At 45.0% G+C, this 122,765-nt stretch overlaps 4 protein-coding genes and 1 long non-coding RNA gene across 16 annotated transcripts; 3 read left to right on the top strand and 2 right to left on the bottom strand.

Annotated features, from left to right (window-relative positions):
* Positions 1–32,480: 32,480 nt before the first annotated feature.
* Positions 32,481–38,547, bottom strand: LOC144587142 (uncharacterized). Its single transcript, XR_013542333.1, has 2 exons — positions 37,235–38,547; positions 32,481–33,324 (listed from the first exon to the last, which is right to left on the bottom strand). It is a non-coding gene; the product is annotated as an uncharacterized LOC144587142 (long non-coding RNA).
* Positions 38,548–38,884: 337 nt separating this feature from the next.
* Positions 38,885–49,975, top strand: S1PR5 (sphingosine-1-phosphate receptor 5). Of its 5 annotated transcripts, XM_078386664.1 has the most exons (4): positions 38,889–39,022; positions 41,226–41,539; positions 45,219–45,389; positions 47,897–49,975. In XM_078386664.1, the coding sequence occupies exon 4, from the start codon at positions 48,121–48,123 to the stop codon at positions 49,279–49,281; it is 1,161 nt and encodes a 386-aa protein (XP_078242790.1). In that variant the 5' UTR covers positions 38,889–39,022; positions 41,226–41,539; positions 45,219–45,389; positions 47,897–48,120; the 3' UTR covers positions 49,282–49,975. The 5 variants fall into 5 exon arrangements, with proteins under 5 accessions (XP_020647387.2, XP_020647386.2, XP_078242790.1 ...); XM_020791728.3 differs by lacking the exon at positions 41,226–41,539 and having other exon boundaries at positions 38,885–39,022; XM_072991636.2 differs by lacking the exon at positions 41,226–41,539 and having other exon boundaries at positions 38,904–39,022; positions 45,284–45,389.
* Positions 49,976–50,336: 361 nt separating this feature from the next.
* On the top strand, positions 50,337–71,441 carry HACL2 (2-hydroxyacyl-CoA lyase 2). 6 transcript variants are annotated; one of them, XM_072991631.2, is made up of 17 exons: positions 50,337–50,822; positions 51,069–51,161; positions 58,622–58,781; positions 60,399–60,600; positions 60,687–60,814; positions 61,085–61,223; positions 61,531–61,642; positions 64,122–64,221; positions 64,819–64,916; positions 65,263–65,399; positions 65,562–65,696; positions 65,836–65,950; positions 66,106–66,275; positions 67,244–67,314; positions 67,579–67,650; positions 68,111–68,216; positions 69,567–71,441. In XM_072991631.2, exons 3-17 carry the CDS (start codon positions 58,656–58,658, stop codon positions 69,743–69,745), a joined length of 1,890 nt encoding a protein of 629 aa, XP_072847732.2. In that variant the 5' UTR covers positions 50,337–50,822; positions 51,069–51,161; positions 58,622–58,655; the 3' UTR covers positions 69,746–71,441. The 6 variants fall into 6 exon arrangements, with proteins under 6 accessions (XP_072847732.2, XP_020647283.3, XP_072847733.2 ...); XM_020791624.3 differs by lacking the exons at positions 50,337–50,822; positions 51,069–51,161 and adding an exon at positions 55,628–55,708; XM_072991632.2 differs by lacking the exons at positions 50,337–50,822; positions 51,069–51,161 and adding an exon at positions 55,654–55,791.
* Positions 71,442–79,948: 8,507 nt separating this feature from the next.
* SYDE1 (synapse defective Rho GTPase activating protein 1) lies at positions 79,949–103,226 on the top strand. 2 transcript variants are annotated; one of them, XM_020791677.3, is made up of 8 exons: positions 79,949–80,535; positions 89,295–90,041; positions 91,188–91,913; positions 95,453–95,670; positions 96,209–96,335; positions 97,847–98,007; positions 98,402–98,621; positions 99,949–103,226. In XM_020791677.3, the coding sequence occupies exons 1-8, from the start codon at positions 80,445–80,447 to the stop codon at positions 100,392–100,394; spliced, it is 2,736 nt and encodes a 911-aa protein (XP_020647336.3). In that variant the 5' UTR covers positions 79,949–80,444; the 3' UTR covers positions 100,395–103,226. The 2 variants fall into 2 exon arrangements, with proteins under 2 accessions (XP_020647336.3, XP_078242786.1); XM_078386660.1 differs by lacking the exon at positions 79,949–80,535 and adding an exon at positions 81,073–88,293 and having other exon boundaries at positions 88,644–90,041.
* A 5,254-nt stretch (positions 103,227–108,480) lies between these two features.
* On the bottom strand, positions 108,481–121,856 carry LOC110077954 (macrophage mannose receptor 1). Of its 2 annotated transcripts, XM_072991634.2 has the most exons (8): positions 121,201–121,856; positions 119,557–119,661; positions 118,861–118,968; positions 117,672–117,734; positions 116,541–116,930; positions 113,707–113,855; positions 112,749–112,861; positions 108,481–111,192 (listed from the first exon to the last, which is right to left on the bottom strand). In XM_072991634.2, the coding sequence occupies exons 1-8, from the start codon at positions 121,652–121,654 to the stop codon at positions 111,069–111,071; spliced, it is 1,506 nt and encodes a 501-aa protein (XP_072847735.2). In that variant the 5' UTR covers positions 121,655–121,856; the 3' UTR covers positions 108,481–111,068. The 2 variants fall into 2 exon arrangements, with proteins under 2 accessions (XP_072847735.2, XP_078242789.1); XM_078386663.1 differs by lacking the exons at positions 118,861–118,968; positions 119,557–119,661; positions 121,201–121,856 and adding an exon at positions 118,142–118,795.
* Between the last annotated feature and the right edge of the window lie 909 nt (positions 121,857–122,765).

Below are 122,765 nucleotides of genomic sequence, written 5' to 3'. Positions count from 1 at the left end.
TGAAGGAAACCAGTGAGGCCATGGGAATTAATATCACAGTAGAGACGTTGAGTTCAAGCTATAATAATGTTTTGAAAAAGTGTTTGACTCCATCATCTTCAATTTCGTGGGTGGCTGTGCCACCTGAATAAGGACTGAAGCCCTGCTTTCCACTCTGCTCCCTGGAACAGCATTTGTGGAAATCACGCTCCACATTTGCTCAAAACATTTCTCAGGGAGTGCCTGGACCCACCCTGTGCTCTTTTTTCTTCTAAAGGGCTGCATGTTTCTTCCCACCCGTCAACAAGGTTCCAGAGGCAAAGTGCCCCTTGGGGTGAATAGCGAGAGTATTTCGCCAGGGCTGTTACAGTGAAAGCGGCTCTCCCTAACCTAATGCTATTTTGTTGCAATGTTTGCACATAACGGACTTCCCCTCATGTGCCCGATTATTGTAAACCAGTTTCCCCCCAAAATAGTTCCATGCCATCCTTTTGCATGATGTAATCAACAGGGGAAAAATGCAAATCACCCCACTCCAAACCATTAGTATTTCCTTCATACTTTTTCCTGTGTAGTTAGGGTCTTAGTTCCATTTTCAAAGCAAAGCTGGAGAATTCAAACTGTGAATTCTAGTGTAAAAATGGGACTTGGAAGAATATCTTGTAGTGTGTGTGGAGTGTGATCTTGTTCATGATAACCTGCTGCGTTTTACAGGCAATTTGGTTCTATTTTCATCCCTTTTAACTCTCCAGCCATACCCACAGGGCATATTAAGTCCTCGCTGGGCAGTTTTGGGTCTCTCCAACAGGATCAACTTGTTTCTGTAGATTGTTTGAGGGTGGTGTCCCTTTTGCCAGATTAAGGAAGGGCACTCTGAGGATGCCTTCTTCAATATTAATCCTATGCCGTCAAGTTAATTCTGACTTATGTTGACCCTTTTTAGGGATTTGCAGGTAGAGTACTCAGACGTGGTTTACCATTCTCTTCTTCTAGACCCAGGGTTCCCAATCCCCAGTCTGGGGTCCGGTACTGGGCTGTAGCCTTGGCAGGACCAGGCCGCGGAGACAGATCTCCCAACCTCCTGCACGTCCACCCCAATGCACGGATGCTCCCCCCGCACTCTAAACCGGTCCGTGGTTCGGAAAAGGTTGGCGACCGTTGTTCTAGACCAATTGATCTCTAAGATTTGGTTTAGGATGGGAGAGTACCTTTTTAAAATGTGTTAGCCCCACTACACTTAATAGTATTGATCTCAAGTAAGGGTGGGGTATACTGTGAAATATTATGTTTATTTCCTCAATGTTATCCCACTTGAAATATCTCTCTCTCTCTCTCTCTCTCTCTCTCTCTCTCTCTCTGTGTGTGTGTGTGTGTGTGTTCGGGTTTGTTTGTAACTACATTATGTGCTCTGTAATGTGTAATTTTTCAGTGGTCAAATAATTTATTTTGAACAGGTATTTATTTTTAATCAATTTCAGAAATGAACTTTTCCCTACTTTCCTGGCATGTGTGATTGCCCCTCTCACTCTAAATTACCCAACAGTGACATGGGAGCCACTGTGAGACATTCCTCCTTTAAGATCACGGTTGATGTTGATTACCTAAATAATTTAATTTTAAAAACCCCTATCCTTTCCTAATCCGCTCTACACCACGTACCCTGTCAGTTTGTGTTCTCTCCCTACAAGCATTGAAGGATACAGAACTTTGAGCATAGACGTGGAGGTGGGAATTCAGTAGCTGAAGATTGAAACTCCCACCAAAAATTGTGATAAAAAACCCCACCAGCAGTGCAGGAAAGGAGGACCTGAACGAGGAGGGTCCACATGAAGTGAGAGAGGTGAAATGGAGCATAGAGGAGAAAGTAGGGGGCGGAGGGTCAGGAAAGAAGATGAAAGAAGAAGGACAGAAGGAAGAGAAGAGGAAAAGGGGAAAGACCCAGAAAGAGCTTGAGCCAAAAAGGGGTATCGGAAAGGAGGAAGATCAAGATCCCCCCAGGAGACAGATTCCTCCAAATGAAAAGATCAGGCAGTCAGAAGAGCTCCTCAAGGGCTGGGTGACATGGCTGGACCCTTACTCCAGGAAGGAGGAATATTGGAGTCACCTCCCAGAGAGGTGACACTCCAAAGGACACACCAAACCCCTTGGAAGGCAGCTTTCTGAGGAGAGAAGACAAGTCTGGAGAGGAGTAGAAGAGAGAGGGCCATATTGGATGGGCATCAGAAACAGTCTGTTAAAGAGAACACACACGCCATGGCCAGTTCCCCAGGTGGAAACTTGGAGACAGGTGGTATACCAGAGAGAGGCCTCCTGGTGCCAGGTGGCCAGCTCCAAGGATTCCACTGAGAAGTGGGCTTGACATCTCTGTTGTGGAAGCCATTGTCAGGGCCACCAGCACACCCTGCATATGTGAAGAAGAGAGTGGGTTCATGGTTAGAGTTATCCTCACTGGGACCCCCTAACTGGAAGGACAAAGAGACTGTAACTGTTGGAAACTAATGCAGGGGGAGGATAGGATTGTGAGCCATTTGAAGTTGTCGTTGAAAAGACACCTGTTGTGTTTAAAGAAGAGACTCTAGTTGTTAGTTTGGAATTAGGCTTGGGGGCTGCTGGGAAAGACTAACCCCCTTGCAGATTAATTTAAAAAACCCTGACTTTATTCCCCTACACAAACTGTAAGCGAAACTGCACTTTAGTTTGTTCGGAGAAAACAAAGCTTTTTTTAATCCTTTGTGTGGGGTACTTCCTCAACTTTTGGAAAGATTCTATGCTAATGACTGTTTAATATTATCTTGGCCTAAAAAGATTCCTGAAGAAGCTGTTTTGAAGAAGCTTAATAGTTGTAGGGTTATCTATAAAAAGATGTTTATCTCAGTAGCAAAGGATTAAATAAGAGAGGCACTTTTATACACACCCTAAATGGGTGTATGTGTGGGTTGATCTCAATTCAAAGAACTTTGCTCAGTATAATCTACATGTGTTGTTGTGAGAGACTAGAGGAATGACACTTTATTTTGCATGTGTCATCTTGAATGAAGTGAAGGTTTAATCCAGAATTTCTTTAGCAACCCCAGGGCATTTCTGATAGTATCTGATGCACCATGAACTTGTTTGTGATGTCTCTCTTTCCACCCCTCTCCCTAGATTGGCAGAGTTTAACATCATGTTTTCTGAAGTCTCTGGGTGTAATCACACAGGGAAATAGATCTCAATCTGGCCTGTTTGTGGATCTGTCTGATGTGACTTTTTCCCCAGTGGATCCCACAATGCCTGGGGAAATGCACTCCGACCTGATCCCAGTCTGTACTCAAGCTGGATTCTAAAATACCTTAGCAGAGAGAAAGTACAATCTTGGATCTCTTGACCCCCACTAAGGGCCTCGACCCATTGCTGGAATAAACCGGGAGAAGGATTGGGGTTTTCTTTTTGTTTTGAATTTGGGTTAAAATCATGTGAGACTTTAGTTGGAATCACAAATTTTGGGGTTGGACTGTGGGTCCTCACAGTTGCTGCCTCTGATGCCATCTCTGATCTGGTGGCTCCACTCAGCCAGGGTGGTGGGGTGGCGGAGTGGCGGGGTGGTGAGGAGAACACTGTCTATGAGAGGGAGAAGGATGAGAGGGAAAGGGGTGGAAAGGGAAAGAGGGTGGAAGGGGTGAGAGCAGGTGGAGGGGGAAACAAGCAAGTGAGGGGACAAGCAGGGGTGGGAAGAAGAGCGAGTAGGCAAAGGGGTGGCAGGAGATGGCAGCTGATCCAGAACTCAGTGCAGCTGACCCAGGCAGTGAAGACTAGCACTCCTCCTTCTGCCTCTGCTGTGGCCGGTCCTCCTTTTCTCCACTCCCGTTTCTCCCCTTTTGCCAGTAAGGCAAAATCTATTCTGATAAAGGGCTTTACATATGCCAAACTGATTGAAACAATTTGGTTTTCCATGTGATTTAAAATAACCCTCTGGCAGAGGAGTATTTTGCTTCACCTTCCAACCAAATACAGTACATATGCTTCCATTTACGTCATGGAGACATCTTATTTTGAATTGATTTTATTTTTTTCTTAACCAAATCAACAGTGGTTCTAACTGGCAGTGTAATCACACCCTCAGCAGGACTTCCTGTCCCAGTTTGATCCCGCAGGGCTGTTTTTATATGTCATCACACTCTAGTCACTTCCCCACTTCTCTGTTCCTTTTTAAAAATGTTATTTATTTTTATTTATTAAATAGTATGGCTTTATGTCTGCCCGGTCGGGTACTCTGAATATTTTTAGTACAGAAGCAATATAGTAACGTTAGTAAGAGTAAGACTTATTACAAAGGCTTCCAGTAATTCAATGAATCAGTCGAACTAACAAATCCGCTGGCAGTTTGAGCTTACTTCTTGTTCGGATGCCTTTTGCTCTCTCTGGCATTTTTCCTGCACTAACAAATTCTGCCCCTCGGTCTCATTTCTCTCCTCCCCCAAATGGTCTGGAAAGTTTGATCTGCCGTAAAAGCCGTGATAAATCATGCCAGACAATTCACTTCCTGCCCAGTGTGTGGTTGGGGTAGCATGGAAGAGATGAAGAAGAAGAGCTGATGGAATGCTTTCATACCGTAATGGTTAGGCTGAAATACTGAGCCCAGAAAAATAACGGGCTGACATTCTCGCAGGAGATGGAGTGGGTTGGGATTATAATACTGTTTCCAGACGCAGATCTGGAAACAGTACAGACCCCAGGAAGCTGTTTGCAGTTTTGTCAGGGAAAGCTCTGTAGCTCTGGATCTCATTTCATGGGATCTCGAGGGAGACTGCTTCCTTTGTGGCTGTCTCAGAAAGAGACCTAATAGATGAAGGGCTTCATGGCCTCTGCCACAGCATTTTGGTGCTTGGACAGAGCAGTAAGGCCTGAAAGTGAAGGCGTTACCCTTTCCCCCTTACCAAGGCTGCTGTACTGCATTGCAAAATACAACTCAACAAAGAGAATTTTCTTTGAATTCGCGAAGGCTTTCACGGCCGGGATCTAATGGTTGTTGTGGGTTTTTCGGGCTCTTTGGCTGTGTTCTGAAGGTTGTTCTTCCTAACGTTTCGCCAGTCTCTGTGGCCGGCATCTTCAGAGGACAGCAACCTGTGCTCTGGTGTAGTTTGCACAGAGTGCTGTCCTCTGAAGATGCCGGCCACAGAGACTGGCAAAATGTCAGGAAGAACAACCTTCAGAGCACGGCCAAAGAGCCCAAAAAACCCACAACAACCAGAATTTTCTTTGTGCTTTGGACACAGAACCTGTGAAATGTCTGCCTCTTAAAAAGACAGAGAATTGTTTGGCTTGTTTATGTCCCTGTGTACATATAAGTAATTAAATGAACTTGGAAAAGGATGAGAACTTGTTGCTATTCTTATTGTTGTTTCCCTTTGCTTTTTGAAATCTTTGTTATTAATTTGTTTTGTATCTTATATTTTAAATTTAAAAAAAACAGTGAATGTACAGAGGAGTCAGTCAAGAGTAAAAGAAGCAAGCTGAAGAGAAGATGATCAGGAAGGGGATTCTGGTACAGGAAAAGAGTATAGTTTGACCAGATGAAGGGGGCTGCCCTTGAGCGTTTTTGTTTTGCTATGTGCTTAGGTTAAATCAACTGTTTTCTAGAGTCTGAACATATATCTACATGCTAGTAAGAAAGAATTTATTTAAAATAGGATTCATCCCACCACCATAAAGTCATTGCTGTAAATCTTGTAGATCTGATATTCAAAGGTAACTCTGTGTGTGTGTGTGTGTGTGTGTGTGTGTGTGTGTGTGTGTGTGTGTGTATGAGTGAATGAGTGAGTGAGTGAGTGAGTGAGTGAGTGAGTGAAAGAGAGAGAACATTACTGCTGTATAAATTTCAACATCTGATTCCTTTTTTCACAACTTATTAATATAAGTTACTATAAAGCTTAATTCAAATAATTGTGATTGCCTGCACTAGGAATTTTTTTGCTGCTTTTTTCTTTTACATATCTCCGTTGACTTGTCTTTTAAATCCCCCTCCCATTTAAATCACTTGAAACATGTTGGTTCATCAGGAAAATATATTAGGAGTGCCTCTGGAGTTTTGTCCTCTATTGATTTTGTCCGAGTGGTGAAGTTCTGAGTCCTTCTACTTTAGCAATGCGACACCACAATGTTTTGTATAGTCTGGTCTATATGTCTTCACACGCAGCTCCATGACTCTGACCTGAGATTGTTGGATAATAAAACTAGGATATGCAAAAAATCCAAATTCTGGGGTGAGTCATACCCTCAAACACCTCCCATGGAGGGATACGAGACTGTTTATACTATACTACCTGCAATGACCCAGTTAGAAGTGATAGAAGTAAATGTTTGACTTATTCAATTAAGGCAATTGCCTCATAAAAGATTGTTCTTACTTGGAAACAGGCTGTTTGGTGTGTGTGTGTGTATTCAGAAGAGATTAGCCAGCCTTGTAAAAGCTGGACCCCCCCTCTCCTTGCTTTCTTTCTTCACAACTCAAGGACTCAAAAGCTACACTGACATAGATAAGCATGGAATGCAGAGCTAACAGAAGACAAAGGGACGATTTAGGGAAAGTGAATTGTTCTGCGCATGTTTAAAATGTGTTTTCACTAATCCAATGAATTGTTGCTAACTAACTTAATGACCTTTTAAGGCCCACCCCTCTCGCCCTGAGGGGACAGCTATAAGATTGTACCAATTCCTTTGTTTCTTTGAAGAAAACCCTAATCACCCTCAATTAAGGTGAATGGTTCTCTTCCCGCCAACTGCAGTGGCGGTTTGTTTTTTTTTCATGCAAATAAATGAACTTCAATAGAAAAGCCTCCGTGTCTCAGTTCTCTATTTTTAGAGCTTTCCTCCATAAGAGAACCGGATAACAGAAGTACAGGAGAAAAAGAGTGGGGAAGAGGAGGAGGGGAAGAGCGGAGAAGCAAGGGCCCCAATAGAAGGAGAGTATTTGGTGGTGGAGGTGGAGAAAGGGGTAAAAGGAGAGGTGGACTGGGAGGCAGAGGTAGAACAGGAGGAGGAGAGGAGAAAGAAGAGTAGTGAAAGGGAGGAAGATATACCCTTAGGATGGGGCCAACTAGAAATGGAGGCTCCATGGACTGGAGAGAGAGTCAAGATGAAACTGCCTCTTGAGGACATAGAGAGGAGGCAGCAATACCACGCAGTCAGTCAACCCAAGGTTAAGAAAAAGAGAGGGAGAGGAGACACTTAGAAAAGTGGAAGAAGGGATAGCTGTGCAGTTAGAAGTAGAACCGAGAGAATGGACCATTTATGTGTACCTGAAAGGGGAGGATCTTTGGAAGAAGGGGGTCAGGCCGGTACCAACCAGTCAACCAGTGACAGCCACAGAAGGGGAGAGGGCTCGACCCCCTTGCTGTGGGACCATCTGCCCCAGCTTGTGGAACCCGACATGGAAACCGACCAATAGCAAGCACTTTGGAGTGAACCCCCGTTGGTGAAATCTTTCGTTACGCCAGAGTTTAAAGACTGTTGGTCTAGACGGGACATATTGGTCCTACTGAAGTTATTGTTCATGATTCGCTGTTGCCAATTAATAAAAAGTTTATGCTTCTCAAGGAGTCGTCACCACTTTTGAGGACTGAAAAGGGAGAACAGGAGAAAGCCTGAGCTTGAACCCACTAACAAATATATAAAGTTTAAAAAACAAGGAATCCAGTAGATCCAAGCCCTCCTTGGATCCCATGATACTGGCCAGTTTCTAATATTCCATTCTTGAGCGAGATACTGGAGTGGATCATGGCTTCTCACCTCCGGGGGGTTCCTGGATGAGATAGAATAGATTATCTAGATCAGTGGTTCCCAACCATGAGTAACCGAGGTGTTTTTAGACTGCAACTCCCAGAGGCTTTCACCACCAGCTGCGCTGGCCAGGGTTTCTGGGAGTTGCAGTCCAAGAACACCTGGGTTACCCAAGGTTGCGAACCACTGATCTAGCTTCATTTCAATTTGGCTTCAGACCTGGTTATTTATTTATTATTTAAAATATTTTTGCCTTGCCTTTCCCCTTAAAAAGGACCCAAGGTGACTTACATTGTGAGAAGACAATATTTAATCACCACATCAAAAGACGGTTAAACAAAAGCGACACCAAAAAAGACATTAAAGCAGAAAGGCAGAATTAAAAACCCTACTCAGACAGCTAGTCATTAAGACAAAGCTTGTCTGAAGAGAAAGGTCTTTGCCTGCTTGCAGAAGGACAACAAAAATGGGGCCAGTCTGGCCTCTTGAGCAGGGAAGGAGTTCCAAAGTCCGGGAACAGCAACAGAGAGGCCCCTCTCCCCAGTCACCCCCAAATACAGCTGTGAGGGTGATGGGACCAAGAGAAAGGCTCCTGATGATGATCGTCACACTTAGGCAAGTTCATAAAGGGAGACACAATCCTTGAGGCAGCTTGAACCCAAGCTGTTTAGGGCTTTATAGGTTAGAACCAGCACTTTGAATTGTGTCTGGAAATTGATCATCAGTCAGTCTTTGCACCCACTACCCTCACAGGTGTGTTTGGTGGGGACATGGGAGAGGTCATTCTCTGCTGCAGCTCCCAGACTCTGGAACTCCCTCCCATAAGAGCCAAGTTGGCCCCATCTTCGCTGTCCTTCTGCAAGCGGGCAAAGTCCTTTCTCTTCAGGCAGGTTTTCCTTCAGTGACTGTCTGTCAGAGAGAGGTTTTTAAATAGATTGTTGTGCCTTGTTGCTTTTAAATGTTTTTAGTATTAATTTTATTTAACTACTTTTAATATATTTGTTTTTTTAATTCTTTTTAAATTTTTGTATGCTTACTTTTTAATTGTTTAAATATTGTATTTTTAATTATGTAAGCTGCCTTGAGTCCTTATGAAGGGGAAAGGTAGGGTAAAATATTTTAAGTAAAATAAAATAAAATAAAATAGACCATGGACACAAAATATCAGAAGAAAACACCTCCCTTTCTAATATGTTCTCAACCGCTTGGTGTGTAATGTAGCTTGGGAAAAAGTGGGTTTTTAGTTTTTTGGGACTACGTCTCCCACAATCCCCCAGGTGGCTTTGCTGTGCTTGAAGGGAATATTGGGAATGGCTTCTAGAGGTCGTAAACAGAAGCTTGTATGACCTCTACAGAAGAAAGTTCTATGTTTACAGTAATACTGTATTCCTGAGGCAGATTAGAGAAGATCTAGAAAAGTCATATGTCTTTTGGTTCATCCAGGTTCTGATTCTAGAATTTGAAAAATTTGGTTCAATGGCTGAGTTTAATTACTAGGGGAGTATTAGAGGGCACGATGGTGATGAATGTAATGAAGAAACACACTTCATGTCGGGGAGGCAGGAGTAGCAACTGGCAGTTGGGTAGAATTATTTGCCATGGGGATATATTATTTTTCATTAAGTTATTATTTTAAATAGTAATGTTGCCTTTTGATTGACCAGCATGGTACAAGTAGACACTGCCCAGTGGGATGCTCTAAGATGGAGGACATGGTACATTTTCTACCTGAATGATTCTGTATACAGATTTGAGGGATCACCATCTTGAACCCTTAACAACTGGGATAAAAAAAAAACCAACTCCCCTTTATGTACAGTTTTATTTCTGCTACCTGGCACTGACTACTACAGTATATGCCCTATAGGAGCTCTAAATGAGCCACGGAAAGATAGAACTTATTGCCTGCTTCACAGTTACTACAAGTTAATCTTACAACTTGATCCTTACCTGAGAATGCTTAGTGTATTATTTTATGCTTCTCTGATCATTTATATGTAATTACTGTATGTTTGAGATCAGTTGTCATCTTTTAAGGATGGTTCAATTTCTGTTTCTGCGTACAGCCTGACTGGCTATGAAGCAATAAAGTAAAGTATTTTAAATAGAGTTATCCCGCACTAGTTTCTTGGAATTGAACATGCACAAAAAAGATGAAAGGCGGGAAATTCTATATGGTATCAAAACGTCAACTACAGTGCTAGCTCACAGTCTGCCACGCTCTCTTTCTTCAGGTTTGCTTTCTTGTGCTTGCTGTTTTCTTCTCCTTGGGGTAGAAAGTGTCTTTCTTTCCTTGTCTAGTTGGCTTCTACCCTTCAGGTCTTTGAGCTTGTCTATGGCCAGGCTGGCACCTCTTCCCTTCAGATTGAGGCATCTGGGTTAAGTCTGTGGTGGAAGCTGTTTTGCAGTCTGATTATCCCTTCCCCTCCCCACCCTCTGCTTAATCTAGACTTCTTGGTCCTGTTCCAGGAACTCTGGTCTGCTGGCCGACAAGTTGTTTTCTTTGGCATGCTTTGCAAACTTGGAAAGGTCTGGCTGCATTGCCCTCTCCCCAGCATTATTCTTGGAAAGTTATTGAATGAGAAAATAATACTAAGGAACAATCTTGAATCAAGATTGTTGCTTAGTATTATGTTTTCATAGTTTAAGGAAGAAGAAGGGGGTTGCAAATATGGAATGATCAGACTATTCTCTCTCCATGGCCATTCAGTGACTGAAAGACAGAAAAGTAATGTTGTTTGGGAATATCACAGCATTACAGTGGACCCTCTACTTACGGAATTAATCCATATTGGAACGGTGGCTGCAGGTTGAAAAGTCTGTAGGTCAAGTCTCCATTGACCTACAATGCATTGAAAACCGATTAATCCCGTAACCGCCGTTTTTGTTCCATTTTTGTTCCATTTTGGTTTTTTTCTGGTCTGTAGGTCGATTCTCCAGCTGCAAGTCAAACCTAAAATTTGCAGCCATAGAAGTCTGTACCTAAAAAAGTCTGGAAGTCGAGCCATCTGTAAGTCAAGGGTCCACTGTATCTCTTGAAGATGGCTCAGGAAGCTGGAATTTTTTTTGAAAATCCGCACTCTAGGGATACTTTCTGTTCCTTTTCCAGTAATAACTTTTGTATTAGATAGAAAAGCATTTTTATTAAAACTCAGTTCTTCAAGAAGAGTCTGTAGAAAAGTCAAGCAGACCATGACAGCCCCTGGCTCTCAGCACTATCATGTTAACTAAGGATACAAACACAGCCTTTAAATAGCTGGCAATTCAGCTTTTGTCTTTACAAGGGGAGATTGGCACTCCACCATCTGGCATTCAAAACTGAACAACTGAACAAGGCACGTCCATGGTGAGAAGGGACTAAATTTCAGAAGCTGCTTTCAGAAATGAGATGGGTTGCTCCCATAACCCACCCCAAAACAGAAATGGTGATTCTATCTAGTGCTCAGTTACTGCTACACTTTCCACAACAATCTCATAAAGTAACCCCCACCCCGAGATCCTAAAGTACCCTTATTCAGAAATTGGGTTCAACAAAGGTCTCATATCAGACACTACTTACTCTTTAATGTGCCAGTGTATCATTACTGTAGTTTCTTTTACAGCAGCCTCAGCTTCTTAGCTGCGCAATTGTGATAATTTGCAAAGAGCAGGGAAGGCAGCGAAAGATCCCACTTGTAAGGAGAAGCCAAGTCAGGAGTATCCAGATCAAGGAGGGAAGGAAACAGCAATTCAGAGATCCAAGAATTAAGATGCAAATAGAAAGGAACAATGAGGAAACAGCTAAGTGAAAGGTCCACTAGCAGAGGATACTACAGCATTAGGAGCGTTTGCCTATGTATGCTGGTAATGACAGTGGAGCTTGTAATGACCTTCTTTGGAAATCAGATCTGGCACCCTTGTTCAGAAAAGCTTTTATTTTAGTCCAATGTACTGTACTGTTTGCCTTCCGTGCTCCTGGAGGGAAGATATCATGAAGGACCCTTTGAGGAACTTCTGTGGCCCTGTGACTGTAGATTTGTAGAGACTGTCCTGTTATACTGCTCCTTCTGCTATTACTTTTTTCCGCAGTCTTTTTCATACATTCTTCAAAAATCCCCCGGCCGATCAGAGTAATGTTGTATTTCTCCTTTCCAATCAGGATCCCCAGAACATCAACAAAGTGGCCAGAATGTGTGCAGCTGCTATATCTTACTGCAATTCTCTTCTAAAACAGTGCTTTTGCATTGTTTTGCTTAGTGTGTATGACATGTTTCTGTTGTGTTCTGTAATGGCCTTTGTCCATAACCATGTATGCTCATTTGATCCAGCACACTTGTAAATTACATAAGGAGTATGTATTTTAAACATCTACCCCAGCAGAGGGTCTCCAGATGAAATTATAATCTGAACTAAATGATTATCTCCTTTCCACATTTATTTGCTCATTCAGGCTGTGAATCACAACAAAGCAGGAAAAATACACTTTTAATCTGTTTAGCAGACCTGTTGTAAGTAGGGAAGCTGGAGTGGGGGGGGGACAGAATACTGTACAACAAAAGCGCCGGAATGCTGACATTTGGCAGTGACGTCATCTAGATTATCCGTTATGAATGAATGGGTGATGTTCATTCCAGAGACAACTGCTATTCTGAAAATGCAGGCCCGTCTAGCCCCAATGAAACGAGTAGAGAAGGAGAGAATCCATTCATTTTGGCAGCTGCCAGCAAAATGAATTAAATGCCTGTGTGTCCTAAGCCAGTGCTTTTTTCTGGGTTGTGTGTTTCCTAAGGCACTGAAACACGTTGTTGCTGCACCTAGTGGGAGGAGCCAGACACAAGGCCAAAGCGTTCCAGGGAGGGTGGTCGGTGAAACACTTTCTCACTTTGCAAAAGGGGCAATGCTTTGGGGAAGGCAGCTGAAGATGCACCACTGGTGATCATGTCCCCATTCCTGACTCAAGACCCTCATGGCCTCCAGTGCAAGACAGCTGCAGGCCAGGAAAGGTGAAAAAAATTCACACAATGTTGTCCTCTCCCTCCCTTTGTCACAGCAGCCATCTCCTTGCCTCCCACAGAAACCCACAAGGAGCTGTCTCTTACACATCGGTACTCTCAGAGCCATTGTTGTTGCTCTCCCACACTCAGCCCAGGCACCCAAAGCTGCAACACCTTTTTACCCACACGTACAGCAGCTTCTCTCTCACACACCCAAATACATACTCATACATCAGCACAAACAGCAGCCCCTCGCTTCTCTCTCACTCATGCATTTGCTTATCACACAACATACATGGTAATGTGTTTTTTTGTAGAATCACAGAAATAGCATCACCGCCACAGCTTTTCCACTCAGCCACTTGCTCTCTGGGCTCTGGCAGAAGTATATTCACACCTACCCACACCCACATCTCTCTTCCGTGTTTGCTTCTGCTCTTGCCTTGCCTTGCCTGCAGTGGCCATTTTGCTCGTATGAAAAGAGGTTCCCTTGGAAGATTCCCTGCACCCATCAGATGCCTTGGCCAGTCCTGCCTTCTGCCTTCTGCCTTCTGAAACATGTTGCATAAATTGCCCTGACAGCATTGATTCCAATTCAGTGGGAACAGTGAAGTCTCCTATTGTTACGCATAAAGAATGGTTTCTTACCAAACGAGTCAAAAGAGTCCGCTGCAAGAACCCAGACCTTTTGACATCATTGCTCCATGGAAAGGAGAAACTAATGCAAAAATATGGTTGGAAACAAGTGACCTTAAGGGCAGATGGCTGTAACTCAGCCGTTATTAGCTAGGCTTTTTCTGAAATTTGACCAGACGATTTTTTCATGAAATATATTTTCCACTGCACAACTCATACCGAAAGGATGTTTATGGTAGAAGCTGAAGCATGTTTATTTATGAAAAGCAAGTCCCACTGAGTTCGGTGGGGTTTATTCTCAAAAGAAAATCTTGATTTTATGCTTAATAGATTTTAAGCCAATAGAGGTTGGGAAGAAGGAGGCAAAGCCCTAAATTTCACTGGACAGGCAGTGCTTGTTATAGAATGTCATAGAATCACAGAATAATTGAGTTGGAAGGAGCCTATAAGGCCACTTAGTCCAACTCCCTGCTCAATGCAGGAATCTAAATCAAAGCAGACCTGACAGATGGTTGTCCAATTTTTTCTTGAATGCCTCCAGTGTTCACCACCTCCCAGGGTAATTGGTTTCATTGTCGTACTGCTCTAACAATTAAGAAGTTTTTCCTAATATTGAGCCTAAATCTGGATTCCTGTAGCTTGAGCCCATTATCATGTGTCCTGTACTCTTGGATGATCAAGAACAGATCCTGCCCCTCCTCTGTATGATCTCCTGTCAGCTTCTCAAAGGGAGCCATCGGGTCCCTCAGACTGCTGCTGCTCCATTTCCAGGTCAGCTCTAAGTTTTGTTTCTGCGGTTTTAGGCTTTTTCTGAAGCAATGTGCTCTGTTTATGGTCTAAGACAGGTGTGGGCAAAATGTGATCTGAGGGCTGCATGCAGTCCCCCAGCAACCCTTCGCTCCCAATCCACCGATATAGAAAAGGTCAGGAATGCTAAAGCTCAGAATGAGCTCAGCTGTGCAGGAGAAGTTAAAGATAACAAAGAGAGTTTTTGCTATGCTCAGAACAAGAGGAAAAACAAAGAAATGGTAGGTCTTCCAAGTAGGAAAGCTGAATTAATGCTAATGGGAAACAGAGGCATTTTTCCCCAAAAGCAAAGCACTGTTCAACCTAACAGAAATCTGACAGAGGAAACAGGAATGGGGCTGCTGTCCAGGAGAGGTGAAAAGGCGGAACACCTAGCTTACTTGAATGAATTCGGATCTCCAGGGCCAAATCTATCTTCTGCCTCGTCCCTGTTTACCCTGTGTTGCAGCATATTATATTTGCCATTATGGATGTTGTACCCAAGATGTGAGAGACCTCTCTCTATGATCAGGTTGTTATATGAATTCAGCACTATGTCACTTGCAAAAAAAAATATGGGAGAAAGAGGCAGGAAAGAGGGTTGTGCCATATTCTGTTCCTCTATGCATGTAAAGATAAATTACAGGTTCCTCTCCAGTTTGTGGCAATTTTCAAACATGCTGGCATACAGAAAAACATAATCAACTGTTTATGAAGTAGCTGTTCATTATCACCTGAAAAAAAGGATAGAAGAGCTAGATCTTATAATTGTTTTGCTCTGTGATTGATTCTGTTTCTGTAATTACTCTGGGCCTGAACAACATGTGGTGGAAGACGTGTCCACCACATGTGAAAGTATGTATCAGTGTTCCCACATTTCCTCCAACAGGATGAACTGATGCCTTTCTTGATATAGCTTAAATGGAGTGGCGTATACCAGTGGTCCCCAACCTTGGGCCTCCAGATGTTCTTGGACATCAACTCCCAGAAATCCTGGCCAGCTGAGGTGGTGGTGAAGGCTTCTGGGAGTTGTATACCACTTATGCAGAGGCTTAATAGAATGCTCCTTAAATTTAGAGGAGATTGATCTTAGAGGAGCCTGCCATTTTCATCAGATATGGTGATCCTCAAATGACAGAAGAGGGTAGTGACCTGTGATCCTTATGAGATTTGTGGTGATTTGAGATGCGGTGTGGCGTCTTGCTCTGAAAATTGCCCAGGGTAGTTAGATGGCAGACGGAGCAAGCTTAATTTTTTTAATGGTTCCCAAAGGGAGGATCTGAACAGATGGAGGTAGGTTACAGAAAGGAGATTTTGACTAAACATTGGGAGGAATGTCTGACAGTAAGCACTGTTTGACAACGGACTGGACTGCCTGAGAAAGTGAATTCTTCATTAGAAATAGGACAGTCATCCATCAGGGATGCTTTAGAGTTGATTAACTGCTTCAGCAAGGGATTGTACTCAATGACTTTTAGCCCCTGCTTTAAAGTCTACCATTCTGTGGTGCTTTCTCAGGGACTTCTGTGTTGACCCTCATGTTTCTCTATTGCTCCTTCCACACAGATACATGAGAGATGTCTTCCCACATACTTGGTTATGGAAGGTATATCCCCTTCAGTTTTCAGCACATCAGCTTGGAATACTCTCTGAGCCCATTTCGTGCCTCAGCAGCAACGTGTTGAAGTACTGCAGTGTGCTACCTGGCATGCCCTGTACCCCTCAGCCAACCTGTGGCCCTCCTCTCCAGCTTGCCTATCCAACAAGCACTTGTATGTGGATCATCTTAGGCATCAAAATGCCATGACTTGTTGGCCTCTTACCCTTCCTTTGCTTGCTTTTTTTTTTGGTAGCACAAGAGAGACTTTGAAAAGGGACGGTTTCTCCTGACCAAGCTAGGATTAAGGCCCTAGGGAGCACTTTGCTGCCGCTTGCTGGTGCAACGTGACCTGCACAGGTGATGGTGCTTGTGTGTGTGGTTTTCTGGGCAGGGGTTCAAGAGGAGAAGCTGCTTCCTGCTATCAGAGTTTGAGAGGGACACACCTTTGAAACCACCACCTCTTCTCTTGATTTTTTTTTTTTTACTCAAAAAGTTGCCAAGTAATCTTTGAGTTCCCTGTTGCCTAGAAAGAAAGAGGGGGGGGGATGGGCTGAAAGTGACTCAGACCAGGGAGTGCTTCCCCCAGGTCTTTTTAAAGGGAAAAGCAGCCGCTGGTGAAGTAAATAGGACAATGATTGCAGAAGTGGTCTGTGGCAGGTTTAACCCTTTCCTTGTGCCATTTAGCTATCTCCCAGCCTACATCGTTTGCCCCAGGCACTGACAGAAACATTCCGGTAGCCTATGAATTCTAGAGCGATCCTCAGCAGTCTTTTATTAAGTTGTCTCAAATTCCAGGAGGTCCCTTTACTTTAATTTAATTTATACCCCGCCCCTCTAGACAAAGTCTACTCGGGGCGGCTTACATGAGTAATAAAAGAGAATAAAATAACATACATAATAAAACCTAGTAACAAGTGTCTATATACATATATACATTATCAAGATGGGATAGTTAAGAAACAGAAACAGAAAATAAGTTAATTGACTAGAGGGAAGGCCTGCCTAAAGAGCCAAGTTTTTAAATGGCTTTTAAAAACACCCAGCGAGGGAGCCAAGACGGATTTCCGTCGGGAGGGTATTCCATAGCCGAGGGGCCACCGCTGAGAAGGCCTGGTTTCTTGTTCTTTCCTTCTGGGCCTCTCTCGGCGTAAGGCCCCTCAGCCGTCCCTGCTGGCTTTGTCGAGTGATTCAGGTAGACCTGGGTGGGAGAAGGCGATCTGTCAGGTATCGAGGTCCCAAACCATTTAGGTCCCTGTGCCTTTTGTACCAAACAAAAAGTGATGAAAAATGTAGCCATCCTTCAGTAGGGGAAAATAATCCTAGCCTCTTGGTCCTGTAGCCCAGGTGTGGGCAATTTCCTGGTGGCACTGGTGGTGGGCTACACTGGATCCCTGTAGTCCACGAGGAACGTGCCACTAATGGTCGAGGTTCCTGCTCCTGCCAGATATCTCATGACAGACTAGCAGCGACATTCAGGTGGACAAGGCTACCAAAGCGCTCTCTTGCACCACAGAGTCCTGCAGAGTGAAAAAGGACAGCGTGTCATCTTCTTTTTCAGAAAGAGGCCAGACCTTTCCCATAATTGACGCTACAGAGTTTGGCATCCAAGTTTGAGTAGGGACAGCAGAACCTTAATGGTGTAGCAGCAGAACATTCGGAGGATGAAGGATGAAAAAACAGGAAGGGAAGAAAAGGGAAGCAATGTGATGCCCACTCCTACTATTAAGAGAAACTTTACACAAAGAAATGGGAATGTCAGGCTTTTAACGACATAAACATGATCACCTGCTAATGCCTGATTGTATTGCAAAGGCAACAGTTGCAGTGCTAACTGAAAACTTGGCAATCCTCTGTTTTAGCAAACAATTACTGTAAATTTTATAGTGTAAGGTTTTAGAGAGGTAGATGATATTACTGCTGCACACTTCTTAGGCATCCTTCAGTCTCAAGAGACTATGGTAACGTGCTCTGTATGGAGGACTTGGAACACCATCTAGTGTGGCTGAGAAGGCCAATTCGAGAGTGACAGTCCCTTCCACACTGAAGATAAATACAATCTGTCCCCTGTCCAGCTCCCTGATTTTGCTGCTTCTGGGACTGCCTCTTTGCCTCGGCCTGCTGGACAAGGGTCTCTTCAAATTGGGAGAGGGTGTGATGTACCACCTGCCTCCAGGCTGAACGCTCAGATGTCAGGGTTTCCCATCTGTTGAGGTCCATTCCTAAGGCCTTCAGATCCCGCTTGCAGATATCCTTGTATCGCAGCTGTGGTCTCCCTCTGGGGCGATTTCCCTGAACTGATTCTCCATACAGGAGATCTTTTGGAATCCGACCCTCAGCCATTCTCACAACATGCCCAAGCCAACATAGACATAGCTGTTTCAGTAATGTATACATGCTAAAAATTCCACCTCGTTCTAGGACTACTATATTGGGAACTTTGTCCTGCCAGGTGATACCAAAAATGGGTCGGAGAAAAACTGCTGCACAAGAGTGCAGCAATAGATGTGATGCCACAGAGGAAATGAGCAAGTTAAAAAAAGGGGGCACACCAAACAAAAAAGTAATATTTGAAACTGGACCTTGGACCAGCACTAAATTTGGCACAGATATAGCAGACTCTTGCTCTGTGGCAAATATGAGGACAGTTAGGCAAACAGTTTTCAAGTTGTGCTTTTTAAAATATAAAGCTGTTTTAAACACACATTGTGCAGACACCAGCAACCTATTCTGTCTGTAGATTTAAAACAGATAAAATAAATTGAAAGACCAAACTTGCTTATCTTGAAAGAGATAAGCAAGCACGGGTTATTAATAGTCTGTGTTTTTTATTTGAAAGGAATTCATGCTTTGGGGAGAGGAACAGAGACTGACAATTAAACTGAATTTGAGAAAAGCAATTTCAAAGGGAGGAACCTCTGATTTTTTGGCTCTCTTATCAGCACAAACCGCCTAAACATAAACATTGTTGCAAGGTTAAGAGTGGGAAAGGAGAACTGAACTTTCGAACCTGACAGTCAGGACCAAATTTTGTGACTCTCAGGAGGAGAATTTGTTAATTCCTTCCTGGCCAAAGAAACATTAAAAAGAGTTTCTATTTCTGTTGTTAAAATATTTTTAAAAATATATTTTAAAGAACGGAGAATAAATATTCAGAAACTCATTCATTTAAGCTGTGAAATGACTGGTTTTTCTTCATTTTGGCTGGGGATGGTCTTACAAAGCTTTGGTGCCTATTCCACCCATCGTGTCACAATCCCATTGTTTTGTAAAGAAAAAAACTCCAGAGATGCTATGTGCCATCAGGTCACTTTTTATGTGTGGTGACTATACAGCCAGAATTATGGAATAATTGAATTGGAAGGGGCTTATAAGGGTATTGAATCCAAACCCTTGTTCAGTGCAGGAATCCAAATCAAAGTAGATCTAACAGATTATTATCTAATTTCTCTTGAATTCCTCTGTGTGAGGCATTGACTCCCAGAATGTCCCATCATTAACAGTTCTGCTCAGATCTTGCAAACTAACAGCTGTTGGTTGTTGTGGGTTTTTAAGGCTCTTTGGCCGTGTTCTGAAGGTTGTTCTTCCTAACGTTTCGCCAGTCTCTGTGGCCGGCTTCTTCAGAACAGCTGTTGCTTCCTCTATGGAGTCAACACATCTCATGTTAGATCATCCTCTTTTCCTACTGCTCCACCTCACTTTTCCTAGCAATATAGTCTCTTCTGGTCACTTCTGAATTTCCATTATATTATGCATGGTTGGGTAGGCTCAGGTTACTAAATTATTTTTGCTATAGTGAGAGTTCAGGCTTCATTGCACCACTTTTCTGCTTGTCTGTCATATTTGGATATCTGGATGGCTCTCCTCTCCTCCAACACCACATTTCAAATAAGCTGATTTTGTCACTGTTTTTCTTTTCACTATTGTTCACAACTTTTAAAAAACAGTCCTGACAATTGCTCTGTGTTTGGATGAGAAGTGGTCAGCTGATGAAAAAAAGGAGTCACTTTCTGCAATATTCCCTAGTGTGGTGTCACTTTGCAAACAGTAGTGAGCATAAGAGGGGATCCTGTATAGTGTAGACCATCTTGACTGCTGTAATTGGTGTTGTCAGCATTCCGCTTGCTCTTGTGATGCAGTATTGGCCCATTTCCTGGATTTTTGGATCGCATGAGTACAGAAAAACAATACCCATTCATAAGTTTTGAAGAACTGAATTAGTGTTAAAGGTGGGAATCAAGAGTTCAGTTGAGCCCTTTTGAAATAGGCAATACCACATGTGGAAATGGCAAAGGTCTGAGAAAATGAACTCTCTTGAACACAGTGGTACTTGAGTAGGGTCCTGGGGGAGATATCTAGGACTCGACTCAACAGAACAAGCAGGAACTCCCTCTCTCACAAAAGGCAGAAGAGCTGATGTACCACAACAGGAACTAAGTAAAGTAATATTCTTTAGTGTCTTAGTAAAGCAATACAGTATAGTGTATTAGGACCAAGAGAACACCAAGACCAGATTCCAAGACTGTTTGAATTTAGGGATATGTCCAGGCAAAACATGCGAGAGGTTCAGGTCATTTTTGCGACTTGAGAAAATGACTCTTTTTTGGGACTACAGCTCTCAGAATCCTCACAGCTTGGTTAAGATTAACAGAATTACACTTAGATGGTGTAACCAGAATCTGAAACAGTGACACATCTAAAGGAGCTTCGTGGAAATGGATTGGTAATAGGAAATGCTGACACCACAAATCAAATGCACAAAGTGTCATTTAGGGACCTGAGAACTTCCTACATTATTTTAAAAAGTGGGTGGTGATGGTGGTGGAATTATTAGCAAAACTGAGAAATGACTTCACGATGGCTTACAGCATAAATGCATATATGCTATTGCTGAAGATCCTGGCAGAATCTGGCAAGACAAGAAAATCATCATACCATGCTAGATAACGTTTCACAAGTGACTCTCATTTTCCCACAGCTGTATTTGGATAGGAAGCTTGTCAGGAAAAAAAAAACCCAACAAGAAATGTCTGCATTTTAAAAATAATTAAACATCCTGTAGAGAAGCTGCCGTGATGGGTTTCCCTGCCAGCCTTCTCTAATCGGTTTGGGCTGCCTTAGGCAATATTGGAGGTACACACACCGTGGCACCAGAGCAGTGTTAACTTATGAGTTCAGCCCTTTGACACTCAGAATGATTACCTGATCACAACGCCTTCTTTGTAAAGGATTCACAGCTGCACTGCTTTCTAAATATATATGTACAGTATAAGAAAACTGGTGTTTATTAAAGAAACACTCTTGGGATGGGAAAAGTGCTAGTTCTAACTAATTGTTGAAGATGTGAGCAGCCATGGCTGTCCCTTTCATCTCTAGACAACAAACACAAGATGTCTCTTTCTTGGACGGAGACAGGGGTGTAAGAAAGAATGAAGTGACATTAGCAACCCTAAAAATAGCAATCTTGGGTCAAAGGAAGGTTCAACAGAGGTCAGAACAGGTAAAGGACAATCTAGGCATTATAAGGAGGCCCACTCTCTTTACTCTTCCCCATGCCAAGGCATACATTTTTTTTGCACATCCAACATACAGCACCAAACTGATGATGAAAAAATAGTATGGCTATTCAAAGGTGTGTCTCTTCACAGATCCTATGATGGCAAAAGATAGATATCTGACAGGATGTAGTGGGCTCATCTTGATCCTCTCCCTCACTCGATGTAGGTCAGAGAGGGCATATTTTCTGAGGGAGAGAAATAAAATCGGGACTTAGAAAAGATTTTCTTGAAACACATTTCCCAGAACCCATTAGCCAAAATGTCCAGATCTGGCAGCAGAACTATCAGCATACCAGTGCCAGGACACATCAGTCTCTCATAAGCTGGTCATTAATCTCAAAGTGGCATCTGTCATGAAACAGAAGAGGAGATTTGAGAGGGAGAATGCTCAACAGGGATGCAGTAACACATACCAGTCTATTAACTAAGTTTTGAACTGGGACAGTGACTTATTTGTTGCCATGTGCCATGAAGTTGCCTCCGACTTATGGTGACCCTATGAACTACAAAATGCCCTGTCCTCTGCAGCCCTGCTCAGCTCTTGCAAACTCAAGCCTGTGGCTTCCTTGGGAGTCAGTCCATCTCGTATGTGATCTTCCTCTTTCTTCCGGCAATCTTAATTCCGTTTTAGGATTTATCCAGTCCTGCCTTTCGCATGATCTATTCTGCATATGTTAAATAAGCAGGGGGACAGTATAAAGCCTTGTCGTACTCCTTTCCCAATTTTCAACCAATCAGTCATTCCATATCCAGTTCTAACTGTTGCTTCCTGTCCCATGTATAGGTTTCTCAGGAGATAGACAAGGTGGTCAGGCACTCCCATTTCTTTAAGGACTTGCCATAGTTTGTTGTGGTCGACACAGTCAAAGGCTTCTGCATAGTCAACAAAGGAGAAGTAGATGTTTGTCTTCCGCTCTTCCTCAGTAGCATGTTGGATGCCTTCCGACCTGAGGGGTTCATCTTCCAGCGTCATATCTTTTAGCCTTTTGTTTCTGTCCATGGAGTTTATTTGGCAAAGATATTGGAGTGGCTTGCCAGTTCCTGCTCCAGGTGGATCATATTTAGTCAAAACTCTCCACTATGACCTGTCCGTTTTGGGTGTCCCTGCACGGCATAGCCCATAGCTTCTCTGAATTACTCAAGCCCCTTTGCCACGACAAAGCAGCAATCCCTGAAGGGCCAATATCATATCTTCTATATGCTAATTAAGTACATTCCCCCCTTTCTTATACGTATCTAGCTTCAATTTACCTTAAGAGCCACATTGATTCCCTTTTCTTATATAATGTTCCCTTACAATTCCAAAAGTTAGGTCTATACGCACTTTAAACATTGAGGGCCCCTCAATATTTTTTCCTTTTCATCTTTTTAAGTAACTCCTTCTCTAGTTTGCCTTTTCCCAATTTTTATTCTTATCTTTCTAAAAATTCTGCCGTCACTTGTATCTTCTGGAATCTTTCTATACACTTGATATATCTCCAATAGATCTTCCAGACTGTTTTTTAATTATTTGCTGGTTCTCTCCCCTTATCTTCCCTTGATTCTGAGATATTCCCTTTCACCATAATCCAACCCCTTTTAAACAAAAAGTCCTCCTTGTAATTTAAAAGTCAATATAAGCACAAAAACTTAAACACTAGAATCCTATTGGGTATATATACGCTGGTATAAGCGTAATTATATAAATTACATTGGTAACTTGCTGCCAATTAACAAACTGCTTCTCACATTCATGCAACCTGGCACACAAAGAGGAGTGGAAGTGGCAACACATTAATTAGCCGCAATGCAATGGCATAAGTGCATATCTGGATTTCAAGTTAAAAGTAGAAGGGAACCCTACAATGGCAGGAAGTGCAGGCAGTGCCCTAATTGTGTGACCCAGCCACTCAATACCCAAGCAGCTATCATTCTTCCACGATCATGCACAAAAGTTTTGCAAACTAAGCAGAGTGAGAGAACAACAACAAAGAAAAATATTCTGGAAGCAAAATAAGAACTACAGAGAGCAATACAAGATTTTTTCTTCATCCTACAGCTTGCGAAAGATCTATCAGAGTAGTTGCAGGGGCAGATTTACACTACATTGATCTCTGTCTGAGTTCCTCCTAAGGGTCCAGTTTGAGTCTTCCCTAGGGTCTTCCGGATGACAGTGGACTAGTAGTAAGCTTTGAAGTGCATGTGTTCATCATTCCAGTCACCATAGCCAACACCCTACCCCTGCAAATAGCATCCAAAAATGCAAGCAGCTGGGTTGATCCATATCAACAAGCTATTTGGGAGCTGGGAGTGGTAGATGATGCCTTAATCCCTACTGCTCAGAAATTCACAGGATTTTACCCCTACAAGCCCTGGCTCCCATATACAATTGATCAATGGGGTATTGGATTCTGTTGGGAGATCTTGAGCTGTATTCTCAGGTTCATCTGTCACCTGCCTTTTCTTTTGTCTGCAGCAGTTTCATCTGCTGTGTTATCGTTGAGTTCCCTTTCCTCAGTTCAAACTACAACAAGCGCACCGTATAACGACGAATTCGCATAGCGATCCGTTTTTTTGGATCGCTAATGCGAAGGCATACCGATGGTTCCAATGGGCAAAACTTGCATTGCGAAGATCAGTAAGCATTTCACTTGATCTTTGCATTGCAATGTTGGGGAATCAGCTGTTTGGTGGTTCCAAAATGGCCGCCGGGTGACCCAAAATGGCCACGCGCAGCGTTTTCGCGCCCTGCCCTCACTTACCGAGGGCACGAAAATGGCTGCCACTATGGGGAAGCATCGCAGAACGGTGAGTTTTGTGCCCATTTGGAACGCATTAAACGAAGTTTCCCCGTTCCGTATAGCGATGTTTCCCCATAGCAAAGGTTAATCCGGAACGGATTAACCTAGCTATGCGGGGCACCACTGTATTGGCCATCTTTTTAAGCCTACAAATATCACATTGCAGATGTGGAGCCTGTTGTTCCATATGTGTCAAAGAGCAGGTCCTTGCTTCATTCTGTCATCACTCCAGCAATGCACAAGTGCCCTGATTTGGCCCGTTTTTGCACATTGCACATCCCTCCCTCAAGCACTCCAGGACTGCACGTTGACAACATAGGGACATAGGAAGCTGCACTTGTGCTGAGTGAACCTGTTGGTCCAATATTATCAGCTGTGATTAGCAGCAATGGCTCTCCACAGAGTATCAGCCGATGTTCTTTTCCCAACTTTAGCTGGAGGGTTGAATGTGGGACTTCCTGCATGCAAACCTATATGTTCTGCCCTCTGAAACAATTACCAGGATGTTGTGCACTTCTAAGTAAGCATCTTCCTTCCCTCCATAACCATACATGCTCTTTGAATATGTGCATATGACAATGCTGTTGCACGCGCACTCACGCATGCACGCACACACACACACACACACACACACAAGCACTTTGGTATACTCCATTACGGCACTCAATCAAACTTTGTACTAGGAATGGGCCAAATGAAAACATTCTTAGTCCTCCACATTCACAGACGGTTGTTCTACATTCTGTCAGCACATCAGACTTCAGAGCCCGTGTGATGTAGTGGTTACAATTACGTATTATGACTCAGGAGACTAGACACAAATTCCTCCTTGGCCATGGAAACTCACAAAGGAAGTGGAACCAGTAAAACTACTGCCCTCTCCCCTTGGCAAACCACTAGCCTCATTTCAGCACAAAGTGAAAGCATGGTTATTCATCAAATCCTTCAGAGGTTAAGTATCATGGCTTTAATAAGATGTTAAGATCCCTCTACTCTTGCTTTGATAGATGTAGCCTTTAACATTTTAAATGGTGTTAAAGTAGTAAAACATTTTATATTATTTTTTATTACATTTTATTACTTTGATCTCGGGGTATAAGGTGGAATATAAATGTCTCAAAGAAGTGTCCTTAATAAATATATAAAGTCTCCCTTTTCTGTTTTCCCTGTCGAACCTTCTGCTCCAACTTACCCAGCCCTAATTCTTGGAAAGAGAACAAGAAAGACAGTGGCCTGACGCAGGACCAAGAGCCTGAGGACATGGTTCGGGTGGCTAGATTTTTTTGCATGATACGTGATACTGCCTGTACTTGTGTTTCTCAGTATAGAGAACCCACATGTGGATGTCATCACCCAGTATGCACTATTACTCCTTGGAGGCGTAAGCATTTTGGGCCCATTGTGGACTAGTGTCAAAACAAACAGGCATGGGCCAATGCATGTGCTTCTCAGCAGCAGCAAATATTGGACATGTAGTGTTAAGGTGAGAAAGATTTTTTTCACACTTTACGCTTTAGCAGTCTATAAATAGAAGACAGGGTTTGACACTTGTTGACTTCAAGCTCTTTTTACTTTTTAGAAACTTGTTTCTAGGGTGGAAGGAAGGAAAAGAAAGAAAGAAAGAAAGAAAGAAAGAAAGAAAGAAAGAAAGAAAGAAAGAAAGAAAGAAAGAAAGAAAGAAAGAAAGAAAGAAAGAAAGAAAGAAAGAAAGAATGAATGAATGAATGGGTGCTTTAGGATAGCTTCTCCTAGTTCTTCCAGGGAAAGGGCATTGTATAGTTATTTGATCTTGATAAGTTTAACAAACCAGAGAGTAAAAAATATAAGACCGTGTTTTCTCCTCTCCCACACAATAAATTCTGAAGCAGGACAGTTGCACAGTAAAATAAAAAGACTTGTCCGGAAGTGTCCTGGGTACAATTGAAAAGGATTCATACCTGAACTTACGTACACGTTATTCTCTGAAAATGGTCTGGAAAGTTAAACTACAGTTTCAGGCAAGGAATGCCATTAAAAAGTAGGTCATCTACAGTAAATGCCAGTGTAGAATCTGAAAGGCATAGCTGTATTGGGAAGAATTTCCAAAGATTTTAGTCCACTCCTGAGAGGGTCCCAGGTGTTCAACCTGCAATCATCATTGGTGATCTAAAGAATAGTCACTCAAGGAGATTGTAGAGATAGACCTTAATGTATGGGCAGAACTACATCAGTGAAGGTGTTTGTTCTCATGCTCCTTCTGAATTTTATGAAAAATCAGAGTTCAAAGGCAAATTTATGCATTCCAATCATCTTTATTTGCTGGGCTGCCCAGAAAAGCAACAAGAGGGCCTGACCTATCAGAACTAGGGAAGAAGCTAATAGCTTTTACATTGCACTTTATTTTAGCAAATTTGTAAACCAGACTAGTACTGTTATTCTTGTATTGCAGGGGATGGAGCAACTCCCCAAAGAGGGGAGGCCTGAAGATGTACTATTGGTTTGGGCACCTTAGGGAAGTCCGGCGGGGCTTAACTGCAGTGGCTTCAGGTAGCCCAAGGTCCTCCTTCCTCAAGACTCGCCATTCCACCGATGAAAGTATTTGTTACATATGAATTCTGCCTTGCATCAAATGCCACTCAATTTGGATAGAATTAAAAACACCAAAGTCTCATTGTGAGACATGAGGCGAGGGGGTAGAAGCCTTCCTTAAGAAAGAACGGGGGGGGGGGCAAACAGACCCGCTTGCATCACCCATCACGACGGTACAGCAGGGAGTGGACACCAGGGAACTAGAATGGGGGGTTTTCCAAAGTAACTATAGCCACTCAGACTGAAGGGGAAACGGTGGGAAAAGAAGAAGGGGACAGAGCCACCATGGAGGCGGGAACTGGGGATATAAAAGGGGCAAGAGATGACATACCCGGGGGTTGGGAGTTAATATGGGTGGAAGATCCCTGGACTGGGAAGTGTGAAAAGGTCCGGGTTCCCAGGGAGGAAGCAGACTACAGAAGGAGAAGAGGTTTGCCTCCTCTGCCCTCATATTGTGGGAAATCGGAGGCGCGTGAGTGGCGCCAGAGATTAAGAGAGGAGAAGGAAGCTGTGGAGAGAGAACAAAGGGAGAGAAGAGCATGGAGGCTGGAGGAAGCCTGTCGGAGAGGGTTGTGGCTGGACCGTGGGCTCTCTTATGAAGAGCTGAGGACCCCTTCGACCCCGAGGCGGCCAGACCCCTTAAGAGGGTGTTGAAATGTAGCAGATGCAACATTTTGTTTTGGGGAGTGAGTACCAATACTAATGATTCCAGCTGTTCTTCCCCAGGCAGAAGGATACACAAAAGAGGTGGACTCCGTGGATAATCAGTAGGAGTGTTGTCATGCTCAGAATCAGGCATTGCTCCCTATTATTCTGTCTTCTCCCCATGTGTGGCAATTTCACATGACCCAAGCGGGCAGCAAAGCTCTGTACCACAACACTTTTAGTAGGTTCCTCACTCTATCAGCCCAGAGCACTGGGTGATGCTCTGGCAGGTGGATGGGGGGGAGGTGTCATATAAGAGAGAGAGAGAGAGAAGAAGAAGAAGAAGAAGAAGAAGAAGAAGAAGCCGCCCAAAATTTGTGCAGTTCCAGTTCATGCTGCACAATTTATGTTACCCTGTTGACTTGACTGGAGCTAAAATTCTCCCTTCCCAGTTGGACTGTGAGGATGTGGCTCAGTGGACCCTATGCATGGAGCATCTGTGTCAGTCCATCTGCTCACTTCCCAAGTGATATTTTGGATGCATTTTGCAGGTGTACTCTAATTTCATTTTCAGGGATGATGCTTTGAAGGTTTGCTGCATTTATCTTGTCCATCAATGAGTTTTGCAGACTGGATTCTGTGCGGCCTTCCCAGCTCTAATTAGAACTTTTGTACTCTCAACACAAATGGGTTTGGTTTGCCACAAGGTTGCGTCTATGTTCAGCATTAATTTGCACACATGGCCAAGGATCCTGCGCTTTGCAATACAGGGACTGGCCCTTTGCTGAACTGGTTCTGCTTGTACCCATCCCACTTCGGTTACTTTTCCCATCTCTGCTCTCACTTGCTTCTTTTCATGTAAGTCTAGTTTGCAAGTTCAGACCAGCTCTTCAAGCTAACCACACCTGGGCCCTGGGCTGAGGGCCACTCCACTCCTCCTGCTTTGCAGCACCCGTGCAGAATCCAAGAAGAGGCTCCTGTTGCCAAGGGAGAGCACATCCACGGAAGCAAACCTAGCTTTTGCCTACTGGTCAACTTGGAAGGCAGAGGCAGCCCGGAGGACTATTAATAGAGCTTAACAAGGGCTTCATGTAGTTCACCTCTGCCTGCCATGGGGTCTGCTTCCCACTTCTTCAGGTTCTTGCAGAATCTCTTTGTGTGCCCACATACACAGCTCTGCAATCCACTATCAGTGGAGATGGGGCGGAGGGGTGGGAATGCTTTGGGAACTTCGTGGAATGTGGTATATTTGCAGTCCTCAGAAAAGAGATGACAGCAAAAATGAGGCTAACGTGTCACCCACTAGACTAGTAAGAGTCACTGTGTTGACCTAGTTTGCCAATGTGCTGAGACAGACTAACACAAGTATTTTCTGGGAAACAGAAATCAAGGTGTCCCCACCCAGAACACTGGACAGCTTCAAAGGGAGCATGATGTTCTGCTTAATTCAACGCACATCCAGACTATCCAAGTGAATCACATTTCCATTTCCCTCTGAGAAGTTTTGATTCCTGGAGTAAAGGATCTCAAAATTGCTACCCAGAACTGAGGGGAACAGAAGATCAACCTCTGGATAAGGTGGGAAAAACTAGAAACCGTGGGTTGCCGAGATGTATGGAAATAGTGGTCAAAATCCCATTGCTTAACACAGTAAATCACACTAGAGTAGGCCCATTGAATCAATGGGTCAATTGCTCCACAAGTACCATTGCTTCAAATGCACCTACTGTACTTTAATTGTGAATTACTTTAGCACAATAAGTCACAATTAGAGTGTGCCCATTTGAATAAATGGAACTTATGAAGCAGTTGGCTACTAATTCCAATTGATTCCATGGGTCTACTCTAATATGACCTACTACGCTAAGAAATAGGATTTTGGCCATTGTTGAACTAGATGGACTTGCTATACCAGGCCTGGCACCAGCAAGTGGTTTGGGCTTTGAGAATTCATCAAAAAAGAAGTTTGCTTGATGCTTTGCAAACACGATCTCATTCTATGGACCCTGTAGAATAAGTGAGACAAACCAAAATCTGCAGGCAGACACCAGTCTTAAAAAAATGCTGTGTGAGAAATGAGCCAGTTTTGGAGAATCTATCCAATGAGTGAATGGGCAAAATAATTGGCTACCTGGGAAAATAATTCAGAAATCCATGCCTTTAGAACACCGGTGACTGGGCAGAATGTTTCAAGGCCCAAGCAAAATGTAACAGGATAAAAGAGCACCCGGGTGAGAAGTGCCTTGGGTCAGATTTGCAGATTCATTCAGAAGGTTTACAGAGCCCAGGGCAAGTGCAGGATTGGGAGCCTTGCTGCTAACCCCAACAAAGACATGTTCAAAACTCTGAAATTACTGTATGGATGAGTTTCATGGGAGCATTCTTGCTTGTAGCTCCCTGTTCCTCTGGGATCAAGCAGAGTAACAGACCTGCTTTGTTTTTCTGAAATGGGAATAAGGAACCATGATTTTTTGCTTCTCATGTGTTCCCATCCCCTTCTGGTGGAGCCTTTTTTTCAATCTCCTGAGGTTAGTCTCACCGGTCTTTGGGCTATGGCTTTCTGCATACAGTGCATTAGGTTTAGAAAAGCCTGTTGTCACCCCTTCTACCAGAGTCCAGTGCATTTGGGGGGGGGGGACAGTCTGGGAGCAAAATCTTTCAAATAGATATTTGGAGACCTCTACAATCTTACAAAGAGGGGCCAGACCAAGCAGGTACAGCCCCCTCCAGACACCTCTAGGCTCCACCCCTAATGTCCACTAGATCAGAGCCAGTGGCTTTCAAGCACGATGAAGACAGCAGAAGTGGCAGCTTCTTCATCTGGTCCTTCTTTTTCTCAGAACTGGGAGGAGCACTGCAATTTGTTCCTGCCGCAGCCATCCATACCTCTTTGTTCTTAGTCATGTCCTTGGTAAGCTTAAAGGTGGAGGGGACATCAGAAGTGGGGCTGATGACCCTGGAGGATACTTCGCCTTAGGTAAAGTTAAAGGTTCCCCTTGACATTTAGTCCAGTCGTGTCCAACCCTAGGGCGCAGTGCTCATCCCCGTTTCCAAGCCGTAGAACCAGTGTTTGTTCGAAGACAATCCTCCGTGGTCACGTGGCCAGCACAACTAGACACGGAACACCGTTACCTTCCCATCGTGGTGGTACCTATTTATCTACTCACGTTTTTACATGCTTTCAAACTACTAGGTCGGCGGGAGCTGGGACAAGCCACGGGAGCTCACTCCATCGCGTGGATTTGATCTTACAACTGCTGGTCTTCTGACCTTGCAGCACAGAGGCTTCTGTGGTTTAACCTGCAGTGCCACCATGTCCCTCTTACTTTGCCTTGGGCCCCCTCAAATATGAGGTTGGCTGTTGTGGCACTATAAAAGTATTGCTGATATAAAAGATCTTTCCAGGAATTGAAACATCTTATAGCTGCCTCAGAGACTGTTCAGTTCTATTTATCCCATACTGCAGAAGGGGATGTTGAAGACCAACCTGCAAGGACTGGAACCAAGTGAAATTTAAAGATCAAAGTTCAAAACTGGAAGTGAAATTTGAACCAGGGATTGACTTAGCCAAGGGCTACAAAAAAGACTGAAGGATGAGCAGCAAGATCCAACTGTTACTGATACAGGCTGCCAGCTGGATCATGGAAGCATTCTCCACATCTCTAGTTAGAGTGATCAGTGTCCAGCTGAGCAGCGCTAGAGGAGGAAAATGTTTTGTTTTGTTTTGTTATGCTTGTTTGCATGTGAAGTAGCTTCTATGCCTGGCCATCCACCCCTGCTCTCGTTCCCAGCTAACTCCGTGACTTACTGGGTTCCACATGAAGTAGTCTCCGCAGAAGCCTACTCTGGGTGGTGCGCAAGAAAAATAAAGATAAATTATTCTGTTAATATAAACATTAGGCTATCTCACACATAAACAAGAAGGCAGGAGGCAAACAATTTAAATACACACTCCACTACAAGATTCATCTTCTCCTTCTTCCCCTGTCTCAGCTGTATTGCGGGAAGTCTCCCCCAAAGCTTTTCGGAATTGCTGTTTTTAGGAGCTTTTTAAATACAGTATATAAAGACAGGGTGCCTGCCAATGGTCACCATTTTCTTGGGCTTCTCTGGGTCTCAGCACCTGCAAGCCTGACATCTGTGAGGACTGGGTCAGACGGGCAGCTGAACTTGGCAGAAGACGTTCAGACATTCAGGCTTTGGCCTTGACCCCTCAAGGTTGCGAACACAACTAACCTGGCCACCGAAGAACAGCATCTCTTTGTCAACATCTGTCAAGAGCAAACGGTCCAGTGTTATTTTAAAGTGGATCGGGGTGGGGGGGTGGGAAATAAGGTGGCCAAATATTCATTTCCATCTTACCAAAATGGAGGACATGCATCGCCAAGAAGGAAGACCAAAAAAGAGAGCCCCAATTTGCAAAAAACCCTGCATGTCCTAATTTATATGGACAAGCACATAACCAGAAACTGTTTGTGTAAATTAAATAGATCTACAACCCATTTAGAGGGTACCACAGCAAGCAGCGAACTGTGTGCCCACCGAGTCTGGTGCAAAACACTTGGCCCGCACAGGTGCGCTCACTCTGGATGGGCAACCTCTGGGTCCCTGCCATCCACAGATCCCAGAAAAGTGCCCCAAAGTTCCTGTTGCATAAAAATGCGGGGGAGGGGAGAGCAAAACTTCACACCTGCCCAGGCCAAGTGTTTCCCACGCCTGCTTGAGAGGATGATCACTCCTGATGGCTGGTAGTGCTTTGTCAGAAGAGTAGGCAACCGTGTCGGTCTGATCCTGGCCTCTCCAACCAGAGTTCCTTCTGCCTACCTGCTTCAGGAGCAGGGCTTGCTACCCCTTCAAGTTCAAAAGGAGCTTATCTCTGAAACTTACCTGTTTCTTAAGGGGAGTGGCTTTGGTTGTTAAAGATGCCTAGACTCCCCAGTTTGGCCATGGTTGCACCAGTGAAATTTCCTCATCTCTTAACGAAACTTTAAATCCCTTTCTTGTTGTGCTTTGTGATCACGTGGTATACTGTATATACCAGTGCCATACACCCATGTGACTCAATATGTTTGGGGATTGCCAAATCATTTTCTTCAATTTGACATGGTATGGATGGTTACATTGTGCTACTGGATTATTTTCCCTGTTCTTCCTCCTCCTCCTCCTCCTCCTCCTCCTCCTCCTCCTCCTCCTCCTCCTCCTGTTGTTGTTGTTGTTGTTGTTTTTATTTATTATTATTATTATTATTATTATTATTATTATTATTATTATTATTATTATTATTATTATTATTATTATTATTATTATTATTATTATTATTATTATTATTATTATTATTATTATTATTATTATTATTATTATTATTATTACCAATACATTGATATGTCAGGTACTTTTCCCTTTTCTCGGCAGCGCCGGCCTTCCCATCCCCACAGGGATGGGATCAGAGAGTCCATGCTATCCCTTAAAAAGCCAAGCCAAGCAAACAAGCCAGTCTTGACTCACAGTACAAAGGATGAAGATAAATCTTTGCTTCAGGGTGCCTAATGGAGTCCTCTTGTGCTTTAATTACTGCTTATTCAAAGCTACTTTAATTGTTCATCATTATGTTTTATCACAGCAGAGCGACAGTGGCTGGAAGCTTTCTTCTTTCCTGGGAATACGACCTGGCAAGCACTGAGGCGTGGCTCTGGCACCAATTTCATCCTAGGAATGGGGTGTTCCTCACCCCCTGGGACTTGGGCTCCTTTCCTGCTCCCTGCTGTGCGAGGCCCAGGACATGCGTTCAGCCCTGGGACACAGCGGGTGGAATTCTCTCCTCCCTCGGTACTCAGGAGGCTTCCTGAGCATAAAGTCTCCCTCTAAAACGTTGATCTTTGTTAGCACTTGTTGAGGACAGGCAGTACCATGAAGGAAGTTTCACAGAGGGGGGTGAAAGAGGAAGAAGGGAACCTGGGCGCAGTCCTGACGTTTTGGGCTACAGCTGATGCAGGCCGTGGCCGTTGTACAGGCCGAGCGGGGCTTCTGGGAGTTGAAGGCCAAAAGACCTAGAAGCAAGGATGAGAGTTGTGTCACCCCAAGGCCAGTATTGCAGCTCCTGACCCTCAGTCAGACCTGCCCTGCTGCTGCTTCTTCTTTTTAATGAAAAAGGACAATGGCCACTCCTGCTGTGGCAACACCTCCCTTTGAAACCTAGAAGTCAACTTCCAACCACTTATAGTTTCCTTTGCAGGCAGCAGGGCATTGAGTCTGGCCCTGGGAGTGCCCCAAGTGTGGTACACGGGGACTCCCAAGCTTGCCCACCCTGATCAAGAAGGCCCAAGGTTTCTCGGTCGTCACTGAAGGCTTGTGGGACCTGCAGTACCTCTGAGCAAACATTCATAAAACGAGAGTGCATGAACGTGAGCTGGAACATCCCTCATCCCAGCTCTTCTGTAACTCCTTAGGTGCCCTTAAGCAAGTCAGCAAGGCTACTGTCCGCACTGGCCAGAAGCTTTTCAAAAGCCAAGGCACGCATTACTCGCCAGACCAGTCCTGGCCCATGGATAAAGCCCACGGGTAAAGACTCTGAAGGGTTTGTGAGGGGAAAAAAGGAAGCTGGTTAACTCCATAAAAACTTGTTCCACAATACACAGGTTGACCTTTCAGGGACTTTAAGCGCCAGCATTGTTTTTGTTGCAAAATGGGGGTCTCTGGGTGGTACCGAATGCAAGGTACAGGCAAGGGCCACAGGGAATAAATAAGCCATACAGCTGCCCCTCTCTGTCCTTCTTCTCCCCCAACTGGTAGGACAATGCAGCGCCCCTGGCTTAAGTTCTCAAGGGTTGTTGTTGGTTTTTTTTGGGGGGGGGTTTCCTCCCAAGGCTGCTAAGGTTGGCTCCCAGCCACATCCTCACCATCCCACCAACCCATTTTACTCAGGGGCCCCAGCAGTGATTTTTGGAAGTTCATTGTTTCTGCATTAGGCATGGTGGCTGGTCCTCCGCCTCCCTCAATGGAGCATTGTTCACCGTGCCCAAAGGACGCCAAGAGGATGCATGTGGAAGCAGCGGAGCATCTCTAAGTGGTGAGCCAGGAATGAGATCTGAAGGTCATGGACAAAGGTGGGAAGGGGACGCTCAGAAGTGGGGGGGGGGAGAGAGACTCCAGGCTCACTAACAGAAGCACAGTGGAGAACACCCACAAGACCACCCCAGTCAGGGCACAGCGGCATCATAGAGGGTAAGACAGCTTTAAATAACCCTTTCCTTGGGGACGATAGCTCTGAATTTTAAAAAGGGGTGTGTGGTTAGGAATTATTGGCAGAAAACGATAGGCACTCCCACCAAATGAAAGAATTCCCAGATTCTTTCAGGGAGACCATGGCTAATGGGTTAAAATAATTGTCTTCCACATTTGTACTGTAAGTATACTGTATATCCAGACTGCTTTGCCTCGAGCAGTGGCATAATATTTCAGGAAGGCTGAGAGGCAAGTGTACGCTGCGAATCCAGTAAAAATCAGCATGGCTCTAAGTTAAATACCAAATAAAAATAAATCTTCAAGTAGCTGCATCAAGGATGATATTCAAACACTCCACCCAATCAACGGGAAGGGCCCAGACCTGAAGAACAAGATATATATTTCGCATGTAGAAGGCCCCAGGCATAGTTTCTGATACCTTTGAGTGGAAACAGTGTTTGGAGCGCCAGATGTTTTTGAGAGTCAACTCCTAGAAGTCTTAACCATCGGCTATGCTGGCTGGATCTTCCGTGAGCCCAAGAACATCTAAGATCCCACATTTGGGAACCACCGAAGCAAAGGAATCTCACGAGGTGGGATTAGTTGTGGGAGGTGGGAGGGAGAATTGGTGCTAGTCAGAGACAGTATCTGGACTGCAGTGATTTGACTGAGGGTCAAACTAGACATTAATTGGAACATGTACTTCTTCCACTTAGTTTATTTTCCTTCCCACAGTGGAATTTCCCTCAGAGACCTCCCCATTCGAATGACCAATAACAAAGCAAAGCACACCAATTGGAAGCCAAGTGAGTGAGGAAAATGGCATGTTGTGTTCCTTTGCAAAAGAAAAGAAAAAAAGGAAGAAAAAGAGGGGAGAGATAAGCACATCACATGGTTTGACCCTCAGTGTAAGGTGATTTCAGACATTCGGCTCCTGCTTTTCTAATAAACCTGAACCAACAGAATGTTTGTTTGACACTTTTATGGTGACGAGGAGGATACTGACACTGTATCAGCATCCAAACATGAATAAACAGGCATGAGTCTGCAGTGTGAAGTGCCTCCCTGTGTCTTCACAAGAAGTCACAACAAGCCCAAGACACAATCTAGTATATTGCATAGAGGCAAACTGACGAATATAAATAAATATGCTGCTTTGACAGTATCTGAACCATCCCCCCCCCATGGGTGAATGAGGCACACTGAGCAACAGTGGACAGGTATATATTGGAACCACAAAACACATCATTCACACCAGAATCAAAGAACAGGAGAGACACTGCAGATTAAAACAACCGGAAAAATCAGCGGTAGCTGAACATGCCCTAAAATAAGCTGGACATGAAATTCTATTTCAAAATACTGAAGTACTGGACAACACAAGCAATCATTATGTTAGACTGCACAGGGAAACCATTGAAATCCATAAACATCAACAGAACTTCAACAAAAAAGAAGGCCTAAAATTAAACAAGGCCTGGCATCCAATACTGAATAATATAGCCAGCAAGAGGTCAATGAACTCTACCCAGCCACAAGGACCAGGGATCATTGCACAAAAAAGACCAGCTAATGACACCCATCAATCACAGTGACAGATAATCTTTCCCCCCCTTATCACAACAAAAACATGCTGATCACCCTATGTCCTGAAAAGGACAAAAGCTGTTCCCACAGCTATAAATACTCAACTATCCAACAAACAGCAACAGAGCATGGACAGAGTTCCTACTCCAGTCCTCTGAAGATGCCGGCCACAGAGACTGGCAAAACGTCAGGAAGAACAACCTTCAGAACATGGCCAAAAAGCCCGAAAAACCCACGACAACCATCAGATCCCAGCTGTGAAAGCCTTTGAGAATATATTTATATACTCTTTTTCTTTTAGTTTTGAACATTGTCTTTTAATGATGTGAGCCACCTTGGATCCTTCTTAAGGAGCAAGGTGGGGTTAAGTAAGTAAGTAAGTAAGTAAGTAAGTAAGTAAGTAAGTAAGTAAGTAAGTAAATAAGTAAGTAAATAAATAAATAAATAAATAAATAAATAAATAAATAAATAAATAAATAAATAAATAAATAAATAAATAGTCAGCGGCACTTTGGTGATCAATACAAGACACCAGGTGTTTTTGCACTCATGCCCTGCTTAAGTTTGAGTTTGCCTAGGCACTTGGTTGGCCACAGTGGCAACCAAACCTTCGAGGACCACGGGCCTTTGATCTACTCCAACCAGGGTCTTTTGCAGTCTTCTGTTTTAAGGCAGCAGCAACCTGTCCAGACCAGGTATGTTCTCTTGACATTCACCTGCCGTGTCAGTCCCCTGGTCCACAAAACATTGCAGATCCTGCAACAGCTGCTCAGCTATGCTCCTAGGATTGCTTTTTAAGGGAAAGGTCCTGGAAATAGGATGCCTGATCTGCCACAAAAGCTTTTGGCAAGCAATTGCAAGAAGGAGCCTCCGGCACATATTTCCAGTCACCTCCGCCTTACTGGAGGAGCTGAAGACAGCTTCAGACATCTAACAAGAACACTCCCAAGAGAACATATTAACATATCTTCAGTGTCTTAGGGGAAAAAAGAATCCTTGTTTTGCCTTTCTCATCGGCTCCCCCCAGTATTCCTTCCCCTTGCAATGGCCTTACCTTCCAGGAAAGGCTGAATCGATTGAGCAATTGCTTCCCACGGACAAGGACCTGGTTTGCTCTTCAGCTTAACCTCCGAGGCTGAATCTACTCACCATTATTTCTAGTTGTTTGGGAGGCGAAGGCGGGCCAGGATATTTTGCTCCAGAGGACTCCGATTGCCTGCTCAAGGAATAGAGTGAGCTGCTTGGCTGCCAAAAACTGGAGCCCACCAGGAGGAGCTTGGAAGTGGTCAGCAGCTTCTAGGCTGGCCAGAATTATACACAGCCATCGCTTATGGCATTTCTAACCATCTTTTAAAAAGAAAATGTAGCTACAGTATCTCGATTTATGAAGGGAGGGGAAAAGTCAAAATCCCCAGATGGACAATACCTTTAAAATGACTATCCAAAATATCCTTAAAGTGCACAACCTCTAGGGTTCATCGGGTTAGCAATAGGAGAGAATGCAAAATCTTTCACTTTTTTAACACCACTTAGTCCAAATGTAGAGTTTTGGAGAACACAAGAACTTGCACTCTTTTGCATTGCCTGAGCTGTTTGCCCAGCAGTAGATGAAGCATTTCTCAGTCAAATCAATAACAATGTGTCCTCAATTCAATTCTGACTTATGGGGACCCATTTCAGGGTTTTCTAGGTAGAGATTACTCACAAGTGGCTTATCATTCCCTCCTTCCCACGGTGCCCTGGGACTGTGATGCTGGACCAAGGCCACACAGGCTGGCTCTACTCTTGGGGGTAACAACGGGGAATGGAATTCCCAACCCCTGGCTCCGCAGAGGTTGAGAGTTCGGTTCCAGCCAGCGCCGAGCATTTCTAGAAAGCCACAAAAGAAGCCACCACGGCGTGGGTCGGAAAGGCGCGACCGAGATCCTCTAGATTAGCACTGTGAGCCTCTGAGCGGCGCTCCAAAGTAGGGCGGGGGGGGGGTTTCTCCCCTCTGGGGCGGGTGAGCGGGAGGCCGCGAAAGGATCTCGGAAGAGCCCCGCTGCTCTTTCTCGGGAAAGGCGAGAGGCCAGAGAGTCCGCACTCGCTCCTTCCGACGTGAAAGGCTTAATCGCAGGTATGAAGGGATTCTGTAGCGGGATGCTGCGAGTAAGAGCGGCGTGCCTCTGGGCACGTGCAGAATGCCTTTGCAGACGGGAACATCAGGCCTTTTCCAGGGAGGCGGGTTTGGAACCCGGCCCCTCCAACAGCAATCGCCGGTCTGGGGGAGGGGGGAGAACTGGAGCCAGGCCGTCGCCGCTGCCCCTCCACCTACCCAGCCCCTGCCCACGCCTCCCTGCCCACGCTCCCAAAGAGCCGCCCCGGCTAACTCTGGCCCGCGGGCAGCCGTCCTGTTGGGCTGAAGCAGCCGCCTTGCAACCCCGGGAGGCGAGGCGGGGAAGGGAGGGGAGGGGACGGGGAGGGGAGGACCCTCCCTTGGGTGGATCGCGTCGGGGGGGGCGTGCGTGCATCCAGCAAGGCAGGCCGCGGGTCCTCCCGCTCCCTTCTGCCCGGAGCAGCCTGCCTCTCGCGCCCCGCGTCCTGTGCTCGGAGGAGCGGTCCGACCCCGGGCGAGAGGGTCGAGGAAAGGACGGTCGGGAAGAGGGGCGGCCCTCACCAGGCCTGCCATTCCCCCTCCGCGGCCGCCTTTGCGCCGGGAAACGCGACGGCGCCCACGCGGTGCTTCCCGGAGGCGCGGCGGGGGAGGCGCGCAGTCCGATCCCACGAGGGTTCGTCCCCGGTGCGCGGGCGAAGGCAGCGGAAGGCGCCCGCCAGTCCCGCTGAGGCTCTTCCGTCGCCGGCGAGTGTTGGAGGGCGCGGACCGACGAGCTCTCGGGGACCCCGGGCGGCGGAGCTTCGGAGCGGCAGCCTCGCCACCGGCTCCCTCATCCCCGGGCGGTAGGTCTCGACGGGACCCCCTTTGAGGCGGGAGGACGCCGGGAGCGGCGCATTCCTCGGCCTGCCGTCCGTGCCTCCGGGGCGCAGAGGGTGTGGACGGAGCCCTGAGCGAGCAGCCTCCCCTGACAATCGGGCAGAGTATAAGACCTTCAGCTCCCGTCCACGCTCTCGGGTCTCCCGAACACCTCGCTGGGAATCGAGGTCGGGCTCTGGCGACGGCGCGGCCGGAATTGCTCGCCTCGCGGTCGCCGATCTCGGGGGCCCAGCTGCCCGAGGCTGGCGGCCCTCTGGGGAACTCGTCGCAGAGGCTGCCCTTAAGCGAACCCAAACCCGCCCGCCCACCGGGGCCCGGGAGCCCCAGACTTCACGTTCGCACTGCGAGTTCCCGAGGGAAAAGCCGCCCGCCAGCTTGCCGCGGCCAGGAGGGGCCGCGTGGTGTGTTGCTCAAGTCCCCGGGGGCACCGCGGACGGGCGCGCTCCCTGTCCGCCGCCAGGGTAACGTCTCAAGCCGGCGTCAAAAAAGAGCAGCCTCCGCTTCCGAGGAGTTTTGCGTGCGGAAATGTGACGGGGTCCGGGAAAGGCCGGTGGTTGGGAAACGCCAGATTTAGCAGGGGGAAACGTCAGGCTGCAAGGGACCGACGGGGTCGTTTAAACTAAGGAAGGTCTTTTGTGAGGAATGTAGGCTTTTGAGGAATGGTTTGAAGGTGGGGAAGAAGACAGAGGCACCGCACGCGTTTTCTTTTTATATTATTATTTCCTCCCCCCCCCTTTCTCCAGGTTTTTTATTGATTTGTTCATTCCACACGCATTGGTTGCTTGATTGCTGATAGCAGTTATACCCGTCTTTTCCTCCAACGCATTCGATGTGCATGGCTGTTCTCCTTCCTTTTCCTCTCACAACAATCCCCTGAGCCTGAGAGAGAGAGAGAATAAGTGGCCCAGAATCACCAACTTTCCAGTTTGGACACTTGGGCTCAAAAAGGTTCACCATCACTGATCTACAGGATACCCTCTTCTGCTCACTGCCATTCACACCGGTTGAAAAACAAACCTGATAATTGCTTTGTGTTTGGGAGAGAAGTGTTGAACGAATGAACAAAGGAATCAGCTTCTGGGATTTTCCCTTGTGTGGTGTCACTTTTGGAATGGCACTGAACAGAAGAGGGTCTTGACCATCTTGACTTCTGTCCTTGGTGTTGTCAACATTCAAGTTGCCCTTTGCTATGAAAACCCTGGCATCCTTTTTCCTGTTGGCAACGCGGGCATGATATTGTGCAGCAATATCAGGCCATTCCCTAGCATTTTGAATGATGGGTACAGAAGCACAGTATCCCACATTCATAAACTGGGGGAGGGTGGTTTGGAAGAATTTAATATTAATTCTAATGGAGGTTGCTTATGAGTAGATCTTGGATAAAAATTAATTTTTATTTAGGTATGTATTTATTAACTGGAGTTCAGCCTCCAGAATCCACCAGCCAACATGGTCATACTAGCTGGGGTATTCTGGGAGTTGTAGGAAAAGAAAAGAAAAGAAAGACATTTTCCAGCTTCTTGTCATGAGTGTTTGTGAGTAGCGCTTCTCGTATTTCCGCTGGGGATGGCAGGGCATCCAAAGATATTGTGCAAGAAGCCCATTGATTCCTCTGTCCCAGGACTGTCTTGTCGGTGGTTCTCCTGAATCTCATGCAAAACGTTTTGCCTCCTGGCCTTTCTTTCCAAGAGCCCCAACAGGGATGTGGTGTATGTGTCTCAGGATGTTGCACAGGCCAAATTTATATTCTGCTGCAGAACTAAACCGTACACTTTGCATAAGGCAGGCGCTGGGAGCAGGGACTCTGGTTAAATTCTCTGCTTTCCCAGTTTTCTTGCACTCGATGAGTGCTAATTGCACTTGGCAAGAGTCTGCCATCCTTCTTATATTATAATTGTGGAGTGTTGTTGTAGTTGTTTTGTTTTCCATGGATCAACTGGCACTGTTACTGTTGCTTCCCTTCCCTTCCTTTTCCACTTTGTCAGTATTAAGTCAAGTTCTGCAAAGTAGGGACGAGTTCTCCAGTCTGGGGCTTTGTTGTTTTCCTAGCAAACCACTGCACGCCCAACAGTACAATTCCAGATGTTATAATGTCCTTGGCATCTGAGAGGCATCTTACCCGCACTTTGGATAGCGAGTGACTCCCTGTTGATTTGCTTGCAACCACAGGGCTGAGCAGGATGGATGGCGTTCCCAGCCTGGGAGTCTTTCCCCCCGTCTCCCCTCGGCACTCAACTCTGAAGCGCCTTCTCTCATCCCGGCAGAAGTGACCCTACCTTGAACTTGCTCACTCAGATTGATTGCACAGCCTTCTCCTCTCTTACAAGAGGCCTGTGAAAGGGAGGGAAACGAGAATACTTCACAGATGACTCTTCCTCCGCGTGGGAACAGACGGAGGTCAGAGAAAGGCAGCTTACAGAGGCTGCCACATTTGGTGGTGACATCCCCCTCCCCAATCTCTTGCGCCCAGCATAGACTTGTTGGTAAGTTGTGCTTGGCTTCAGGGAAAAGAAGGGCACACCCAAATGACATACATGTATTTGAATAAATAAGCACAATGCAGGGAATGAAGCTTTTGTCTTCTGGCTGGCTTCTGTGAGAAGAACGCTCCGAAAACAAGTCCACTCCAAAGCGGTCTTCTTGCCTGATTTCAGAAACCAAGTAGGGTCAGTCCTGGTTAATATATGGATGGGAGACCCACCAGGTAAAACCCAGGTTCTTCAGGTAGAACTAGGAAAGGGTTCTGCCTGGTGCCTTAGAGAGCCCCTGGCAGTCAGCATGGACAAACTGGTGAGGTGTCCCTATGGCAGGAAGGCTCTAATTACTAGTAGCACCTAGTAGATTTAGATATGCCTTGACTTTTCTTTGGCTTTCGTGAGGGAAACAAGCGCGGAGACACACTGGGGCATGGGGCCCTTCTAGCAGAAGGACACAGGCCCTCTACGTAGGAAGCATGGCCTTTGGCAGACCTGTGTTTCCTTCCCCCTCCACTTCCTTGTCCAAGCAGCTTGGGGAACTGATGCTAGCCAGCTGGAATGGAGTGTGAAAGGTGTTACAGCATCTTTTGGAGGGTGGGGATGGAAGGTCGCCTTACACATTTTAGGAGTGATGTGGAAGCACTGAGAAGATGCCTCACTTAACTCCCCAAAAGAGGCAATGGCAAGTTGAGTGACAGGCTTCTTGCTAGGCTTTTAAGACGAAGCGTTGGCTTTCCTCCTCCTCCTCCTTGGCTTATTCCCATGGAATGAGGTGGAGGATGTTCTTATTAAATAGTGTGGTTACTTGCTTTCCCAAAGTGCTGTCAGTTCCTTGCTTCCCAGGATCAGAGCTCTATGGAAGCAGACCGGGGGGGGGGGGGGGGGGAGAGCCTGAGCTTGTTTTGTGTGCCGGTCCCATATAATCAGGGAGCTTATCTGCCTTTTGTGTGGAAGGGGCGGTGTGGGAGGGGGACACACACACAAAAACTCTCCCGGGACATGCTGGGAGAGGATGTCATCTTTGGTCTGTATTGGCATCCCTTGTGGACATTTTTGTGTCATTTAAGTTTCCCTCAGATGGAAAGGAAATCTAAGAATGTTTGCTGTTGGGTGGGTGTGTGGGAATCCCCAAGACAGTATAAAGCTGTGTTCGTTTGATGGCACGACAACCAGCACAGTGGGGAAACAGCGTGTGCAGGCCGATTGTGCATATGGGTCTTGTGAGAGTTTGCTGAGTGAGGGTTGAAAAGGAGGTCCTTTATTTGCCCCAGGGGGGCGAAAGGTGTAACCAAGGATGATTTGAAGGTATTCACTGGTACAATTGATTTGAAGATGTATTTAAATCACAGCAGATAAACATGGAATAAGATCCATGAAATGAAGACACAATACAATAGAAATCAGAGGGATATCAATGAATCTCTAACAATACAATGCAATGATGACATGAAAAGTGCAATGCAAAGCAACCTGTATTAAAGTATTATTTATTTATTTATTTTTATTTAAAATATTTTTTTAATCTCGCCCTTCTCCTGAAAAGGACCCAAGGCAGCTTACGTCAATTAAAAGACAATAAATAAAACAAAACCCATTAGCAACATCAAAACCCATTCAAAGCAGTAATGGACAACAATCCATTTAAAAATCTTACCTAGTCAGCCAGGTACTGAGGGAAAGTTTGCTTGATGAGAAAGGTCTCTGCCTGCTTGTGGAAGAAAAGTAAAGATCGGGCCAGTCTGGCCTCTTCTGGGAAGGAATTCCAAAGTCTGGGAGTAGTAACAGAGAAGGCCCTCTCCCGTGTCCCCACCAAATACAACTGTGAAGGTGGAGGGACATACCCGATGAAACTACTGTATAGTTATGCAAAATTAGCCACAGTTAGCCCTTTATGAAACACTGTATTTGCTCCTAACCTTCCATCAGCCCTCAAGTTGAAGCTCACAATGTTCCCAGCTATTTAGAAGTCATTGGTCTAAAGACATACAGCTACCTATTCCAAGGGGAATAGGTAGCTGTATGTCTTCCGTGCAGGCGAAAAGCTAGTAAAAATCTGCAAAAGTAAAAATCACATGAGAAAAAGTGAACTGTAAAGTGTGACTCTTCTTGAGTCTGAGTCCCTTCCCCCACGCAGCAATTGCTTTTTGTTCCACTGATGTCCCTACACTTTTCCTACCTTCCAAGTGGTTTATTTACCTTCACCCCTAAAATTCAGTTCTATGTTGATAAGTGGCAGAAGTGCATTGTGCCATCTTTCTTTATTCCCGGAAAGTAAATCACCCTTTTGTCCTGCAGCGTATGATGTAATTGTAGCATCTTATAAGGGCACACTCTGGGCCTGGAGCCATTGAAAGGACCCAACCTTGTAGCCTGTCCATACTGCGCCATTGTCTTCTCCCTCAGAGCCTTGTTGCCACAGCAATCATGTCTCACTTTTTTGCTCATCTCCATTGTGCAAAAATCCAGGCTGGGAGAAGTCCTCAGCCCTTTTTTTTTAACCAACAGGAAGCAGTCAGTTGTGCTATTTATGAAACAAACCAAATATTTCCTTGATGCCATCCCATGGGTTGGTAATCCAGTCCATAGGCCGTATATTTTGTAGGCCACATGTCCACAGCCCTTTTGCCTAGAGTAGGACCTGATTAATGGGTGACAGTGTCTGACTGAGGCAGAGCACTGTCTGCGCATATATGCAGGGCTGGGGGGTTCTACTAAGCATTGATGTAGGAGGGTGGGTGAGGAGGGTGGAGGTGCGAGATGGGGTTGGGTGCACTTTTGCTGGGACTGCTGCCTATCTCATATTTAAGCTCTCAAAGGAGAAATTCCCAGGAAACCATTGGCTCTAGTGAAACACGCAGCGCTGGAGCTGCTTCTAAAAGGAACTCTCTGCACACTGAAATGTGCTTTTAATCCCCATTTCAGGGACCAGTCCTGGCAATTGCACACAAGTTCTGAGACTAGACCCCTAGGGAGCTCTAATGTTCAGATGACAGTCTGGCTCTAGTTCTTCATATAGATGTCTCTAGCCTTTGACTGAGTTTCTCTCTCTCTCTCTCTCTGTGTGTGTGTGTGTGTGTGTGTGTGTGTGTGAGAGAGAGAGAGAGAGAGAGAGAGAGAGAGAGACAGACAGACAGACAGACAGACAGAGAGACAGAGAGAGAGAGGATAATGGTTGTTGTGGGTTTTTCGGGCTCTTTGGCCGTGTTCTGAAGGTTGTTCTTCCTTACGTTTCACCAGTCTCTGTGGCCGGCATCTTCAGAGGACAGGAGCAGCACAGAGAGAGAATACTTCAGAGACTATTTCTTAGCAATGTATCTCACTTTAAAAAAGAAAGATAGTTGTGTTGGTCCATAAGACTTAATCTTATATTCAAACAAAGTACAATTCTGCAAGATTGTGCATGTGTTCTAATTCTTCAGAACATATGCATACCTATTACCTACCAGTGAGTCTCCATTTAATCACAGACCTCATGGGTTAATTCAAGTCACTTAATTTGGGGGGCTTCCCTACTTGTTTCCCCATCCCCTGCCATTCTCTTTTTCCCCATCCAACTTGATGAGGATTTCTGGAGTATTCCAAAACTGGCACACTAATGTGGAATCACAGTGGGTTCGAATAATGGTATTCTCTACTTCTGTGGTGTTTGGATCTTATTTCACATGACTTTTTTTTCCCCTCCAAGGAGCCTTCTGCTCAAAAAGACAAGACAGAGATATTTCCTTAGCTACTTTTCCTGGCTCTTTCCAGGCATCCCCCTCCCCTGCCTCTCCATGCAAAACTTTGCTTTTGGGCCTGGCTTCTTCAGAGACTGGCTGGCAGGCTGTCAAGCTTAACGAAAAAGAATAGATTCAAGGTCAGTAGACCATTCATGTCAACAATGAAAGATGAGGTATTTGGGCAGGCTGTATGTGCCTGCCCACTCATGCATGCCACTCTGTATTATGAGGGGGTCATTTGGGGCTTGTCTGGAATCCATAGATACATACATTTATGGCAGGGTGGGCGCAGCTGCCTGAAGAGAAGTGGAATGTTCCTACATGTGTGTATGTGTAGAACAGAGTCTTGAGAAAAGCACAAGGATCCAACATGGAGTGGAAATAAAATGGGAAGGACAGGATTTCAAAATTCAATGGGTGCTGTGCAAATGAGATTCCAGAGATGGGAGTCAAAGGACACATGAAAGATGTAATCCTTGAACCACACAGTGAAGCAACCTCCTCCTTTCAGAAAGGTAGAAGCTGATTCCTATGCATAGTGCTGCAGCCCAGACCCCCAGGACCCACACAGGATTGGTGCAAACCAGGCAGCCTTCATTGCTGCCTGTGGGGCCACGCAGACAGCAAGCTTCTTTTGTGTTGCAGATTTGCTCAGAATGCTTTCTCAGTCCTTTTCACTCCTGGTCTCTTGTCTGGCTGGTGAATTGCACAGCAATACTCATTTCTCTCAGCATCCTATTGTGAGTTGCTGTTGTTTTGACCCCTTGGGCTCTTTGTATGCTGCTTGAGCAGAGAGCTGTGCAATGGGATGCTGAAGTATGTACCAAGTGTACATTTTCTTTGCCGTAATGGTATGACCAGGATTGTGTGTTCCTATTACCATCACACTACGTTTAAAAGATCTACAGACAGCTAATGTACGTGCAAAGACTGTGATTCTTATAGATCTGAATTTATATTTTGATGCATTTTGCTCCCTAAATTTTCCTGAACTTTTAGAAGTGGGAGAATAATAAGAGGAGAAGTGATTCAGTTCAATCCTAAGTAATGAAGTGAATGGAAAATAGCCTGGAAAAAATCCTAATAAGCAAATTTGATCTTTGCAAATGACATCATGGTGTTGAGGATTGTCCAGTGCCCACGATTTGTTAATTTTGCATGACTGGACAATAAAATAGCTAGAGAGATTCATTACAAGTCTGAGTGTATGCACATTGAAAAAATATATAACCACAAACAGATGTACTGTACAAAGCCATTTTTGCTATAAGTTCAGTAAATAGTACAAGCCGCTACCATGAATAAAGCAAATTCACCACCACCATGAAAATGCCTAAATATTTGCTCAGCCTTGAACAAAATCAGGTGAACAAAAATATGCTAGCCTTATCCAAGGGGAGCGGTTTAGAAAAACATAGATTTCACCTGATAATTGCCACATTATATGGTCCACTTCTAAAAGTTTACAACTTTGCTTGAAAGTACAGATAAAGTTTTTGAAAGGCGATAGGACTGAGGGGTCAAACAGCAACATCAGTGCATAACAAAAAGTCTGCTAAAAAGAAAAAAATACTATTCACAAAGGTTTTCACGATTGGGATCTAATGGTTGTTGTGGGTTTTTCGGGCTCTTTGGCCGTGTTCTGAAGGTTGTTCTTCCTGACGTTTCGCCAGTCTCTGTAGCCGGCATCTTCAGAGGACAGCACTTTGTGTACTTCAGAGTGCTGTCCTCTGAAGATGCCGGCCACAGAGACTGGCAAAACGTTAGGAAGAACAACCTTCAGAACATGGCCAAAGAGCCCAAACAACCCACAAGAACAACAAAAAAATACTGTTTGTTTTAGTTGGGGAGACAACATGGAAACTTGCCATTCGCTGTAGCTAATTAGGGCCAGTGCATGACCAGTAGGTTTAAAATGGTGAAATATTTTGAAGAAGGAACCAACATTACTTTTCCATTACTGGAGAAGTAACGAGGCAGTTGTTATGTCCTGTGAGTTAGTTGTTCTGTTGTTTCTTTGCTAGAAGAAAAAAAAGGGTACCCAAATCACGGCCAGTATCCTGTTACCCCTTTTCAGCATCCCCAATACGGCACCATTGTTTTTCTGGAGCTTGTACTGGGAGATATCCTCTGCCTCCATATGCCAGCCTTAAGTCCTATTGAAAACGGAAGCAGAGGGCTTGCCCAGGACATTGTGCAGCACCATGTCTGTGGGGTGTGAAATACGTTCTCCTTTGCTAAATTTCGGGGGGGGGGGAATGTTTTGGGAGGAAGCTGCTTTATTCAGCTCTGAGCAGAAACCCTATAGCAAAGGGAAACCACCACTTCCATATACTTCACATGGTACTTGTCCTTCCTTTTCCGTCTTCCACTGAAAGACCTCAAGAGAGTGATGTACTGTAGCTCAGACTGTCTATATATATGAACGCACAGGGTTCATCCATACTGTGGGGGCCGCTGTCAATAGAAGACAGCTAGAACAGTCGACTGACTGATTGAGACGTTAAAAACCCAACATCCTGCTGCCCCAGTTCTGTCTGGGTTATATCCTTTTAAAACATTGACCATCACTTGGGAAATGGGGTTGCCTTTGGGGTTTGCATGCAATCAACTCACATAGATTTTCTTTTTCTGGCACTTTTAGGTTCCATCTGGACATTCCAACCAGCAGATTGGAAAGCCTGCTGGTGCCAAGATGTCTTTTCCAGGTTTGACGTTGGGGGCCCAACAGCTGCTGACAAAGCAGTCTCGTTTGTGAAACTCTGTTGTCTTCCTTGAGCAGAGTATGGAACGTAGGCCACTCTTAGAGGACTCCGGGGTGCTACTCAAACCCACGTGACTCAGGGATGAGATCCAGGCACTGATGCGATGCGGCCTATCAGGATGGAGTCTCCACATTACTCAGCCCCCTTCTACCGGGAATATCACAATAGCAACGTGATTTCTCTGCACTACAACTACACAGGGAAGCTCAGTGCCAGCAAATACAAAGGGAGCCTCAAAGCTGATGCCGTCGTCTTCTTGGTTGTGTGTGCCTTCATTGTGGTGGAAAACTTAGTGGTCCTGCTAGCCATCTGGAGGAACAAGAAGTTCCACTCGCCCATGTATTATCTGATTGGGAATCTGACCCTGTCAGACTTGCTGGCTGGAGTGGCTTACACGGCCAACATCATCATGTCCGGGCCCATGACCCTCAAGCTGACCCCTGTCCAGTGGTTTCTGCGAGAAGGTGGGGTCTTTGTCACCCTGGCTGCGTCCGTCCTCAGCCTCCTCGCCATCGCCATCGAGCGGCACATCACTATGGTCCGCATGAGACTCTACCACGGCGACAAGAAAGGGCGGATGTTCCTGCTGGTGGGTGCCAGCTGGCTGGCCTCCGTCTTGCTCGGGGTGCTCCCGATCCTGGGCTGGAACTGCATAGACAGCCTCCCGGAATGTTCGACAGTATTGCCCCTCTATTCGAAACATTACATCCTCTTCTGCATCACCATTTTCTTAGCCATCTTGATTTCCATTGTGGTGCTCTATGCCCGCATCTACCGCATGGTCAAGTTCAATGGGCAGCGCCTGGGCACCCTCCGCAAGGGCATGCTCAAGAAGTCCCAGAAGTACATGGCCCTGCTGAAGACCGTGACCATTGTGGTGGGCACCTTCATTGCCTGCTGGCTACCCCTCTTCCTCCTCTTGCTGTTGGATGTCGCCTGCCAGATCCAGGCTTGCAGCGTGCTGTACAAGGCGGACTATTTCTTGGGCTTGGCGATGATCAACTCTCTCCTGAATCCCATCATCTATACCCTCACCAGTAAGGACATGCGGCGGGCCATTTTCAAGTTGCTCTGCTGCCTCCTGGTGATCGCGCCCGGGGCGGAGGACAGGCAAGCCAAGCGCTTTGGTTTCCCCATCTTGGAGGGCAGCACCAGCAAGTCGGAGCGCTCGTCGCACCAGCAGGAGGAGCCGAATAACAGCATGTCCGTTGGGAACAGCACCCCTGCAGCCATCAAGGCACTGGTTCTAAAAGCCACTTTCTGAAGTCCTTGGTGTACCCTATTGAGAGGGGGGGCATCAGCATTGGAGCATAGGCAGGCAGAAGAGCAGGGGCTGGAAGTACACGTCTCGCAGGAACTGGGACTGAAGCCCTGTGAGCAATGCTGTGGCAGCATTTGAAGGAGTCCCAGGCTGGGAGGAAGGCAAGCAGAGGATCTGTGGGATAGACAAGAAAACCTGAACAGTGCAGGTACCTGAGCACAGTAGGACCTGACTGTTGTTCAGATAAAGAGAGGCCTGATTCAGAAGCTAAACCAGACAGATGGGGTGCATGGAGCTGGGAAGAGAAGACTGTAGGGAGGTTGTTTTATTCCATTACAGGGAGGGTTGGGGCAAAATCTGGTGCTCCAGATTCTGTAGGACTGCAACTCTGAGAATTCCTGATCACGGACTATGCTGACCCGGGCTGCTGGAGCTACAGCTTAACGACATCTGTTGGTTTGCTCATCAACCATTCAGTCATTATAATCCCCCGGTGGGCTTAGTTCAGGCCTGCATTATTTTGTCAAGTGCTTGACTTTTTAAAGTGTTTCTACTATGTTTTCTTAATTATTATTTTCTTCTTTTATTTTTTTTTTATATCATGATTTTATTGTACATTTTTTGGGAACCCTGTTGGGTAGAAAAGTAACCTATAAATGCTTTGAATAAAAAAAATCATGACACTGTTAAATCAAAAGTCTTTTTGGACCAAAACTATTTCAGTTAAATATGCGTGTGTGTGTTAATTAATTGGTTGTTGTGGGTTTTTCGGGCTCTTTGGCTCTCTGTGCTCTGGCTGTCCTCTGTCCTCTGAAGATGCCGGCCACAGAGACTGGCGAAACGTTAGGAAGAACAACCTTCAGAACACGGCCAAAGAGCCCGAAAAACCCACAACAACCATTAGATCCCGGCCGTGAAAGCCTTCTCAAGTACATCAAATTAATTAATTAATGATCCTGTTTAGTGGACATAGTAGGGCTTTTAATTTTTTCTGTTGTTGCCTTAAGTACCCAGTGTGATGGACAGAATGACAGACTAGGACTCAAGGGAGGTGGCTCCACCATGGAAATTCACTGTGTGTGAGACAATGGTAAAATCACTCCTTAAATATCTCACTTCTCTTGAAAGCCCTATTTGAGTTGCTACAAGTTGGTTCTGACTTGATGGCATATAATGTGCATTGTTGGCTTGGTGAATGCATCTCAAGAGAACGGAGAAAGAACTTTTATCTTTCACCAGTCCATGGAATGACCTACTCCTGCATGGGAGGCAGCTCTACTTCCAAATGAACCAGCTGGGGTGGAAAAGATTCTGGTTGGCTGAAGGGGTATAATAGCCGTGTCATAAGACATTCCAACTGCTTAGGGAACAAAGGTCTCAAGACAGTTTACAAGCCTTTACTTGCCCCTGTGGTGGAGGGAGGTTATCAGTCAGCACGGGATTAAAATATTTACACTGTCTGGTGAAACAGCCTTCACAACTTGGAGCAGTCTAAGAACTGGGACATCACATATGCTAGCATCTGCGGTGCAGCAAGGCTGCAGGTAAGGGGACTGGAAAGAAGGTGCTGAGTGGGTAGTCGTGTAAGAAGGGTGAACATGAAGGAGAATTCTGGGAGCAGAAAGGCAGGAGACAGGCACTCAGGCAAGAAGGAAAGAGCCGAAGAAAAGATGGTGGGGACTTTGAAGAAACTTCACAGAGTTTCAGGAAGGGTGGAACGCTACTACAGTAGTAAGGAAAGAGGTGGGAGAGAAGGTGAAATGGGACTGAAAAGCTGGCTGTCTTTTCAGGGAGAAGTTGGTGAAAGACAGACATATGAAGAAAGAAGCGAAGGAAATATAAAACAAAGCCAAAACCTAGAGACTGTTGAAGGCAACAAACAGGCAAGTAAATAAGATTTGGAATTTGAAAGGTTAGGGGAAGAGGTCTCAGGGTTCAAGAGGGCATTTCTTGCTATATCAAGAATCCAGGGCTATTGGACAGAATGAGCTTGGTTTCTCACCCTATTCATGGATATTTAATTACATACATGTCCCACGTTACTCTCCCCTACACAGACAGTTTGCTGCTTTTCTGTTGACTGCTGCAAGAAGGGTGTGTGTGTGGTTTCCATTGTCAATGTGCATTAACAGAAAACAGAGGAAAGGGGATTCCAGGCAAGGTTTGGGAAGATGCTGTTAGGCCAGGTGTCCTATAGACTGCAACTGAGGTTACCCATATCCGATCTAGAATGAGGCTGCTTAGAATGCAAAATAGATATGAGTCCCCTGGTAGGTCTATGTGTGATCAGTAGATCAGCAAGGATTTCTCATGTGATTCTTTTTTTAAAGCTCCCATCCTATATTATTATTCTAACAGGATGAAAGCTGAGAATCATTAATAATGGATTATTTTATGGAAGGATTGTGAGTTTTGTTCAATTTCTGGTCCTTGAGACAAATTCCTAAGCTCAGAATTATTTTTATGTATTTATTTAAACTATTTATTTCACCTGCCTTTCTCCTTAAAAAAGAACCCAAGGTAGCTTACAACAATTAAAATACGGTATTTAAGTTAGTAACAATAAGTATACAATACTAAAAGAATCAATGAATACAATACTAAAAAAAAGTAAGCAACATAAAAAAAAAAGTTCAATGTTGTAAGATACAATAATAATCCATTCTAAAAAACCCACTTGGCAGCCATTTGTTTTGATTTTAAAGTATATACATACCTTTTTGCATCAAGGCCCCATTAATAGAACTTGGGATTCTAGTAACAAAATGAGAAGTAGATCCTGAAAAGTCAGACCATTTTTGGTGTACATACGCACATTGTAGAGAAAATCCTATTACTTATGGATTTCTACTGCCAATGAGGCATTTTGTCCTGAAGGATGTACTTTATAAACAATTTTTCTTGCTCATCTGTTGTAACTGGAAGAGAAAAGGGCAACCAAAATGTTTGAGGCAGAAACAACTTCCATAGGCTATAATTTTTTATGCTTTAGTTTGCAGCATACACATGGAAGTTTATTATTTATTTAAAATAATTATGCCACACTTTCTCCTCAAGAGGACACAAAGCAGCTAGGAAACACAATTTATTCCTCTGGGTGACAGACAGTGATGTCTAGAGGCTGTCTTGAGTTCCACCCCAGAACAGCTGAATACAAATGTAAGGAAGAATGTGACTACACAACAAACTTATGGGAGTTTGGATTTCCCTGGGTCCATTTGAATTAACTGGCCACACATGAAGAAGAGGACATTGGCTAAATGGCCTTGTTTGACACTTGTTAATGCAGCTCTCTTGTAGCTCAGCAGGAGTTGTTGCTACACAAGAGGTATTAATAAGCTTTAAACATGCACAAAATGCTGATTACCTCCTCACATTTCCTTTTCTCATTATCGATGTCTTTTTTTCTGTCTAAGTGCCCTAGTGCAACAGCATTGGCATCTAGCTGTTTTACAAAAAGGGGGAAATAGTATATTATGACCAGAGGAGAATGATGACAAGGGAGGGATCATTTTCTGCATCAGCTCAAGCAATCAGTTCATGAACGGTTGCAAATGGATCTGATGTTAAAAAAAAAGCAGTAGCAGAGGGAAAACCTGCAGATGGCAAGGGGACTCTTGAGTTGATCAGCATTTTCATTTATGGCATATCGTTTGTTCGTTTAGTCGTTTAGTCGTGTCCGACTCTTCGTGACCCCATGGACCAGAGCACGCCAGGCCCTCCTATCTTCCACTGCCTCCCGGAGTTGTGTCAAATTCATGTTGGTTACTTCGCAGACACTGTCCAGCCATCTCATCCTCGGTCGTCCCCTTCTCCTCTTGCCTTCACACTTTCCCAACATCAGGGTCTTTTCCAGGGAGTCTTTTCTTCTCATTAGATGGCCAAAGTACTGGAGCCTCAGCTTCAGGATCTGTCCTTCCAGTGAGCACTCAGGGTTGATTTCCTTTAGAATTGATAGGTTGGTTCTCTTTGCAGTCCAGGGGACTCTCAAGAGCCTCCTCCAGCACCACAATTCAAAGGCATCAATTCTTCAGCGGTCTGCTTTCTTTATGGTCCAGCTCTCACTTCCATACATCACGACAGGAAAAACCATAGCTTTGACTATTCGGACTTTTGTTGGCAAGGTGATGTCTCTGCTTTTTAAGATGCTGTCAAGATTTGTCATCGCTTTCCTCCCAAGAAGCAGGCGTCTTTTAATTTTGTGGCTGCTGTCTCCATCTGCAGTGATCATGGAGCCCAGGAAAATAAAATCTGTCACTGCCTCCATATCTTCCCCTTCTATTTCCCAGGAGGTGATGGGACCAGTGGCCATGATCTTAGTTTTTTTGATGTTGAGTTTCAGACCGTTTTTTGCACTCTCCTCTTTCACCAATTCCTCCTCACTTTCTGCCATCAGAGTGGTGTCATCTGCATATCAGAGGTTGTTGATATTTCTTCTGGCAATCTTAATTCTGGCTTGGGATTCCTCCAGTCCAGCTTTCCGCATGATGTATTCTGCGTATAAGTGGGCACATCACTGTGTCTGCGTATAAGTTGAATAAGCTGGGGGACAATATACAGCCTTGTCGTACTCCTATGGCATATAGTCAATGGAAATATAATAAAATACAAATCAGCCTATCCCAATTTTGAGGCACTTTCTGATTTTTTTTTTTTTTTTTTTTTTTTTTTTGCCATTGTGGGCACACCCTCAGTAAAAGTGAATAAAGCCATGCCAGAAAACAGGACTAATGCCACATGGCTGGAGTTACCTAGTGGAAGGAGATTTAATCCATTCACACAAATGTGTCCTACATCTAATTGGCAGGCTGCCATTCCTTCTGGCATCTGATCTGAAATTGGTCCCTTAGTTCCAGTTCCAAATTTACCTGCAACTTTACCCCCTCCCCCAACTGAACCAGGACTTGAAGTTGGTTTTGGAGACACTTCTTGAGTAGACTCAGGCTGTGGTCACACTACAGAAATACCACCCCTCTTTCTCATCTCTTTTGCTTCCTGTATAGTTGTACACCTTGTGGTCACATGGCACACATCCTGATAGTGGTTCATACTCTTTTTTTACCTTTCCGCTTTTTTTGGTGAATTCAATGCGGTATGTTTGTCTACACCCCTCAAGGGGACATATCTTTGTGCCTTTCTCTGCCCTCTCCCCCCCCCCTTTTTTGTGGGCACATCACTGTGTCGGCAAAATGCCCTTGCTAAGCCATGTGCTGATCTGGGCCATTTCTTCCTATTTCCATACTTCATTACCCTCTATGGAGGAGCGCCTGCACTGCAGCGGCGGTCAAAAGACAGCAGGGGGACTGATGCTCCACCAGCCCTATTGATAGAAGCATACCAACGCATCCACAGTTTGAAAATTAATTTTAAAAAATGAAGGGAGTCCAAGGTCAGCAGGTGCGGGAGGTGGGACCACACGCCAGATGTAAAGGAAATAAATGGGCTTTCATCTAGTACACACTCCATGGAATGTCGGTTGTGCTGTGCGATGAAACACAGCATAGATATACAGTAGTAGTAGCCTCCCAGTGGGCTGGATTTGATGCGGAGATAGCACGGAGGGGGTAACAAAAGAATCCGTAGTGGCCCTGCTTCATTTGAACAACAACGACAACAAAAAATAAAGGGTCGAAATTCACAACTTGGAAACATTTTGCTGGTGAGGCGGCAGCCGGTCAGACCGTCTTCCTTCCCGAGTCCACTTGGCGCCCCCCCCCTCCACAAAGATGTCAAAAGGAAAGGCGGGAATTGACTGTATGAAATGGGTGGTGATGGTAGCGGTGGTCTTAAGCCCCCCCCCTCCCCGTCTAGCCATGATTACGGACATTTAGAAAAGGCGTTTAATGTTTCTTCGAAGAAAAGTTTTTTAAAAGTGGAGGGTGGAGTTTTAAACCCCGCGGGGTCCTCCTCGAGGGCAGGGCGAAGCCGTGCAGCCCTCCCCTCGCCCGCCCCCTCTGGGGAAAGCACCGCTCGCAGCCCTCCCGCCACCGCCCGTTCAGCTGAAAACATGAGCGAAGGCGCTGAGACCCTCGTGACCCAAGCCGAGGGCGTTCTTTAATCATGAAATCGAGCCTGCAATCAAAGGAGCATCAACGGGTGACTTTTGCTGCCACATTGGTGGTTTGGATCTCCACGAAGACTAGCATTTCTCGCCCCTCTCACTTCCGACCCGCAGAGACCTCCCCATCCCCGCACCAGCTTCCAATTGGGTCCTTTTAAAGGAGAAAGGCGGGATAAAAAGAGTTTAAATAAATGAATATATAAATAAACCCGGGAGATCTCTACCTACATGTCACTCTATCATTTATCGGCTCTGCGTGCCGCCCGAAGACTCTCTTACGGGTCGCCGTTTGGGCTAAATCCTTCACGCGCTTCGGAGCGTCGATGCCTTTGAACGGTCTTTTCCTAGAAGCCCCGTTCTGTCCCAAACGTACGTCGACGCCACGTCACACCGCCTTCCCGGGGAAGTGGAATGTTCCATGCTAACCGGCTGAGGAGGGGGGAGAACTGCGGGCGAGTTTTCTCATCTGCCTGCGTTACCCGGTGTCTCGGGAGGGGCGGGGAGGGGGTGTGTGGAACGGCCGCCTTGATGCCAGGGCTGCGCTCCCTGTGGCTGAGACTTGGCCTGGCCCGGGGCGGGGGCGGTGTCGGCGGTGGGCGGGCTCGGGGTGGGAGGGAACCGTCTCTCCTTTGACGGCCCTTCGGCCAGAGGACAAGGTCGGTGTACCCAGGAGCGGGGAGGCGCTGCCGCGGAGGGCGGACGGGGCGACCGGTGCCGTGAGCGGCGGCTTCCTTGATGCGCCCGGCAGGCAGGCAGAGAGGGGAGCAGACGACGCCGCCGCTGCTGCTGGCCTCCCCCTGCTTTGTCCCTGTGGAAGAGCCCGGTCGAGCTCGTTGCCTTCCCTCCCACCGGGCTCTCTCTCCCTTCCGCCTCCGCGCGGAGTCCTCGTGGGCAAGCGGCAGAGCCCAGCCTCCTCTTTCGGCGGCGCCCCGTGAGTAGATTTGCTCGTCCAGGATCGGGAGTTCGGGAAGGAAGGCGGTGGGAGAGGGCAATGGAAAGGATTCTTCCCGGCGTAGACGATTAAAAAAAGGCAAATGTAGGATGACCCTGGTGGGTCAGTAAAGAATCTCTCTCTCTCTCTCTCTCTCTCTCTCTCTCTCTCTCTCTCTCACACACACACACACACACACACACACACACACACACACACACACACACACACACACACACACACACACACACACACACACACACACACACACACACACACACACACACACACACACGCTGTGCTCTTTCTCCCTCTCTCACACACACTGTGTATATCTATGTGTATTATTCTGCAGACGTGGGTTCACCGTTTCTGCAGGCGTGGGTTTACCCACGGTTTTCTTTTAAATGTATTTGTTGTCTATAAGTTGATTCCATGTCTTTCAATGATTTTTTAAAAACAAAAACAATGAATACAGTGCTGAAATTGTCAAATTCGCCAAAACTGGGTCAACTGGATTCAAATATTGTAGTATTATTTAGGTGTTGAAGGAATAGCATTAAATGGGAGGACCTGGAGCCAAAAATCTCTTGTTGGTGATTACAAAATCAAGGTGAACTCTAATGTTTTCTGGTTGTATGCCCATTCTTTCCTAATTTTCTGGCCTTATCTCAAACACTTCCGTCTGCCCCTTCTTTTCCTCTTATACCTGGGGACGCAAGCCTCCCTTACGTAGTTGGCTGCCTTCCCAAGGGTCTGTCACCTCCTTTTCTAGAGCTATGCTTTTTGATCCCTCCTTTTTCCTTGTTTCTGTATGACATTATTGCTGGTCAGCAAGTCACTGCAGAGGATTTTCCTCACACAACCCCACCCACCCACAAGAGTTCTTATTAATGTACAAAAGGTAAAAGATGTTATCAGAAGTGCAGACACAAAATCTTCTTGCGCTTTGTAAGAAAGAACATTCTGTTTTAGTTTTCCTTGCCCATCACCTCTGGAAACTTTATACAAACTAAATGCATTTAAAAGGGGATTGAAAATAAAACAGCCAACATTATAATGCCATTGTACAAAACGCTGGTAAGGTCGCACCTGGAGTATTACGTACAGTTCTTATTTATGTATTTATTTAGATTTATACCCCGCCCATCTAGATCAAAGGTCTACTCTGGGCAGTTCTTGTTGCCGCACCTCAAAAAAGCCATTGTGGAAGTGGAAAAGTTGCACAAGAAAACAACTAAAATTAGGACTGGGCTGGGGCACCTCCTTTATGAGGAAAGGCTGGGGCTCTTTAGAGAAGAGGCACCTGAGGGGGGGGGGACATGATTGAAACGTATCAAATTATGCAGGGGATGTATAAAGTGGATAGAGGGAATCTCTTTTCCCTCTCAAGCAATACCAGAACCAGGGGACATCCACTCCAATTGAGTGTTTGGGAGAGTGAAAACAGACAAAAGAAAAGATTTCTTTATCCAACATGTTAATAGTCTGTGGAACTCCTTGCCACAGAATGTGGTGATGGCATCTGGCCTAGATGCCTTTAAAAGAGGATTGGACAGATTTCCGGAGGAAACATCCATTGCAAGTTACAAGCCCTGATGGGAGTCTCTAGGCTTAAAAGGAAGCTACCTCAAAATGCTAGATGCAGGGGAGGGGTATCAGGAGACAGGGATATAGTCATCTTCTGTGCTCCCCGAGGCCTCTGGTGGGGCCACCGTGAGAAACAGGGAGCTGGACTAGATGGGCCCTTGGCCTGATCCAGCAGGGTTCTTCTTATGTTCTTAAGTTTGCATTGAATAAAGTTCTAAAGCATGGCTGGTAAATCTAAGGCATGTCAACTAGAGGGTAGAAACAACTACTCACATGTTTTGTCATTATCTGTAGGTAGGTAGTCTTTTGGGTAATGAGGATAGAATTACTTTTCATTTGAAAAGGAACATAACAAGATGTTCTAATGTTGTTTTTGGTGTAACAAGTACTGCTTCCTTGTTAATTTCAAAAGTTATTTTTAAAGATCACATTAAGACATTTTTAGAAACGTTTAGCAGGATTTTTTAAAAAAATTGTGGCATTTTCCATCAATTCAAAGTGGCAAGGGATGTGTTTGTTCTTCTCTATTTTTGTAAATATTTTCAATATGTAATACTGGGACTGGCTGATGTAACAGAGTATTTCCCTACATTTTTTGAGCATCCCAGTAAGGACAATGCAACACATTAGTAATACACAAGGGGATGGATTGCTATTGCAGACTGAGTAAATAGCCATAACTTGACCACCCCAAAGTAATGAATGATGCACTGAGTTCATTCTAAAACTCTTAACACTTTTGTGTCTGTCTTTTGGGACAGGAGTGTGTTGTCAGTTAACTGAGTACATCCTGAAATGACTCCGGCTACCCCCATTCTAGAAGGCTCTACACCATGGCTCTTGGCACCACTAGGAATTTTGATCCTGACTCTTCTTTGGGCTGCATGCAAACTTGGGCTGATCTATCCGTTTTGGCATCAGGTAAAGCACAACCTGGTTGTTGCCTTTAGAGTGCATCATTAGGGAACCAGAAGCCCTTAATTAGGGGTGGGCACGGTTTGAACAACTTAGATTCTTTCCAAAATCATGTCCATACACACAGATGTGCTGATATTTGCCCTAATTCTTTGTTGTTTAGTTGTTACGTCGTATCCGACTCTTCGTGACCCCATAGACCAGAGCATGCTAGGCCCTCCTGTCTTCCACTGCCTTCCAGAGTTTGGTCAAATTTATGTTGGTAGCTTCGGTGACACTGTCCAGCCATCTTGTCCTCTGTCGTTCCCTTCTCCTCTTGCTCTCATACTTTCCCAACATCATGGTCTTTTCCAGGGAGTCTTCTCTTCTCATGAGATGGCCAAAGTATTGCAGCCTCAGCTTCAGGATCTGTCCTTCCAGTGAGCACTCAAGGTTGATTTCCTTCAAAATGGACAGGTTTCTTCTCCTTGCAGTCCAGGGGACTCTTAAGAGTCTCCTCTAGCACCACATTTCAAATGCATCTATTCTTCGGCGGTCAGCCTTCTTTATGGTCCAGCTCTCACTTCCATAGATCACTACTGGAAAAACTATAGCTTTGACTATGCGGAGCTGTGTCGGCATGGTGATGTCTCTGCTTTTTAAGATGCTGTCTGGGTTTGTCATTGCTTGCCTCCCAAGAAGCAGACATCTTTTAATTTTGTGGCTGCTGTCACCATCTGCAGTGATCATGGAGCCCAGGAAACTGAAATTTGTCACTGCATCCATATCGTCCCCTTCTATTTGCCAGGAGGTGATGGGACCAGTTGCTATGATCTTAATTTTTTTGATGTTGAGCTTCAGACCATTTTGGCACTATCCTCTTTCACCCTCATTAAGAGTTTCTTTAATTCCTCCTCATTTTCTGCCATCAGAGTGGTATCATCTGCATATTGGAGGCTGTTGATATTTCTTCCAGCAATCTTAATTCCTGCTTGGGATTCCTCCAGTCCAGCCTTACACCTGATGTATTCTGCATATAAGTTAAATAAACAATGTACAGCCTTGTCATACTCCATTCCCAATTTTGAACCAATCAGTTGTTCCCTATCCAGTTCTAACTGTTGTCTCCTGTCCCACGTATAGGTTTCTCAGGAGACAGATAAGGTGGTGAGGCACTCCCATTTCTTTAAGGACTTGCCATAGTTTGCTGTGGTCCACACAGTCAAAGGCTTTTGCATAGTCAATGAAGCAGAAGTAGATATTTTTCTGGAACTCTCTGGCTTTCTCCATAATCCAGTGCATGTTAACAATTTGGTCTCTAGTTCCTCTGCCCCTTCGAAATCCAGCTTGTACTTTTGGGAGTTCTCGATCCACATACTCCTGAAGCCTACCTTGGAGGATTTTGAGCATAACCTTGCTAGCTTGTGAGGTTTTGGTAATTTTGGTTTTTGATCAGAAGATGCTCATGGTGAAACATCTGTAGCAGGACAACTAAGATGTAAAATTATCTATCCCTGTAAATGCGTCCAGTCTTCTTGCCCCTTAGTCCCTCTGGCTCTCCACCCAGAAGCACAGTAAGAAAAAGTAGTTACCTTTCTATGTGTTCCTGAAACCAGCACCAAAATACAGCTTTATCTATTCTAGGTGGACCCTAAGAGCACTCGGCACGGTGGGGAGATTGTGGCGGAAGTACTGAAAGCTCACGGTGTGCGTTATGTGTTCACGTTGGTTGGTGGCCATATCTCACCTATTTTAGTGGCCAGCGAGAAGCTAGGCATTCGCATTGTGGACACGAGGCATGAAGCAACAGCTGTATTTGCAGCCGATGCAGTGGCCAGGCTCTCAGGTACCTGCTTTGTGTCATCTTGTTGTTCCTTGGAGAGGTGGGACACAAAATGGCACTGCCTCTGCATTTTTTTTTTCCTGTTTCAGGGACTCTGGGAGTTGCTGCAGTAACAGCAGGACCAGGAGTGACAAACACTGTAACGGCTGTGAAAAATGCTCAGATGGCAGAGTCTCCAGTTTTATTGATTGGAGGGGCGGCAGCCACGTTGCAGAAGGTAGGCTACCTCGGTCACTGATCTTGGAGTAGGAATTGGAGCCTGATGGTGTTCCTAGTTGATGTAGCTACGCTTTGGCCTGCCTGTATTCTTCACTGCTGTGCCTGGGCTTGCTATCCCTCTCGCCCTCAACCTGCCAGCTGTTCTCAGCAATATCTTTGTGGTTAGCAGATCATTTTTGCTTGTGCGTCTGATGGCAAGGCTAGGTGTATCCATGTGAATGTGCAAAATTAAGCGTTTTTTCCCCCTCCTTTCTTCTTCCCTCCTCAGGGTCGAGGGGCTCTCCAGGATATTGACCAGTTGTCTCTCTTCAAGTCACTTTGTAAATTCTGTGCTTCAGTGAAGACTGTTCGAGATATCAGCCCTGTGCTGCGAAAGGCCATTGCCATTGCTCAGTGTGGCACGCCAGGTAGGGCCCCTCTTGCCACCGGCCTGGAACAAGTCAGTTCTGCTCCTTCAGTATCACAGATGCTGAATATTGGGAGTTTTGATAAAGTCAAAGCTGTTCACTAAGACAGTAAATGGATTCCTCCCCTATAGCTTCCCTCCCCAACCCCATGTCCATATGAACCTTGGAAGTCAAGACCTCTTTCTTTTGCCACAACACCACAGAGAGTAAGGCAGAAATGGACCAGAACAGGTCCTTCTTTTCTTTTCCTAATAGGGATTTTATTGACAGGATGAAGTGGTTATATAACTTCCCGCCTGTCTTGCAGGTCCTGTGTTTGTGGAATTTCCTTTGGATGTTTTGTACCCCTATCATGTAGTGGAGAGAGAGGTGCTCAAGAGTGATGCTTCCAAGAGCCTGATGGGGAAGATTGTTAATTGGTGAGTAAGGGGCCACCCTCCCCAGAACCAAAGCTGCTTGGGGAGCAGAGAACCCCCTGAGATATTCAGGATGCTCTTCACTGGAATGTATATTGGAGAGAGCTTGTAGAGCAGTTATGTAAAGCTACACATTTCCTATCAGGTTGTGGAAATCTGGATTGCGTTTATCTCAGTTTTACAAAGTGAGGAACATTCCAGTTGTTATGTGCCATCAAGTCGGAACCGACTTGTAGCGACTCTCCTAGCCACTGCCTGAAACCTGGGCATCCAGGCTCAGAGACCAATCCAGGAGAACCCCCAAGCTGCACACCTGTGTTTTCAGAGGGAGTGTAACCCCATCCAGCACAGATTGCATTCCTATTCCCTGCTGTGCCTTTCAGCTGACCAAGAGCACCTCTGACTTGCCTCGATTAAGTTCCTGTGTATTAACCTTCATCCAATCTGTTATTGGCACCAGACACTGATTTAGACCCCAAAACAATTTCCTCTGATTTAGATGGAAAGGAGAAATAGAGTGGGTTGTGATCTGCATACTGGTGATATTGAATCTCAGAACTCCAGACAAACTCGCTCAGCAGTTTCATGTAGAAACAGCATAGGGACAAAACAGGGACTCCACAGGCCAATGGCCATGTTATCAAGCAGGAGTCCCCCAGCACCACTTGAGTTCTCTCCCCCCCACCAGGAAGGGGTCAAGTCCAGTCTCTGAAAAGTGGTATATTAGCATATTGATTGAATTAATAAATCCTTCAATTTGTATGTCTGAAAAATAAATGTTGTTGAAAATGATAAAGGTTTACTGGAGATATGCTTCTTTAAATTGACAAAATAACAAAGTGGTATGCGTCTTATGCACATTTTAGGTCTCTTGTATGGCTATGCTTTTTTATTCCCTTTAGTTTAGACAATGTTCAAGCACCTAGGGTTTGACATGCAGCCAACCCCACTGATCCTCAGCATAACCTTTATGTTTCAAAATATCATGAAGGTGCAATGGTTGTTGTGGGTTTTTCAGGCTCTTTGGCCATGTTCTGAAGGTTGTTCTTCCTAACGTTTCGCCAGTCTCTGTGGCCGGCATCTTCAGAGGACAGCACTCTGTGGCCTTCTGTCCTCTGAAGATGCTGGCCACGGAGACGGGCGAAACGTTAGGAAGAACAACCTTCAGAACACGGCCAAAGAGCCCGAAAAACCCGCAACAACCATTAGATCCCGGCCGTGAAAGCCTTCGCGAATACATCATGAGGGTGTATTTGTCCTGCAGAGCATGTGCCAATACTGTATGTGGATATCTCTCTCACTCAAGCTCCTTTTCAGTGTGGTATAACTGATCTTGAAGACACCTCTGTTCACTTTCAGAATTCTTGAACATCTTTTATGTTACACAAAAACAAAGTATGTTTAGCTTGTTTTGTGAAAACTATTGATAATACTTCCCAACACGTGTTTCTTTAGTGCTACGTAACTTCAGATGTATGTGTTAGGTCTTTGTAGCAGAAGGTATGTCTGCATAATTAATAGATTATTTAGCAGTCTTGAAGGATTGCTGGTATAGCTCATAGTGATAATATTTTTTTTTCTTCAACATTTGACACATGGCATTTTCAATGTAGCATCTGCAGTTTTCCACAGATGCCTGTTGTCCCTCACATATTAAACTGGCTGCTGGTGTTTCCTCATCCCAAGAGACTTAGACTGTTAGTTTTTGATCATCATCATCATGATCATCTTCTTCTTCTTCTTCTTCTTCTTCTTCTTCTTCTTCTTCTTCTTCTTCTTCTTCTTCTTCTTCTTCTTCTTCTTATTCTTATTCTTATTCTTATTCTTATTCTTATTCTTATTCTTATTATTATTATTATTATTATTATTATTATTATTATTATTATTATTAAGAGATAGTTTTAAAAATAAAAAAAATAGAATTTCAAAGACTTTTGAAGTGATTCTTCTCATCACCTTCACAGTTACCTCCCCAGTCAAGTTCATTGTGCACATGGTTCCATTCCAAATGAGTCAGGGAGATTAAATAAATTATAGTCAAAAAGGTGAGAAAGCCTTACCACAAAGTTAAGTAAATGGCAGGGGGTGATGGCTGTATTGCAGGAATAGGGTACACATAGCCATCCAGCTGTAGTGCGGCAACTCCCAACATCTCCCGCCATTTGCCAGGCTGGCTACGACTGCTGGGAGTCCGGCTCAATAGTATCCAGAGGGATCACACACTCTCCCTACCCTAGGTAAAGGATATGACAATCCACAATAAGGCCATAGAAAGTTTTGAGCCCTTGATAACCTTCTAGGCCCATTCCAACTTCATCATTTTATGATTTTATTATCTTTATTTCAGTAAAGAGGGGGCAGACTGACAGCAGTAATTGTTCAGATTCGGTGGGTTTTGTGATTCTAGGCCTTACCCTTCTGTACAGTACAGCCATGCCCTTGCCGGTTTCTTGGTGACTACATTCTCTTTGTACCCATCTAGGTATCTACGCAGATATTTGGGGAACCTGTTTGCTGGGGCATGGGAGGAACGAGACTTTTCACCTCTGCCAGTGAGCATTCCAAAGGCCACACAAAAACAGGTGAGATTTCCTAGGGAAGGCATCATAAAGCAAGCCAAGGTAGTCTGAACTCAAAACAGAAATGAATTAATAAAATCACAGTGAGAAGTTAGAAAAATCTTATTAATTACATTTTTTTTAAAAAAAAATCCTGTTTCTTAGACAAATATTTCCCCTTGATACTTGCATGTTCTACTTTTCCCCCCCTTATGGCACTTAATGCCATTGCTAAAGAAGGCAAACTACTACTGCCTTTGAATCAAGGCACACTGAAGCTGGAAGACATGGTATATACAGGACATTGCTAACAACATGAATGATTTCCTTCTCAATTTCATTGCCCCAGGTGATGCTCCCTTCTTTGAAGCTATTCTTCCACCTACTTTGTAGTAGTCACAATAATCCTCTAAGGCAGTGGTGTCGAACTGTGGCCCTCCAGATGTTCTTGGCCTTCAACTCCCAGAAATCCTGGCCAGCAGAGGTGGTGGTGAAGGCTTCTGGGAGTTGAAGTCCAAGAACATCTGGAGGGCCACAGTTCGACACCACTGCTCTAAGGTCTTCATCTTTGCTCTCACCTGGCCCTTCCCTGAGCATATTATATCTTTTATCTGTGTGCAGATGCAACAATGTGTGGAGCTCATCAGCAGGGCTAAGAAGCCCATCATCCTTCTTGGCAGCCAAGTGACCCTGCCTCCCACTCCAGTAAAGAAGCTCAGGTGAGAGCTAGCGTGCTGCCTGGCCATCAGAATTTTTGGCACCACTTTTGGGGTCCCCCTCACTCCCCATCCACTTTGTGCCGTAGCAGAGTGATCAGTGCTTGTAGCTCGCCACCACTGATACAGCTGAACCTTGGGAGACAAGGTCTAGGGATTGGCGGGGGCGGACCCAGGCCCGATAAGGAAACTGGAACTGAGGAAGGGAAACCTAAGGAGATGAACGTATAGGACATCAAAAATGGGGTAGAAGTTGTGGACCAGCTCACTGCTGAGGCTCTGATGCTGTCTGCCAGTAGGCTACTGCTTTGACGCTCGTATGGCGAAATCTTCCTTTCTGTCCTTACAGAGATGCTTTAGAAGAACTGGGGATCCCGTGCTTCCTAGGAGGCATGGCCCGTGGCATGCTAGGAAGGAACAGTCCTGTACACATTCGTCAGAACCGCCGTGAGGCACTCAAGGAAGCAGATGTGGTCATTTTGGCAGGTAGTTGGCTGTAAGAGACGAGTGCTGCTTTTGGCTGAGGGGTTCTTTCTCAAAGCAAGGGGGCCAGCTTTGCAGAATTCGAGTGCGGAGTGCAAATATTTCCATGGGAGCTATCTTTTTAGGGATTTTCCCATGTTTGTAACTTCTTTCCACTTTTTTTAGGCACAGTCTGCGATTTTCGTCTCTCCTATGGGCGTATCTTGAGCAAGCGCAGCAAAATCATTGCTGTCAACAGGAACCAGGAGCAGCTATTGAAAAATGCACCCATGTTATGGAAGCCCCATATTGCCATCAAAGGTGAGGGGCCTCCTGGGACCTATAGGGGTGCTTCCTGGCATGGCTTGGTGACGTCAGGGGCCTGAAGAAGTGTTTCCGGGGGAGTTAATCTCCTGAGCCTTCTGCTTTTCAGGTGTTCTGAAACTCTTTTTTTCCACAGGGGATGCTTCCTCCTTCCTTGTGAATTTGAGCCAAGAGCTTAAGGGCTATTCGTGTCCCCAGGACTGGGTAATGAGTCTGAAGGAGACTGATCACATGAAGGAGAAAGCAAACAGGTTGGAAGTCCTACTGCGTGTATACACATTCTTGTGTGGAATGCCTCATGCCTGCAGGAGCTTTTCATTTGCCCTGCTCGTGCGCAATACTGTGATCAACAAAGAGTGAAGCTGGCTATGGAGTTGTTACAAAACCATTCTGACATTATTTCCAGAGAGAAGGCAGAAGAATCTACAGAGCAGCACCTCAACCCACTGAAGTTGCTGCATCATGTGGACTCCTTGCTTCCTGAAGATAGCCTGCTGGTTGCAGATGGAGGTGACTTCGTGGCAAGTGCTGCTTACATTGTAAAACCGAGGGGCCCGCTGTCCTGGCTGGATCCAGGTGACGTAAGAGGAGCAAGAATGAGACAAAGCTAGGAACCCTTTGATACCTTTTGTGAGGTGGCTGGACATGATCTGAGGTGGGGAGGGGATTAGCAAGCCACCAAGATAATGGTTCATAGGGTGTTTCGATGTCATTGTGTGTTATACTTGAAGGTCATACCCCAACCCAACCCTTCAGTTTTCCTGGAGCTATGGGATACACAAGTTTAAAAAGGCTTTTTTTGGCATAGTGATCCTAGAAGGCTTGAGCTGAAGAAGTTTTTTAAAAGGATTTCCAAAAGATGTCGAGTAAAGCAAAAGCAAAGCAAAGCGTGCTGCTTGTATACCGCCCCATAGCGCTTCAAGCACTTTCTGGGCGATTTACAAGTTAATTATGCAGGCTACACATTGCCCCCCCATCAGCAAGCTAGGTACTCATTTTACCGACCTTGGAAGGATAGAAGGCTGAGTCAACCTTGAGCCGCTACCTCAGGTCATGAGCACAGTTTTGGCTGCAGTACAACGGTTTAACCACTGCGCCACGAGTGAGGATAGGACAAGAAGAAATTATATTCAGGAGCTAGCCTCAAGGGAAGAAACAAGAAGAGTTTCTCGAGTACATATTGGCAGTGAACCGAGATAGCTCCAGGGTCTGTGTCCTTCTGTGTGTCCTTCTGGAGTATCTAAGAAGCATCTTCTGCAGACTCTTCCTGTAACTTAGTGAATTTGCATCCTCTGAGACAAAGGTGTGAACTACCTGTCTACTTGTTCACTTGCAGCATTTATGTCCAACCTTTCTTTCATTTTATATGCCTAGTGTTGTTAACTACAACACAGTTCCTACTTGAAAAGCAAACCAACATAAAAACCTCCTCCCCAATGCATATTTTGTAAAGCCTGGAGATAGCGATCTAGGAGGTGGTCTACCAGAACCTAGGCTTGCCAGAACAATTCAACCACTGACTCTCTTGTCTCTTTTCACTACAGGAGCCTTTGGGACCTTGGGGGTTGGTGGAGGCTTTGCTTTAGGAGCCAAGCTCTGCAGGCCAGAGTCAGAGGTTAGTGCACGGTAGAAGGAAGCCAAGGGTGGAAGCTCTGGTGGAATGTCTCCTCTTTCCAAAAGAGATTGCTGAGCTGAATGCGTGAAGATCAAGCCCATCAGCTTGCTTATATGAAGCTTTCCCAGACCGAGTAGCTCTCCTTCTTAATGACAAGTTGGTTACTTCTGGAAAAGCAAATATGGTACAAAGATCTTCTGGGGTTGAATTCACCCTACCTGAGCTCTGATTGCTGCAACTGCTCTCCTTTTTAATCATTGTCAGGTCTGGATCCTATATGGAGATGGTTCTCTTGGGTTCAGCATCATGGAGTTTGACACTTTTGTGCGACATAAGGTAACTGTAAAGTTCCTTAGCTCCTGGGTGTTTCAGCCGTTGGGGGTGAAGGTGCAGAAAATAGCTGGAGTTGGGCAGGATGGAAACGCTGTTGGAACTATGGCAGCTTTGCCAAGAGACCCAGTTCGCTGGTTAGAAGCAACTTTTTGTTTGAAAACCTTGATTGGCAGCTCATTTTAACAGTGGGCAACTTTGAGTTTAGGATGGGCAGGGCAAACTCACCCTCCTTGCATGTTTGTGAGATGAGGGAGAGGGCTTAGTTCAGACAGCTCATGCGATTGCAAGGTTGCTGTTTGTTTCATTCGCTCGCAACAGCAGTTCTGGGCAGTGACTTCATCCACACTTCCTTGACTCAGTCGCAGTCCTGCAGCCTAATGGCAACTAACATGGTAGGGAGCACTGTTGGACATACACTGTAAACACTTCCTGGTTATCTAATATGTTGTCTTGCTCTTGTCAGACACCAGTGATTGCCTTGGTGGGGAACGATGCCTGCTGGAGCCAGATCTCCCGGGAGCAAGTTCCTATGCTGGGTAGCAATGTAGCCTGTGGCCTGGATTACCTGGGTGAGTTAATAACCTGAATAGCATAAGGCAGGACATCCTACCTAAAATCCTGCTTAAGTAGAAGCAAAAGAAGGTGAGCTGACTTCTCCTGAAGAGAGGGCTGTCAAGTAATCTTAGGAAGGTCACACCTTGTCCAGCCTCTGAGATGAAGCAAATGTTATCTGTGGAACAGTCAGTGTAACTGCATGTCTGTTCTGGGATTTTAATGGACCAAATGTGGTTAGGCTTTCATAATGTCATCTGGAATTCACAGCTACCAGGTTGGCAAAAGCACCTGGTTCAAGATTGGGTGTGGCTAATGCTAGGCTAAGCTGACATTCTTCTTGCAGCATCTGGGTTACAGCAGTAACCACCTTCAGAGGCGTTGGGTGTATGTGTGCATGCAGTATTGGCACAGGAACTGTTTTTCTCCTATTTCAGTTGTCAGCTTGTTCCTCCTCCTAATGTTTTGGGTGTACTTTATTCTCTTACTATATTCTTAAGGCACTATATTAATATAAGCCACATAGCTGTTTTGCCTGAGAAGAATTGGGGGTGGGGGAAACTCACTGGATACAGAGAGGACTAGGATTTGTGACATCATAAGGGCCAGGCTCTCGAGGCTGGTTTTGCAAACATAGAACTGGGTTTGTTTATTCACCTTAAATCATGATAAGAAAAATGATTCATATGCAGAGCGCAGTATTGCATGGTTTCTGGGTTTAATAAGGACCAACGTTGCCTCTAATGTTTGGCTGTGTGGGAGGAGCCTCACCCCATTCACATATGCGGGGGGAGGGTTCTAGCCAAAACTGGAACGGTGGGAACACCAGCTGGCAGTGTGCAAACCCGATGGAGTGCTGCATGCGCATTTAAAAGGAACATTACTCAGGGCCCATTGTGTATGTTTGGCTACCAGGTGTATTTTGCAGATGTAAACTGTTTTCATATGGAAACTTGCAAATTATCCATTGGAAATAAGAGTAATATATTGCAAGACTAATTGACATTTCTTCTAGAGCTAGTAGTTAAGAAAAGAGGGCACACATGTGTTAACACTGAGAAGCCCACGTCAAAATTCAGGAGCAGACTACCTCGGCTCCTTTTATACTCTGGGTAGGCACCTGGGGTTATTGATTTGATCTAGCAGTTGCCATGCCTTGAAACCTTCCCACTTCTTCAGTCTATCATGTTGATAACTCATTAATTTAGCATGCATTTCCTTAAACAATGAGTGTACAGTTGTTGCCAAAAAAAAAAAAAACCCTTCCTACTGGGGGAGCAGCAAGTTTGAGCTCCCAACCTTTTGAGAAAGCAAGCACTTGGTCTGATCTTCCCCTGCACTCATGATGGTGGTCTTCTTCCCTGCAGATTACCATATAGTGGCAGAAGGCTTAGGAGGGATTGGTTTCCTGCTCAGCCGGCAGAATGAAGACCAAATGGATGAAGTCATAAGGACAGCACAATCTAGGTGCAGAAGTGGACAACCTGTCCTCCTCAATGCCCTCATTGGGAAAACCAACTTCCGTGAAGGCTCCATTTCTGTTTAGGAGTGAAGATAAGTGAAGATATTCTGCCGTGCTTGAGATATCTGGCTCAGTTGAAATATTCCTAAGAAAGGGGTCAACGTGAAGTTATTGCCTTTGTGTTGGCAGCCCTGTAGCCCAGGATTGCTAGCCTCTCTCCTGGCTCAGTGGACCTTCTTGGGGTCCTTATGCAAATACCTGGCTTCCTCTACTTTAACTTCACTATCTTGCTGAAGTGTCTGCTTGGGCTGTCCCACCCCATCATTTACACATAATATTGCCTAAGGTGGTAACACAGTTGAGCTATTGTTTGGTGTTTGGCAGGCAGATGCTTTTCTTTTGATCATGTTTAACAAGGAAACTTACCCTAATTGATTACCTGATGCTTTATTGGACACAGCCAGGAATAAAGGCCATCCCTTTCTTTAGTCTGCCAAGCCCATGTATCACCATCTTACAACTTATAGGTATCCTTTTCCTGCACGGATAGGCATGGCTCACACTGGCATAAGAATGCTATTGGATTTGTACCTGAAATTGCATTGTGGGCCCAACTTCGTTCATGAGGCTGGATCCTGGCCTTTCCGATTCTAAGAATACAGTACCCTTTCTGTTCCCATATGTACATCTAGCCAGCTGGTTGTCCTTGCTCAGCAATACAAAATGAGAAATGATGCCAGAGATGCTGACATTACATTATTCAGGACTCTTACATTTCCTAGGTGAGTTTGGGCTCTGACCTTGGCCCCTCCCTCTCTACTACTTTTCCTGTCCTGGCAGCTGCTCACATTGTGATAAACAGTTGTCTTAGGTATACAGGCAGTTTTGGCTTTAGGCCGCCCCCTAAACTGAAGTGTCATGCTCTCTGCCTTTTGTGTCAATGTTTCCCAAAAGTAGTGGTTTTGGAGACTACCCAAAGGGGGAGTGGCAGTAGGGCCCAGGCATTCTCAGTCTGGTCTTCTGTCTTTGCCTCTGTCCTCTGTTAAGAAGTCACAGTGCAAGTCCTTTTCAGCACAGACAATAAAATGATAGGACCCTTGCTACCTCTTGCCGTGTCATGTGTCTTGAGCTGTTCCAGTTTTGGCTGTTTAGCAACTACTGTTCCCCGTCTCTGTAATAAGTAATAGGCCTTTTGCTTCCAGCTTGTTCAGAAATGATTTTTATATGATTCACTGTCTGTTTATTTGGAAACAAGTTCTCTTAAGGTAAGTGGCATCTTCTGCTTTAAGCTGGAGTACATGTCCCTCTTATGTGGAGCGTAAAAAAGCAAATCATCATAATAAATAAATAAACAGATAACAAAGAGCTACATGTAACAGATGAGCTATGAAAGCAAACCTTAGTAGCATCTCGACTTTCCCTGCCTGTGGTATAGTTGTAGTTAACCCACGTTATTATCAGTGGCGTTTCAAATCACTACAACCACCTTGGATAATGGTGCTGTCCGTCCCTGAGCTTCTGGCTCCCAGATTTTTCTGAAGCAGAACTTGTCCGGTCTCCTCTTGTTCCATTCTTTAAGCTCCAGAGTTTAAACAGATGTGGGGCTGAATTTCTTATAAAATCAAAGCCTTGTGCCTTTGACCCAGCGTGCCTTACTAAGCTTTTCTCTATCAATCTGTAGGACCGATAGACTAACATTATTATTTATGTATATGTGGAATGTGTCTTGCTGATTCTCAGATGGGAGGAATGCCTGCTCAGTAATAAAGTAGTAAAGTAATTCCTTGCCTCCCAGATCGTTTTCTTGTTGCCACACATAGGGGAGACAGATCGATTCTTTAGATGCAGCAGAAGCCAGGTGAAATACAACACTTTATCTTCTGTTCCTCTGGAACAGGAAGTACTAGGATATTAACTGGTAGTTGGCAAGCCTGCTTGAATATGTCATTATATTCTGACTATGTAACAACTGTCTCCCCATTTAACAAGTGGTCCACAATATGAAACACAGATGCCCTGATCTAGGCGAAGAACTGGGATAATATTCATATGGAAGTAGGTGTCCACATTCTATGAGAAATCATGCATTAGAAAGTACACTGTGAGCGATGCATATTGCTTCGTTGTCCATCTGCTGGAACTGTATGCATTTAGTTTAAAAAGAACAACCAAGAAGTTCCCTGATGAAGACCAAGGAATGGTTGTAGTGCCTTTTCTTTCCCTTCCCCCACTTCTTCCTTCCCACTCAACAACTGGTTGGTCCAATTACTGCGTTTCCTGCACAGCTATGTATGGGCAGCTGCTGCTCCCTGTGCACACACTTGGATTGGAGCCAGAATGTCTCTGAGGCAACCACAATCCAGAAACACTGATGCTGAGAGAATGCGATGGAAGAATGCCAGGAGAGTCAGTAATCTCTTGAGTAAGGTTGGTCTCAAGGCAAATCCAGTGGCAGCAATTCTCCGCTGCCGGTAGTCCTTGCTTGAAGTGACTTAGGCTGAAATTTAGGGAGAATTTCAGCCTCTTTTGGACACCTACCTGGTTTTTCCTGTTTATGATAGAAAATATGTGAGCACCTGCTTAATTTCTAACGTTTAGAGAGACCAGTTTTTGTTTAAAGCGAATGCAGCTATATATGAGATGAACAGGATAAAAGACCGAACTCTACCTTAAGAGATGAACAGGTTCTCAGACATACCACAAGCGTGTATATGTGAAGAACAAGACCTCTGAGTTCAAGATGGAGTTTTTTTTTAAATAGATGTCTTCTTCATAACAAAAGAAAGCAATTGTAAGAGTCTTTCGTGCAGGAAGAAAACTAAATTTGCAGCAGACTCCACACTAACATAATTTAAATCCAGCTAATGACCAGTATTAGTATTTGCACTTGTTTTACAATGGATTCATGTCACAAAGAATTTTAAATACTAGGTTTGTAGAGGATGATGGCAATTCACAATGAAAAACATCCCTTGCTGCCCTCTGTTATATAGCTGCCCTGGGTATTGGTTTGTCTTCCTGACACTGTGTGTTTTCAGTCCCTTGCATTATCAGCTTTACAATGTTCTCAAGTATAATCTTTAATATGTGACTCCCTCCCATGACTTTTTGCTAAACCTTTTTATTCAATAAGAGTCATCTTACAGCCTTGTTATATTAAGGGCTTCTGACCTTAGATATAGAGATCTTAAAATGTATAAATAAAACAGAATCCTGTAATAGAAACATACAGTTCTGCAATATCTATTTGTCCCATATCTTTATACTCCAGATCAGTGGTTCTTAACCTTTTTGAAAGAAACGCCCCCTTGAGCCATTGAGGAAGTTATCATCGCCCCCCTCCCTGAGGTGATGATATCCATCCATCCATCCATCCATCCATCCATCCATCCATCCATCCATCCATCCATCCATCCATCCATCCATCCATCCATCCATCCATCCATCCATCCTACCTACCTACCTACCTACCTACCTACCTACCTACCTACCTACCTACCTACCTACCTACCTACCTAGTCTCCCTCCCCACCCGGGTGCGAGGCAGCGCTTCACGGGGCGAGGATGAAGACCCAAGAGACCCTTTCTTTCCACCCGATCCACACTCGGTGCTCCCCTAAAGGAGAAAGGCGAGACGTGGCAGGTAGAAAGAGCTGGATCATCTGGCGGCAGCAGCAGCACCGGATCTACTGCCAGCACTGCGGCTGCAGTCACCTTCACAGGTTTGGCTCGCTCCAGCGCCCCCCTACCGCCCCCTTCTGTTCTTTCCCCCCCCACACCACCCCTTTTCATTCCACCGCCCCTGAAAAATAAAATCGCCCTCGGGGGGGGCATTATTGCCCACGTTAAGAACCACTGCTCCAGATCACATCATTCTTTTGCCGCCAGTTAATTCAGTAACATAGCTTACTAAGAAACATGAAGGGAAGCTACAGATCGTAGGTTATTGCCATGTTGTAAGTCAATATGATGCTGTTTTATCTTTGTACTCCAGATAGCATCATCATTTAGAAGTCTATTAATTCAGTAATTTGCTTGGTAAGAAGCAGGAAGGGAAGATGCAATTCCTAGATTACTACTGTGTAATAAATCTGTATGCCACTGTTTTAGCATGAAAAAGACACATCCGTTCTCAGCGGTTCTCTAGAATTGCTCTTTTATGGGATGCCACATGTCCTCATTATTTCTGCTATATGCTGTCCGGTTTCTTCTTTGTGGTGACTGCAGTAGAGTTTCTAAAGTATGAAATGCTCAAAGAAGAGTTTACCAGCGCCACCTGCCAGTGAGTTTCCATGGCTGAGAGGGGATTTGCACCCACATCTCCTGAGCCCTAGTCCAGGACTCTTATCTGCTACATTATACCGGTTCTCTCAAGGCTTCTACTGTGATAGCAAAACCAAGTGATGTACATTAGGTCCTATGTGAACAAATACTGTATATTTTCTGGAAGACCGTGTTATCTAGTCAATTTGTAGAGTAGATCAGTAGTTCAAGAAGCTGTTAAAATCATCTGATAGTATATAACTAAGGGAAAAGGACATCTGCTCCTTCTAAGGTCAAGACTGTGAGGCTCTTTCCAGAAGGCTGAGCCAGTCTTGAGCTCTTCTGGGAGTCCAAAAATCATTCCTCTGACAACCCCTTTCATAACAAGGAAGTCGTGTTCTTCCTGCTCATACATTAAGTATTGTATTCAGTTCTTGAGGAATGTGGTTGTAAGCTCTTCACCACTTTGGCGACTGGCATAACTAATCCACTGGTACCCAGGAGACACAGAAAAATATATAATTAACTTGTATCATTTGAAAGCCATCTGGGGTCATTAAAACCCAGACCTGGTAACAAGTGACTTAGAATCTATCAATTATACTTAAGTATTTGGCTGTGGAACTAGAGGTTGAGAATTTGATTCCCCACTGTGCTGCTCTGGCAGGATCTGGACTTGATAATCCATGGGATCCCTTCCAGCTCTACAGTTCCAAGATTACGATTATGAGGATATTTGCAAAGTCCATTCTAGAGAGAATGTTTTAGACTGAGTATCCTGGCCTCTAATTAGATGTCAGAAAGACAAAGAGAAATGAATAAATACACTACCACAGAAATCTGTATATCAGACATTAAATGGAATATTTATTTTCTCTGATTGACCCATTTTTCCATCCTTGAACATGATTTCCTCAGACTGCTGCCTCAGAAAAGCAGATTTGCAAATTTAGCCTGTGCCTATTCCAGTGATCAATTACAAAGCAAGCATGCTGAATGTAAGCTGGGCTGGTGAGAAAAATAATGTGATATGGCAGGTGTTATTTGAGGGGGCACCTCTTGTAAAAATATGCTTAGCATGTTATCTAACTCATCCTGGATTTGGTGAAAACTAATCTCTGAATTAGACTGACATGTTTTCCAACACATGATATACTCTATTTATTTTACTGGTCTAGCAAATGAATTTTAAAAAAAACACACTCACTCTCTCTCACACACACACTCACAAATAAAACAACTAAAAATATCTACATATACATATGCTGTGCTCCCCCTCACCGGGACCAATGGAAATAAAACTGTTTTTTTTACAGAGCCCCATTCCCCTTCCAAAAATATATTGACTTTTGCAAAGATACACAATCCCTTTGTTAATACAAAGTTAATAAATTATCATATATTTCCAAACACATTCTTATTTAACATTCTTCTTACTCTAATTCTGTATGTTATTTAGCAGCTATATTCCACACTTCTTTATACCATTCATTTGGAGATCACACTTAACCTTCCAGTTCTTTGCTATTACTAATTTAGCTGCTGTTACTAAATTTATAATCAGTTTTTTTCATTGTCAACTTCCATCATTCTCTCTCCAGTATCAATAAAGTGCTATTTTAATACATATTCTTACATTTAAATTTAGTATTTCATTTATCAATTGTTCTAGATGGCACTACTGAACTACAGGGGTTTGTGTCATGCTCTTTACCACAACTTTTATTAGTGGATTACACAAATTAATTATTTGTGTAATTACGGGTTTTGTTTCTTCTGAATCCCCTGCCACCCAGTTTCATGGAATGACCCTAAATTTGTTTATTTTTGACATTAAAAAATAGCTTTAGATGCCAAGGCAGTGAATATTACATTTAAAAAGGCAACTACAATGGCACAAAATATGATTTGTAGTTAACATCAGTGCAAGTGTAACTCACAGTGGAAAATTGCCAATAATTAATGCACCCGCACTTGGATTCCTAACCATGTGCCAAGATAGATGCACAATTAGGAATCTAATCAAGGACTTGTTAATTAGTGGCAATGTTCTGCTGTGAGGTACACCGTTTCCCTTCTACACAACAGGATTTTGGCCAATATGATAACCATATAAGATACATATAAGATGCGTCAGAACTCTTCAACCAACAATTTAAGAAAAACTCTACTGAGATTTGGTATAAGAGGAAGAAAAAAAATACAGCTCCCAAACCTTGCATACTTTTATTAAGCTCTGTCATATCCACCCACATGAACTTCTGTCGTGTTTCCATATACTGCCTGGGCAGTTAATTGTATTTCTAGTGGTACTTGACCTAAGCAGTGCTCCCAAGAACAAGCTCGTGACCAGAAAATACACAGCAGTGCTGTGTGGAATGCTGATAAGGTGGACAAGCCATTTGATCACATGCCAGAGCAGTCAAGGTCAGTACATGCTTGCAATGGCTATGCATAGGGTGGGTTCACTTTAAATTTCTTTTATCCGAGTGAGCTAATGATGTAACCCTTGTCACACGTCGTCAGTGCTGTGCTGTTGCCATTTCGCTGTGATTAGATACCAGACATCTAATCTATATTAGCTGCCCTCCAATTTATATGGAATGAATGTATTTCCACAGTAGCTTGTTTTCCTGGTTTTGGGTGAGAGCAGCAGCATTGAATTCATGACCCTTCCCATTTTACCTGCTTCTCCTCTATGAGTTATCTCATGTATTGTCATTTTCACCCATGGAGATGTTGTATGTCGTACCAATTAGGCTTGTGCAATGGTTGAAATAATGTTCTCCCTGGCAAGTTTAAATGCAGCTTCTAACATTTCTGTGCTTTATGTTCAAGCCACTGAGCATACATGTTTGTCGTTAGGTGTAGACCATAAAGAAGGGTTCCAAAGTGCAATGCTTTCCTGCATTAGCCTTCTCATAACTGATGATGTGGCCATTCTCCCTGCTGCTGATAGAGCATGGAGACTCGGTTCAATGCACTTCTTTTCTATCCCATTCAGGCAATGTGAAGCATCACATGGGAGGAATCCATCACGTGGCTCCTTACTGTGTCATCATCATTCCAGATTTAGGAGGGTGGTGCAGTATTGACAGCCATGAGCAGTAATCACAAACGACCTGTGCAGGACTTCAGACTATAGGCATCAGTTTGATAAATTGTCCTCAAATCCTTGCCCTATTTTCACAAATCCGTAGAGGATGGGCAAAACTGATAATTTCACAGTTTGATGAACTGGTGGGCTCTGGCACCCAGTATAGGAGGTTACCAGATATCTCTCTCACAGAAATTAAAGGTGAAGGTTTCTCTCTCTCTCCCCCCCCCAACTTTTATTATGGTTATTATTCATGAATGCTGCAATTCTACCTCTTAATCCTGTCCCGTTCTGAAAGCCTGCAGTCTCTACTTAGGCCTGGTATCCACATGCACAATTTAGAATGGCAATTATAGACTGAAATTTGTGGATTTTCTAATTCCACAGGTAGGAGAGCTGTCTTTGGTGGAATATGCCTGATCCTGGAATGTGATTTCTAGGGAAAACTTTGAGCAGCCCATCCACTGCCCCTGTGGTGGTGGGGCATAGTAAAGGGGATTGATAGCATGTCGCATGCAGGACTTGTTTCTTTAGGAAAGAGGCTTAAAAGGAAAGTCCCTCCTATCTGCAAGCAGCTATGTATTCTTTACAGACCTGTTTTGGAGAAATTGGAAAGTCCACAGCACTTTAATACTGTATTTGTAATACTTTTTAAAAATGGAATTGAACAATGATACTTATCTCTTGCATTTACCTAGGATGGAAATTAAGGCACAAGAAGGGTACCTAAAATATAGCCATGAGCTGGAAAGGAATTTGAATTTCTGCATGGGGGGGGGGTTAGAGTTTCTATTCCAACTTTTTGCTTTAGACCAAAGTTGTTGTTTTCTTTTTCTTTGGAATCTGTACCTCAAATGGAGGTGATTTTATCTTATGGGGTTTAAATTTTATATGGTTGGAAATTCTAGATACAGAATGAATAGACTTGGAAGAGTGCTTTGGCTTCAGGGAGACTTGGAAGAAAAATCATGGGGGTGGGTGTTCGCCTGCTGCCCCAAATACCATGCCTGTCTTAGTCTTTTATCATTATACCATCCACGGTCACACACACCCATCCTTTTGGAAAACAAAACAACTGCTCACACATGGAAAACACAGTTTGAATCACTCCAGCTTGAAAAATGTATCCTGCAGTGATAGGGCAGAAAAAACTGCTTTGGAAGCAAAAGGACCTGGGCTGATTCACATTGGCTGTGATCAGTTTTTTTGAAAAATCAAATGCATCAATGTTATATTTGCAGCAAATCTTGTATTATTTATCTGTGTAGCTGCAGCCTAAGAAAGTCAGTGAAAGGAAATTGGACATAAGGCAGAAAAGCTCCAGGTTCTGCACCCCTGGTGCTCCTCAAGCGGTTTGTTAAAAGATCTCTGCTTGAAGGCCTAAAGGGTCACAACCCCCTTATTCCACTCTCTTTCTCCACCTCAGTGCATACTTGATACATTTCTATCACATCTTCTTTGCTTGCCTCCTCCCCCCCCCCCCCCAATGCCCAACCTAGCTGACTGGGTTGTTGTTTAGTCGTTGAGTCGTGTCTGACTGTTCATGACCCCATGGACTAGAGCATGCCAGGCCCTCCTGTCTTCCACTGCCTCCCGGAGTTGGGTCAAATTCATATTGGTAGCTTTGGTGACACTGTCCAACCATCATGTCCTCTGTCGTCCCCTTCTCGCCCTCACACCTTCCCAACATCAAGGTCTTTTCCAGGGAGTCTTCTCATGAGATGGCCAAAGTATTGGAGCCTCAGCTTCAGGATCTGTCCTTCCAGTGAGCACTCGGGGTTGATTTCCTTCCGAATGGATAGGTTTGTTCTCCTTGCAGTCCAGGGGACTCTCAAGAGCCTCCTCCAGCACCACAATTCAAAGGCATCAATTCTTCAGCAGTCAGCCTTCTTTATGGTCCAGATCTCACTTCCAGACATTGCTACTGGAAAAACCAAAACTTTTACTATGTGGACTTTTGTCGGCAAGGTGATGTCTCTGCTTTTTAAGATGCTGTCGAGGTTTGTCATCGCTTTCCTCCCAAGAAGCAGGCATCTTTTAATTTCATGGCTGCAGTCACAATCTTCAGTGATCATGGAGCCCAAGAAAGTAAAATCTGTCACTACCTCCATATCTTCCCCTTCTGTTTCCCAGGAGGTGATGGGACCAGCGGCCATGATCTTAGTGTTTTTTTTTTAATGTTCAGCTTCAGACCATTTTTTTGCGCTCTCCTCTTTCACCCTCATTAAGAGGTTCTTTAATTCCTCTTCACTTTCTGCCATCAGAGTGGTATCATCTGCATATTGGAGGTTGTTGATATTTCTTCTGGCAATCTTAATTCTGGCTTGGGATTCATCCAGTACAGCCTTCCGCATGATGTATTCTGCATATAAGTTAAATAAGCCAGGGGGACAATATACAGCCTTGTCCTACTCCTTTCCCAATTTTGAACCAATCAGTTTCCCATATCCACTTCTAACTGTTTGGATGGGGAGCCAGAGGTTGGGAGTTCAATTTCTCGTTGCGCCTCCTATGAGTACGGCCAGCCTGCCTGGCCTTGGGCAAGCTGCACAGCCCCAGGGCTGGCCCAGAAGAAAAAGAACGAGAAATAGCTTCTGAGTCTCCTCTACCTGGAAATCCGTAAAAAGGGTGGCCCTATGTCAGAACTGACTTGAGGGCACATGCTTATGCTTATTCTTCCTCCACGAACCTAGACTTATACGCTGGTAGTCTCAGGCAGGAACTGGCAAAGCAGTCCCAGAGCGTTGGCCCCTTCCCTGGGGAGAGTCAGGGGCCGAGCGACGGGCAGACCGGCTCCGACGTCCTGCAGGCCCCCTGTAACTCTCGGAAAACGGGCCAACGGTGGATTTAGGGGAAAAACGGGCCAGAGCAGCCTTTAATCCGCTGCTTGCCCCAGAGCTGCCTCGCCTTTGTTCCCAGAACCGACCTCACCCCGTCGTGGAACAGCCAGAGAGGAAAAAGCCGGCGATTCGTGGGGGCGTCGAACCGGAGGGCGGAGGGGCAGCCGTCTCTCGGGCTGTTGCCCAGCCGCCTCTCTTCTCCAGGGTGGCCACCAGTCCGGCCAAGGCCCGCCCGGCGCGCAGCGAGCCCCCGTCGGAAGGCGGGACGGGGCGGGGTTCCCGTCAGATTGAGACGGGGCTGGGTCCGTCCGGGAGCCCTCTCCCCTCACGGTCCTCCTCTGACGACAAGCGCCAGCGGCGGCAGCGGCAGCAGCGGCTCGGGCTTCGCAGGCAAGCCGGCAGGCATCCAAGGAATTCGCTCCTCGCCGAGCGCGCCGCCGCCACCGCCGCCGCCCGACGGTCCTCCTCGCGCTTTCCTGCCGAGGCCGGGGAAGGATCTCTCTCTGTGGGTGGGTGTGTGCGCGCGCCTCTCCCCTTGCATGGGGGCTCCGGGGGAAAGAGGCAACTCGCCCGCCGCCGCGTGATGGCCCAGCCTCTGTTCCGGAAAACTTTCTCCCGGCTGAGGGGCAAGGAGCGCCTGGGACGCAAGAAGGCGCCGCCGCGCCAAGAACCAGGTACCGTACCCGAAGGCGGGCGACGGGCCGGGGACTCGCGCCCGCCCTTGGCGTGTGTGTGCACGGGAGAGGAATTTGGGGGGGGGGGAGCGGAATTGGCAGGCGTTTCCTCCTCAGCTGCAAAAAGGAAGGGAAGGACGGAACGGCCGAGGATGGGTCTGCACTGCAGTTAAACGCAAAAGTTCCTTCTTTCTCTGGGGCGGGGGTGGGGGAGATGGGGGGGTAACCCGGGCAAGGCTGCTCTGCCCCAAACCCCTTTCCACGCTTCCCGTGTGCGGAGCATTTCCTTCAGGCTCCCACTCAGCCCTTGGTGTCTCTCTCTCCTGCGCCCACGCCCTCGTCCCGCGCTCTCTCCCTCGCCCGCCCGCCCCCACCGCCGAACGAAGGCCGGCGTGACACTCGGGCGGCTCTTGGGTTTTGGAAGAAGAAGCCCGGACCGTTAAGGCGGCGGCTGTTCGGGGTGGCGGCATCTCCGAGCAGGGCAGAGCTGGCCAAAGGCGGCGGCGGGGGTTTGCAACAGGGAAGCGGGGCGGGGGGTGGGTGGGTGCCAAGGCCAAGCCCCGCTTTGGAGTGAAGGGCGCGAGAGAGGCGGCCTTGGAAACCCCGAGAAGGGGGACAGAACTGCTGTGGGGACTTTCTGGGCCAGGTATGTGCCCTTCCCTGGGTGGTTTGGACTACAACTCCCATCACAACTGCCATGCCGGCTGGCGTCGATGGGAACGGGAGCCCGACGTCTGGGGTTCCCTGGCTCCCCAGCTTGGTTTATGACCCTGGCCCTGAAGTGCTCATCTCTACCCAAGAGCCCAGTTGTGCAGCCCTCAGAATGAGGGATAAGGAGGCAGAGACATTCAGCGGTAACCTCCGTGTTACTGCTGGCCATGTGACAGCCATGAGAGAGCGGCTTGAATAGCCTTTCTGTACTAGATGGCACTCATTGACCAGCCCCTCCTGTGGTTTTTCCACCACAAGAACCAATGGTTCTTCAGTTACAAGCAAAAGCTCATACTGCTGCCCTTATGGACACAGGGCAAGAACAGAGTCCTGCACAGGGCAGCAGAGAAGATGCATGCCTAGCGGTGTCCATTGACCATTAAGACCCAGGACCACAGAAAGCTCCAGCTGGGTGTTCTCTGGGGATACCTAACATGGTGCCCTCTACATATTTTGCAACCAGGGCCAATGATTAGGAATTAGCCCAAAACATTTAGAAAGTGCTAGTTACATACCTCCCTTCTTAAATGCATCTAGGAGAACTACAGGAGAACTATTTCCCTTTAAGATTCTTCTTCCCTTGTGTTCCCTGCTGCCACTCTCCACCCTGTAACAACAATGACAAATTATATAATTATATACAGAGAGGTCATTATACTGTACATCTGTTGAGAAAGTTGTTTGCTCTCAGCCTCAATTCTCTTTCTGCAAAACAGGATTTGTAGTAATTTAGCTCACAGGACTGAGAAGTCAAGGTACCATCAAGACTGAGAACGCAGTTCTATAAACGTGGTAGCCCCAGTCTGGCATGAGGGGGCCTACAGATGGGGATGATAGAAGTGTAGTCCAACATGTCTGCCAGGCACAGGGTGGGGGAAAGTTGCTAATAAACGAACAGCAGGGCAGGCAAGCAGGGAAAAGGACTTTTCCAGAACTGGCACCCAGTGTGAGTAGATCTGGTTTCCCACAGAGGCATGCTTGACTCTTGACTCTACCCTTTTTATGATGTCAAGCAAAGACCCTCATCTTTGGAACACCTTTACCCCCGGAGATTCGACTGGCACCCTTGCTAGGAATTTAGTAATTCTTTATCCCATCTAGGATCCTGTTTTATTTATTGATCTTTCTGCTCTTATGATCAAAGTTATTTTAATGCTGTTTTTATCATTATATTCTGTAAGCCACCCAGAGTAGATTCCAAAATCTAGATGGGCGGGGTAAAAATGGACCAAATAAAATAAAATAAAATAAAATAAAATAAAATAAAATAAAATAAAATAAAATAAAATAAATAAATAAATAAATAAATAAATAAATAAATAAATAAATAAATAAATAAATAAATAAATAAAATATTGTTTTAATTTACCCAGAGCTTTTAACCTCTTTCTGATTTTAATGTTAACTGTTGCTAGTTCTCTTTCACCAATAGCCTCAAAGTCAAATCAAAGAGCTGGATATTTAACATAACTGTTATTATTGTTGTTGTTGTCATCCTCGCTGTCACCATCACCACACGGTTATATGTGGAATCTTTCTCTTAGTGTTGTTGGGATTGTGTGAGTTCCTCTTATTGCCAGTTGTGTATCTTCAAACTAGTTCTGTAGCAATGTAAGTAGCCAGGGAACGTGCTCCAAGTGAGTCTAAAAGAAAAAAAAAGCCAGTTTGTCCAAACAGTGACAAAAATAGCAGTGTTTGGAACCTTTCTTGGCATCATTTTGTAAAATACATCCTAAAGCCGGCTCATTCCAAAGATCCACCAAATAAAAAATTGCAACTCCTGCCTGTAAAGTGAGGGAGGCTGTGTGTGCTGTTGGTCCATCTGCCTTTGCACTCCCCAGCTGTCTGCTGTGTGACTTGTATCTCCATTCCTGAGCTTTGCCCAGATCAGTGGGGTGCTTTGTGAGTTGAGTTGCTCAGGGATCTACAAAGGGAGCTCTGTGTCTTGGCCGGGGAGGGGACTGTGCAGTAAACAACAGGAAATCCAACTTGGCACCAGGTCTGAGCAGCTGGGAGCTTGGGAGGGACCTCCGGGCCTCAGCTGCATTGCAGGCCTCAGCTGCACGTCTTCAGGCCAAGCTCAGATCCTGCAAACTTGGGGCCCTCTCCGGAACCCCCTTTCCCCGTCCCATGCTATTTCTTTCCCTCTTCTCCCCTTGGAGGCAATTTTCCACCAAATGTTTCAGTGGATTGTTTTGCTCAGAGCATGTTTTCTGTCCTAAGAAAATGGCAAACCCTAGTTCTTAAGGCACAACCCTTGATTCTGTTTTCAGATGTAATATTAGGTGATGCAAAAGGAGACTGTGCCTCTGAGCAAGGATGGAGGGGCTTGGCAAGGGCTTTTTAGTTGAGAGACATTTCCAGGAACTCTTGAGGCACAACAGCTTATTTTAGACATGATGGCCTGGCATTTTGGTTGGGAAATCCTGGTGATAATAAAAGTCCCTCTAGCACAGACATGGCCCCCGTTTTGCCCACAGGCTGCACGCAAACCCAAAAGTTATTTTTGAGCTCCTCTGCCACCAAAACTGGTGCTGGTACCACCAAACCCACAACATAACTGTTTATGAATTCTAGCAATGTACACAGCAGAGATGGGTAATGGTTTATCTCCATATATTGTTGAACTGCAACACTCAACATCTTTAGCCAGCATCGCTGATGGTAAGGGAATCATGGGAGTTGCAGTCCCACAATACAGGAAGGGCTGGGAGTCTGTGAGTTATTAATTTTAGCTTCTAGGTTTGTTTATGCAATCTGCAATGACTGTCCTCCTGCTTCCCCTTTGGCAAGACACTCAAGATCAGGTCCCTGCTTTTCCTGCATACTCAAATTAGGTATCTTTACTCATCCTGTAGGAGGATGTTTTTCTGGCCATCATTGAATACTCCTGATGTTGTAGCCAAGTTTCAGAAATAGTTGCAATAGCCTCAAATTTGGTGTCTGCCATCAGTTTTCAGCAGCAACTGCAGTCATCTGCAACATGGATATAGTGCTGCTGGTTATTTATCATAGAGGTAAACTGAGGCATATGCATTTTCTGGGTGCTGAGCTGGTGAAGGAAGGGAACTAACCTAGAAATAAAGTCGGAATTCCTAGCTTAACCGAAGCAAGAGAAAAGGGGATATGTATGTCATAGTGACACATGGACACAACTTTCTATAGGAAGTAATTGGCAAAGGATATTATCTTCCAGAAGCATTACTCCTACCAATCTAGAACCTTCCACAACAGTTTCTAATAGGCGCCTTTGACATGCATGGTAAATACAGTAACTGGGGTTTGATTGAGCAGTTCAGAAAGCTGAGAGGTGTAAAAGAATGGTTACGAAAGGTACTATGAGCTGATTGATCTGTATAGTTCTTGGATGATTTGGTTCTGTTTTGTATAAAACAGTGGGTGCGAGAGGGGCAGAAGTGGTCAAGCAGAGGTATGAGGCAGTTGATTCAGAGCAGAATTCAGAGCTAAAATGAGTGTCGTCTGTTTGTGAAAAGATTGTGAATAATAATATGGGGTTTTCTTGTGAAAAAGTTGTGAATAATAGTGTGTGGTTTTTTTTAAAATTATTTGTGTAAAAGCAAATATCTATCCATCTATAAAGAGCAGGATATTTTTAACATTATAAAGAAAAGTAAGGGTTTATAATGAAATACTAAAGGAACCGACATCTAGAGAAGCTCTTTTCCCTTGCACACAATACCAGAACCAGGGGACATCCACTCAAATTGAGTGTGGGGAGAGTGAGAACAGATCAAAGAAAATATTTCTTTACCCAGCATCTTGTTAGTCTGTGGAACTCCTTGCCACAGGATGTGGGGATGGCATCTGGCCTAGATGCCTTTAAAAGAGGATTGGACAGATTTCTGGAAGAAAAGTCCATTGCAGGTTACAAGCCATGACGGGGATGTATAATATCTAGGCTTAAAAGGCAGGCATCTCAAAATGCCAGATGCAGGGGAGGGGTATCAGGAGACAGGGATCTCGTTGTCTCGTGTGCTCCCCGAGGCCTCTGGTGGGACCACCGTGAGATACAGGGAGCTGGACTAGATGGGCCCTTGGCCTGATCCAGCAGGGCTCTTCTTATGTTTTTACAACAGTTTCAATATTGTTCGTACATTTTATTTTTTATATATCTTACTGAACTCTTTATTGCTATGTATGTTTGTGTGTTTTTAAAAAAACTCTTTTTGGTTTGCAAACCTTGCATATTGTTTTATAGATAGCAGCATGCATGCAGCCACAAGACATTACATCCACCTATACTGCTGGTAAACGTTCTGATGTTTGGCTTATGCAGCATCACAAAACAAACAAGTCTCTTGTGTTTCACAAGATCCCTTCTTGCTTTTTAGAAGGGCAGCATAAATATGCGTGGCAGAGTTTGAGCAGCAGTGTAAATGGGAACATTAGCTATTTGCCTGGACTGGTGATACAGTAATCTGTAAGAAAGGCGTCCCTGTTCACAGGTTTAAATAGCAACCCCAAATATAGTGTAGGCGTTTGGGAGTGGTTGTCGTTTGAGTTGACAGACACAGGTAGAGAAAGTGTGTGAGTGACACAGCCTTCTTTACTGATATGCTCTGTTAGCATTCTTTTCCAGAGATGTGGGTTACTGGTTTTAGTCTGTTGTACTAGAAAGAAAAGAAGGCTAATGTCCTAACGTATTACGTATTTGACATAAATTTTTGTGGACTCCAGCCTTCTTGCTTCTAATGGAAACGTTTGCTGTCCATCAGATATTTAAAGTGCTACAAGACCTGTTTGTTGTTGTTGTTGTTGTTGTTGTTGTTGTTGTTGTTGTTGTTGTTGTTGTTGTTGTTGTTGTTGTTAATCTAAGATTCCTTTATCTTGCCTTTCTTGTCTTCACTGTATTTCTGAAACTGAAATCTTTGGTTGGTTTCAGCGATTTCTGTGCTTTCTGTGTCTGATTTCATTCATACAGTATGTTTTTTGAGGATGTGAGAACATCCATTTGAGATTATCTATCAGGGGTGTGTTGTTCCAAACAAATGCTCTTCAACACCAGCTGAAGACTTTCCCACTGAAGCTGGTTCATTGCGTAAACATTTTGGGAAGGCTACATTGAAGGCTCTGGATTCCAGTCTTAACCTACCAAACTAAGCTTTCAATCAAAGCTTTATTAATATTTCCCAACATTCACTGATATCCACTGACTCCTTCTCACCACTCCCAGAAGGACAGTCTAAACAGCTCATATGTGCACATTCTGCATCAAGAAGGCAAATCAGCATGCCCTTTATACACAAATCTAGGACTTAACACATATATATGGGTCCAGCAGTGTGCATTGATGAGGATCAACTTCTGAGCCTCTCTCTGCCTGCCTGTCCTAACTATGTCACATTTGAGGTATATTTGAGGACACATGCCCGGTCATCTGTGCATCTTCGAACTGTAATGTTTATCCAACCAAGAATATGTGTGGCTTGTGTGCAACTAAATCTACATCTTGCTCAGCGTGTGTGTTGCAGGGTGTGTCTGTTGAACTTGAGACTTCCTTCCATGTACATGTAGAACTTATAATAAGCTTGACCTGGTTATAATGATGAATGGTGAATAAGGCTGAAGGGGTACCGGTAGTAGATCTCTCACAAAGAGGGCCTAGGAAAGATCAGCTGGAACCCAACTGAATATTTATGCTTGCGTAAGTGCAGTGGTGTACTTAGAACAGGAAATAGCCACTGATTAATGAGTTCCTGATTTAATTCCTGGCATGCCGCTAGGAATTCAGCTGCTTGCTACTCAGAGTTACACCAGACAGACGTATTCAAGCAGGTTCTGCCCATACTCTGTTATCACGTCATCACATTTTTAAGGAGCTATTCTTGTTTTCCCAAGAAGATGCCTTTTCTACGCTGCTGCAAATGTGTAAATGAAACTCCATTTTCTCTGTCCCTGAAGATACCTATGAAACATGTCTCTTGAGGTTCTCATGCTCCTCTGGCCCATTCATCGTAGGTCTAGTCCACAAGAGATCACTTGTAACTTGTACTAAGATAGTGCACACAGGTGGAGGCTCTCCCAGCGGAAAGGAGAGAGACATAACACAGATGACCATCATTGTGAAAAGACTGGATCTTCTTCTTCTACCTTTCCAAGTTCTACTGCTTTGGACAGTTTGGGATTTTGCTATTGTTTTGCAAATACCTCCTCCTAGTGTTTCTGAGCCCTCTCTTGAAATGGCTGCTTTCTTCAGGTGGCTCCTTTGACCAGTGATTGGAGTGGAAGAATTTCTTGAAGGTTTACTTAGTAGCTGAGCAGCCTGGGCAGCACAAGGTCATAACTGTGAGCATCCATGTACATGTGGTCTGAGGGCTGTACTGTTGTTCTGAGGGGGGCAGCGGGTGGAGAGGCACAGAATAATCAAAAACATTCGAGGGGTCAAGGGGGAAAACTTGTGCTGAGTTAGGTACTCTGTGAGGCCCTCCAGATGGGGTTCAACTGCAACTCCCATTGACCATAATGGTTAGACATTAAGGACCAGAATTAAATAAATTGATACAGAGCAGAAATATGAAATATATATTATGTTAAATACTGTATCTCTGTAGTGTATATGAGAAGTATTTAAACATTGGTGTGTTAGCAAAGAATTGTAGCAAGCTATGGCAGTCACACAAAAACTGGCCACTTTGTTGGTGATATGGAGTCAGAAAGTTGAAAATGGAATATAAAGTTCTTAGGATTTACCTGGGAATTTCTGAAGAACAAATAAAATGAATTTTTGACAAATGTTACCATAGAGGGAGGGAGCAGTATAATAGAATGTGCCCAGCGATTTCCTCTTCCTCGCTATCACAAGGACATAAATGTTCCGCATATCAAGGTACTCCATGATATCGCACCTCCAGGAGCACAGAAGATAAAATATCAAATTGAGCCAGCCAAAAAAGGCTTTTCTACATTTAGCAAATGTTAAATTAGCCAAGTAGGTAGAGGGCACAAATACTTTATTGCTTTGTTGTTATTCTGTGCTGTCAAGTCAGAACTGACTTATAGTGATCCTAATTGGGTTTTCAATGGAAGGTAAAGGTAAAGGTTGCCCTTGACAATTTTTGTCCAGTCGTGTTCGACTCTAGGGGGCGGTGCTCATCCCTGTTTCCAAGCCATAGAGCCAGCGTTTTGTCCAAAGACAATCTTCCGTGGTCACATAGCCAGTGCGACTTAGACACAGAACGCTGTTACCTTCCCACCGAGGTGGTCCCTATTTATCTACTCGCATTTGCATGCTTTCGAACCGCTAGGTTGGCGGGAGCTGGGACAAGTGACGGGAACTCACTCCGTCACGTGGATTCGATCTTACGACTGCTTGGTCTTCTGACCCTGCAGCGCAGGCTTCTGCGGTTTAGCCCACAGCGCCACCACGTCCCTGGAAGTAAGATATTAAAGGATGAGGCTTTACCAGTTCCACTCCATCAGTGAAGTTCCATGGCTGAGCAAGGATTTGAACCCAGGCTTCCTGAGTCCTAGTCCATCACTCTGTTCACTACACCACACTGGGTGTTCCTCTTATTGCTTGGAATATTATGTTTCTCAGCCACACTTAAATGTTCTCATAATTCTATGCCCCAAATGGTTTGCTTTGCAATTGATTTGAGTTTAGAGTTGCCAAGTGCTATTAAGGTGCTGGGACATTAGCCCAGATGCAATTATTTGTGTTAGATAGGTGTCTATTCCATTTAGATTGAAAGCTGTCTGTCAGTGTTAGTGATGCAAGTTCTTCTTGTAAGAAAATAAGTGTTATCATGCATATCCTGGCACAATCTACCAGTTATAGCAGCTAAAATCCAATAACATTTGGAGTAGCCTGAGCTATTCACCCCTACGCTAGCCTAATCTTTGTTCTTAAAAAAAAGTTGACATATATATTCTCCTTAAGGCTCTAAAGAAGGTAGTTCAGCGACTTTCCATTCCTGAACTACTCCTATCACGATTTTGTTATAATGCCAGTATGTTTCCCCTCCAGCCAGACAGAAAAGAGAAAAGAGAGAGAGAAAGACAATCAGTGTGTTTTCTGTTCCCTACAGATCCTCTGTTGGAGTCACCAGCTGCTTCTGCATCCTTTCTTGAACATGAGCAAGTGGGGCCTTCGCTCCCACTGGAGGAGGGTGGAGGCAGCAAGAAAGGGGCCACTATCACTGTGTCGAGGAAGCAAAACTGGGCCAAGTTCACCTGGGGTAGCCAAGAAGATTCTCGCAGTAGGAAGCTCTGCCAGAATTCTTTCAGCACGCCATCGGGTCCTGCTCCCCTTAATGATGCATCATCCCCGCAGAGCCTTCTCGGTGCTGCCTCAGAGGCACCTGTTCCAAAAGAAGCTGGTGAATCTCCAGTTAGCTGCCCAGAGATTTCCAGTTCTAGTGTCAGCACCAAACACAGCAGCCAAGGCGCTTATCTGCAGAGCCTGGAAAGGAGCAGTCGGCACTGGGTGCTGTCCTCAGGGAAGACCCAGGACCCGGAAGAGTCGCTCCCTTCTGCTGGCTCTGGCACGGAGCTGAAGGAACTCAACATGCTCTGCGGTAGTAAGGGGGAAATCTGGTACAACCCCATCCCAGAAGATGAGGACCCACAGCTCCCTTGCCTTGATAGGAAGTGGGGCAGCAGTGTCAAGCACCAGGATCAGAAGAGGAAGCCTAAGGACATCAACGCTGCACATGAGGTTGTCCACCTCGGTGGCTCACAGCAAGCAGGAAGTAGTGGTTTGAAGACTTCACCAACCCGAGTGAGACCTGTTAAGCTGGCTGAGGAGATCAGCATCCCCCAGCTCCAGACCTCTGGTGAGAGCTAATTGTCCTTAAATGGTCCTTGTATGTTTCGTGTAGATGTGTCGAACCCCAGTCCACTCCTATGGCAGCCCTGAATGATTTTCCATGCAGCAAAATTGATAAAGATCTGGGTGGTGGGAGAATCCTCACAACTGGTATTGCAGTTGGTAGCCCCGAGACTACAGTGGTGCCTCGCTTAGCGATCGCTCCGTTGAGCAACGAAATCGCTTTGTGACGGGGGTTTTGCGATTGCTTTGCGATGGTCCCTATGGGGTTTTTTCGCTTTGCTATGACCGTGGGGAAGCGATCATCGCAAAGCCCCTATTTTCGACCAGCAGGTTTCAAAATGACCGCCGGAAAAACAAAATGGCCACCTGCTGTTTTGCCTCGCTTAAGAGGCAGTGAAAATAGCGGCGCTATGGAGGATTTTCGCTTAAGGTGAGTTTTTAAGCCCATAGGAACGCATTGATTGCTTTTTAATGCGTTTCTATGGGTTTTTAAAATTTCTCTTAGCGATGAAATTGCTTAGCAATGTTTTCCCCCTGAACGGATTAACGTCTCTAAGTGAGGCACCACTGTATTGGGAAATGGGAGAGGTCAAAGCTCTCTGGATGTCTGTATCTCTGTCATTAATATGGTAATGTCAGTTTGGTTTCTGGAGTCTTGAGTTGTGATGGCATCCATACAGTGTTCATGTCAGCACTGGTGATTCATTTTACATACTACAGGTATCTGTAACATTTTACAGTGGATAAAGAGAGGTTGGGTGCCTCTTATCTTACAGAATAATCTATGGACTTGTGTTGTTTTACAGCTTTGCTCTTTTCTTGGTACAAAGGGTCTCCCTCCTGGCAATTCTGTAGAAAGACTTGCCTTCTCTGCTCTCTTCTCATGGCAGAGCTTGGAAAATATACCCTAATGGGAATACAGCATGCCTTATGGGGAGGATGGGAGGTGTAGTCCAATTTTCTCCCCACACTCTGCTTAAATGTTGTATTTCCAAATACCACTTCCTTCTCTTTCTTCTCCTCCTCCTCCCCCCTTCATATTTCTTTCTCTTCTCCACGCGTAGTTCCTCAAGAGCATTTGAACAACACTTGATTCACACTGGGTAAGTGGCAGTTGGTTTGACCTGTCTTATGCAGTTTCTCTCCCCAGGAAAGATGCTGGTCGCAGGTATGCATCCTGAGGAAAAGGCAGCAGATGCTCTGTCAACAGCACAGAGCCCCACTGCCTGCAAAAAGGGCCCCAGCCTTAGCAAGGCAAAGTCTCCGGGCCCAGTGCGGAGTCTGTCCATGAAAATGAAGAAGCTGCCAGAACTGAGGCGGAAGCTTAGCCTGCGTAGTTCCCGTCCCCGGGGCCCTGAGGCAGAAGGTGGCTCCTCTCCCAAGGAGTCAGGCAACGTCATCAGCCGCTACCACCTTGACAGTAGTGTGGCTTCTCGGCAACCGTTGTCGCGGGGCAAGGCTGCCAGCAAAGGGGGATACCTGAGTGATGGTGACTCCCCAGAACTCCAGGCTAAGACGGAGGCTTGCCTAGGGCTTGATCCTGGCTCCTTCCGACCCTACAGTTTTTCTGAGCAACCTGGCTGCTTGCAACATCTCTCTGGCCTTGTCAGCATCCACCTGCTGGGAGTGCAGGACTTCAAGCCTCCCAAAGCTGAAATGAAGGAAGCCTTCTGCGTCCTCCAAATTGACTCTGTCAACAAGGCCCGCACAGCCCTGTTGCCTTGTCAGGGGGCCTTACTCAACCTCAACCATTCCTTCCAGCTGGAGCTGGAGGATGCTCAGCTCCTCAAAGTTGTGGTCTTCTCATGCGATCCCATGGTGGGCAAGAATCGTGTCTGCTGCCACGGCACCATCACCCTACCCTACATATTTCAAGGTAAGATGGACCAGAAGAGAGGAAAGACTTTCTGATGTTTGGGTATAGATGCATTAGCAGTTTTCTTTTTTTTCAAATTAGTATTAAATTTTTTAAAACTAATCATTACAAAACAATACAAAAGTAGAAAGAAAGAAAGAAAGAAAGAAAGAAAGAAAGAAAGAAAGAAAGAAAGAAAGAAAGAAAGAAAGAAAGAAAATATACAAAACAAATTTAAAATACAACACAAAACATATTTATATCCTGTGCACCTTTCCACCCTTGGGATATAAATTGTTTAAAAATTATTTCTAATTTATTTCTTCTCTAAAAAATATAATGAATCTTTTCCTGGAGTATAATCTTTAGTTTTCCCAAACTCATATTCTAAAAATACATTATTTTTTTCCATTTTTCACAGTTGCTTTATTTGCATAATCTTTTTTTTTTGCTTTATTTATTAATGGAACCATATAATAAAGAACAACAAACAAATAAAACACAATAATTATGAACAAAACAAAGTGCTCTCCCCCACCGGGACCAGTGTAGAATTAAACCTTTTCCTTTATTTCAAGGACTCCCGTCCCCCTTCCAAAATTTTAATGTTTCTTGCATTGGTGCTCTTCCCTTCCCCTTTATTAATACATAATCAATAAAATCTCCCCAAATTTCTGAAAAAGTATGCCTTTTAAGCACTCCTTTCTTTACTTCAATATTACATGTTAATTTGTCATTAATATATATTCCATACCTCTGTGTACCGTTCACTTAATTGACAATTATGTTTTGTTTTCCAATAACTAAGTAAACTGTAACTAAGTTAGAAATCTAGCAGCTGTAACTAAGTTAGAAATTAATTTTATTCTTGCCCAGTTATATTCCACCTTATAAAATATTGATAAAAGTGCTATTTTAGGACATCCTTCTACATTTCTTTTAGTTACTTCTCTTATTTCCCCAAATACCATTTGCCAAAAAATACATTATATTTATGCTTAAAACAATTCATTTTCAGTACACGTATTTGTTTTCTAACTTCACATGTTGATTTATTACCTTCTCCCTTTTTGCAGTAATTTCCTCAAATTCTTCAAAGGGCTACACTCTCCTATTTTTTTTCTCAATTCATTGGGCCAATATTCTAATTGAATATTGGTCCAATGAATTGAGAATATTCTAATAGATTTATATTCAATCATGAAATTCCTCCTTCTCCTAGTAACAGTCTAATTTGTTCTCTATACATTTTTAACCCATCATTTATTCTGATAACTTCTTGCTCTAGTAATAACCTTTTTAGACGTCTCATAAGATTTTCAGGAAATCTTCCTAGCCTAACCACTTGACTTAATGGAGAACTCCTGCAGCTTTTCCAACATTGCAACATATTAGGTAGAGATTTTCTATCTTTTTTACAATATCTTTGATATTTTCCTTTTAAAATGTTTCCCATATCTCCTTCAATATTATACAACTCAAGATTACTCCAAATTATGTCTTTGCTATTAACGATAATATCAGGAATATGTCTCAATTAGTTTGCTACATCGTAAAATTTAGTACAGTATTAGGTAAACCTAATCCTCCCTCCCTCTGTGGTAAATACCATAATTTTTTATTTATCCTTGGTCTCTTATTACTGTTGCAAAATATATTAATCATATTCTGCCATTATTTTAACTCCTTATCACTAACCTTTATGGGTAACATCCAAAATAATAATAATAATTAAAAAATTTAGGAATAATTTTCATTTCACATAATACTATTCTCCCCAACCATGATAAAGTCAACTTTTGATATTCTTTTAATTGCTCCTTAACTTTTTTACTTTATAAAAATTTAATTGTATAATAGCTTGTAAATTCCAAGTAATATTTATCCCTAAAAATCTAATATTATTATTTACTTTACTCTCACATTAATCTGTCATTTTTCTTTTTCTTCAGTATTATAACATATTCACATAAAGTTCAATTCACTTCAATTTACCTATAACCCTGGTATTTCTTGAAATATATTTAAATGAGCTTTCATATTTTCTGTGGAGTTTATTGAATCTTCATTTACAAGTAATGTACTGTCTGCAAACAAATTGCATTTTTTCTTTACACCCTTTCCTTTTATTTCATTATCTTTCCTTATTACATTTGCTAATATCTCTGTTATCAAAGAAAATAAAGATGGAGATAAGGGGCATATTTCTCTCATACCTCGTCCTAGTGATATTCTTTCTGTTACCCCATCGTTCATCAGCAACCATCACTATAGTCTCTGAGTACAATTGTTGGATAATATGTCTAAACCATTTACCAAATCATAACTCCTGTACTAATATCTTTAATGCAGGCCATTCCACCAAATCAAGCACCTTAAATATATATAATACTAATATCCCTGCTTCTCTTCTTTTTCTTTTATTGTATAAATTATAGGAAGTACTCTTCTCACTAGACCTGTCATCTTTCTACCTTGTAAAAATCAATGTTGATTTCTCCCAAGATAATTGCCAATAGAACTATTTATGCTCTTAACTAGTATAGATAAATAAATATCTTGGTGTCTTGATTTATTACTGAAACTGGTATATAGGCTCCCACATTCATGGGTTCTTTATCCAGTTTTGAAATTAATACGATCAATGGATGCTTCTAAGATGGAGGTATAGTAACAATTTTTCTAAAGGGCAGAGTTTTGTCGCGAGATGGAGTGGGGGAGAACAAGGAGGTGATTTCCCTCCCAACTCCCATCTTAAGTGACTGTAGCACAAGGATGATCTTGCACTCTGCACTTTCTTACCTCAGTTACAACCAGGGCAGTGCTGTAGCCATTCCAGAAAAGCCCCTTAATGAAATGGGGATGAAGGACTGCTTCACCTCCATTAGAGCAAGACTTGGGTTCTTTTGACTGTTCTTGTTGCGTGTGCCATGTCAGGCAGGGGGAAGTCACTGTTCCCCAGGTCACCTGTTATCCTGGGTGTGGGCTCGGATCCCATTGCTCATACTGTACTATCTCATCTGTATCACTTATCTCCGGCCTTTCCCTCAAGGCAGTGGACATGGTTCATCTCCTCCACTTTATTCCCACAATAGCTTTGTGAGATAGGACGGGCTGAGGGTAAATGATCACCAGTAGTAAGTAGGCAGCTAGACTAGGCCCATTGAATCAATTGAGTTGAGTCACCAAATCCCTACTGGTTCAAGAGGCCTATTCTAGTGTGGACTCGTGACTAGACTTGGCCCGCTACATGAATAATATGGGTCACAGGATATGCAAGAACAAGCCAAAACATGACTGTTTCATCTGTGGTGGTGATGGAGGAATGGCTATGGATTCTGAAGCAAGAGAAGAAGGTTGGATAGAACTAATTCTGGGAAGCAGAATTCTGTGCCGCTTGCCCAACGTGTTAAAAGACCGGGACAAATCCGTTTGTTGTTATTCCCAGAATTGGGGCTTAACTAAATAGGACTGCTTGGCTAAAGGTGGGTTGGAGGCCTGGGGGGCCCTTTGCAGTCCTCACAGCCTCTTCTCTGCTTCTCTAACCCCTGGACCAGCAGGTGGTAGAACCCAGCAGCTGGCCATGCAACTGGAGCCACAGGGAATTCTTTACCTCAAACTCACTCTGGTGGATCAGTGGGACCCTGTCAACCGTGAGCAGGAGCCCCAAGTGTTCGGTGTGAACCTGAGCCAGCTGGTGGAGAGGGAAAATGCTGCCATCAAAGTGCCCCTGCTGATCCAGAAGTGTGTTGCCCAGATTGAGAAACGAGGACTGAAGGTGAGTATTCTCCCTTTCCAGAAGCCCTTCCTCCATTTCCCCAGAAATGCACAGGATGACCCATTGAGGCTATTGGGGATATGGCGCTACACGCTGGCCTCTTCCTTTCCTTCCAGGTGAGTGGCCCTGCTGGGAATGGAAGTTTTCCTCTCCCATAGCTTTCCCCAACTTGATTTCCACCCGATGTTCTGATCTAAAAGTCATATTCTGGCAGGAGTTGTGGGGCAGAAAACTCATGGAAAGAGCCGAATTAGGGAAGCCTGCCATCGATCAGTGGTTCTCCATGTGTGGCCTGGGTGAATATGAATAAATGAATTAGCAATTTTTGATGAATTTTGCAATTTGTTTTTTTTAAATTCGTGCCCATTTCCACTCAGAATTCTCAGCCACGGGCTACTGTGGCTGGGACTTCATGGAGTTGAACTCTAAAGCATCTGAAGATACAGAGATGGAGAGTCATCTAGGCAATAGAATATCTCTTTTCCAACCCCCTGTTGTCTGGAAGGAAACCTATTTGCCCCTGCGATTCTCTTTGCAGGTGGTGGGGCTGTATCGTTTGTGTGGCTCAGCCGCAGTGAAGAAAGAGCTGCGTGATGCCTTTGAGAGGGATAGTGCTGCTGTGGAGCTCTCCGAAGACCTCTACCCAGACATCAACGTCATTACAGGTCAGGGTTGCAAAAGGCATTCTGTGCTAGACCACTGCTCCAGCTAATCAGTTCCCTATTGGTGCTGGAGTGGGGCCTTCTAGGCAAGGCTGGTGGCACTGCTGTCTCTATGAGGCTGTGCTTCCTGCTTCCTCTTGGCTCAAGATAAAGGTTTGCCCACCCTCTCCAGGTTTGCTTCCTGCTGGTGAACCAGAGGTCCAGCCAAGCCACAGTGTGCAGTTTCTGTGAGGGATCTGATCCTTGTGCCATGGCTGAGTTGCCAGTCGACCCAGAAGCAGAAAGGAATCTGGCAGGTCTTGCCAAGGAGGTCAGGAATGAGAGAAGTGGCTAGTGCAGCCCAAAAGGGACTATAGTTTCCAGAGATGAGTAAATGTTTCTGAAACAGAGGGACAAGAACTGGCTTCAGCCAGCTGATTTCCCAGTGCTTAACTGGTGTGGAGTACAGAAGACCTGGGGGAATCCCGATGGGGTCTGTCTGCCGGTCATTTCTTCTCCATGGAGATGTTGAATGCCATTTGAAGGAGTGAACTGCAAATTCAGAACAACTTTAGGACCAGCTGCTCCATTTTCCATCTCTTTTGAAAGATGGAGTGAAAGCAGGACACTCGAGGATCAAATTAGGCTTATGAACATAAGCGAGAATGGTTGTTGTGGGTTTTCCAGGCTCTTTGGCCGTGTTCTGAAGGTTCTTCTTCCTAACGTTTCGCCAGTCTCTGTGGCCGGCATCTTCAGAGGACTGGAGTAGGAATTCTCTCTGTGCTCTGGTGCAGTTTGCTTAGGGAAAAGCCGAAAAATGCACAACAACCATCAGATCCCGGCTGTGAAAGCCTTCAAGAATACATAGTGAGAATGTTTTGAATTACACACAGACACACTTCAGAATAAAAAGGTAGCTATTCTGTGAAACTCCCAGACTTGCTTGGCCTCTCTCAAGAGCCGTTGTGTTCTCACCATATTAATTGTCATTTGTGCCAGCTGTGTACGGCTCTAGCCACCCAGAGTCTAGTCATGGCATGCCTCCTTAAAACCATCCTGCCGATCTACCTATCCATTACTCTCCCAGTTCATCCAGCATAAAGCCGTATGAAGTCTCCTCATACTGCCTGCAAGGATCCTTTGTAACAGAACCTTTGGCTTCACTTTATTAAATTTATCATTTATTAGTTAACATTTATGTCCTTCCTTCCCTCTCATGAGCTGTAGGCTCCGTATTTTGTTCCACAACCACCACCTTCATCTTCATAACCACCCTGGGAGTTGAGCCAATGTGTGGAAAAAGAGTAACTGGCTCAGAGTCCTCTGGTGAATTTCTTGGCCAAGTGGGAATTTGAACCCAGGCCTCCCAAGTCTTGGTCCAGCATTCTGTTACCACCGCACCATACTTCCTATCTCTCATGTGTCCTGGAAATTAATCTCTTGGCCTCTCTAGTAAAGACTGGAGACTGGCCTTGGGAAGGGAGCAGTTGTGGTTTTTAAAGGGCTGAGGTATTTCCTGTGTTGACTCTTCCCAGGCATCTTGAAAGACTACTTGCGAGAATTACCCACACCTCTCATCACCAACCCACTCTACCATGTAGTGTTGGAAGCCATGTCCAATCGGACAGTGGGCCAGGACGCTAAGGAGGCGACGACAACAGCCGCTCTTCTGGACTGCCTGCCAGAAGCTGAGAAGGTGAGGGCGAGGAGAGCAGGTTTGTTGATCCCAGCCAGCTTCTCATCTCCTGGTTCTTAGATAATCCTGTTTTGGTCTGATGGGCTGCGGCCGAAGATGACTTCCTGCGATTTAGCATGATCCTGGCTTACCACAAAACACATGAATTCCTTGATTTCTTCACTAGAAGGTCCAGGCATCCTTTTCCATCATAACTGGGCCCTTGCAATTTTCTTACTAAAATGAAGACAGTCACCTTTCTCCTAGATATATAATGCCGTCACATCACCAGGGCTTTCTCCTGCTCTTTCCATCTCTTTCCCCATTAAGATCTCTCCCCTTCTGGTGTCAGCATCAGACGGGTGTCGATGATCTGACTGAACCGAAGTGAACCACTGCTGCCTCCATTTTCTAGGCCACCTTGACCATGCTCCTGGACCACCTTAGCCTGGTTGCTGCTTTCCACACATTCAACCGCATGAATGCACAGAACCTCGCCGTGTGCTTTGGGCCTGTCTTGCTGAGCCAGGGGTCAGGGGCCCACAGCTCTAGCCAGCAGCACCGCTCCATGACCACCACCATGGACTTCAAACACCACATTGAAGTGTTGCATTATCTGCTACAGGCCTGGCCAGGTGAGTGGCACCCAGTGTGGGGGAGGCAGTTGGGCAACAGATGGGCAGTCTTGGCTGGCTGAAGGCGTGCCAGGCAGTGTGTTTTATGATATTTTGCTTTCCCTTAGATAAGTATCTCCCCAGTTCAGGCTGCTTGTGATAGGTCCAAAGACACTGAAGTGGGTTAGGAGTAGGAGGCGTTAATGTAAGAGAGGTTAAAGGTAGTTTAATTCAAAGGAGGGTAGGGTGCAGACCGTGCTTCAGGGATTTCTTACTATCCTCCTCAGCATAATGGCAGATTTTATCCAGTGGTTGGTGAACTAAAACGCACTGGCTGTGTCCTGTTTCTTGGGAGCACTGAACCTGTCTCTTAGGCCCCTTCCAAGTAAGCATCGCACACAAGATTTTACCGTTCTGGATTATTCTAGCTCATCTGCAGACTTGGTTATGCATACTGACCTTCAGCTCCATACTGTTCATTAATTGCAGGGGTCTGTCTACAGTTCTGTGAGGATTGTTCATTTCTTTTTATTTACTCCACCGCTGCTTTATTGTGCAGTTGATCTCTGTCCTTTTATTCCTTTTATTTATTTATAATGTTCACAATAAATCCATAAGAGAGCATTTTGTTTTATCCCATGGTTGCTCAGTTTGCTTGAGAACCTTTGATGTGGAACTCTGCCAGAAACAGCCTAATAATGCAATGCTGTTAATCTCTACCCACAAGTAAGTTCTTTTATATTCAATGAGATTCGATCTCAGGTAAGTATGTGGAAGGATTGCCGTTTGAGCCAGGATTGATAGTGTCTGCATCTAGATGGATGCTCTCAAATAATTGACAAGGATGACTCCCCTTTGCAGATGTCCTGTTGCTTCTTCCCCAGCAATGATGCTTCTTCAAGGACAGTGAAGAAATGGGGGTAGTGCTGGCCCTGATGCTTCCCACCACCTTTCATGGGATAAGATGATGGAGTGGTCATTTCCGGAATCTCTAATTTGATCTAGACTGCAGCTTTGCAACCTGCTGTCAAAAAAAAAAAATACCTGTGGAAAACAGGGGAGAGACAAAGAAAAAGAGAAAGAAAGAGAACAGCACTAGAATGCTTGCAGGTCCGACAAGGAAGCTTCTAGGCAGGTTCAAAGCTTTGTTGCCCTTTTACCTTGAAGTGCATTGTTGGTTCTTCTCTGGGGCTCCTTCCAATGTAATCCTAGAATCATAGAGTTGGAATAAAGAGAACAATTCATTCTCTCCCCCCGCCCCCCACTAGCTCCAGGGTGTTGTTCGAAGGAGCATAGCCTGTGGTCATGCCATTTTAGGTAGCTTAACATGTTTACCCTTTCTCTTTAGCCCCACGCAGGGTGACAGAAGAGGAGCATGCTCCGCCTGGCATGCAGGCACATGGCCCCTGCCGCCGGCCCCTGGATCTGCCACTGCTCCAAGGCGCCGTTGTGGCTCGGAGTCGCCCCCGAGGGTTGGAAAGTCCTCCCAGCAACCGCTACGCTGGGGACTGGAGTGTGTGTGGGCAGCAGTTCTTGGCAGGACCCAGGCCGGGTGGTGACACCGACTATGACGAGGTGGCTGGGAGTGAGAGTGACAGTGAGAAGGAGGAGACCGAGGAAGACGCTCTGAGAGAAGGGCTGAAACGCCACAGCCAGACTGTCTTCATGGGTGATTTTGCCTTGGTGGAAGACCCGGAGGCTCCTTTCAGCCCAAGGCTCAATCTGAAGGACTTTGATGCCCTCATCCTGGACCTCGAGCGAGAACTCTCCAAGCAAATCAATGTCTGCCTGTGAGCCATTCTGCCAGAATATAAGAAGACCGAGGAACCCTCGGGCACTTGCCTCAGTAGGGCAGTCTCTGACGTTAGTCAAGCTCAGGCCTGCCACCTTATCAGTATTCCTTCTGTTCACGGTGCTTTGAGCCACGTGGATGGGTTTTTTTTATTGCTGTTGTTGTTGTTGTTGCTGTTGTTTGTTTTTGTTATGTCTCTGTGCCTAGTGGTGGAGAGCCAAGGTGTGTACACCTGCTGATCGGCTGTCAAGGTGCAGTCACTGAGGCCTTTAGCCTCTTGAATTTTTATTATTATTTACTTTTCCCACTTGGAACTGTGGACAGGAGGGAGGAGCAACTTTCCATTCAGTACTTTGTTTTTTATACTTTAGTGCTTCCAAGGAAGAGAGGAGCTGGTCAAGGGTTTCCCCCCCCTCCCCCACTTAAAAAACTGATATTGAGTCAATAATATATATAGAGAGAGCACACTTTCTTAGTCATTCAAAGCACTTCCACAATTCTGGAAAAGGTGGCCAAAATCCCTCTCCTCCCTTAATATAGATGGGGCCCAGTTGTGTGGCTTGCCCTGCTCAGTGAACCCCTGTTTGAACCAGGGATCTACAGCTCAAATGTCAAACTCTGCACTCAGCCAGCAATAGTTATGAGGGTGCCCATGAGCACGTTCCCCCATTGGAACCCCCTTTTTTGTGGGTGAGCCCTTTACTCCCGTTGGTACATGACACCTGGAGGCCGTTGAAAGTGGACAGAAGTCCTCCAGGAGTTAAAACAGCAATTCCCCATCCATGTCACCTTGTGTACAGCGGAGTTTGGAAAAACAGTTTCGCACAAGGCAGTCAAGAGCAGGCATCCGTGCTGGGCCCTGTAGATACTCATGCCAACAACAAGTGTGACAGTGCAGTAGCAGCTTGCAGCCATTGTTGGCTTCTACAGATACTTCTCTACTTTTGCCAGCAGTGCTGTTTTTTTCACCTTCCTGTATGAAGCTACTTTGAAAGCCTAAATCCTAGAGGGTTGGCCATTGCTGGTATCTCTCTCTGCCTTCGAGCCTTAATGTGTCAACTGCCCAGCATAGTGCTTGCACTAATGGGACAGTATATAAATCCAATAAATTAAAAGAGACAGCAGAGGGCCCCATGGATGAAAGGGAGAATTCCTTCTCCAATGCTTGGGCTTCTTCTCTGTTCTAGCATTCCGGCCCTCAGCCTGTTCTCACGCTCACCTTCTTGTCCTGCATGGCTGTACAGCAGGGCTTCCTCCTCCATTGCTATGGCAGGAGCTGCCCACCTGTCTGCAGCACCACAAAGGGTTTGCTAGGACTCATGCCTTTATCCTGGTTGGCCAAAACTTAGCCTCCCCTTTAGGCATCTGACATCCTGAGGAGCGAGTGGGAGGAAAGGCTAAATCAAATCATGCTCTCTCCAAACAGAAGGGAGCTAACTGTGGCTGTTGCACTTTTTCAGTGTGGAGAGTTCTTCAGATATAAGCATCTTTTGAAATAGCTATTATGGACCATTTCAGCTCAATCTAAAACACAGAAGCAGTGCCATGTTAGGGGCAAGTACACCTGCCCACTTCAGTTTCACTGGCTGCCTGGATACTGTGGGCCATCATTGCCCGTCCTAGCCCTTGGCTACAGTAAGCAACCAGGTGCGGGGGGTGGGGGTGGAGGAAGATGCACTGTGTTGTTTTTTTGACAGTGAGGATGCAAGCAAGCTTGTAAGTAGATCTGTTGCTCTAAAAAAGTGGTAAATCACATGTAAAGGCAGCCTAATGGCTCTTCTTGGGTAGGAGAGACTCTGTCTAGAATTGGCAGTTGGGAATGGTGTGTGGGGGTCCTTTATTTATTGTACACGTTCCTGTTTTGTTCTGTTTTTTGCTGCTTCACATCTGTTTCAGATCTTGTTGGGTTCGAGGGAGTTAAGTGACGATACAGAGTGGTGGAAGATCTAAAACTCTCACCACACTGCACACCAGTGCCTTGTTTTGAGGTAACTACGTATTCTTCTACAAAATGGAGCTTTGTGCTCAGTTTACATGCATCTGATTGTAGTGTGTGGTTTGGTTCAGACCTCCGCTGTTCCAGGACACTTCTTCAAAAGCAAGTCAGCTCTTGATGAATCCAGTGTTGTGGCCGACTTGCCACCTTCTTTGAAGAAGGAGACCCTCCCGGTGAAGAGTGGGCAGCTCTCTGCTTCCTCACAGGCCACGGTATTGGAGTAGGCCAATGTGCTCTCCCCCCTGTGCTTTCTAAAATATTTTCCAGGTAGGCAGCCACTTCTTGGGTGGTTTCTCAGAAGACTTGGCCACATACTGCAGAGGTAGCCACGGAACCTCTGCTTCTCCTCGCCTGTGTTTGAAGTCATCACAAACAGTGTTTCCGCAGCTTGCGCAAGCTGCAGGCAGAGAACAGGGCAAGAGAATGGTGTCCTGGGTTCCTTCTACTAAACTGTGCCAGAAGATGTGGCTGGGCAGTAACTACATGCCTTCTGCAACATGGACTTCAGCCCTTGGTGTGCCAAGCTATAAATGAGCCCAGTCTCTGCAGGATACGTCCCAGGTGCCATTTGACAGGCCCGTCCTGAGGGCTTTGGCTCACCTGTTGTCCCCATGCAGGAAGAAGGAAGCCCTGTTGGGTGTGTTTTGGGTTTCACGGACTGCTTTTCGCTTTCCACTTGCAATGCAGTTTTCAGCGAGCACTTTTACTGACAAGAGAGACTGTTGTAGAAGTCCTTGGGCCACCTAGCCAACTTGATGAAGAAAAATGGTACGGGGGGATGCGGGCCTTCAAAAGGAAATGTATGTCCTCATGGACAATTAAAGTATTTGTGAACATACACAGTTGTTATCCGTGTGGGTATAGGTTGGCGTATGAACATGGAACATGCTGGGGGGCCTTACCTTGATCATGTTTTACACTTTCCATTAAGGTCTGCCTTCCTGGGATTTGCCCTAAGTGAAGGCCAGGCCTCCTTAATATGGTGCCCCATAAGAAAGTTTAGTTCTTCAGTGAGGAAGTCCAGAAGTCCCTTTTCTCAGCCCTTTTCTTCCTAGTTTTAAGCAGCAGCCTGTGTGGCCTTGGGCAAGCCGATCAGTCCCCAGCCTTCCCCAGGAGAAAAGGGAAAGGAAGCCACTTTATGTATTTATTGAAAACCCTGGAAAGGGTTGACGTGAGTCAGAATCGACTTGATGGTACACAATGTATTATTATTATTATTATTATTATTATTATTATTATTATTATTATTATTATTATTATTATTATTATTATTATTATTATTATTATTATTACAGAATCCTGGACTTGTGGCATTTCAGACAGCAGTGGTGTGGCACTTGAAGAACCTTTTTGAAGTTCTTTCCATGTACAGTACATGACTTCCCTTCTTGCGTTCATCAAGACATAGAATGTACTATACCAAGTTTTCCCAATGTGCTGGTTTTCTACATGCGGAGACATTTTCTTCTTGTTCTTTTCGGTGTGTTAAAAAGTGGGGAAGACCAGTGAGGAAGTTCCCAAATCACAAGCTATCACAAGTCATTCACCACTTGAGGGAGCTCCTCTTTAGGGGGAAAAAAAAACTCCATGCTAAACAAATCTAAAAAATATACCAAATATTTTGAGGCAGCTAGTTTGCCACAATTTGTCAGCAACTATTTAAATTGAGGCATTTGGAGTATAAAGGCATTTTGGTGGTTTCTTGTTGAAATTCAACAAGCTATGGAGAGCAAGGACTTGCCTGTACTTGATTTACTGTGACTCTCAGTTGTTGGTACTACAGTTGTTGGTACTACAGGCCTCTTTTAGATCCTTTCTTTTGCTAGAATAATGCTGGCTACCCATTTAGGGTTACAGAATCCCACCTAGCTCTTCATAAGAAGAAAAAACAAGTAGGCTGGGGGGGGGGGGAAGGGGTGGTGGAGGAAATGATAATTGCACTATTTAAAGTAATTTGGGAAAATGGAGAATGGTTTATTCGTTCAAAAAAAATTTTTTGGAGCGACGGATGGAGGGTCATTCTGCTTACTCAGCACAGATCTGCCATTGTTAGTGGGTGGGCTTGTAGACAGGCAAGGTGAGCATGTCCACAGCATCTTATTCCTTGGGATTTCAGATTGCAAACCGGAGATCTAGGGCTGGGCACTTGTGAGGTCACAGAAGGAAAGGCAGGAAGACCAAGTGGGAGAAGGAAGCTGGAACTGTTCTGGAGCCAGCTGATTGTAGAGATGGGCAGAAGTGGAATACAGTAAAATATCCACAGATGTATCAAAATACGGCTAACCAGGTAATGAAGCAACCAAGCGTTGGAAGGAAATGGAAAAATATGTCCAGCAATTGCAACAGTTGCTGTTATGCTGTTATGCTTGCAAGGGCCTGCCACCTGTGTAATCTTACCTACAGCACTCATGATAATTGGGGTGTTTTCCAAGACCTTGCAATGCTGCTGGGAATTGGAGAAGGCTTACCTAACATTCCAGAGGGACAGGAAATATATGTGTTGTAGAACAAGGAGGCTTGTAAGTTCCTGCTCCCTGTCTTACTCTGAATGATACAATGGGGGAGTCAGGTGCACGCATTCATCCCTTTCCCCTCCCTTCACTCTTGGCATTTTGGCATGCCATTGTTGCATACATTCAAAGCACACCTTTAGACTGAACTATTGAATGCTGGTGATTGAGTTGGTTGGTTGGGGGATGTTTTGATTATTTATGGTGTTTCCCTCATCTTTTGCTTTTAAACATTTGGTTAAGATGCTGCTGAACATAGGAGTAGTTGTTTATTCTACTTTTAAAGGCCTTTACCAAGTAAGAGATCAGATGTAATCATATTTTGGGATGGCCCAAATCCTGTTCCACAGTTAGGCTGTGCCATTACCTGCAGCAACAGATTGCTGCTAATTAATGAGTCCTGTCTTTGCTTCTTGTATGCCAAGCCACTTGATCGGCACAGAATGAGGAATCCAAGCAGGACTCATTTATGTGTGGCAAGTTGCTGCTGTGAATTACACAATTTTCCTTCTGCCAGTGTAACTACACAACAGGATTTTGGCTCTTATACTTTAACTGTCTTTTTAAAATGTGGAAATATTAGTTTCTGGGAAAGCAGTGAAAATATCAGACAGTTTGACAAGATTATAAGAGGTCACCAACTTGTTTGACTATGTCTAGTTAGCCTTGTCCCCAGACCACCATGAAGGGAAAGTGGACCAACATTTGTTGTTTGATAGGCAAACTTGTATGCAAGTTATATTTCCAGTTCCTCTTTGAATTTGAACACCCTGTTCCTGCCGTGCCCCACTCTGCTGGGCTCCCCTCTTCTGAAGCAGAGGAGGAGGAGTTCCAGCCTGTGCCAGCAGAGTTGGCAACTCAGAGGCTTCAGCCTGCGCCTGGGGAAAGCCAGGTTGGAGACAGCGGCATCAGATTCTGGGACCTCCGGCGGCGCTCCCTCAGAAGGCCAGCAGCAGCATTGCTGGCCAAGAGAGTGTAGGAGAAAGGAAAGCAGAGCCAACCCCAGGCTGGCCCTTCGAAGATTCCTGATTGCATGTGGGCAGAGGGGAAGCACTACTGTATACATTTCCCTCGCAAAGCTTCAGCAAATTGCTGATTGCAACATGGCTGTTGATCTCCTTGCCTGGTTGTTTCACTTTGTTCCTGCTGCCCTTCTGCTAAACTTGACTTGAAAGATTCCACGGCTGTGACCTTGGATTACAACTGAGCTTGCTACTTTCTCTTGGCCTTTCCTGAACCTTGGCACTCACATCCTCCTCCATAACTGTTCCGAGTGTTCAAACACCCAGAGCCAAGCTGTGAGAATTAAAGAATTAGTATCTACTCTTACAGTCTCAGAAAGATTCAGTGAGTAGCCTTCATTCATACAACGGTTTCCCACTAGTACGAGGCACTAGTTGGTCTCAAGGCCTAATTCTCAGAATTTGTGATCTTCTTTTTAATCGGCTTTCGTAGAATCATATAGTTGAAAAGGGCCCAGAAGGCCATTGAGTCCAATTCCCTGCTCAATGCAGGAATCCAAGTGAAAGCACATCAGACAAACGGCTGTCTAGCTTTTCCTTGAAGGCCTCCAGGGTTGGAGAGCTCACCACCTGTTGTTGTCTTCTCCCTCCCCCCCCCCCACATAGACATGTGGCCCCAAAGAGCAGGTTGCAAGCAAAGTAATGCAAGCTGAGGACCAAACAAACCATCTCGTAAGTAATGAAAGGGACACTTGGACAGCCCAGTGAAAGAGAACATTACGCAAACTGCCGTGCTGCCATGCTTCAGTGGAAGAAATGATGGCTCCGCAGAAGGAAAAGCTTGTTGAGACGTGGCCGTTGAATATGTGGAAGCTAACCAGCCGTGGTCTTTCTCTGGAATGAGGGAAGGGGAAATGCCCTTTACTTGAGACATTGCAGCAAGTGACATGCTTTTGTGCACATCCCCCATGGTGAAAGCACACGGTACCCCAAACCAGTTAAGTTACTTGGTTATAGGGAACAGGAAGTCCCACAGGCACCTTTTCACTTCTGTCATCATAAGCATATATTAGAATAAACTAACAGTTTGATGTCGGTTCTGTTTTTCTCATCCTGTCTAAAGAGAGGACCAGCCTGTCCTTGCCACAACAAGGAGGCGCCCTCTGTTGGTGGAATGGAGGAACTGCAGGAACCAAGGGCTCAGAGCTGGCCTTCCTGGGAGTTTACAATATGCCACACCTTCCAACCGGGGAGGAGGTGGAGGCAACCCACAGTCAATTAAAACAATATAATAAACTATTAAAAACACACTGAATCATAGTATTAAAAAACAACAAAACATAATATTAAAAACTGCTGTTTAAAAACACTTGTAAACGTCCAGACCTCAGATCAATAGGAAGGAAAAAAAATGTATATACACCATTCCATAATAGCAGATTATGGTCCAGATCTGTTTAAAAGCCTGCCTGAAAAGGAAGGTCTTTGCCTGACAAGGGAGGGCACCAAGCGGAGCTCTCGGAGGGACTGCATTCCACAACCTGGGAAGAGCCAGAAGAGGGGAGCCCAGCGGAGTGCGGCACACCTGGGAACAGCCGCAAAGAGGCCTCTTCTCAAGTCTTAACCAAATGAGCTTGGGAGGCAGTGGGGCCGAGAGGAGGGTTGGCTGCAGCATTTCGAGCAAGCTAAAGCTCCCAAACATCTCTAAGAGCAGCCCCACATTGGGTGTGTTGCAAGAATCCGATGATGTGTCCCCATAATGTCTCATATAGAACAGGTGCAGTTAGCTTACTAACTGTAATTGTGCAAATGAACACCTGGTTACTGATGAAACCTGTGTGGGTAGACTCAGAGTAGAACTAGGACCACACCAAAACTGCAGATCTGACTTTTCAAGAGTGTAACAGTGCAGGTTGAAGCTTTATTTCCTGATCTGCCTTTTAACTGACTGGGAGCACCTCTGTAAGTTTCAGTTTGTTTGCCTTCATCCAGTCCTTTACTGACAACAAACACTGCTCTCTAGGAGCTAGGCTGAAAGGAGAGATACTGTAGTTGGGTGTCATTCACATATTGGTGGCAACAAACCCGGGACAACCTCTCCGAGCAGCTCCACATAGATGTTAAAATAGCACAGGTAGCAGAACTTAATTCCACAAGCCCTTCAGGTTGATGGCAACAAACACTGCCAAGAAATTTAGCAGAACCAACAGGGCTACACTTCCCTCATTTTGTTCCTGGCATAGACTATCCACCAACCTGACCAAATCTGTCTTTATCCCATAGCAAGGCCTGAGGCCACCTTGAAATGGATGTGGCTAATGCCTCTCTCATCCAGGGCCTCCTGGGTCTGAGAAGCCACCACACTCTTCAGTCCTTGCAAAAATGCAGTGCTGGATGGAGATTGGCTGGCAATGATCTAACACGGTGGGATTCAAGGAGAGTTAGTTTGTGACATGCGCGTACCCTGCTTTGCTGCAAAGGGGCATTGACCACGCCCTTTGGGGGGGTCGCCCTGTCCTGCAGCTAACACACAGCTGAAAGCTTACTTGTGTGTCATCTGTAAACGGGTAATCCCTGCCAGTATCTGCAAAGCTCTGTGCAAAATATCCACAGTGAGTTGTTGGGTGGCCAGCATCCTTTTATTGTCTGTTTCTACAAGTTTTAGTTAATTTTTCATAGGAATAGGGGTTGAGGTACAGATAAGAGGTCAGGGTTTAAAAAAAGGGGGGGGGGTAAAATTCCAGAGAGTGCAAGAGTATTCTTACATCCGCTTATACAGCTAAATTTAAAAGGGAAATCACACAAAGAGAAAACTATAGCAATTTCCCAGAATACCTGTAGTACTAATGTTCCATTTGCTTGGACCTTCCCCTTCTTTCCCTTTTTATTTTAAAGCTTACTAATTCTGTAAGTTTAATATTATTCTGACAAGTTGATGTCCACTGCTCTAAATCAATATTATAACCAACATTTTGTGCCCATTTTAATCATATAATCTTTCACCACAAAGTACCCTTTTACATTTTACATTTCCTGCATTTGTTAGGAATATTTTCATACCTCTTAGACAATTTAGTTGAAGTCATATACCATCTATAGAACATCTTATCTACATTTTCTTATTCTGCCAAGTTGATGCCCACTGCTCTAAATCAATATTATAACCAATATTTTGTGCCCATTTTATCATGTAATCTTTCATTCATTTATCTTCCATTTTATTGACCATTTATATTTAATTAAGTCTGCTCCCAAAAACTTTATCAGCTCCACATACTCTCTCCTTCTTTGTTCCAGCTGCTATGGCATATGTCTCATCATCTCCATTCCCCTCCCTTCCATAGTAAAGTGCACTGTTTGCTGCATTTCTTCTGCTGATGTCTCCATTAACAAATTAGCTATCAATTGCACTGCATCATCACCTTTTTCTTCTGAAGACTTCCGGGATCTAGAAGTAAAATTGTCTCCCTCTATTGTAGTTTTAGCAAATTGATTTCATCTTGGTTCCCCCTCCCCCCCCCCCATTTTAGTTCTTCCAGCTCTTGGGACCCTCCATTTTTTCCCTCCATCTTCGCTACAGATTTCATTTGCATCCCTAAATCTTCAATTTGTTCAGATAGCTGCTCCATCCCTCCTTTTATCTGTTGTACTCCAATAAAAACATGTCTTGAACATTCTTTTGCCAGTCTTTGAGGGTCTCTTTTCCCATGATTCAAGCAGCTACTATCTTTTTGCAGCATCCTTTTATTGTCAATGAATGTGTAGCAGACCCTTGACCATTTGAAATGCCTCTGTTGGATGGTTCTGTGCAGACATAATGGTGGCAGAAAAGAATAATTTCTTTGTTACCACCACCGGGATGGAGTCAGCTTTCCAATCCGCTCTAGCCCATGCTCAATTTAATGTGCTCCAATTTTTCTGCCATGATCCTTTTAGTCTTTCAGAGGAGTACTTTCTTTGGGGAGACAAAATACTGTAATGATCTTCGTACATCTGAAGAGTTGCCACACAGAAGGTGAAGAAGACTATTGTCTTGTTGCTCTAGCACTGGTTCCTAACCTTGGGTAACCCGGATGTTCTTGGACTGCAATTCCCAGAAGCCTTCACCACCAGCTGTGCAGGCTGGAGTTTCTGGGAATTGCAGTCCAAGCACTCATGGCTGAGAGCCACTGCTCTAGAGCAGGGGGAATAGAAGCCAATGGGTGGAAGTTGTTGGGAAGGAAATTTTGGTTGAATGTTGGAAGAAATGTCCTAGCTGCTCTGTGGTGAAAGAAAGTAAAGAGAGGCAGAGTTCGAAAAAAACAATTTTCTACAGCAAATGGCATGGCTATACACGGCATCAATGCACCATAATGGTATGTTTTGGAGTACAGATTCTCATCATAGATGTTTCAAACCCTCAAGGCATCAAAAACACAAGCTGCACTGTTAAACCTGACAGAATGATGTTGTGTTCCCCATGCCACCCCCAGAACAAAACACTTTGTTGGTTCCATTAGGGCCTCCCTTTCAGAAGAGGAGCAAGGAAGGACATTTTGAAACAAAAACCAGCTGGGTGCGGCTTAAACTGCATTCACCCAGATATGGGTAGGGCCTTTCAGCACCAGAGGAGAAATGCCCTAGAGAAGAAAGTCATTGCAAACTTCATGCTGTGTACTGAATGCAAAACATATTTTAGTGCTAATGTCAGTCACAAGCTGGCCCCTCCTCACATCCAGGTCCTGGAAAATGGCATGAACAGGGTCTAGGCAGGTGACACCCCCAAGAAATGAAGCGGCAGAACCAATGCAGGATTGTTTAGTTGAAGAATGGGGTTGTTCTCTTGACAGAAACTACTCTACGGAGCACATGTTGTTGCTTAGGTGCTTTGTGAAATGGTTTAAAAATTCCTTGATCCAGAGTTTACAAGACATTATGTCTATAAAATAAAACTAATAGTGGACTTTGAAACACTCAGGCTCTACAAACTAAAAACGGTGCACGTTAAATATGTTTGTGTGAAATAAATACATTTGTGTTCCTTTTAGTGATACGGAGCGTGAGGCAAGATCTTTGTGGTACAGACAGGCACCATTTTCTTAGCACACCCCCTGTGGCCTCTAGGTGAGCGCTGTCTCGAGGCGCTGTGCTTCTCTGGTGCTGAAAGGAGCTCCGGCAGCTTTTGGTCCAGAACAACAAAGGCCAGGTGGGTGATGCCACCCCTTCGAACTAAAGCATCCTCTCGCAGATCCAACGATGGCTTTCTTTGCAGGAGGAGTCCTGCCATAGGCTGTTCTTCATCAGAGCGCAGTTCTCGCTTTTTCCACCATTGGGCTCGCTGGTCTGCCAGTAGCTAGAAAAACAAGGATAAAACGTTTATCTTAGGATTGAAGGTATCCTGGCCTCCGCTTTTGTTTTTCCTTGGTAAGTGGTCCAAGAGGAATGGGTAGGAAAATGTAATGGATTCAGACTTTAACTGCCAAAAATTCCAATCAACTTGCAGACAGTTGTAGGCCAAAATTGTAACTTTTCCAAATCCTACCCATGATATCCTCAAATATCTTATTATATTCATTGGAACTGGTCACTTATCGAATCAGTTGATCTCTTTAGCCCAATCCTATATGTTCTGTTTGGCCATAACTCCACAGAACCCTACACAGGAGTCTTTCCCCATTTCTGCTACCCAACATTTTTATAACTGAAGATGTGATCCAAGAAGAGCATGGCCAGATCAGAGTGATCCATCTAGCTCAGCATCCTGTTTCCCTGAGAGATAATGTATGTTGGGTGCTCTTGAGAAGCCCGCAGGCAGGTTTTGGGTGTATGCACAACAATAATTTTACTGTAGTGTTCCAGGCCATGCTAGTCAGAATTACAGTGCTTTTGGTCTTGGAAATGCAGCATATAGAAAGGAGGACAATGTCCATTGACAGACTTCTCTATGATATTTTTTTCTTGTCTCCTTTTAGAGCCAGCCAAGCCACCAGCCAATCATCTCCCATAGCAGCAAATATTATGCAATGCCATATCAATGTCAGGCAGTGCAGAGAACTTCCTTGTTAAATGCTAACCTCAGAAGTATTGTATGCCAAGGAGGTGCTCTTTCACTGAGCTCTTATCTCTGTTATTCCAAGCTTTTATTCTTTCCCCTCAAAAGTTGTGAAACAAGCAACAGATGATTATTGAGTAACAAAAGGGAACAAGGCTCCTTCTTGGCTCTCATGAATAAACATTGCAAGAATTAAGAGGGGCCCTACGGCGAGGATTAGAGAGGTATTGAAAATGAGTCTTTGGATTGTGATGGTGGTGGTGATGATTTTGATAACTGAAAGATGTATTAGAATACTTTAAACAAATAGCTAAATAAATAACCAAACATGCTTAATTAAACTTCAGACTGACTGATAGTTTTTAAATAATAGTCAGTTTAAACAATTCTGATCAGACATTGAAAAACCCCTTTCTAATTGTCTCTGGAAAAGGCCATTGATAGGATAGAATGTTTTTTTCCTATACGTTGTATCACACAATGGCCAAAATCCTATTGTCATCTTACAGCAGCATGATGCAAACTCTGTAACTTTTGGCAGCAAATTGTGAAGTCAACATCAACATTATCTGTTGTAGGCATGATTTGGTGTGCAAGAGGGAGTGTCTTGCACTGATTGCTTAACTTGCAGCACTTCCCCAGTCAAAAGCAAAGACGTGTGTGTTATGTTCACAATCATAAGTGATGGGATTTTAGTCGTGCAGACTTAAAAAGCATACTAAAAGTCACATTAGAAGAAACACATTAAAAGAAATGAGTTAAAATTTATTTGTGAATAAAGACCCTGCTAGGGCAGTATTTTCTAAACAGTAATCGACTCCCAACTGTGCTCAATCAAATCCTCAGCCATGGCTTACCTGGTTTTAGAGTCTACACCTGTCCCATCCACCCACTTCCAGTTGCCTTCATGCACCTGGTCAGTAAGGCCAATCCAACTAGTAGAAGACTTCACAATTCGTGTGACGTGGCCCTGATAACAGAGAAAATAAGATCCGGAAGCATGACTATTTTAGTCAACTACAACAAAATGGAAAATACTTTTTTTTTAAAGCAGGGGTGGCCCTCCAAGCATTCTGGACCCCAGATTCTGCATCCCAATTGGCTAGGCTGGAGAAGGCTGGCGGAGGTTATAGGACAGAATGGTGGGAGGCCTACCAAGGTCCCTTTTGCTCTGCAGCATCCGGACCTTGGCCGTGCTCACTATTCCGCCCCGTCTTTTGTCTCTGCAGCTCAGAACTTCCACAAGAGCAGGACAAAAAGAGAAGAGCATTTTGGCTATGCTTCCAGGAGGCAACATAGACCAAGAGGACACTGCTTTTATTCATAGGCTAGTATTCACTGCTTTTATTCACAGCCACAAAGAGCATTGGCTACAATAAATGGGTGTTATGCCATTGTTTGAGTGTTTCCCCATAATCTCCCTGCCAAGTATGGGGTGTTGCTTGCAGACCTCCTTACACTACATGGGAAGCCACGGTGTGCGCTCCAGTTTATTTTTCGGCAGGGCATTTGTACCTCCTTGGCATAAATCAGGGGCACGCTATGGATGTTTTGCCATGGTGAGAGATTGCTTCCATCCCTATTGCCTATGTGTGTTCTGTTGCGGCTCAGCCCGCTGCTCCCCTCCTCTCTATGCCCGAACCCTGATTTCATACTCGTACACACGCCTCTATGAGCGCTGCCTGTCAGAGTCATATCTCATGTTATGGCTTTGCTGCTGCTAGCATGGTATCTGGCTGGTTCTGTACGGTGCTCAGAGAAAATGGCGTAGTGGCTTCCACAGCCCTTCTCCCCAGCGGTGCTGGCTTCACCAACCTCCTCCTCTGCACTGTTGATCATCACCAGGTGGGAGTCCATAGCAGCACATGACTGGTTGGCCAGCTCCCAGGATCCCGGAGCATAGGAGAAAAAGTAGTATTTCCCCTGAAAGAAGGTCCAGTCCCGGCCAAGGGAGGTGCAAACCGCTATGAAGAAGAGAGAAAAGGTGAGTCACTCCATTCGCATTGAATCAGAGCGTCCGTCCTTCCTTCCAACAGTGTGAGAAGCTGCTTTCCTCTCTTCCATAAACCCAATAAACACCCCAGCACCACGTCCAGCACCCTTGTCCAAGGCCACCTGAACACCACCCTTCCACCACGCCATTTGCAGACAGCCGTCTATCATCTCTGGGGCAGGGAAATGGCAAGCCGGGGGGTGGAGGGTGTTGTTGTGGAGAGCACTTGGGGTCAACCCCACAGAGATCCTGTCCGACATGTTAAACAGTAGACAAGGTCCTGGATGGGGCCAGGAGTAGAATCTGCTTCAGAGAGAGAGAGAGAGAGAGAGAGAGAGAGAGGACCTGCTGAAGCATTATCGCCTGAAGCCATGTAGGGATGTGAGAGTGGGAAGGACAAGGATGAGAGTGTAAGATCTTTGCACTTACGGGCACCTCTTCAGAGCTTGGTGCTGAACTCACAGAGTTTGGAGTGACCTCCAGGGGCAAACGAGTTGGAACTTCCCTGCATGCTTCCATTCCCACCATGCTTAAAGCCCCAGAGGGTTTCAGGGTATAATGCCTGGAGAGGGGGAGGAAGACTCTCCTGCAAGCAGGAGAATGGAAAGGAGAACTGTGCTTCTGGCCTGTGCATCTCTGAGTGGTGTGTTCAGAGGCCACGGCTGTAAACTCCAGAATCACAAGATGGCACCATCGTATGCCCTGAGATTTCAGGTGCAAAGTCTGGGACCTGGGGAAGAGACACGTGTTTCCCCCCAAATAACCCTGAGTCTCAGGTGATAGATCGGAGACCTGTCAGCCCTGGGGACCCCTGTGGGTCAGCACCTTCTCCCTCCTCAAGGGCTAGCTGCAAGCCATGTACTTTTCAGGGCCTGTGGAAAGAGAACTGGATCCAGCCTTCTGGGAACAGATGGGATCTGCTCAGGGAAGGTACCTCTGCCAAGTTTCCAAGGAACTCCACTGAATCTTAGCTCTTCATTTAGTAGAGAGCCACAAACACCAGTGCAGTGTTTTCTGAGATCCAGAGAGGCTGCTGGAGGAAAGAGGGCTGGAGTTTTATTTGCAACCTTACATGCTGTCTCTGGTTTGAGTGACTAGGAGGGCCTTTGCTTAGAGCTGGAGTGATTATCTATCCAGCACTATCAATTTTTTTTATTCCAGCCTTTGATCTCAAATACAGCCCTGCCAATCTGCTCAATGCCTCATTCTCTCTCTTTCCTAGTTGGGTGGCAGTTGTTTGTTTACTGTTGATCTGTTCAGTTGGTTGCCAGTGTATGTGTGGTAAAGAAAGCAGTATGCAGAAGTCTATAATTTCAAGCAATTGTAAGTACAGAAATGATCTGTAACTTCAAGGAATTATAAAGAAATGTTTCCGTTCATTTCCCTATGAATGTGTCAGAGTGAGTTATTGAGATTTTAAGTGTCAGTTAATAAGAAAGGGATGGGTTCTGGGGAGTGTGTAGCTATTCTCCTCTGTGGATCTCTGTACTTCTACTATGTAGCAAAAAAATAATTTTTTTTACAAGAAATTACAAACTGTGTAACAAAAAGGAGTAAGTTCTGTTTCTGCCAGTCCAGAAGCAGCAAGCCCTCCACAAGGCTTTCACCCAGAGGTGGCTGGAGCGTTGCTCGAACTCCTCAAGCATATTTCAACCATGGCAGAGGTAGCAGGGGACAGGAATAACGTCGGACGTGGAGAAGAGCCAAGGAGCAACAGAGGCAAAGACAGGTGGGAAGGGGTTCCTGGAACCTCAACCTAATCAGCGGCTCCTTTACTGATAGGCAGAAAACTCTTGGGATGTCTCAACCCCTCTCCTCTTCCTGCTAGATTTGTCAGGAGCTCTGGTCAACAAATCCTAAAACAGATCTTTAGCTTGGCCACGTGGCCTCATTTAGAGGAGACAATCTTCCCTTTGAAGGTGCTTTGTCTTTGGAGGACAGTCCAGTATGAGTTTGAGTTTAAAAAAAATATCGGAAAGATATCCACAGCGGGCAACACCTGGACAGCAGCCTCAGGAGGCCCACGGGCCCACCTTGCCCACATTTCCCCCCTCAATGATGTGAGAAGGGCTGTCAACGTATTGGTTACATTATCAAAACAATCAGCACAAACACATTACCATATGTAATGCAAAATAAATATGTGTGCAAATTCAAAACAAAACAAAACCTCATTTTTGTTTATGTAATGAGCCAGAGGTCAGACGTTTGATTTGCAGGTGGGAAAAGGGCCGGCCTGTGTAGCCTTGGGCAAGTTGCGCAGTCCCGGGCTGCTTCCGGAAGAAGGGAATGGATGGGAGATCACCTTCTGAATCAATCATCTATAGCTTGGAAAACCCTGGAAAGGGTCACTGTACGTCCGAATTGACCTGAGAGCTTGTAATTATGATCACTATTAGTGGCCACCGTATAGACAAGTAAGTAACACAGTTTTTGATGCAGAACTCAAGCATTATGTTTGCATGCAAAGCCTAAAGATAGGCTTGGCTGTCATTTCTCAGCACCCAGTGGACATCCTGTTCTGTTTGCCCTGCCAGGAGGCAATTTCCTCTGGTGTGGGATGCTGCCCATCCATACATCTGAGCACAAGCATGGTTCTTTCCATGCCAGAAGGGGACAAGCCCACTGGTGGGGAGAGACTGCTGGGGAGACTCACGGTTGCAGACGTTGTTGTGGCTCCCATAAACAAGCCAACGGCTCCAGGGCCCGCTGCCACTGTACAGGATCACCAGCTGTTTGACGCTGTTCCCATAGTTGAAATAGAGCGCCTCACCCTCCAGGGCCAAGAGGTCGTGGTCACGGCATTCCCAGCGCTGGAGCGGGCTGCCAGCGTTGCAGTGCTTCAGAACGAGAGCCTGTTTGTTTTTCACCCCTGGGGCGGCCACGCAGAGTTGGGAGGCCACGTGGCGGAGGAGGCCTCCGGAGAGCAGCTGAAAATGCTGTGCCCGGTCATCAGGGTGGCAGGAAGCTCCTGTGAGATGATGGGTCTCTTGCCTGGCCACGCAAAGCTTGTGCTGGGCATTGTACAGCAAGAAGGAGACGGGGCCTGGGGCAGGGAGCAGAGTTGGCATGGCGAGGAGTTGTAGCAGGCAGGGAGAAGTGGGGAGGGGGTTTGCCAGCCGTGCGGATAGGAAAGAGGGGGCGGGTGGGGAACAGAGAGAGGGAAGGACAACTTAGGTGGAGCCTCTTGAGGGAGAAAGGCAGGGTTTGCCTATTTTAATTGAATAATAAATAGTCAACACCACAGAACAGGACCATGAAAATGGCGAGGCACACACAGTCTCAGTCCAAGGGAGAGAAAGCCAATGAACACTATTTAAAAAGAGCGAAATGGCTATTTCCGATACTCAGGTGCTTATAATCAAGTGCTTATAATTTCTGCATACCCATTTTGGAATAAAATGTTTACACTTGAATTGTGAGGGTGAGCCTTCCTTCAGAGTTTGATTTTGAACCTTAATATGCTCCATATGTAATATATGAATATGTTTTACAGTATGTTTTATTTCTGAAAGATCTGTGCACTTTCAGAAACTGACAGCCCCTGAATGTCAAATGCTGTTATAGTACAGTAAAGGTATTGCAGTCCCTTTTAAAATTAACAGTAAATAAGATTTTGAATCAAAATACTAGAAATTGGAGTCAAAATATGTGTACCACAGTCAATATTCTAAAAATATCAAGATATTGTCCAAAAGTATAATACACACAAAATGGATAGATCGATGAAAACTTTTTTTAAAAAAAGAGGCTGAGCTGGCACCCCAGGGTGCCTACCACAACTCACCAGCGTCCTGAAGCTGCCTATTCTCTTTCTCAACTTGCTCCAGTGTAGTAGTCATCTTTGAATCTGCAATGGATATACACAGACATGAAGCAGAACAGTCCAAGGAGAATAGTTGTCAGTAACTAATGCCCAAGTGCCGGGTGGAAGTCTACAAAGGCGTTAGAAGGTGGGGGCTGTCTGAAAATCTGGACTCATTTCATTGATTAAGTGACTATGCAGCATACATATTACCTGAAGTTTTCAACATTTTGGTGTCTTTGTTTGTATTCCAGGTATTATTATTATTTTAATTGAACAAAGGTGTAGTTCAGCCTAGAAATACTAGGGGCCAGGGAAGGAGACTTTCAAAAATGACCATACTGTACTTTCAATCTCTTTCTGTGATATACTGTATTTTGTAATGAACTATGCCCACCGGTGAGCCTTGGACCATCTAAATAACCAGAGCTCTCTTAACCACTTCCACTTACCACTCTAGAAAACACACAGAGGAAAGGAGGAATTCTCCTTTCAGCCAAAGCAACGTCGTGTAGCTGGAAGTGACCAGCCCTGCCATTCGGCAGAGTGAGGCAGACTCCCTTGGACAAGCAGTTCCAGGCATCACGAAGGAATAGGAAAATGATAGATGCTGCATATTGTTATTCTCATATTTTGACTGCCAAGGATGAGGAGACGTGCTTGTGAGATGTTTGCCAATGAAGTTTGTCTGACTTTGGGTACATCATCCTTTGAGTGAGGGGTGCTGTTGGTTGCTTGGCGTCAGTGACAAAACTCTCCCCAGTCCTCTGGATCAGGAGGAGGAGGAGGAGGAGAGGAAGAAGGAGGAGTCCTCAAATATTTGTCCATAAGCTGCTTCTTGTATGTCGCAGTCTGGTTTGAAGAGCAGAATGGAGGATGAGGGGAACCCAAGGCATCTTCTGCTGAGAGAGAGGCCACTGGCCCATGCAGCTCTGTCATGCACACCATAACTGGCAATGAATCTTGTAGACCAAGATCCTTCCCAGACCCAGCTGGTGATGCCAGGGATTGACATTGGCACCTTTTGCAAGTGGGGCTCCTGTGCTCCCATTCCACTGCAGCCCTGTCCCCAGAATCCTGCCACCCTTCCTTATCCACAGTATGATCCTTCTTAGTTGAGGGAGCCCTGACTCATCCCCCTCTCCCTTTGGAGATCCAGAAGGTTACTTACAATGTACCGTTCCCACTGCAAGCAGCAGAACATTCAGGGACATGGAGAGGGTCAACAAAGCGATACAAGTACCAATCACCACCCTGTGAGAGCATGTTGGCCTCCAGGCTGGAAGAGAGGAGAGAAAAAAAGTCATTCCACCTCTTTCCTCTCCAGGGAACGGGAAAGATACTGACCGTGTGGACCAGGGTATTCCGGGACATGTCGTCCAAAAAAAGTATCTTTCTGCATCTTTCCCCACACATTGTCAGGTCTGAATACTTCAACATCTTGGTTTGTCGCCTTTGTTTTGAAACCATCCCATTTTGACAATGTGAAAAAAACACAGCAGCAGCATTTAAGGTGATGCCATGAGACATTAGTGAGGAAGAAACATTTTTAAACTATCTAACAGTCGTTTCTTCCAATTGCTTCATGCACTAACATGGGTGCGAGGTCTCTAGGCCATAACTTGTTCCTCATCTTTTTGAGATCCACTGATAAAAATGGGAAATTTTAGCAACCATGCCCCAGTTCTACTGACTTCTCGTACTTCAGGTTGCAATAAAAAACTAAGTATTTTGCCAGGTCTTCATGGCCATTGTTCACCCAGCTTGCAGCTACTCCCCCTTTCAGATCTCTTTCTGGCAGTCCACTGTCCAAAGAGTAATCATGGGGGCTACCTGTGGCTCTTTGGAGATCTGAGTCACCACATACCTGAGGGTTGTGATGTAGGCACTAGCTCTGTTGGTTTCCTTTCCAGCTTAGTCAGAGGGTCAACAGCCTCATACAGACCGTCTTCCTCAGAGTTCCCCTTGGAGCCTGTTGAGAGAAAAGACGGATCCTCATTAGAGAACTTCAGTTGTGTGCACATGTACAATATTGAGCTGAATAGCAGCAATGAGCTGGACATTTTGCTTTCAAACAATATTGCAATAGAAGGCCAGTTTGAAGAAGAACTGGGGTGTGGCATCCAATCCAGAGCTGCAGCTTTAAAACAACAACTTTAACGCTTCCTGCATTTTTCCTGACTTACATCTAAGAAAGATGTGCCTGGCTAAATCTATCTTGCCAAGAACCTTTTTTTTTTGGACTTTAAGTTCTTTACCCTGGTATAAGCCTGATGAAGTGCTCTTGATCCACAAAAGCTTGCATTTTGTTTGATGAATTTTTTAAATTGTCTATAAAAGCTGCTTCCTCTAATCTAACACAAGAGACATGTGAGCTAAACAGCACTTTCCTGGGGAGGACCTGATTTGGAGGGGGGGAAACGATAACTTGGACATCCCGAATCCAATATTTGCCACACTTGGAGGGGGTGGGGAGGAGAGTCAGCCCAAGAGTCAGACTAAGTTTGAGGAAGATTGAACTTCAGATGTATGAGTGATAGCCCACATATGGGCTATGTGCCAATGCCGATAATAGTTTGGTGTTTCATTTCATTCTGGGCAGGTGTGTTTTCCTGAACCACCCCAAATTGAACCATGAAATAGCCCAATCCATGGTGGTGGTGGTTCTGGCTTCGTGGCTCATTTCATGCCCATCTCTACTGTTGATGTTTGGTTCCCAGAGGCTGAGTCACTGACAAGACTAGCTGTTGACACTGATACAGAACCGGTAAGTCTCAGGACTCCGGGATCCAACTTGATCCATATGTTTCAAGGGAGGTGGGGCATATCATTCCAAACGATCTGGTGCCCTTATTGCAGTTTCTGAGCAGACCCCATAACCAACAATTTCTGGAACTCTAGGCGGGCATCAGCACCGTCTCCTACCTACTCTGCCCTGATGCATGGGCATGAACTCCCCCAACAAAGAAATGAAGTGCATGTTTCTCCTCTGGAAAAGAGGAATGGCCAAGAAATCTTGCTGTTTAATGTGTTCTCAAAGGCTTTCACGGCTGGGATCCAATGGTTGTTGTGTGTGTTTTTTTCTTTCGGGCTGTTTGGCTGTGTTACGGAGAAAAACTCAAAACAACCAATTTTGCTGTTTATTTTCCTAACACCCACCAGTAGACCCCTAGATTTCAGTGCTATCTACATTTTGGTGCATTGGGGCAAATCCACACTTGCTCCACCCAAGTTACAGCCCCAGTTCTGAGCTATGAGCAGAAATACAGAAAAATAGCCGTTGGGGTTGTTGAGGGGAACACAACAGCCCTGGTGCTGTAAAGCAGGGCTGCCTCTCCAAGCAGTGCTGGATTGCAATTCCCTTGGGACATGAGTCCAAAAGCGTTTGGAGGGCTTCTGGTTGCTCACTCTTCCTATATGACAATGGCTAGCAACCTATAAAAGCCAGTCCTTTAAAACAAAACAAAACAAAAAACCCATTTGCTCTCATCCACCAGACTGTGCCACCTACCTGACTGGCTTCTCTGCTCATGGCTCCTTGGTTCCTCTAGCCCACGATCAGGCACATCCACATTAATGTACAAATCCTTGCACGATGCCATCACAGAGACATGGCCCTTTGGAAAGCCTGCAGTGTGTACTGTATACGTGCCAGCACATCCAATACTGCAGAGCAAAAATGAGGAAGCTGAAGGAATCTTCAAAAGCCACAGCTGATTTCTGTAAGGAAATGGAGGAGGTCCTCTGCCAGGCTCCTGGCTGTAGAGAACAGGGAAGGAAACACTTCCCATGCCTCCTGAAACAGATGATGGCAGTTTGACGGGTAAGTACATTTCCCCCTCAACCTGCACAAGTCTGGTAGACAAGGTCTTTGAGCCCCCAGGTACACAAACTCCCAACGAGAACAAGAGTTTAACATCTGATTTTTTAAAACAATGTTTAATATCTGTTGAAAAGCAAAACATTTCAGTAATGCTTTACTGAATACATATCACTAAGGAGACACCATTCTTTTTTCTTTTTCTTTTTTGGAATCTGGTTCCCAGAATTTGCCAAGAATTTGCCAAACAGAATCTTGAGGATTGCAGCACACACAGACTCAGGCCTTCAAGCTCCTCTGCTTTTCACTCGCCTGGACCAGGGCCTACCTCCAAGATTGTAAGGTACCAAAAAGGAAACTGCTGTGATGCTTCATGGGTGGGGTGGTTCTTCAAGAGGCTGCTTCCCTTTTTGTACATTTACAATGAGAGCAAGGCTGGAGGTAGGCAGCCTTGGAGATAAGACTCAGGTGAGTTAAATCTAGGTGGTCTTTTAAGGAGTGTGTTGGTGTAGAATTCTTGGGGAATTCTGCGGAGTAAAAAAAAAAAAGGCACATCCCCCCTAGTTACCACTAGCCTCCACATATGAACATTTCACAAAATGATTTTATTTCCTACATCACAGATGCTTCTGTCTTAATGTTAAAGTGCAGTCTTTTACTAAAGATCAAATGTGATATTGAAGAGAATACGTATTTTCTTTCAGGATTTCCTCTGAGCCGTGTGCTTCAGAAATCAGACTTGCAAAGTAAACTGTTTGCTTTTTCTGATGACCAATCACAAAACAAAACAGTGAAATGCAAGATAGAGAGGTGAGCAAAGTATTCCCCAAACACTGGGAGCCAATGGGTGTGGGAGAAGGCAGCAATAAGAAGAAATGGTGTTAAGCATTTATTTTGATGATCAGTCAGTGTGGATAAAGGAAGACTCTGCTTGGGCACCGTCATGACAGCGAACCCAGTCTATCTCTCAAGAGTCCTAATGTATATGGTACAGGTTAACAGCATGCATATCTGGAAAGCTTGGAAAGGTTTAACACCTAAGGAAAAGTACGTAATTGTAATATCTGGAACGATGCTACTGATGATTCAGCAGTATCAGCCAATCAGGCTGATTGAAGGACTTTTAAATACCCAGAGCAAGCTTCCTTTGCTCTCTCTCTCTCCCCCCCCCCTTGGAAGCTTGCTCATCCCATCACAAGACAATGGGACTGAAGGACAACATGCTTGTGCTTGAATCAGGGCCAAAGTGGGTGTGT

The sequence above is a fragment of the Pogona vitticeps genome, chromosome 2, assembly GCF_051106095.1.
Source record: "Pogona vitticeps strain Pit_001003342236 chromosome 2, PviZW2.1, whole genome shotgun sequence".
NCBI classification, from domain to species: Eukaryota; Metazoa; Chordata; class Lepidosauria; order Squamata; family Agamidae; genus Pogona; species Pogona vitticeps.
This window is presented reverse-complemented; position numbering and strand designations above follow the sequence as displayed.

Coding starts and splice junctions, on each gene's coding strand:
- HACL2 (XM_072991631.2), top strand. CDS start 58,656: ATGACTCCGGCTACCCCCATTCTAGAAGGCTCTACACCATGGCTCTTG. Junction 60,601..60,686: donor TGCAGTGGCCAGGCTCTCAG/GTACCTGCTTTG, acceptor TTCCTGTTTCAG/GGACTCTGGGAGTTGCTGCA. Junction 67,315..67,578: donor TCTGCAGGCCAGAGTCAGAG/GTTAGTGCACGG, acceptor AATCATTGTCAG/GTCTGGATCCTATATGGAGA.
- LOC110077954 (XM_072991634.2), bottom strand. CDS start 121,654: ATGTTTTGCTTTTCAACAGATATTAAACATTGTTTTAAAAAATCAGAT. Junction 119,662..121,200: donor TGAGCAGAGAAGCCAGTCAG/GTAGGTGGCACA, acceptor TTCTCTCAACAG/GCTCCAAGGGGAACTCTGAG. Junction 111,193..112,748: donor GGTGTAGACTCTAAAACCAG/GTAAGCCATGGC, acceptor TTGTTTTTCTAG/CTACTGGCAGACCAGCGAGC.
- SYDE1 (XM_020791677.3), top strand. CDS start 80,445: ATGGCCCAGCCTCTGTTCCGGAAAACTTTCTCCCGGCTGAGGGGCAAG. Junction 91,914..95,452: donor CCTACCCTACATATTTCAAG/GTAAGATGGACC, acceptor CTGGACCAGCAG/GTGGTAGAACCCAGCAGCTG. Junction 96,336..97,846: donor AGACATCAACGTCATTACAG/GTCAGGGTTGCA, acceptor GACTCTTCCCAG/GCATCTTGAAAGACTACTTG.
- S1PR5 (XM_020791727.3), top strand. CDS start 48,121: ATGCGGCCTATCAGGATGGAGTCTCCACATTACTCAGCCCCCTTCTAC.